At 39.8% G+C, this 116327-nt stretch overlaps 1 protein-coding gene across 4 annotated transcripts; it reads left to right on the forward strand.

Moving 5' to 3' along the window:
- Positions 1-264: 264 nt before the first annotated feature.
- SHROOM2 (shroom family member 2) lies at positions 265-116085 on the forward strand (the record flags this gene model as incomplete). Of its 4 annotated transcripts, XM_082278101.1 has the most annotated exons (12): positions 352-483; positions 48297-48448; positions 70342-70446; positions 72278-72409; positions 77626-80263; positions 82184-82287; positions 99242-99319; positions 100193-100906; positions 104612-105163; positions 106041-106221; positions 110773-111045; positions 115819-116085. In XM_082278101.1, 12 exons carry the CDS (start codon positions 352-354, stop codon positions 116083-116085), a joined length of 5328 nt encoding a protein of 1775 aa, XP_082134227.1. The 4 variants fall into 4 exon arrangements, with proteins under 4 accessions (XP_082134226.1, XP_082134228.1, XP_082134227.1 ...); XM_082278100.1 differs by lacking the exon at positions 70342-70446 and having other exon boundaries at positions 265-483; XM_082278102.1 differs by lacking the exons at positions 70342-70446; positions 99242-99319 and having other exon boundaries at positions 265-483.
- Between the last annotated feature and the right edge of the window lie 242 nt (positions 116086-116327).

Here is a 116327-nt window from a genome sequence, read left to right on the forward strand (position 1 = left end):
TTGCCCTGCCGCCAAGTTGCCACAAGTTGGAGCCGCCCCCCAGCCGCCGGGCTTCGGCCTCGGCGTGAGACAATACCGCGGGCTGCGGGGAGGAGGAGGAGAAGGAGGGGGCGGGCGGAGCAGCCCTCACTCGCCGCCGATGGGGCCGGGCCGGCCGGCGCTGCGGGGCGGGTAGGGTAGGTGGCTCCGCGGGCGGCCGCCGGCTGGCGCTCACCGGGGAGCGGCTGGCAGAGGCGAGCCAGCCCCGGCGGCGGCGGGCGCTCCATGGAAGACGTGGGGCTGCGGGGCGGGCGGGAGCGGCTGGCCGTCGGTGACTCGCGGCTCGGCGCCGGGCTGGTGGAACCGGGGCCCATGATGATGATGGTGGAGCAGCGGGCAGCTGAAGGCTACAAGCTGGTGGAGGTGCAGCTGACCGGCGGAGCTCCCTGGGGCTTCACCCTGAAGGGCGGACGGGAGCACGGGGAGCCCCTCATCATCACCAAGGTGAGCGGCGCCGGAGCGGAGGGGAGGTGGGTTCGGCCGGCTCCATTTTGCCGTGCCCGCGGCGGTGACAGCCTGGCCGCTCTGCCTGCCCGGAGCCCGGGGCGCAGGTACCGCGGGGCAGCGCGCCCAGCGCAGGTGCCGCCGGGCCGGCTCCCTCCGGGGCTGCTCCGGGGCCCCACGACCGCCGCCAGCGCCCGGGGAGCGGCACCGGAGGGTGAGGGGTTCATTCCAGCAGCTCTGAGGGCAACAGGTTGCTGGGCGCAGGCAGCCTGGCGGCTCCGAGCTGCCGCTTTTGGCCGCTTGTATACCCCAGGAAAAAGCCGGCGCCGTCGTTGTGGGCGCTGGTAGCTGGCTGGGGGACCCGAAACCCTCTGCTGGGCTGTGCCCTCCCTCTTTTCCCTGCGGGCTCCTGGCGCAGGAGGGTATGGGGAATGAAACTCCCAGCTCCGAGGCTGAGTTTTCTCCGCTGCCGTTGCACTTGCAAATTCTAAGTAATTAGGGTAGCCTTTTGTTTGTCCCTTCTTCCTTAAACAAAAAAGTCTTGTGGATAGTGACCAAATCCATGCACCGAAGGCGGGGGGAGGGGGACGTGCTTGGGTATATATGCACTTTCTGGTTGCCATATTTTTTTCTTTTTTGTTTTTTTTGGTGGTTTTTTTTTGTTTGTTTGTTCCTTGTATACTTGCAGGTTTAACTCAGTGTATTGGACATGAGTTAAAGAAATGCAACGCGTTTTCTAGAAAATGTTTTTCATCTGGATGTGTTTTGACTTAAGAGCCCCCATTCTTAGTAATTGTTGAGTTTTGCAGTTAAGACAGCTTTCATGTTACACAGTGAAAGCACATTAAAATAGATCCATATGTTGTAGTGGAAAAAAGTCACATTAGCAAAGCACATTTTGCTCAAGATCTGTCAGAAAGTTATATATATGCTTTTGTCTACAAGTCCTCTGGACTCTGCCTGTTCCCGTTTTGAAAGTGCCAGAGAGTGTCAGAGGTCAACAAGTCCTGTTTTATCCACAGCAGAAATTATACTAATCTTATTTTTCAGTTGGTTTTGTTGTGAGTTTTGTAGTTGGTTCCCTTCTCCCACCCTTGAAACAACTGTGTTACGAACTTTCCAAGTGAGGACTTCTCAAACTATCTGTTTCTAGATCACTTCCGTAGTGCTGTTTTTCGAGGAACAACAGTCAGTCTCAGATGTATATGCTGAAAAATGACCGCAAGGCTATTGGCTGCTTACTACTGTCCTGAATTACAGACTGGGAAACCTGGGAGCATTTGAGGAAAGGAGAAATGAGCTATTTTGCTTTGTATGTATTAGCTATTAAGTGCCAATTCAAATAATTCCACCTTTCTGGTAATGGCCAATAAGTGCTACATCTAAAGGCTGATCAGTGATACTTATTCATAATGTTACTTAGGTATTAAGTAACAGGCTTAAGTATTTGTGGCATGAGGATGTGGCTGTGGTATGTGGAGAGTGTCTGTGCTTGGGAACCTTTTAAACTGGGTCTGTTGCAAGGGACTAATTAAGTGGAACCACACAGCTGTGCTGCTGTGTTGAAGAGAAGTCTGGGTCCATCTGTACAGACCTGGGAAAAAGAAAGAACCTGGGTCCTTGTGTTTAAATTTTTGTGTGTATTTTCATTTGCCATTGTTGGATACACTGATATAAAACTAGTTTTGAAACCAGGGATTGGAACTTGTGTTCAGGACTACAGCCCAGGACTACAGCTCTTAAGCTGCAAAATTTTCCATTTTGATTTGGTCTACCCATGTTTTGTTTTTTTTACTGTACTGTTTCTAGTGGTGGAAAGCTACTTGGAAGAATAATTTAATACCGAGTGGTTAAAACAGTCCCTCCTTGCAGGTGATGTAAAGTTTATCTTCTCAGCTGAAGACAGCCCTGGACTTGAGTTACCCTGTTCCTGAGTGAGGATTATTGGGCTGCCATGGATGAGGAGATGCCATTTCACCTGTGCTTCTCTCTCTGTGGTGTGTGTCCTTCCTTCTCAGGTAGACTGATGGCTGGTCAGTGGGAGACCCAAGAAAACCCAGTGGACTAAATCCTTTGGGACACCTGTGGAAAAACTCCTGGTTTTGTGGATTCAAACTGTGGTTAAGCACTAGCTGGCTATGAAGCTGTCTCTCTCTAATCCAGAGCATCTCTAGGGAAGTGAGGGTGGATGAGGACAACTGCCAACTCTGAGAGGAATGTGACAAGGTGTGAATGGAGTCTCAGATAGCAGCTGCTTAAGAGGGATTTCTAAAATTCTGCCTGTCTCTGTTTTTACAGTCTCAAAAGCAAGATCAGCCTTTGAAGAAAGTTGCATCTTTATGTAAATGCTGGGAAGTCTGTGTTTGTAAATATTTCCTGCTTTCCTTAGCATATGTGGCACAACTGCCAGAGAAGTAGCACCAGAAAATACTGTAATTGAAAAATTCATGAGCAAGCGTGTATGTTGTTCACTTTTCAGCACTTTCTGTGTAATACACTTCTCCATTTCTCTGGTTGTGTGGATATTTCACTTGCTGATAGGATGGGAAATTTATTTTTTCAGGTATCATAGGGAGAGTCTAGGACAAGTACTAGCTGCATATACTATTTGGGAATTTTCTTAGCTGGAAATCAAGTCAATTAAAACAGGAGTGTCTTTTGATCCACTAAACTGCCAATAATCAGAGAAGGGAAGGCATGCTAAAGAGGAGAAAATGTGTCCAGCCTTCCCAAAGGTGTAAGCCTGTGCTCAGCTGCTGCAGTTTTGTCTCTGCTCATTGCAGCAGGGTTGCACTGGCTGACCTTTAAAGGTCCCTTCCAACCCAAACCGTTCCATGACTGATGCTGTGAGGGAAGTGCTTTGCCCCGGGAGAGGTCAGTGCACAGTCACAGTGCTGGTGCCCAGCAGTGGGGCCAGCCCTTGCGGGGTGGGCAGGCTTCCCCTTTCGCAGTAGCATTTCTTTCTGTAACTGAAAATTGGAGAAATAGTCCAGAAATAGTACCAGGTAGGCAGGGTATGAAGTTCACCTGCCAGACGCAAGCCTTCTTATTTCATTATTTTTTCCCTTGTCCTTTTTGTTATTGCTGCAATAGGTACAGAGAAAAATGGTGCATGATACAGCTTGCTCAGTCTTTAAACATAGCTGGTCTTCTAAAACTTGCCCCACCCAAGTGCAAATGATTTTGCTAATATTTAAAAAAAAAGTCTTTTAGCATTGTCACTGTGTTGCATACCATTATTTTTTAATGTCCCTTTAAAAAAATGCTTTACATTTTTTCTGATCTCTGCGTGTGTGTGATAACATTCCAAAACTAAATTGCCCAAAGGCAGCTTGTTCTTGCCTGATTTGACATCTTGAAAGAAAGGACTTGCTTTTTACAACAACATGTGTATTTCAACAGAAGGTGAAATGAGAACTTTTAGGACATTAATTATAAGTCTCACAAGCCTCAGTTTGTATTTTCCTCTTTTTTTTAAGAAACAACATCTGAAGAGGGAGATCTTACTGGAAATAATGAAAATGAAAAGTCAGAGTGCTCAAGTGTGAATCTTGTGAAAATCTCCCATAGCTGCATTATCTTGATTACTTTTACTTTGAAAGTGCTCTTATCTGAGATGCCCAGCACACAGTGTCAATCATACTGTTGATTGTGGGTGGTGGATAGAAAGTCATTTCACTTCCTGTACTAACAATATCCTTAGGAACTCTGAAGTTGTTCTGCAGTCAGCTTTATCCATATTACATTAATAAATATGAGAATATTCTAGTTTATGCATTTCAAGGAAGGTTGCTGTATCATTTAAATAAATTTCTCTTTAGTATCAGCTTTACAAGAGCCTACAGCTATACATCCTCAACCTATGATCTCATTGCAGTCTAATCGAGGCTGGGCTTGGCTGGTATTTCAGCAAGATTTCCAAGTGAAACCTGGACTGTTGCAAGAAGTTTTGTTGTTGATTTAGTAGATAGTTTTGTCTCCTGATTCAGTGCTGAATTCATGCCCCAGCTGGAGGTGCTGTCTTTTAAAAAGAAGGAGTATCAGACAGGCTCAGAACTTTTATTTTCTTTATTCCACTGTGCTTTCCTAATGTGCTGTCTATGGTTAGGTATGAACTGTAATTTCTTTAACCTAACAAACATTTAAATTGTATAAAGAAGTGCTTCTCTATTAATTGATAGTTTCCATGTGACTTGTATTAATTTGTTATTTCAGTAGTAAGTGATTGCTGGTTTAGTTAGGTAATTCTTTATTCTTTGGCCTTAAACCTGTAACTAAAAGCAATTACTTGCATCGCCATACTGCAACAATATTTAGGGTGGAAAAAGAGCTTTAATGGTGCTGTATATAAACAAATCAATAAAAAAATACATAAACACAAATATCAGTTTCTTCCCTCAAGTTTGGTGTTTGAGGTGAGCTGCATTGTTCGTAGATATTAACAGTTCTTAAACTTGGCTGGGAAGCTTGATGTCCAGAAAACCAGCATTTAGCAGTAATCCTGTGAAATTCCTGACTGCTTCAACTTAAATGCAGCCATTCGTGTAAATAGCTGATTTATAAGGTCTTACGAGGCATTGTACTGTGGCCAAGAAGGAATTCTAATCTAGGTCTTCATATCCCAACAAATTTCATTCACTTCCTTCAGTTCTAGAAAGATAATACATGGAGGATTATTTGTTCTACTTTGTTTTCTACTAATTCTCTCTTGGTCATCAAACCCAGGCAAAATTACTGATCTGTATGGGTCAGAATTTTAACAAGCATATTAATGAGCAGTTTTGAAAGAATGTATCAGATAATGTTCTGTGTTTCTTTTGAAACCTTTATTCATCTTATCTTGCAAGAGGGGCTTATGGTCTGAATTGGACCTCTTTGTGTTGTTAAATTTGATAGTTGAGAAACATTAAGAAATGTGTGTACATTAAAATGAATGTTTTAGGCTTGAAATAGTATCATGTAGCTATTTATATTTTTTTTCCCCCTGCCAAATATGTTAAGAATTGGGCTTTTTTCAATGCTATAGAAACTATTCTGAGTGGTGTTTTCCTTGGAGCCTGGTTGTTAGATCCCAGGTTTCTCTTATTGGAAGAGAGGAGTTGGCTTGCTTTGATGCAGGAAGATCTTATTGCTTTTAATTTGGTAAGCTAATTGATGAAGGGAATGCTCTCAATTTTAGTACTTTAATGGCTGTTGAATGACCTCTTTATTATGACTGTTAATTTACTGGCAGAATGGAGCCCACCACCCTCCTGTGTGGTGTAAATGATCTGGCTGTGGAAGTCTGGTGCTTGAGCGGTTGGGTTTGCAGGTGGTTTTTTTTGTTTTTGCAAGAGCTTTAACAGTTGAAATGGCACCACTTTTGGAAATTGCATTTGAAAGTTATCTTGGATATTGCCACATGTGTTCTAAAAACTGTGTAAGGAGTTGAAAGAATGGATTAAAGGCTTGTGACTCCAGAAGTCTCAAGTCAGTTGCGTTGCCTGCTTAGCAGTCGAACAGTGTGAGAGTGGGGTTTAACGGTGTGTGTGCTTGCAGTACTGAAATTGCAGTCTTCCTTTGTGCATGTCACACTACATTTCAGGAGAAAGATCTTCCAGAGGACTCAGTGTGCTCTTGTTTAAAATCAGAACTAAGCACCTTCCTTACAAGCAAACTTCCAACTTTTGGAAATACTGATTGCTTCCGAATTGTTGTTTTTTATCTTCTCTGCATTTCCCTCTTTCAGCTACTTGGGCAAAAACTGTGAAATATATCATGATTTTTTAGTTTAAAAGAAAACACAAACAAAATCATTCATGTCTGTGGAGTCTGCCAAAGGAATTGGTGTGTTTTGTAGGAATACTTACTGCAATAGGAGTGAGACAGCTGGATTGACTGTTTGAATGCTTATTAGTTTGGTCTGTTTAAAGGACAATTTAAACTTCTCTGGTTGTTCATACTTTTCAGTATGGATTTTGGATGCTGTCATAGACATTGGCCTGAAAATAAGAGATCTGCAAGACACCTCTAGTTACTGCTTGCTGTTGTCAGAGGTTTGCCAGTAATGCAGTTCATTATCTAGATATCCATCATGTTTATGGTTTTGTTTGTTTCTTTTTTAAGAGGAAAACCAGTGTGGGTATGTGTGGTGTTTATACATATGCTTTACTCAGTTATTCAATAGTCTGTACTTATTTTTATCTGCAGACCTTGATTCCTTGTATGTTCTCCTGCTTAATGAGTGTTTAAAGTATGGGAATGTGGAAAGAATAAGGTAAATGGGAAGTGAAATGTGGTCATGAATAGATTAGAGGAAACAACTGTTTAGTAGTAACAAAGCCAGTATTTTATTACGTGAGCTTCTTCTCAAGAAAAACCATTTGTATTTAGTCTTCCTATGCATTTGTAATCTATACATAGGATTCCTGATATGTATATGGACGTAGTTTTGTGGATGAGTTTGTTATAGAAGTTTGAGATAGGTCCTAGATATTAAGGAGACTTTTTACTTGCTGTGCATGTAAGAGATACAGTGCATGAAGATTTTCACAGGTAAAGTAAAAATGGATGCAGTTGTACTGAGACTTCATTTAATCTTTGAGAACTTGCTTTTGGCTGTCTGTTTTGAACCTATTTGATACTGATGCCTCTATAAAACTTAACATAATTCTGGACTTTTGGGTTTGGGCTTGTTTTTCATTTGGAGGGTTTTTTTTTTTGGGGGGGGGGGGATGTTTGCTTATAAGAAACAATCTTGGAACTTTTCGAATTCCACAAAGCATAGTATTTTCAGTTTCTTAAAGGTTATGCAGGAGGTATGCTGTGCTCTCCTCATCCCCTCATACCCCCCCCCCAAGAATATTATCACTACTCTGTGGGGAATTATTGGAAGTTGTAATTTTTGTACAACTTCTAACTTCACAGATGTGGTCATACAAAAGCAAGAAGGAATGTACGGTTTATGGCATGGGTAACTGAGTGGTTTAAATGCATTCATTCAGTGACAGGAATAGTCTACAAAGTTTTGATCAGGAATCAGTTTTCTAAAATCAACTTGATGGACTTTTGAATTTGTTTGTAACCTCCATGTATGTTTTGCCAAGCAGCAGACTTCCGCTGGTGTTCATGTGGGTTTAAGATGAATGTTTAATAGAAGGAGATCGTTTTGAAAAGTGTTTTGTAGTATTTAAATTAGACAGAACTTAAGTGCTCTGATTGCTTTCTGAAGGTGCTTACCATTTGCTGTCAACTGTGTGAGAAGCTGAGGAAACCTGTGGTTCCTCAACACATACTGTGATGCTTACATGGGTACTCGTAGTAAGATGAAATATTAGTGAGCAAGATAATTCTCTGTATTTGCAGCATGTGTGTGTGCATATACTGAAAATATTTAAAAAAAATTTCTTTCTCAGATTGTTTCTTAGCATAGCTTTTCAGTTTGGTTTATCAAGCTGATCAGGGGATAGTTGTAACCTACCAAAGACAACAACACTTATGAACTTAGGAGGGAAGTTCCTTCCCTTCTCAATAAATTAATACAATACTAGTGTTCAGTCTCTGATTAATTCAGGGCATTTTTGGTAATCACAGATCTGTTATTGCAGATAAGAGAATGGCATCTGCCACATAACAGATTTTTGTGGGGACTTTTTAGTGGCCTTTGTGTGCAGGTCATTGTGGTGTGCTGGTCTCCAGGCAGAAAGATCCAACTTACTGGTAAATGCTGGAAATGCAGCAAATTGCGACTTTGAGAAACCGAATAGCTTTTATCAGGTACACAATTCTTGGGTTGGCTCTTAGAGTAGAAACAGATGGAGTTGAGTGTTTGATGATAGCAAAGAGGTAGTTATTTCAAAGTTCCTCTGAACCTTGATGAAATGCCAAAATCTGCTGAAACCTTTGAGCTGTGTAGTCGAAAGCTCAGTAGCATTGGCACTGAGGGGAATGCCTCACATCCTGTCCCTGTACTTCTCCTATCTCATCCCATATAGAAAGGAAGACTTCCCCTCTGCCACTAGCCCTACTTTCCCCCCCACTTAAACCTGTTCATTTCTGAATTGTTAGATTAATTGAAATGTTTAAATTCCTCTTACTTACTTAGCAACAGCTATTAACTGATAAATGAGCTAGGGAATACGTTGTCATGTTTCTTAGATGCGGATTTTCTGAAGAACTGTACTTAGTAATGAGGGTTTTTTTAAAGATTTAGAGTGGCCTGTTTTTCATTGTGGTACAAGAATGTGAAACAAATCTGAGTGTCTGAAAGACAGAAATAGGTAACATAATAGGGAAATCTACTGCAGTGCTTGAGAGGCTGTATCCCTTTGGATAGCTAGTAACAGTGGATGTTCATCCATTCTTGCAGTCATTTCTCTAGCTGAATGAACTTTCAGAAAGAAAATGGATCATGATCAAAGTTGTTCTTGTTGTTGTGATTGTAGGTGGCCTTATTGGCTCTTTTATTTACTCCAGGCTCTTTGCTGTTCTGTCCGTCATGTTTCTAAGATCTAGACCATTTCTGTACTCACAGTACAGAAAATACTCTAGACTTTTGCTGTGCATTTGTGTCATCTACAACAACAGGGTGTTTAATGTTCTGGTAATAGCAGAGAGGCATCTGAGAGTTATCTCTGAGCAGTTTGGCAGAGAGTCTAAGAATGCTTTTGCTGGTGTGTGAAGGTGAATTCAGTTTGGTTTTGTGGAAATCAGCATAACCTACTGAGACGAAGACAGCTTTTTATTTTTTAACAATGGAAATTCATGAACTTCATTTTAAGTTGTGATTTGATTGTTTGGGGTTTTTTTAAATGGAAAAAGATCATGTAATCATGAAACTTACTTGAGACAATACCCAGAGCCTTTTAACATGGCCAGACTTTTTAACTGTAGAGTAACAAGTTCTTCGTCCTCAGTCCTTCTATCATATTCTCTCTGTAAGAGACTTGCAGTCAAGTTTGGATAGCTGAAGGAGGGAGGGATCTGTCAATGGGGAGCATGAAAATACAGTAAATTTGTTTAGAAATGATGCACAGGTACCTACTGCTTTACTTGAAATTGCCATTTCAGTACTTTTCCTCTTCAGTAAAATATGTGATTGTTCTCAAAAAACCTTCACGAAGCTATACAGATTATTTTGGATTTTTTTCTCTTGAGATAAAACATGCTTAGTTACACAGTTGCTTTGAAGGCTTCCAACATAAATTATGAAATAAAGCAGTGTTTCCCAGTTTCCCAAATACATATAAACTAGTCAACGTTCTTTAGGAAATAAGTTTCTGATTTGGTTCAGTGAATACTGTAAAAAGTTACTGTTTGGGGATAGCAATACTTTATTTGGAAGCTGTGTATTTTTCAGTAAAATACTCTAATATTTTAGGCTAGTATCATAGAAACATGATTTAATGATAAAGGAAGTGAAATGCTTCCTACACAGTGTCAGTTAGTCATCACTATGTTAATTTTCTTAAACAAATTACATGCAAAAATGGGTTTGTGGGTGTCTCGCTGGCTGATATCTGATGTAGTGAATTATCCAACTCCTGATGAGTATTTGGATTCTGGATAATGCAGTAATTACAGTATTGTAAATGGCTTTATTTTCTCTACAATTACATATTTTGCTGACCCAGAAGCAAGCAGAACATTAGATTTTCAGCAGAAGCATTTGCAGTTGTCTCCTTTTTTTTTTTAAATGGAATAACAAAACATCCATTTCACAGCCATTCTTTCAAGTAAAAGAAAGATGCAAACATACCATGTTGATATAAAGTAGTGTTCTATTGGGTGTTTATATGTGGAAAGAATTTTAGGATAACGGGGAAAACTTGAAGCTTCGTGTGTCTGTTAAACATAATTAATGTTTAGAATAATTAATTCAAGATTTAAGAGAACTATATACTTTAAAAACCAGATTTTATAAACAGTTTGTAATCTGTTTCTTACATGAATACTTCGGTCAAGTGTCTTTATTTCTAAATAGAAAGGCTCCTGTAAAATTTTAAAAAGTGTCTTGTTCTGAGGCTGGAAGATATGATATAAATACTGAATTCTCTTAAATGCAACTCTAATGTCATAATGCTTCTTCTAAATTTAAAAAAATTGGTAGAACACAACTTTTAATTTCCAAGGTAATTTTTTCCCTTTAAACTATGTATTCTTAATATGTATAAGAACTTTCTTACTTCTTACTCTTTTCCCTTTATCCTGTTTTGTAAAAGGTAACACTGAACAATTTTCTCCCCTGCTTATAAAATGGAAACTACAGTGATATATTAGTAAAATAAGTTTTTTCCTACACTCTTTACCTTCTGGGAACTCGATGTTTTTCCTGTCTGCTGGGGAAGATTGCTATCGCGACCAAGGAGCAGGGCTGTGCCTTTTCTGACACCGTGGAGACCTGAGGAGTTTCTGTGATTACTCAGTCTCTTGTTAGGGAGGGGTTTAAGACAAGTCTTTTGTTGCTCAACTGAATTTCTTCTGTCTGATTCAGGAAATCGTCATCTTAACAAATATTGTAGCCATGACCTGTTATGTCAAAGGTGTTGGTGATTAGAATATGCAAGTGAAGATGCATGTGGCTCTTTGGTGGTGGTTTGCTTCCTTGAAGCCAGTAATGGGTCTGGGTTGGCAAAGCTTCAACACAGAATCCTATCAAAGCAAGGAACTGGAAATTTAGTGCATTGAAAATTGGGAGAACTAGTAAATTAATTACCTCTTTAGCCGTGGGTTGCTTCTATACCTCTGTGGAATTGTATGTCAGCTTTGCCTCTGATGATGAATAGAACTAACCATATTTCACATAAGTCTGTTTCTCATGAAACAGACCTGATGCAGAAGGGCTGAAATATTACAATGACAAAGACTTTATACTCTTTCTAGTAAGACCCAGAACACAAATATTTGAAAGCCCTGGTGGTATACAGAGTTGTGTCAAAAGGCTATAGCTGTGTAATTCTGTAAATTTTTCTTCATGGCAGTTGCAAGCACAAAGTATTGTTTTATCTACAGTGTTCATCATAAATAATGTACTGAAGTGTACAATTAGATCTCTGTTTACAAAATTAAACCCACTACCTACCCAAAACGCACAGATGCTTTCAGTGCCTCAGAAAAGTAGAAGAGATGAATGGAGTGAGGTGAGTCAGCACCTGAGTGTGAGGCAAAAAAATCCAGAATATGGACTACTTATATAGTAGGCCAACCAGCCATTTGAAACATTTGTTGGTAATAAAACTTCATAAGGAAATATATTTTTGTAGCCAAAATGCATCCTTGCTGACCACTTGAATTTCCTTCAATTTCTGATGATTATGACCCACTTACAGCTCTATAGTAGAAAGATACTGTCAGTGATGAAGATTGATGATGATTTATAGTTTATAATTGTCTAAGGTGATAATACAGCATACAGGTTTCTGCAGAATGAGGGGACAATGTGCATGTTTTCTTCTAACTGCAGACAAAATAAAAAATTCAGTTTGTCTGCACTTTACCAGCAGTAATTAGAGACTACTGTCTGTATTGTGTCAATTGGTACAATCACCCTGCAGTTCAACCTAAAGGTGTTGGGCTGGTGGAGGCTCCACCTTAAATCCAGTGCTGCAAACATCAAGTCTTTAGCAACCTGGTTTATTTTGCTGAAAGCTGACTGGGGAAATGTTGCATGAGCAATTTAATTATCTGATTAGAGGGAGTGGAGATGAGCAGCAGGGAGTGGCAACATCGTGGTATACACTCACATGCTCTGCATTGACTTAAAGGCTTTAGTCCAGCTGACTTCCAGTGAAAATTAAATTGAAGTATGGAAATAATTTGAAAATGTTTATCTCCTGTTTTCATAAACAAGCATTTTTGAATCTAAAATGTGTTTGGCCCTCTTCTGAGGACAAAATGGACATAACGTTAATATCAGAGTGAAAAGAAAATTACTTTGCTTGTTTTATTTTTTTTGCTACCAAAAAATACTTGACATTTGACTATCTAGGAGAGCATGTTCTCTTAATCAGCACTAAATTAAGTCATGATGTATTGTAGCTGGGTCAGCCTCTCTTATAGGTACCTCTGCCTAAAACCTTGGAATTTTCTGGTACATTTGATTGATACTGGCTGCAATTTTTCATGGCCAAGTTTTCTTAGAGTTCTTGGGAAGTTTCTGTGAGGACTTTTTTTGTACATCTTATTTTGATACTAAATAAAATTGGTTGTATACCTTTCAATGCTGTATTGCTAGTAATTACTGCTTTTTAAAATGCTTCGGAACTTTGCAATGAGTGTGTTTTTTTTTTTTTAATTTTTCTGATTTAACTTTGTTAACTCTGGATGCCCCATCCCTTGGAGTGTTCAAGACTACGTTGGCTGGGTCTTTGAGCAGTGTGGTCTAGTGAATAATGTCCCTGCTGATGGCCAGGGGTTTGGAACTAGGTAATCTTTAAGGTCTCTTCCAAACCAAACCATTCTATGATTCTATTTATCCATGAAATTTAGCACTAGAATGTTATCCTGTATGGTTGTAAGGAATGTGGGCTAGGGTTGTGTATGTGTAACACTTAATTAGAGAAATCTGAAATAATTTTACAGAGTGATTTGGTATTTACATTTTATGTTTTTTTAATAGCTTTTGGGTTTGTTTTTTTTTTTTTTTTTTTTTGCTTTTTACTTACTGTTTGGTTTTTTTTTAAGAGAAGGCAAAAGAAAAGTGGCATCCTAGTGTTGTCTGTGTAATTTTATCAGCTGAACTGCATTTTCTAAGTAATTTTCCTGTGGGAGTCAGCATTAGAAGGGACTGGGGTACCTTGTGCACTGGGTTTAGGTAACATTCCCTTGCCAAAAGAATGTTTGGATTCAAGAACTTTTCTCCAGATTCTGGAGGGAGGTGTGTTGTAATTTCCTCTTTCTGGTGCTTGGGCCCAGACTTTTCTGAATTTCCTGAACCCATTCGAGTGTTACCTCTTCTTACCAAAAGTCTTTTTCCCTTATCGTTTTCCACATGAGCGATTCTGGATTCAATTAAATAGTCAAAATCTTCTTTATTTACCAGTTTCTTTCACTGTGCTATTTCCTACCCTAGCTCCAAAGCTTGTCTTGCCTTTAAAGCCCCAAGCCTTCAAAATGTTTAGCATGAAGAATCTTCTCTCAGGACTTGCAGTTGATTGAGACTTCTAATAGCTGGGCACTTTTAAAGGTCAAGTGACCTAAGGCATGACATCGTGGATGCTGAATACTCCTTTTCCTGAAGCAGGGGTCACTATAGTGTTTCAAATGTAGTTGCCAGTTTTATTTCTTAACACAAGGATTTATTTTCTTAATTTTATTTCTTCATTTGTTTCCTGGAACTCAGTGAACCATTTCAGTTGAAATGTAAGAAAAATCAATGTTTGAGCTTTACGTGCTCAATGGAGAGTTTCTGCCTAACTAATTGAAGTATGGCAAATTCATCAACCACTGAAAGAAAATATGATCTCATAATGAAACAACTGAACAACTTTGATTAGTGAAGTGGTTAATACCACCTGTGATTAATTACTGAAATGGATCTTGGAGTAAGATGAGGATACAAGATCATTTTTGTAAAACCTTGGCTTAGATACTACTTTATTAGAAAGGTGTAATATGTAAATAAGAGCAAAAAAAAGATGTCTGTACTTTCTGTACCATAAATTTAAATACAAACGAACAGGAACTCAAGAGCTTGCAGGAAGAGCAGTGATTTTTGTTTTTGTAGTTGTATTTGAAGTTAATCAGTCTGGGGTTTTTTTAAATTCAAAGCCAGAGTACACATAACAAACTGTGACCTGAAAAAGTATCCTGTGAATTTTGGTATGCAAGAGAGCACATTGTTTTTTCTCTGTGACTCATGCAGCTAAAACATCTTATCCAGCTTTATTTTTGAAGACAAGAGTGTCTAGCAAGATTAGGGGATTTTTTGTAGTATTTGATGATAGTTGTCCAGGTCCTGATTAAATTTTAGTAAAGCACTAGAAAAATGTGTCTCCTTTCTGAGATACTCGGATAGTTATTTCCCTTTCTGATTAGGCTGTGAGTTGAGGCAGAAGGATTGTGATATAGTAGTTAGGCATTTTAAACAGCAGATCTAGCTTTAATGTACAGTGTCAGAAAAGGAATTTTCCATTCTTGAGTACGTATTGTTAAAGGCTTGAAGTTTTGGAAGGAAAGCAGGAACACCTTATGACCTCCAGCATATTCAGCGTTTTGATTTTGAGGTTTTTTTCTTTTAAAAAAACCCTGGCATTTCAAATGCATTTTGTTCTTATCTGATTTATGTTCACAGATCCATTTCCTGAACTGACCAAAAATCTGATGATGGATGCCAGTTTCTTCAAGGGTTTCAAAGTTATGTATTAAAATTAAATCTTGAAGTTCATAACCTTTGCTTACTGAATGCTGGACCTCAATCTCAAAGCAATGGGAAAAAACCCAAACCTGTAAGCTGTACCTTGATTACGGCACTTCTTGTAATGCAGTGCAGGTTGTGCACATGAGATGGGGACTTCCCTTAGAAGGCAAGAAGAGACCAAGGTTTTTAATGTGAAGTTTAAGATGCAGTGGCATCAAAAAAAGGGATAGTGCAGGGTCTTGGGTGTTACAGTCAAGGTTGCAGTCACCATAAATAGGCAGGTTTTTTAATCTGGGCATGACAATGGACACAAGCTTCCAGTTTATTAGAAGTATGTTGAAAATCTAGTATGGTGCTGGAGAACAGCCTGAGTTACTTAAAAACTGACAAAATGTATCTTACTCAAGGAAATTGAAACGCAGACCAAAGTTCAGTGGATCTTTAATCTTAACAAACTTGAAGACTTGGCTGTGTTTGAAATAACAGTAGTAGTTTCTAACCTTTAGCAGTATGTCTTGGAACTTTGTTTTTACGTTTACTCTTGCTTGGTGGCTTGTTGTTGGTTTTTTTGTGGGTTTTTTTTGAAAGATATTTGCTTAATGTGAAACAAGTTACTGACTCAGTGTCGGTGTACCTGGAAGAAAGCAGATCAAAAATAAAGTTGGATTGTGAACTGACAGACCCTTTTAGTATTCTGTCCATTCACAGTTTCTGAAGAAACCAAAGGGTACATTTGGATTCAAAACCGAAACGTTTTGAGTTGTATGGTGGCAGAGTAAATCCTAGTCAATCATAGGACCTGTAATCTATAAAGTTCTTAAATAGTCACAGGGCAACTGAACAATGGAACTTTTGATTGATACCTTTCAGGTTAAGTATAGGAAAGAATGGGTTTTGTTTTGTATTGCATTGTGTTTGCAGGATACTCAAATGAAAATATGTGGCTTTGTTGCTAGTTAAACATGGCTTTGACTCCCTGTTTTTCCATGATCATAAGATTGTTTATATAAGATATGAGATCAGGTCCCACTCTGAAATAGTACAATATTTTCATTTATCAGTTAAACTCCAGATGACTTTTGAGATTATAGTGGATAGTGTTGGAATTTCTTCAGTTGTTCTTTATATTTTATCCCTATTTTCTTTTTTAAAAAGACAATAGCTTCTTCAGTAGCTCTGGAAAAAACTACTGAGATTACTTAGATACAAATTATAATTAAATGATTATACTTAATGTCATACCTCTGTGATTATGAATATTGTATTATTTCCTACTCTTCTCAGTGATTCTTAGCCTTATGCTTAGTGTCATAGTAGTGTTTGGAGGTAAAGCTTTGTCTGTCCTTCTCCATGGTGTAGAAAAATTCTTAACTCTGTCCATTCTCTTCATAAGGACCACCTTAGCAGTAAAATAAACTCCTTAAAATCTTTAGAGATGAAACCAAAATTATATTTACTTTTTAATGTGGTTTCCCTACTTTTCTCAGTACTGTAGGGTGGTTTTAATTCCTTCTCATGGAGTTTGATGCAGTGTCTGATGGTGTGTAAATGTATCTGAGTCATAACCTGTTTTTAATGAAAACAAAAGATTGAACAACCTATTGTAGTGGAAGGTGTCTGGGCCCATGGCAACCCCCATGGCAGGGGGGTTGGAACTAGCCCTTCCAACCCAAATGATTCTGTGATTGCTGTGCACTAGGTAGGAAAATGTTTAAAAGTTCTTTAGTGCTAAGGGTATAACAAGCCTCAGTGACTATTTCTTCCAAAATAGTCCTCTTGCTTGGGGTTGCTTTTGGGTGGAGACGTGAGGGTGTGCAGCAGCACTGGAGGTGGTTATACAGGATGACAATAGCAGCAATTTGTGGTTATCTCTGTGGCTGTATCAGTTTTGTGCTTTTAATTCTCACAAGGAAAACTTCCTGCGGGAGGCTGCGTCACACTGATGCATGGTTCCTCTGTTGTAACCTGGCTGGAACCAGCTTGTGACTCCTTGAGCATGGGACTTGTATCAGGGCATGGTTTCTGGTTGCTTGGTAGTTTCAGAGGGAAAGATCTGTGGGAAATAAATGTGGCTAATACACTAGCAAATGTGATGAGGTCTTAAAATGAACATGAACAATAATGATGTATTGGCCATCCCTGCTGATGGGGAAAGCATCTTGGTCTTGCCAATCAAAGATTTCCATTAAGGGCTAGACATACTTTTTCCTGATTTGGGCAGTCTCTCTGTAATGATTGTTGCAGGAACATCTCTGTGTATTCTCAGGGAGCAGTTTTTAATTTGTTTCATATTTAAAATTTCATACATTTAGAGACAACCAGTATTCTTAGGTCTAGAAGAACATAACTCTGGTGGTTCACAGAGGGGAAAAAGTAGTTATAGGTTACTTCTGGAAAAGTTAGGAGACCAGTAATTTCAGTTGAAGATCTGTTGCCTAGGAAGATTTCTGTTCGTTTTATTTAGATGTGCATTTATGGATTCACTGCAAGTAATGAGAAAACTTGTGAATTATTTTTATTTAGTCATAAATTCATGTAATTTTGCTTTCCCATAACTTGGCCTTGGTATCCTGAGGTTTTGCAAAAACTGAGTATTTGTCAGTTTATTTAGGGATTGGAGTTGCAATTTCCTCATGAAACTTTAAAATTCTCAGCTGAAATTCTTTTATTTCGTAAATGGTAACTGTTGGCACCGGTAGAGTCTGTTGGTGATGAGCCTGTGTCAGTATGTGCTGATAAAATGGTGATTCATCTACTGTCCACTCCAAACCAGAGACCCTGATAAGTTAGCAGTGCTTTCCAGTCAGTAATATTGCCTTTTTAGTTTTAATAAATGTAATAAATAACAATATGGATTTGTACCAATTCATTGCATTTTTCGAAAGCTTCTGTTTGACTTTGGCTTGTAAGTACAGTTAAAATAGTCTTAGTGCTGTGCATGCAATGTTGCTATGAATTTTGGGGGCTAATTGGTACCACACAGTTTAAGGATTTTTATATATTGCCTTTATTTTTTTTCCTTTATCATTCAATGTTTGTTCTTGTCTTCAGAGTTAGACCTCTGTTGTTTTTGTAGCTCCTTCATTTGAGATCATGATCCTATGAATATCTGTTCTATGGATGCAGTCTTCCAGTACTGTTTTTCCAAACCTGTTTACTCTTGAAAACAACATCTGTTGCTCCTGACTATCACAATGTTGCTTAGAGACGTCATGACCTTATACCTCTTTCTGAAAATGCCTTACCTGTAATTTTTGACAGTATCCTCTACTTTCAAATCAAAAAAGAAATTATTTTTTGTTCTTCTCGACTTGCTAACATGCATTTTGTAGTAGCTGCTGTATAGCCAGTTTAATGTACTCTGTTATGGATTGATTTCCTCCATATTCCTCCTTAGCATCGTGAGACAGGGATATTGTCTGGGTGGACATGTCTGCAGTATCTAGGAACATGAGGACAGCTGTACCAAGTAGGGACAAAGTCTACTGGACCCACTTTCCTGTTTGTGGAAGTAGCTGAGGAATAGTTCTGAAAATAATAACTGAGAAATAGTTCTAAGAAGCAGGAGAAGTATAACGTAATTTAAAAAATACTATTTCCCTTCTTTCTTTTACTTTTGATACAGTTTTTTAGTAGAGAGAAAGGTAGGGATATCTGAATTATTTGTGTTTAAATTAATTAGCAAATTCGTGGCAGGACAGATTTTTTTGTGTTTTTAAGCTAACTGTATTTTTGAACCTCTTCCTTCGCTGGTATCTACTAGCAAAGTTTCATACCTGCTTTTAAGAAAATGGTGCTATTTTACAGAGCTGTCTGATTGGCTTTGTTATAATTCTGAGAAATAACTGGCCCTCTCCATTTTATGGATTCATGATAGTGTTTTATAGTCTAGTATATAATAATTCTTCGCGTTACATCTTTTCTAAGCTCAAGTCTGTCCTGATTAAATTCACTTATATTTTGGGTCAGTATCTCTGACCAGCCTATTCTTTGCTCTTATGTTCTAAACTCTGCTGGATTCTAGTTTGAGTGGGATTACATGAAACTTTCAGTTTACTGTAACATAGAGAATTGAATGAAACAGGAGCATCGTGTGAGTGAAAAAGAGCAAGCCATTCCCTTTCTAGTAATTCCAGATGTTTTATTTACTTTTTTGGTGGTGACCACTGAACTGCTGTTTTCAGAGCACAGCAGAGCACATGATGCAAGTGATGATCTCTGGCATGCCCAGAGCTTGCCTGTGGGTCATGTTTGTTGTGTGTGGGGAGTTTTGTGTGTGTGTTCCCTTATCTACAGTGACTTTAAGCAATTCAGTCTCCTTTGTATGGCTCTGTGCAGCTTTGACTAAGCTGGGTAGTCTTACATCACTGACAAAATTTGTTTGTCCTCTTGCAGATCACTTAAAAAAATTACTAAAAGCAACATGAACAAAAACTACAACCAAAACTCCTAAAACCAGACAGACTGAACAGCACGGTCTATAGTGTAGATGCTAGTGAGATGCTTTTGGTATCCTTTCAATATTTTAAAACCTTTTTATTTCTATACCTTGTTTTCTCCTGACTGGGCTTTTAGAGAGGAATTATTTTTAATCCTATGACAGCATAGTTTCTTGTAAAAGTTTTGGTAAGAAACACCATCAAAAAAGTAAGAAATGCTCTGTGGGAAAAAAAAGTATAGTGTGTTGTTCAGATAATTCTCTGTTGAGTTACAAAGAATTTAACTTGGGTACAAGACAGAAGCCTGCAGAAATCACACTTTGCTGTTGCTTACTGTGTTTTACTAATGCCTTATCTTCTGTAGTGTGTAAGTTGGTAGAAACTAGTAGTCGTGTACTTGCCTTCATTTTCTCAGGACTTTTGTGGGGCTGCTGTAGACATTATTGTATTACCCTTCATTTTGTGAGATAGCAAGTTGTTTTAAATGCGGGATCCTACTCTGCAGTAGGAGTTGTTTTAAAACATAGCCTGGTCTTGATTTGTTGAAGGTTGTGGTGGGTTTTTTCCCTCCCTCTTGCTTTTGCATCAGTTTGTGACTACAATTTCTACTGATTCTCCATTTTGTAAGAAATTACTCTGGTATATGGGAATTTCTAGGTTTGTCTCTGAAACTTATTTTCTTTACAATTTTATAGAATGCTCCACTTAACTGTTAGTGTCAATGCAACATCCTGCTGAGTGTGTTTATTGCACATAGATTGTTACTCAGGATCTGTAAAGATTGTGATTGCAGATCTAAATTATTTATTTTGGCTTCCCAGGTCAAATACTGAGGCACCTTTCTTGATGTCCAAAATTTTCTAGTTCAGTTCTTGACATGTGTTAGAATAGCAGCATTGTGCCTTTAAGGGAGCACGAAAGACTGTATACAAAATGAAGTTGCATGGTCCTGTTTTTTAGAGAATGACCTGAGATAAAACCTGTCTTGCAGTGTGAGCAGTGGGTCTGTTCTCACAGATGCCTGGCCAAGAGCAGATTTTACAAGCAGCCGTATTTTCATTATGTAAATGCTCCTATACCTTGTTTATAAGACACAAACATAATCCATTTTATGAGCAGGGATACTTACCAGCAAAATTTGAGTATGTTTTACTCCAGAATTTGGGGCTTTTGTGCGTGTGTAGTCTTATGTAAAACAGACCGTAGAGTGTTTTGTTTTTATAAATTATTAAGTATTTATTGCTTAATTGGATAATTGACCTTGTCTTTCTAGGAGGAAGCTGTTTCTCAGTATGACAGTCCTATTTGTTGGACTCCTGTCCAGCCAGTCCTGGATTTGTTGGACAGTCCTGTCCTAAAAGCTTTTTCAGATCATATTCTGACTCTGAGGCTTGACGTTTGATAACTGCTGGGCCCAAACCCGTTTGCATGTATTGATAATGCTTTCTGTGTTTCTTCAGTGTCTTCATTTTCTGTCTGTGGTGTAGAATTGCCTGGCTGTATTTGTTTTCTTTCATTTCTCTAAGGGCTTGGGCAACATAGTTCACTTATCTGGCATTGACTGGGTAGGAACATCATTTGCTTTTCTCAGGCGCAAGGAAGCAGCATGTCTTTTGTTCTGCGTTAAAGCCAGAGTTACAGTGTTGCTTTCCTTATTTCAAGAAGAGTTCTGAGCTGTGAGTGAGCTTTTTGAAATGACAAGTCTTTGCTAATTGGGGTGTTTTTCAAGGTAACTTGTGCCAAAATTGAGATTATTGGAAAAAAAGGGCACGTAAGGTTATGTTGTGAACTAGATTTTACCCAGGGGCCTGGATCCTGTTTCAGGATTTTTTTTAAAAAAACCCACTTCTCTCTTTATATCTCACTTTGGCAAAGGAGACTTCAGTGTAAGATTCAGGCATTCTTTGTAATCTCCTTTTGCTGTTGTTTTGTCACACCCGTGTTCACTTACAGGAACTCAGCTGTGCTTAGAAGAAAATATTGCTCCCAACATACTGTGTGGGCTGGCTGATTGGAGAACACAGCAGGCTGGCATCTTAGCTCAGCTGTGTGCTTGATTTGCTGTAAATGGGCTAATTTAACCATGAGGCACTATACTGCTGTATTTGTTTGTAGGGAAGCTACATGGGGGTAAGCCTGAGTTGCTTACAGTTTTTGGTTTTGTCCCTTGATTTGTTGTAGTTAGAAATAAGGAGGTAACAGTTGTGAAACACAATTTGAATTAAAATGCAGAGAATAGGTAAGACAGCTATTTTGTGAACTGCTCAGTTTGTGTTCAGCATTTCTGGATGTTTTTAAAGTATAATACAAGCTCAGATTTTTGTGTTTTGTTATTAAATAACCGAAAGAGGTTTGTCATCTGTTCTGGAGAGTCTTAATAAAGATTAATTGATATAAGATCTGTGCTTTTTAACCCTTTCATGCAGAGAGACTTAACAAGCTGAGTATTCTGGTACTTCAGAAGAAAGAATACAGCATCAGTCTATTACTATGATTGAGGCAAATTAGGCTGCCTTAAAGGTGTCATTATAAACCCACTCTCTTTTGGTATTTGGGGTGTTTTTTCCTATTTGAACAACAGAAAAAAAAAATTCATTAATTTTGTAGTTGCTGGACTTTTCTTCTGTAACGGAGACAAGCACTAAAAATCCCATACTAGCAAAATTTGCATATCAGTCTGTTCATTAAAAGACAGAAGTTTGGTCTCCAGCCTTATCATTCTGTTATTTTGTGCCATATGTAGCCAATTAAAAAGGTAAGAAAGTATTGCTTGCTTTTTGTTCTATATAAATAAATGGAAGTGAGCATAATAGCAGCCAAAGGAAACATTCCTCTGTGATTGCAGCAAGGTTTGTCCAAAATAATAGGGTTTGTGTTTTGTAAATGTTTGGTTTGCCTCTGATGTTTAACATTTTAGGCTCTTGAATGTATGTGGGTGTATACCAGGCCAAATGTAAAATTTCAAAATCCATTGGTGGAAGTCTTGTAAGAGGGGACCACCTGCTGTGTTTGCTCGGCTGTTTCAATTGCTCTGTTATGCAATTTCTTCTGTTGCAAGTTGAAGACGGAGGAGGTCACTCGGTTAAAGTATTACTTGGCATTAAGTGTTTGTGCGGGTCACCATCTTCCTCATTTGGGAACCAAAAGTTTTATACATATGACTTCTAAGTCTTTTGGATCCACAGAATGATGGATCCTTCTTTATGTGGATCCAGCAACTGGTGTTTTGTGCATATTTATTCTCAGGATTTAACATTGGAGTAGCTGTTGAGGCTGTGTATGAAACTAGCCCTGTCACTCTAGTCATAGCTGATTAATGAAAATTGTTGAGAATAATAAATTCTTTAGGTTTTTTATGTGTATTTATGTAAATATTCTTGCAGAAGTAATGGGTACTTTGTTATGGGATTTTAGGTAAACCATGCAGAACTATATGGTAAATGGTAATAATTTTGGCCAAAAAGCATCTGAGTCAGCAGGGGAGATGATCAGAAACATTACTTTGTGTTGGGCGAGAAACTTCCTTTCAAAGGACTTTCCTTGTACTGAGAGGACAGTACTGGTCAGCATACCTCTAATTTTACAAACAGTCTTGTGTACTTGTGAAAGAAAATAAGATTTGTGAACATAATCCAAATGATTTCATTGTCTCTGTACTTCAGTGTGTCTGTGACTGTCGACTAAACCAAAAACGTAGTCAGATGAGAACCTCCAGAGTTCATAAGCAAAATTAGATCTCACCCTGGTCCAGTCCTTCTCTGTATAAGGCCTCTCAAACCTTTGTAAGTGCTGATACAGGATGACTGTATCACTGATGTTTGAGACATATAAAAAGCTTAGCTCTAGCAGCATTTCAAACAAAAGCTGCCTCGAGGAGCTGTTCTCCACGGTAAGGTGGTGCCAGTGTGGGAGACCCAGAAATCATCCTGTGGGAACTGCTGTGTGCCCTCTTAGTCACAGTTAATGCTGGGCAAATACTATCAGTTGATGGAATGTGCCCCTTACAAGATGTAGTGAGCAAATCATGCTTTAATACAACTTAAAGTATTAAGATAAATCACAGGCAATTTAATGCCATTTTAGAGGCAACTCAAATGCGTTCTGCCACCTGGGTCTGTCACTTAGCATTGTAACATCCTGGTAGCAAAAGCACTGTGCTGAGAATTCAGTAATGGAAAACCAGTGGGTAAACAGAGCATAAAAACTGTATGGAAGAAGTCCTGGGAATATTGACTGTTAAGAATATTTTTAAAGATCTTATTTTGTCCATCTCTGAGCTGGGTTCATATAGGAATGACAGCTTGAGTAAATCCATCTTGAATCAAAAAATTTAACAGATCTAAATAAGAGGCATCTTCAGTTTCCACAAAGAAAGCATCTGTAGCTCATATTTTTTCACACTGAAAATAATGCTGCCTAGTTAGACTGGATTTCTTTTGCAACATTAGTCAGAAAATACTCTAGTGGCTAATGATGTGGGTTAGTGCTAGGATGGGTGATTTAGAAGCCATTAGCTTGTGCATTCCTGGTTGTCTTTTCATAATTTTTGTAATTCCTTATATTTAAAAATCTATCTGAAAATGGATAAAAAAAATTGAGATGATGTCCAGGTGTCCATTGCAGGAATGGAGATGTTAATCTTTCAAAGAGATAATTTTAGTTTAGTTTTGTGGGGTTTTTTCTTTTTTTTCCCCTGTTTTTCTCTGTGTGTTTTTATTCTTCAGCTCTTAGTTGTAGTCAATCCACGTCCTTTCTACCCCAGCCCCCAACTCCAACACTGAAACGGCTCAAGGTCAAGAATTTGGCTGTTAAAGGAAACTGTTTTGTTTTGCATTAAGATTAATGGAGCTTTAAACTAACTAGGAGGGAAGAATTGTTCTGCTGAAATTATTAAACACATCCACCCTTTTCAGCAGACAGGTTTTTGTCCTCAGTAGCGCTGGAAATAAGTTTTTAACGGATTGTACCAGCAGTAAGATACTCAGTGCAAGTGCATAATGCCATTTTAAAATGAAAGGTGAGATTGGATGTGTGTAAATGTGACAACCACAATTAAAACCTAATCCCTAGTAGTGCTCAGTAGGAGATAATTCAGTTAGAAGTAATCTAAAGTTTATACTCCTATGCCTTTTTTCTGTGTGTATGCTTTATATTTGATTGCTCTAACAATGAGATATTTGAAAATGTGAACCATAGTCACTATGATTTGGTGGAAACATGGAGAGAGAAGGGCCAACATGCAAGGAAGGGCCTCTGAGCCTTCCTTGTTGTCTATTAAAAAGACATAACGGTTCCCACCTTTTGCTCTAAACAACTTCAGGAATCCTTTTGGGAGCAATATGGGAGCTGCTTAAGTAATTCTGGAACAGAAAAATCTCAAAGTAAAAGTCAAGGAGGGGTGTTTTGTCAGCAGCATATTTTTCATATGTGATAACTTCTGATGCTTTTTATTCCCCATTGCCTTAGAGACACAGGTTGGTGGGCATTCTGTCTGGCTTATACAAGCCTTGAGAAGCATAACCAGCAACATGGTTCATGCCTTCTCTGTTTAATTCCGTGTACAGTACTGGAAGTAAAATATGGTATTGCCAGTCCGTTCTGGCTCAACCCTCTGTAACTTTGGCTGACTGCAACAGGCAATAACTTGCTAGTTTTCCTGATGAGTAGGAGTTCACTGCATGTGTGCTGACCACAGAAGCCTCCACTGTCATTTTTCACTGAGAGATTATGCAGTCCAGAGATGAAATGTTAATGTGTCAGCCAGATACTTCCAAATTCTTGAGGACTTTTTTAGTCAGCTCACTTGCATTTATTACTGGCTAAAGTATTAACAATATCCTCTGCTGTGCAGTACTTTGGAAGTATAATTACCTATTTTTGTTTTCTCCCTTTAGGACAGGTGATAACCTTAGTGAGTATAAGGCAAAGACCGACAGTTGGGGGTTTCTCCTGCACTGAAGTTTTCTAAGGAAAATAAATCAAATCTGAATTTGTACAGGAATGTTTGCCTTGCATTCCACACACTGAGTCAATTTATCTCAGGGGCTCTCTTTTTCCTCCTTCCCACCCTCTTTAAAGGCTTGGTGACTGGAAAAAAAAGGAGGGGTGTATGGTAGATTGTAAAAAGAGATTTTTGTAGCCAGTGGTGCCAGGAATCATCAAGGAATGCTTAAGTAGTGCCTCTTGTGACAGCATCCAGTCTATTGGAAAAGCATCATATGCCATCTGGCTTAGATTTTGACTTAATTAAATGCATGCAGCCGTCTTTAACAACCCGGCTAAGATTCAGCTGTCTTGATGTTTTGTAAAGAGCTAGAGTTCGGATTTTGTTGGGGAAGCTGCGATAGTCACCTGATTTATGTTGTTTAGTTCCCTTTCAGTGTGGTCCATGCAGTTTGCTGATATTTGAGTGACAATTCCGTTTAAATAAGCTCTTAAGACTTGCTGACTCTTAGAAGTCTAATTCAGTAGGGGTTTTCCACACTAGATTCTGAGATTTTTCTTAGAACTGCAGTTATTGTGGAATTTTTTAATAGTGAAAGGAGTTTCTTAAGTTCATCCAAGTCATTTGTCTGGGAAAAAGGCAAGCTGCTTTGTAAAAGTTTGGTTACTCCACCCAAAGACTCTATACCAATGGGATTTTAACTTTGTATGGGGAGGGGGGATAGGAGGAGAATGCTTTCTTTGCTGTTAGCCGGTTATTCTTAATGCAGAGAATAGCTAGGAACTACTTTTCATGGGCAAGCAAACTATCTTGCACTCATGAGAGCCTATCTTTTTAATTACCTGTTGTTTCATGTTGCATCTTCAACAACACCTTACCTACGTGGATAAAGGATGTTGAAAAAATTGCCGCAAATTTCTACCTGTGCAGTTGTAATTAAAAACCACACTTTTGTTGTTCTGAGTGCTAGGTATCTTCATTTTTGAGGTTTTATCACTTTGATCTTTAAAATGTAGGAAAAAAAATCAAGGGAAAACAAATGCACAGAAGTAGTATTTTTATTTAGCATCTAGGTGAGATGAGCAAAGACTCATTCAAATTGGCTTTTCATTTTTGCATAGAGTTTTATGAAGTTGACTAGTGATAATGGTCCAGTGTTAATTTAAAACAAGTCTTCTACTGTATTCCCAATACTCCTCAATGGTCAATTTTTATCTTTTTCATCTAGCTATCAAGGCTTACCCCATTTATTCCCTTTTTTTAATCACTGGAAGTGTTAGGTTCTTGAAAGGCCCTTCAGGAAGAGGGAGTCCTTTTAATAGTTCTATGTGCAGGCTTATCTAGCCGTTTTCTAGTTCTATATTGCAAGAAATGTTTTTGCTTTTTAATCTTTCTAGGTCTCTTATTTTTAGCAAGTTATCCTTGGCCCATTGCCACCCATTGTATGAATGGAATTCTACAGTTCTCATTATGAACATCAGTTTGCTTAGACCTCTTTAGCTGATTCACTAAGTACAATATCCAGATCCCTCCTGCTGTGTCATAACAGCTGTGCTGCAGGCTTGGGTTGGACATTCCCCCCTGCCCCCCCAGGCCCCCTAACCTATAACAGGCACTCTGGCCTGCTTGTTGAAGAAAGAAGCTTTAGGAGCTGCTTAGCTTACCTTCACATCTCCATTTCCCTGTACCCCATTCATGTTTGAAATCAGGATTAATGAAAAATTTGCTATTTTGATGGCCTTGGTGATTGGTTCACTATCTGTAGAAGAAAAATACCACGATGAGATAGCTGTCAAATTTCCTCATGCAATGCAGCTAAACAAGTCTTAAACCTGGCCTTGAGAGCCCTGTTCACAACAGTAAGGGACTACTGGACTTCTGCTTTCATACATGTTGAATTCTTTGCCTCTGTCTTCAGGTGGCTGAACGAGGTTGCAAATAACATTTCTTGCAAAGGAAGCACTTACCAGTGATAAGGAAGAACATCTTCCTTCTAATGTTAATCTGATTACTGCAGGACTAATTGCCTCAAAGTAGTTGAGAATCAAGGAGCTTTAATTTCCTATTGTCTGCCTGTACATGTAAGCATCAAGATAAGAAGAGACTATGCATTTTTAAAAGCTTGGATTGTTTGGAATTAATTTCTTAAAATCACATGCTAGTATGCATTGCTTGTGCATCGCTATTTATATTTACTGCTAAGTTAAATACTTGAGAAGCCCTCCCAAAGTTTGTTGTTGTTGGATATTAATTGATTGTCAGAGCACTAGTCTCTTTCCTTGCTGGGAATGCATTTAGATTGTTTTGCTTGTGTTTTAGTGGGAATGGTGCATAGTCTCTCTGGGCTTGAGGGTGACATTGAAGTGGTAGACATGCTCTTTTATCATTTTATGAAAGCATTTGTCTACATTTCTCTGGTTTTGGAGACATTTTAGAGGCGATGTAATATATGCAAACAATGTTGATAGTTTTACCTACCATGAAACAGGTAAGCAAGACAGTGTAAGATGGAGTGCTGGAAATAAATCCCCTTCAGGAAAGCTGTCTGATTGTTCTGCCTGTTTCCTCTGTGTCCACATTTGTTTGAAGGAGACTGTAAGATAGAAACTCGAGCCGGAATTAGGTTGGGATAAGACTAGAGGAAATGATTCAAGCTAGCAACTATTACTCAGTTGAATTGAAGTTGGCCACAAATTCCTTTGGCATCTCCTGTGAAGTGGGATTGTGGGGCATCCCTTGAAGACCCCAAAAAAACTAGAGAGATGCCTGAAAATGTAGCCAGGTCATGAGTCCCTGATCTGTATGTGCATCCATGCTTGGGAGCCCTTTCACAGCTGGTGGGGGTAGCAGAGGAAGCTTTGCAGTTGACTATACAGAAGATCTGACAGTTGAATCTTTTGACTGATTCGTGGCTCAGCTTTGGCGTTAAGTCAAGGTGGGTGTAAAGCAGCTGAAACCACCATTACTTGGAGTAAGACTCCCTCTCTGCTCTTCTATTTGTACATTGCTTTTGTATGACAGGTAGGGAGCTTACCTTCTCTAACCTGTTACAGAGTTATTTGTACTTCACCCACAGTTTTAATTTCAGTTTCATGCTTATTCTAAGGTGTAGCAAAAACGTTTGCTTGTATTGTACTTAGCTTGTAGTAGATGCTCCCTATGAAGGACTGAACCAGTGATTAGTGTTCGGATGAATCACAGTGCGTTTTCTTGTGCCCTTCAATTCTAATTTCTCTGGATGGAGAAACAGTCGCCTTAAACTATGTTGTTGTAGTGCATGGTAGACAGGTCTTGGTGCTTGACTGAGTGTCTAAAAAGACCCTGGTGCAAGCTTTTCACTGTTTGTATAGTTAACTGTGGGTCTGCATATCTTATCTTTGGCGGAACTGACTTTTGAACCTGAAGATACTTCTGCTGTTTCAGTTTGCTCCACTTGAGGTGTCTACAAGCACATGCATATAGTTTGAAATGGGGGAGAAGGGCCCCCCAGGTGAAGATATTCACATAAAGGTAATCTCCATGACCCCTTTGTATTTCTAATTGTGGAACAAACGCACACTTAGAGGAGGGAATTCTGTCCAAATAAACAATAGAAAAACATAAGGTCTCAAAGTTCAGGAGCCTGACCACTACAAAAAATAAGGAAGAGAAGAGCTATATAGCTTGACTTTTCTAGGATTATTGATCTACTTTCATCCAATGTAATTTGTCATGTGAAAATTTGAAGGACTTTGCATTGACTACAGTTTAAATTTTATTCAGAGCATCAGCACTGCATCTTGTTTTACAGCTGTACTTTGCACTAAGGAAAAATTTAACATCTTTTGTGTGGCACAATTTACTTGGTTGTGATTTTTAAATGTGCTAATTGGAAGACACAGGACACCTACCGAAAACTGGAAGTTAAACTTAGGTGGAGGTTGAAAACAGGAAAGAAAAAACCTTTTTTCTCTCTTCACCACCTTTTCACTTGGCTGCTGGAAAAGAAAGAGGGGGTCAGTGCTTTAATGAACAGCAAGGAAAGGTTTTTGAATAAGTTCTCAAATACTTATAATTTTCAAAGAAATATGCTTTTAGGTATGTTTTTGAAGTAGAATATTTTGAACAGCTTCAGTCCTATGTTTTCACAGTAGAGAATTTTAAGGACAGTAAAAGCAGATTTCAGATCTTTAGGGTTTTAATAAGCTTTTGATAAGGAGAGTATCTCTGTGAGAAGAATGAGTTTAAAGCAAGGAGGTCTTATTTCTTATTAAACGTTTGGAGATTTAGACTTTAGAGAAGAATGAGGCTTCTGTCCAGTGTGGCTAGCCCTTGAATTTTCTGGATTTTGTTGGTTGAAACCTGCCTTGTGACACATAGCATCTGTGAAGGTAGATTTGATCCTTGGGTGAAACAGAAGGTAGAGTGAACCATGCCACCTCCAGGATGCAGGTGCATTTGTTGTGGGCAGACAAGTCCTGTGGGGTTTAAGGTGTTCCTTACAGCACGGAGTACTACTCCAGCCCTTGCATCTTTCACAGGCTGTAATGCAGGCAGCTACAACATACAAACTATTTTTGTATTTACCAGGCAATGAGCACTGCGGAAACTGCAATCTCCTCTGAAACCATAGAGCATGTGTGCATATTTTGTGGGTAGGAATCTGGGCTGCAATCAGCTCCTTAAGTTATGTTACTCAGACGAGAAAGCAAAATATAGTACAGTGACAATAGTTGAGTGTGCATATAGTATATAGATCCCTTTTAAAATATGGGAGGGCTATGACCTCGCATTCCAGAGGAGATTAAGTAGAAAGCATCAGTAAAAGCCATCTGTAATCAGATTCTCTGCACAGTTTTTCCTTTAGTGCTTTTGATCTGAGATGAAGCCAGTGAGTGATGTGAAAGTTGCCTTAGCAGAGCATGAAACTTCTGAGATTCATGCATTTGGCACATGTTCAAATGGCTCTGTGTGGGGTCAGTTGTACTTCAACCTTGAGCTTTAGGCATGCTGCTGGAGAGTCCAAGCACATTTATTTGTCCTCCACTTTCCTCAGTTAATATATTCTGTCTTAAAAGTGAAAATATTTAACAGAATGACTTTTTTTCAGTTTTTACACAAGTCAGATGTTAAATGTCGTAATCCAGATAGCTTTTCTTCTTTTTTTAAACCACTTCCAAATTCAATCTAATATTTCAGTTTGGGAGCTGGCCAGAATTAGCTGAGGAGTTTCTTATCTAGCCTCGTCATTCTGCAAGCATTCCCTTAAAACTCTCCTTGAATCCAGAGAAATGAACTGGTAAAGTCTTGCTGTGTCTCAACTCTGCCTGCCCTGCATCTTGGCAAACTATGAATTTAATAGAAATGTGCTTTAGCATTACATATCTTGGCAATGATCCTACTTTGGTGTTGCTCAATGCAACAAAGAAATAGTAAATATATCACAGTATTGCTTTCATGCCAATTAAAGCAATAACTATTTAATATTTGTGGTCATGCCATGCTATGGGACATAGCTGGATATGATCATCTGCAGCAGTGTTGTTTGTTTATCCATATTGTGCAATCTATCCAACTTCTAAAAATAAAAGAAGAGATTTTGATTGGTGTTGTGTGGCATTTTCCCCGAGTCTAAAAGAAAGCCTGTTAAATATCAACATGTTTAGGCATTGGCCTAAAATAATTCCTTAATGCTCTCAAATGTTGCCAGTGTGTTCATTTAACAGAGAGGTGTTGTCTCTTCAGCCGCAGGACAGCTGCTGACAAGTACACCTTGCTTGACTTGGTTATTTTGCTTTCTTTCATTTTCCCCAGTTGATTAATTGATTTGGATTTTTTTTTTTTCTTGCTTGGCACAGTACTCAAGTACAATTGCTGTACAGTCACATTCATACTTTTGTTTTTTCATGCCACAAAAAGTGCTTTTTTTTCCTCTAAAGCGCCTTAAAATGCTCTTTTGCACTTCCCTGCCACTGACCAAGCAGACAGGCAGATTTTGAATGCTAGACTCTGTTATTTCGTCTCTTCCGTCTATCACTTTGTTTAGCCTCTGGGATGTGATCATTGGCAAACAATGCGTAGCCAGTACAAACTATTGTAAATTTGTCAATTGCAAACCAACAGAGAGAATACCTAACTCAAATTTTATACATGGTAATCTCCCCTCTTCCCTCCAGGACAAGCTGCATATTTGATAAGTTTAGGCAAAAAATATTTCAACACTATTAGCATTGCAATGCTGTAAATATTTCAGTGCAATTTATACTTGAGATACTTAGATAAAGGTAGTATTTAGTATGGTGCAGAGTAACAGTCCAGTGTAAAAACTTTGTTTGAAAGCACAGGGAAGGGTCTGTATTTTAGGGTGAAAGAGAAAAACTGTTACCTTTTATGTTCTTTAATTTTTCTACACTGTAGTTTCCTGATGTTAGAGCTGAGTGTTTCACCACAGGAATGGCTGGGGTGGGATGGTTGTGAGCGCCTTCAAGGAGGCACAAGGCTGTGTTTGGGACCACCTGCTCAGCACCGTGTCTGCACAAGCAGGAGCACCCATGTTCCTGTGGGACCTCAGGGCCGCTCAGAGCAGCCTCCCCTGCTGGCTCCCATGGGCTGGTGGCCAGGAGCTCTGGGACGGAGGTGACTGTGGTGAGGCCAGCAAACCTCACCATGGCCTCTCACTGGGGCGAGTTCAGCTTTGCTTTCTGGTCCAGTGCCAGGAGACTGCTTTGAGTTATGCATCGTCTGATGGAATTGCACTTTGTTTTTCTACCTTTGGTAGCAGGGCAACATAAAAGCAAAAGAAAATTAACAGGTAAGGGAATTTTTTTATTTAGCGTTATTTTTTCAGTTTTCTTTTTTTTTCCCTTGTTAAATTGAAAAACTAGCTTTTGGAACAGCTCATACAGTGTTGTAGGTTACGGGTGGAGCTACTCTGTGAAATTTCGGAAGCTGATTTAGGATGTTGGAGTTAAAGTAACTTCTTCTACTGTGTTCTTCAGAAAATTATGATGTTGCAAAATGAAGTTGCCTTAAAGGTGTTTTTTAAATGTATCATTCACTGTACTGAAAAGATCTGTAATGTTGAAATTGAATAAAAAGTGACTTTTCCTATTAGTTTTGTTTTGCATAGAATTTGAGTACATGCTGATAAATCTTATGTAAGGTTTTTTCATCAGCAAATGAGAGGCACTTTTTTTTACTTGTCTCTTATGGTAGAAGACTAATTTTCTAAATGCATGGGGTTTTTTTCTGGCCCTATGCTGCTTACATTTTAAATCCTTTTGACAAGCAGAGCAACTGTTGTGCTCCGTCTGCATATGTATAATTAAGAGGCTGATTATATTGCCTCCTAATTTAGATTATCATCCTGAAGAAAAAAATGTGTTCCGTCTGCAAAAGAAATGGTGAAAGGCAGAGGATGCAACGTAATACCAGCATGGAGGAAAGCATTACCAATTAATAACACTACCAGGAGAAGCAGTATTGTGTTCCTTATCACAAGACCATTTTTAAGTTGCACAATTTGTAAAAATCAGCCAATTTTTCCTTGCTTTCACTTGACAGACACTGTAAGAATCCTGAAAATTGGTTTAGGGTGAAATAGGCAACGTTTTTATTGAGGTTTGCGTCGTAATTTCCTGTTTGTGGAAAACTTGTTAAATTACATTTTTACAGCTTTAAGCCATTTTAGTGAGTACACTGTAGCATTATTAAGTACACTAACTCAGTAGTTTGTTCACTGTTTTGTGCTAAGCTCTTGGAAAATTGGTACTGAGGTAGCAAGATATAGTTGTGACACCAAATGATATAGCTGGCTCTGTGGCAGCACACTGTCTGGTCCTTTATCTTTTAGAAGATCACTGTAGAGAGCATAGCATGTCCAATAGAGTTTATGCTCTGTGTATACCTCTGGAGATTTGCTTACAGTGAAGTAATGAATGAGGAAAATTAGTAGCGTTTAATGCCACTGTGGTGGCTGTGCCAGGTAGCACTGAGAGGGCGAACTTCTAAAGCAGAGCGAATACTCTTTGTAGACTTCCTGTTTTGGTCCCGATAAGTTGCTAAACAACATAGTTGTGTATTGCACCCCAAAAGTGCTTCATTCACTTTTGTCGATAACAAAACTCTCCCAACCAATGTTCGGCCTCAGTGATAAATCAGCACTGCAGAATTAGTGTGTGGATATTTCTCTGGATATTTCTCACAGCCTTTAAACTTCGTGGAATAACCACCGTACCAAAAAAAGTTCTAAAATAGGAATGGTAAAACTGAAGTATTCAAAGGTTATTTACTAAAAAGACAGTACTTTCAGAAAATTCACTCAAATTTTGAAATAATCTTGAAATACACTTAATAATTATGGTAGATAACTGATAAAGGAAGGGAGGGGAAAGGAATTTGCATTTGTAATGAGAGCTATGATTATAAGACAGAAACTTGTGGTTTGGATAACCATATGGAAAATGAAGTGAAATTTTATCTGTAAACTTAAATTGGATTATGCCCAGCAAGAAAAAACCTATGACATATAATGGTTATGGATCTGCTGTAGCTCTGAAATCTTGTATGTAGCCAACCAGTCTCTCCAAGTAACTGGCTAATATTTCAAAGTAAGAAAATTCCTGCATATTCTGTACAGGAACATAAGCCAGTGGCTTAGAGAAGGAAGGAAGAGGTACTGTCTAGCAGATACCCCATGCTTGCTTTAACTGGTGGTGTCCATGCACTTGAGAGATCTTCATGAAATGTTTTTACTTAGAGTTACTTCACACAGCTCAGAAAATATGTGAACGCAGCAGGAGTCTCTGCAGCTTTCCTCAAATAATGAAATGGGAATTTTAGGTCTTTCACTGCCGAGTTATCTAACTTCCTGCACTTCAGTCTTACTCATGCTCTGGAAACTCCCTAATGTAAAAAACTGCGGTTCTTCCCTCTCTTGACTGGCTCAAGAGGTATCAACCTCAGCCCACATCAGCACAATATCACAGCTGCTAATATCTTGCTGCGTGGTGTGGACCCAGACCAACTTAAATAGACTATTGCTTAGCCCATCTCTGCCTTACTGTATCTTGGCAAGAAAAAATGTGCTGTTCTCCACAGTTCACTAGAAATTGAGAGTGTTGTTCAGCTTAGTGGGAGGAAGCTGAGAGTTTTGGGATGTGCTCCCAAAAGGCACATCTGCACTTCCATCGGATAAGAAAAATCCAAGAACACCAGTGCAACTTTTCTCCAAATTTGTATCAGCTGCTTGTCTTTCTGGTGTATCTGTGTAGTGCTTTTCAAGTGCTTGTGAAGGTACAGACCCTTGTTTCTGAAACATGAGATGAACACAAGCCATGGGAATTCGGGCTTCTCGTAGTGCTTAACTGCCCTTGAGGTAAAGAAACGAACAGCAACACAGGAAGTATAGGAGTAGCTGTCTAATAAAAACACAGTGGATTTGTACTGACTGACCTGCTTAATAAAAGGCTTACAGTACATTCTTAATTTCAGCAGTCCTTAATGATGATATTTACTAATAATACACTCTTCTAATAGTAAAAGCAAGCAATCAAAAGCAGAAGCTCCAAGTCTACACTTAGGAATACCATTTTTATTATATGTTAAAAGGAGAGTTGTAGTTATTAATAAAGATAACAAGATTCATCTTTTGCAGCTGAGATTGGACACATGCTTAAAAATAATTCATTAACTGGTCTTCAAGTCAATAGCTAGCTAAACAAAAAACTCCAGAGGTTTACAGATTGGTCATTACAGTGTCTGATGTTTAGGTCCTAGAGTAGCTATGCAGTTTATAGTAATTAAGTGCTTGAAATAGGTAATCCAGAAACCTCCCTGTTAAGCTGTTCAAAGAAGTATCCCAACATGAACATCTGTACAGAGAAACAGTTCAAATTCTCTGAGATTAATTCAAAGGGGAGAGTCAGGACTGCAGTAGCAAAGCAAATTTACAAACCTCAAGTTTAGGTTAAATGTCTGCTTCTTCCCCCCTCATCCCTTTATTTTTTCCTTCCTTTTTTTTTTTTGGAGATTGTGAATTACTCTCCTTTTAAAACAAAGCCAAACAAGGCAGCTGCAGAAGTGGTGTTTGCTCATCTTTTATGTTCTGCATGTCCAGAAAACAGGAGATGTTTTTTGGAGGTGATTTGACCTCCTGTCTGTGACTGGGAGACTGCCCTAACCACCACGTTGTGTGTTGGGACATGCAGTGCTCCTCAACCACTGTGTGGAAGCAATCCCAGACCAGTAGGGCTGGGGTGAGAGTACAAAGGGAATGTGATGTTTATTTTTTTTAAACACACAGGCATGCGCGCTTTTTTTTTTCTTTGTTGCAGACTGTGATTAGGATGCTTTTTGGAGAAGAGATAAATGGACAGTCTTAGGTAGAGGTTTCCATTTCCAGCATTTGTAATGAGGAACAAAATGTGTGCTAACACTTGTAGAAGCAATTGGTGATCCAGAATGGAGGCATGAGGCAAAGGTGCAGGCATCTTCAGGAACCGAAGTACTGCTAGAGCTACATGTCTCCAAATGTTGTTTTTAATAAAAAGTTTTCATCCTAATGATTGAGTTTATGATGCAACTAATGTAATGCTGATCATAGTCTGAGATGCATAACAAAATCTTCACCAGACACTAGAGTTTCCCAAATCACAAAATGTCGAATTATACTACAGAAGGCTGGCCAGCCTCTGACCCCAGAACAAATTATGCAGAAACAGAGTAGCCTGTTTAATTTAGAAAGCAGAAGGCTCTCCAGTTGCTACTTTAGCCAGACCTTCAACTTTATTTTACTATGATAAATAAAATTTTAGTAAAAGCTTTTCCTACAGTTTAGAGTGTGAAAATTAATGAATTTGGAGATAATTTAAATACAGTGCAAACAAATTTTTTCAGTATGCCACTGTTGTTGCATATTATGTAATATAGTATGTGATTTAAGTGTTTATCATTCAGAAGAGTAGATTGTTTCTCTGCTGTTTTTAGTGATTGATGCTTTTCTTGAGCTTAAGATGTAGCTAAATCTTGCAGTAATATTCCTACTTTGTAATTCAGTCTCAGCCTACAGCTCTTAAGCATAAAGCAAAATTCAGGGGTTTTGTCTAGGGGATTCTTTGCACTTCTACCCTTTAAAGAATCAGGTTTCTGCTCAGAATATGCTTTTGGGGAAAGGCAGGTTGTGGTGATGAGCTTGAGGAAAGAAAGGCAAGTTTTGAATGGAAGTACTGCTGACAGTGGGCAGGCTTTACAGAAGACTATGTTGCTTTTCTCTGGAGATGGTCATGAGAATATCCCTGTGGAAAATACTTAGGACTATCAAACAGTAGGTTAAAATACTGCTTTGTTCCCAGCTCTTGCATGCTTTGGTGTTAGGCTTTTAAGATGTGTCTTCTCTGAAAGGAAAGCAGCTGTTGCATGACATTCATAAATACACAGACGGGATCTTGTGGGTCCCACAAAATACTCAAATTCCTTAGCCCTGTTAGTGGCTTCTTTCAGAATGTCAATACAGGCAGTCTTTAAATGGTCTGTCAGTTATCAAGATGAGCAAGTTCAAAAATCTCCTGTGCAATGTGGTATTTGAACATTCAGCCTCCTTCCAACACTGACATCCTAAACGGTTGTGCTCAGGCATGAATTTTTCATTAGTGCGGTTGCATGCTGTCGGAATACATGCTCCCGAGAAGCGGTTCATGTTCGCTGGTATAGGCAGCAGTGGGAGACAATAAGCTCTGTATATGATGCTTGTGTGCACATGCAGTGGTCCCACTACCAATGTCAGAAAATAGAAGTGTAATTATAAATTTTTCGTTCGTGTTGTAAGAATTATTGTACAAACATTTTTTTCTCAAAATTCTACTCACTTGAATGAGTGCTGCACAGTGAAGTTGTGAATTGTGCTGCATGAGCAGGATGTGTCTTTTAATAAGTGCATCTGCACAGATGACAGATACTCTTGCCAAACAGAAATACAGATGTTTGTCAAACTGAGTAGTTTTGTCGTAATTAAATACACGTTTTTAATCGGGAAAAGCAGCTAATTGTGTGTGTAATGTTTTGATAGTCTTTATTTTTTTTGAGTCTTTGCAGTAATGTGCCTGCTCCTAGAGCTAATTAGGTCAGTAACATGTGTAATACAATAAAGCTTTTGAAAAAGAGCTGCAAATGAAAGCCAATTTGGAAAATGTCCATTTAGAGTAGTAAGCATACGCTAACTTCTGAATATAAGAATTCTCCAGTACGACAACACAATTTACAGTTAAATCCATGCAGCTTTTTGAAGCTTCTATTTGTGTAAATTTATAATCCATGGTGATTTTAGTGCATTAATTGATAATTCACAGCACAATCCTGTAATTTCCTAAGAAAAAATAACCTTTGTCATTGACCCAGTATAATTATCTTATTGGTTAATTGTGTCTCATTAATCCTAGGAAGAATTAGGCCTCTGAAATAGAGAAAAGGTAGCAGGATACTAACAGAGATGCCAAAAATGGTTGCATATCTAATTCAGATGGTAAATTTTTCATGAGGAAGGATTTTCTTCTAATGTTTTGCGATGATATAAAGTAATGAGGTTTTAAGGAATGGTATAGTGAATAATCTACACAAAATGAAGTATTTGAAATTACTGACATCTAGGCTTGTTTAGAAAAAAGGAAAATTTCTTTTAAAGAAAATGTTGGGTTTGCTGGGGGGGTGGGTTGTTAGCTTTTTTGTTGCTGGTGGTTTTGTTTGGTTGGTTTTGTTTTTTTGTTAGATCTAAAATACATGGTAGCAGAGTACCAATGGCTAGGGAGAAAAAGGCATGGCTGCCATACTGTGATTGATGCCTGGGGTGTAAATTGCTACAGATTAGCTCCTCTCCACAGAACTGAATTTTGCTTTTTTCAGGTTCCCAACTCAGAAGAGATTTAAGATGCTGGTGCTTAGCTCTACCTGCATGAATGTTTCACGCCCTGCTCTGCCAAGTATGTGCCCTGGGAAGGCAGATGAGTACTATTCCATCTTGTCAATAAACTGCATAAAACACTGGTGGTTTTTTATTGACATGCTCTTTTTATTACTGGAGCATCATGAGAGATTTACCTTGATTGTATTAGCAATCTGTCTTCAGAAAAGCAGCCCCCTGACTGCACCAGGCAGCTCAGATACTGCAAGCTGACAAAAGTGGACCTCATCAGGTTGAAACTGCCATACAGTCCTTTCCAACTTGCTTTGTGAACTGCATTTGGTAATTTTAGGAGCAATTGAATTGCAGTTTCTGTCCTAGAAAAATATATTCAATGCTGTATTTAGTGTTTGCTTCGTCTTTTCATGTTTAAGTTCTGGGTCAAAGTGGAGTGAGGGAAGCTCTTTTCCTTTACTGAGACAGTAATAAACAGGAATAGAAGAGAAACTAAGGGCAAGGTTACCCAGACCTGTTCTGTTTCTGTAATAGTGTGCCTTTTTGTTTTCTTGAGGGTCATCCCACTTACTTTCGAGATTTTATTGCTCTAAGAACAAAGAATTGAAATGGCATGCAGAGTGCACAGCAGAAATACAGCTTTCATACAGTGGGAGCAGACATCTGCATGTATTCAGTTTGAAGTACTACGTACTTAGAGTAAACGGGGTTGTGTAAATTATATAAAGGTGAATTAAGACAACTTTAGGTTTTGTTGACTATTTTAGCACTGTGGGGGGAGGAAGGAATAAATGCCTCTTCTTGTTTGACCTTGGCTTTAAGTATTTGAATTGTTGAGGAGCATGGTGGCAAAGGATGGCTTCAGTCTGTAATTTGGATGCTCTGTGAATGTACATATCAATTCTGAACAGAGATGAAAAGCTAATGTAAAGAACAAATTCTGTTGTTAAAGTTTAAAGCACTCAAATTTTAAGAGGAGCTTGACCCTTCTTTTGAAGTCTTTTGTTTGTTTTCTTTGCAGAGGAATGGGTGAGGGAATCAACAAATAAGACATGTTTTAAAATTCAGCACCTTACTGAGCCTCTTTTTTCTTTAAAGTTGAATAATATTGCAAAGCAGAGAAATCTTGCTGAAGAAATTGCTCTCAGTTATTATGAAAGCAGGTCATTCTTATTGTTTGCTAGATTTTTGTTTAGATGTGTAATGTTATGTTCTGTTCACTCCACTACATAGTAGTTGGTTCTTAAATACTTCTGCAGTAACTATTAAAAATAACTTTTACTTTTGGGATAAAATCACATTTTCGGGAGTTGTTAAGAATATTCTTACAAGAATTACTGAGAAATGTTATACTTTCTCACTGTCTGAAAAGTGAGCATTTGTGCTATGACAAAAATGGAAGATCCCAAACAGCAGCTGTGGTTAAAACCAAATACTGGTATGAGTTAGTCAAGATAAGCATTCTATTAAAAATGGGCTGTTCAAGAGAAAGTATTTAAAATGGCAACCTAACACTGTAGAATTCCTGTGGCTTTTGGCAGACTCATCACAGAGCTTCTTGAAACTAACAGGCAGTGAAGCACTCTTTCTGGCACTGGGTCTTAATCAGCGCTACCTGTGTCTAAAAGTGTAACTTTTCGGTTTGGGTTGTTTTGGTTTTTTTGAAATCACAGCGATCTGTAGACATAGGCATAGATGTAACTTTGTAAAAGGTCACATTTAGACTGATAGATGGAATGAAATAGGTTAAATTTATTTTTGGTAAGTATACTGTTGCCATCCACTAGGTCTGTTAATGTCTGTCTTTCAGGCATGGTGAAGTTCTTTACAAACAAAGTGCAAATTGATGAAACTGGTCTTTTCCTTTTTTAATTAATGCACAGTCCTATCTACACGATCATACAGACACATTCAGGGTAATTTTTAATTTGATTTGTCAGTAACTCCTACCTTTTCCCTAATTATGCAGTGGTTTTGCAGGCATTTGCATTGGATTGCATTCAGTCTGTTTTTGTCAAGGGTGCATTGGCAAACATGACATTATTTTCCTGGGATGGACAGGAAGGCAGAAAGATAAACCAGCATTGTTGAAAGCATATGATAGTTGCAAAGTAAAAAACCTTGAACCTTATGATCATAAAGATTACTTTGTCAGGTCATATTTTTCCTCTTGGAAGTCTGTTCCTGTTATCAGTTTGAATAGATAAAATACAAGTTGTTTCTAGGCATAACCTCTTTATAAGCCATTCTTATCATTGTTCATAGTAGCTGAAAGTACAAAAAAGTAAACCTATAAAAATGCTTAATGGTAACTGCACAGATTGCATATGTAAACAGACTATATATATAATCATCCATAAATAAACTTGGACATGTAAATATGGATAATCCAACCCTTTCAAACTTGTCTGGTAGGGGGTTTGTTAGAATAAGTAAACTGCGTATAGAGAAAGTAGTTCTCTTTTAGCCATCTGGCTATTTCTTTTCATAGCACAATTATTTACGCTATTCTTGTACAGATTATTTTGTCATTTGGAAGGAAAAGCAAAAAGATAGCAAAATATGTTTAAAAACAGTGTAAGGTATCTGACACTGCAGATGGGTTCCTCTGGGCTGGATGTGCCATTAGCTTCTGTAAAATCCAAAACCAAACTCATGGCTAAAAGTAAATGGGAGTTATTTCTCAGTAATTTTTGAATAAGTTGTGTACAGATGGTCTGAATAAATGCTGTACCAAACAGCAGTAGGAAGGTGTTTAGATGTTGGTGGTGCACTAGGGAAAAAAATCAAAACTTAAGCTTACGCTTTGCAAGTGTTATCTTGGTGTGAGGGAGGGATGGGATTGGAGTTGTTTCGTTTCAGGATCAACACTGCCAGCAGGCTTCTGCCATCACCCCTGCTTCCAGAATCTTTACTCACTTCAATCTTTTCTACTCTTGTCTTGTCCTTATTCTTACTCCAGGTAAGCTGGGTCTGTTTGGGCTTTGCTCTGGCCTGAGTGCCTGTTTAGGATTGTGGGAACTGTAAGAGCTAGGAAGCTTCCCTGATGGTTTTGTGCTGCCGTAGAGGGGCTCTTGCATAAAAAGATTACCAAAGACTACACTTTGTCTGTGTTTAGTTGCTCTGTAGAAATAAAACATATGCAGGTGTGCTGCTCTGGGTTATGTGCAAATATTATTTAGAAGTTGTAAAATGTGACTAGTTAAGTTTAGGTACTAATAGCAGAATAACAGCTAAGTTCTTGACACTCAGCAGCCCCACTTTTTTTTTTTTTTTTTTTTTTTTTTTTGCTACATTGGCTCTATGATTTCCAAACATCAAGGGCTTTTGGGTGTTTGTGGGATATGAGTTTTTGTTGGGGGTTTTCTTCTTATTATTTATTTCTAGTAGAAGCATTCAGCAGTGATGAAAAGTTTCCAACTTCTGTTGCTGAAACAATGGAATCACTTTGAAAAAAATGTTTAAAAATAAACATCTGTTGTTCAGTTTTTTAAAACCTACAAATCTACGTGAAGTTTCTCTTCCTGATACTTTTCATCTGGAAATTGTTATCATTAATTTCCTGGGGAAAAGCTTCATTAAATTTTTAACTTCAAGTACTTTAATTGGTCTGCAGTCCATAACAACCCTGTGATTTAAAGAAACAGATAATAACTGTAACCTCTTTAGAAATAGCAACTGATGATTTGTAATTGGAAAGATTTTCTCACAGGGTTGTGGTAGGTATTATTTTGAATGTAGGTTCAACTAAAATATTAATCAGTTTATGTATGAATTGTTGAAGAGGGAAGTGCTGGATGTTTTATTATACTTCTTAAACATTTCTGGCTTGAGGAACTTTGAAGGTAGGTTTCAGCCTGGAGTCAGTTTTTACAGCTGTAATAAATCCCCCCCAAAAATGGCCTGTTCTAGTGGAAGTGACGGCAGCCCTTAGTCAAAACAGTGGCATGGACACAATTATAAAAACAGAATAAATACTTAAAGAACTCTACCAACAGTTGGCTTTTCAAAATACTATGCTTTTTTTTTAAAGCAAAAAACAACGAAGAAAGGAAAAGATTGCTGGGCGAATATGCAAATATTTCAATACACTAAATAACAAGCAATTAGAAAGGGCTGTGATAGACTGTGTGCTATTACTGAACTCTACCCTTTAAAAAAATGTTTCCATTTTGATTTTTAAGAATCACTTGTTGACAGAAGGCAGGGCTCCTGCCAGCTCAAGATCTCTGCAGCACAATAGGGAACACTTTGAAAGAGCAGCTGGATGAGGGGGATTTCTCTGCCTGTTCAGTGGTTTTGTGACAGTGACCATGAACTGTTTCCCTCAGGTCTAGGGAAGAAAGAAACTGTTAGGGAAATACGTTGCCCTGGACTAAACATTCCTAAAACTTAATGCGGTTTGCTGTAATGTTTAAAGATAATGTCAGGAAGAGCAAGTATGGACAATGGCTGTGGGGTGTGAATTTATGATACCAGGCAAAAGGGAAGTTCTGGTTTCTGTGCTGAGTTAGTGTCACCAAATGCAGCAGACACCCATCTGCCTGATCAAAGTGCAGTAATTGTCAAGTTAATAATATTGGATAGTATTGCATAGGCCCAGAGTTTGCAAGTTGGTAGCCCATCATTAAGTTTTGTTTTCTTTATATGGTGGTGTTTAAAGTTTGTGTTGGGTAGTTAATGCTGATTGTTTAAGCTGCAGTCTGTGGGAGGAGGTGGTTCAGGGTTACAGGTACCCTCCATTAGCGTGAAGCTTTGTGTGGAATTCCTTGCACTGTTGCAGCCATGCTGCATTGTTTTGGGCCTTGTTTCCATATATGCTTCTGAGCCAATTTGTAAAACGGAGCTGGAGCTTCTTGCCTGGCAGGTGTCCTTCCAGCAGTCTCTTTCAAAGTCCAGGTAGAGTGGGAGAGAAAAGATGTGTAGGAATGTAAAGTCAAATGCATTAGTATTGCCCAGCTTCTAGTGTATGCATGCCTTTGTGTGATGCCTTGCATATACACACCCATTGTCTTTGGACCAGTTAGGTCCTGTTGCAGTTTGCACCCCTCTTTTATCCTGCCTTAGTCTGAGCTATGAGTGTTGCTGGTGAATGCAGCCCTTGCCGCTCAAGAATGCATTTGCAGAATGTATAGCTGGAATTAGGTCGGTTGTGTTACTTTAGGTTGTTTCTGTTACTTTTCTGTTCATTCCTCAAAGTTACACAAATGCCAGGCTTGAACTGTAGAGGTTTTTCTCCTTTGTTTAACTCTTTGCACATCAAAATAATTGATACTTTCCACATTTTATTTGTTCTGAAGATCATCTACAAAGATGGTTAGGTTTGTGGAAAAACTGTATTAGATGATACTCATAATACAAACCACGGAAACATTTCTTGGCTGTACAAGAAATGAATTATGATAAAATAGTTTATCACAGCTGATAGCAGAATGCTGATAAGTGGTGGTGTTTTTTCCTGTGTTTGTCTGTGGGTTTGGGTTTCCATGCTGTCTCCCACCCTGTCCAAAGAGAGCATGGACAAGAATCTGTTGGCTTTGTAAACAAAACTAGATCTCTCATATGACACAGCGTTTCCCCAACCTGTCTCCTGCTTGTTTATACAGGTGCCTATAGAGGAATGTGGGTATTTTAAGTAAAGCATCAGACCTGATAAACACAGAAGTGAAGGGGTCACATGCTAGAATTGCTCCCCATCTATACTGCAGCAATTCAAAGCTGGAAAGATAGGCCATTATTTCCCCCTTTCTGTTTATTACCAACAGGGGGAATAGAGACTTGTAAGTATTCTTTGAATGTGTTCGTGTATCTAGCCGTTAGACATTTTCTCCATGGCGTAGGTCTTCCCATGTTTCAAGGCTGTATCTTCTTTTTACAGGAAGAATTTCACATCCTAGATTTACATGTGTGTTGTTTTTTCAATAATTTTAAAAAAAATCCTCATATCAACATTTTTAATCAGTGTCTTCCTGTTTTGTGGATGTGATACAAGCGAAATAAATTTGGGAAGATGTGACAATTAATTTAGATACTGTTATGATGGCAAAGTCTGCGCTCACAATCCTCGCAGATGCACAAAAGTTTGCTTTTGCTCTTGGCTGTAGGGAGGTCATCAGGGACAGCAGGGTGAGAGATGAAAACTGTCTAAGCAGATGCTTTCGGTCAACAAACATCTTTTTCATGTCCTTTTGAAAACACTTTTTTTGGTAGCATACCAACATCACTGCTAAGGATAGGAAGTCAACATGTTTGCACTTGTTAATTTAGCACAGTATGAGGGTATGATTGTTTAGTACATAACAAAAGCATGGTTTGAGGGCATTTCTAGAACCCTTGCTCATTCAAGATAAGCTGTGTAACTATATGTTTGTTGAAGGCTTATGTCTGTTATTTATAAGAAAATAAGGTGTCGATTGTTTTTCTTCTATGTCTTTTGTTTCCTGCTATTGCTATAAAAATGTTAAGATGTGTGTGCTTACGGGAGTTCAGTTCCTGCTGGGTTACGTCCAGTCGTATCTGCCGGCTGACAGGGGTTGAGGCAGACCTCTTCTTACTGACTGTTCTTGAAAGGCTTCATCTTAAAACCTCCCTCTGCATTTTCAAGGCTTTATTTTCAGCTATTGATCTAGTTTTTCTATACACCTGAAATCCTAAAAGAAATCAGTTCTAGGTAGGTAAGTAATACAGGCTTCAGTCTTAAAAATTGGGCTTAAATCCTGAACACAGCATAGTACAGCTGACTCTGAAGATAGTGAGTGAAATACATTCATGGTTGAGGTGTGACAAATACTGACATTTTTGAGTGTATTTGCTAGTTCTAAAATGTTTATGTATTTTGGTTGGTATTTACACTTCTAGTTAAGTCCTGATGAGGTGTAAAGTTACTCAGTGGGTGAATAAATAAAGACAATAAAACTAGTAAACAGAAGAAGAGAAAACCTGAAGTAGCAGCTGGAATGGCATTGTCCAGTTTGCACAAAGAAGGCAGGGTGATATAGCAACATATTAGAAGAGGCCTTTTCCTCATGGATATTTCTGGCTGTGTTTCTTTATATGTGTGCAAAGCCTAATGTTTTTAGTTGTTATGACTAAAGGAAGGACTTCTGGTGTAACAGAAGAAATTGTATTTTTCCTGTCTAACTTTCCCATTTCCACTTAAAAGTGTATTGTCAAGTGGAATCATATCTGTACAGCCATTTGGGGATCTGAGCATGAAAGGTTTATGTTTAAATTTATTCAGCTTGAAAAGACTTCTGCTGTGAATGGATGTGTAGTTTTTATTCTCCCTACCTGCAGGTGGTCTGAAGACAAGATCTTAAAGTCACTTGGAAGTTTCATGCGGATGGCTTCAGCTTTGTGTTTAGGTTTTGATTTTTTGAATACTTTTTGAGGTTTTTTGATTAATGTTGTTTTGGACAGCCAGAGTCTCTTTGGAAAGCTTGCTTTGTGTGGAACGTGTAGTTTCCCTGCTGAAATTAAAACTCAGAGGGGGTAACTGAATACTCCCTGCTGTCAGTGCATTGCCAGCCTGAAGAAAAAACAAACACGCTTACTGAGAACAATGAACATTCCTTCAAACCCTAGGAGACAGATTTCCCGCCTGCCTCCCCCCCCCCCCTTTTTTTTTTTAATACAGACAAAAAAAAGATCCTGTTAAGGTGTTTTGGGGCCCAGGGGTGTCTTAGCCTTGTCATTATGTTTGGGTGCCTTGCTTGGGGCATAAGGGCTGCAAATGGTTGGCATCTACATTTGGAATTTAAAGTGTGTCCTCCAAGATACTTTCCCTCTCTGCCTCCTGCCATGCTTGTCCTGTCCCATCCCCGCCTCCCCCCCCTTGACCTTCCCCCTACAATTCTAGTGATTTAACCCTCTTTTTCCTTAATGTTTTTTGTGCCACTTTTCTAACCTGTTTGGCTTCAGATACAGGTCCCAGGCTGCCTGTTCTCTTGTTCTGCTCAGCCTGATTTCAGTGTCCCTTATATGGCAGATGCTCTATACTTGACACCTCTGAACTGAAATCTTTACTTACATATAAGCAATTTCCACTGCTACTTCCTTGTTTCCAACATAAATTAAGATTTGCAGTGATATTTTAGTGTTCTGGTAAATTCTTGATGTTCAGAGGATATGTGAGCAGGTCAGAAGACAGGTCATAACTTGAAAACTAGATATATGGGGATGTAGAAACTTGCTCTGTCTTTAATTATCTGGGGTTTTTTTTAAGATAAGAAGTTATGGAAATAAAGTTTCTTGATTACTATTAATAAGTGTTTTAGAATGGTATATAAGATTAAGCATTTTTCATAGTATTTTTTGGCTTAGGTTTACAGGCCTGAAAATTTTTAAGAACATCTATCATGAACTTGCATAAAGAGAGCTTTTATATGCCTGCAATGAGATTGAGTGCTCTATGAGATCATCCTAAAGTACTTTCATCAAGAGATATTGCTTTTTTTATTAGGTTATTTAATTTATATTTTTGTTGCTGGACTCTTTCTAAAACCTGTACTGTGAGCTTCAAAATTCGTGAGGTTACTTTCCTCTGGATTTATCTCATTGCTGATTGACTTTGGTGCCTCAGAAGATGGCAGTTCTTTATGAAGCTTTCTGCAGTTAGGGTGATTACAAGGAATTACTCTTTGTAAATTTGCTGGCGTTTAATATTGTGGGACTCAGATACTGTAGTCAATGTAAAATATAATGAAGACATAAATGAAAGTCTTTGCTTTGAAGACAAAGTGTCAAATATACAGGAAGATGTGGGATATGGATTATGAGCAAGTAGAGGAGGAATAAAGTTAAATACATAGGTCATTAAGCCAAGCAACTGAGAAGCCAGAGGCTGTGTTGACAGCAAAGGGGATAGGAAGAAACTAGAAAGCCAAGAGATTGAATTGCAAAGTGTTCAATACCTACAGCTGTACTTAGAATCATAGACTTGTTTAGTTTGGAAAACAGCTTTAGGATCACAGAATCTGGTTGTTAACCTAGCACTGCCCAGTCCACCACTAAACCGTGTGCCCCATCTTGGTCCCCACACATCCAATGAAGGATAAAGATTTTCCATAGCCCTCCTTTGCTTGCTAATGTATTTATGAAAATATTTTTATTGTCTTTTATAGCAGTAGCCAGATTAAGTTCTATCTGGGCTTTGGGCCTTCTAATTTTCTCCTTGCATAACCTCATAACATCCTTGTAATCATCGTTTGAAATCAGTTCAAACTGTTGATACTTGTTAATCTGTCTGATCAAGCTTTTGAGATCTGTTTTAAATTTTGAAAATGGGTAACTTGTAATGTGGGGTTTTTTGACTTAGGGTGGGAATTGCAAAAGCCTGACTCTTTATCTTGTGTTTTTGTCACATGTTATGAGCAATTGTATAAAAATTTAATGCATTCAAGAGATGCCTGTGGCAGCAAAATAATCTTCCAGTGAATTTCTCTTAGTATCACTGTGTTTTTAAGACAGAGCTGTTAATTAGCTGTATGGATGGTAAATTCTCCTAAATGTTATGTTTCTGATGAAAATACCTTTGTTTTCTAGACCAGCTTGTTAAGCAATATTTTGGGATTTCATTGCCGTGCCAGATTTTTTTGAGCTGGCTGTGTGTTAATGTTATTGACAAAATGGTTAATATTACTGGTTACCTTCTCTAGGGAACCATATTTTAAGATGCCGGCCCGAAACTCTATTTGCAAGTATGACTGCGCATTCAGTATTGAGCTGAGGTCAAGATGACAGATGCTTTTCACAGAATCACTGAATGGGACAAGTTGGAAGGGATCCACAGTGGATCATCTGGTCCAGCCTCCCTGCTCAAGCAGGGTCATCCCAGAGCACAGATTTGCATCCAGACAGTTCTTGAATATCTCCAGTGAAGGGAGACTCCACAACCTCTCTGGGCAGTCTGTTCCAGTGCATGCACAGCAAAGAAGTTTTCCTTATATTCCCAAATTTCCCTCAAGCTTTCTAGCTTTCTCAGGAAGTCTCCTCTCTTTTATTTATTTCCCATTCTAATTGTCTCTGTATAATTACTATTTCTTTATAGTGATTTTTACTGTGCCTTCTTAATTATGTTAAGCTCTTAATTACTGTATTAATTTTTGTTGAAGCCAGTATTAAAAGCTCATTAGCTTATTTTAAAGGTGTCACTGTGCAACCTATATAATTCTATCATTTGTTACATGGTTTTATTTTTTTTTTTCCCAGATAGAAGATGGGAGCAAAGCTGCAGCTGTGGACAAGTTACTGGCTGGGGATGAAATTGTTGGCATCAATGATGTGGGCCTGTCTGGCTTCCGACAAGAAGCAATCTGTCTGGTGAAAGGTTCACACAAGACGCTAAAGCTTGTAGTAAAAAGGTAAGCTTGTCTTTAGCTGGAAAACCAAATGTGTTTTAGTCTATAAGCTAGTGGGCAACTAAATTTGCCAAGATTTGGCAAGTTAATGACTTTCATTCAGTGTTATTAATGTGCATATTATGTGGTGTTAACCTCCTCCTTGAACACAGACCCTTTATGGAAGAAGATGGAGAGAGGCAGCCTATTGATCGGAGCAGGACGCGAGGCAATATATTCTGTGAATGCTGTTGTGATGGATGAGTCAGGACACTGTCTCTGTCCTCCTGAAGTGCAGTGCCCAAAGCAGGCTGTCAGCCCTGCTTCCCTGCCTTTGGTGTGTTGACATGGCCAGTGCTCTTTAGCGCATATGCTGTGCGGGCCAGTTGTGGTGTCAGGAGCAGGTTACATGAGAGGCTTTTGGAAAAGCATTTTCCCACTCTGAAAGTATTTATGTCTCAAGCATTTCATAAGTGGTTTGCGTGAAGAGTCCTTTCAGTTATTAGTGGAGGGGAAAAGTGAAGCAGTTTATCAGAACACGTTCATGGTATGAAAACTTCTTGTTTTGTCATTTCGACTTGCGACTTTTAAGTTCACGCTATTTTTGCTAACTTGAGTTAAAAATAATTTTCATGAGGTATTTTTGACAGAAGTGAACTGTTGTTAAAGTAGGTTAAATCTTGTAATTTCTGAAAAAATTCCAATCAAGAAATCTGAACAACATGATCTTTTGTGGTAATTTCCTACTCTGGTGTATCAGAACTTTCAAAATAATTACTCTTACCAAATTATACCAGCCAGTCTTTCACATGAGAATTTGTTAGAATCAAAAAAGAATTTTGATGCCATATAAGAAATGCCAAGAATTTGAGCTTGACAGGTATGATGATCTGTAAATATTGTGACTGTTTGAGGCTGTCTTAAATGAGGACAATCTTTTGTGAAATAGCACTGACAGGTAGGACATCACAGTGCTAGACAAAGATAGGTAAGAGAGGTGTACAAAAACGTGCTTTTCACCTTCTGTTTTAGAAGGTATTTTTGATAGAAGGAACTATGGGAACCTGGAGCTCTTTCACAGCTGATAGTTTATATCCTCAACAATAGCTACTTCTGGAAGCTCTTACCAAATTTTTGCAGCATTGAAGCTAATAAATGCAAAATAAAATACATTCACAACTACCATAAATCATGTTGATGTTCAGCAGTTCGAACTTGCACTGGCTATTTCAGTAAAAGCACTTCTGTTAGCAGAAGTTACATCAGCTGTTCCAGTCAGAGAAAGGGGGAACTTCAGGGTTGAGAAGTTTTATAGACACTGAAGAATCTGCCAAGACAGCAAGTCTTAATTACCAGGAAATGCTTCAGAGCAAGTAGAAAGATTCCCTCTTTCTTGGTGCTTTTCAATTTTATGACAGTAATTTGCTCAGAATCTGTGAATTCTGATCTATCTTTGGAAATGGCAGAAGGCTTGGTGCAGAAATACTCTCATGAGAGACACAGCTATGTCATTCTTGTTACTCATACCTCATCGCTCTCTACAAGTATCTGAAAGGAGGTTGCAGTGAGGTAGGGGCCATTCTCTTCTACTCTGACCGCACTTAGAAGACAAGAGGAAATGGCCTTAAACTGGGAGATTCAGATTAGATACTAGAAAATAATTTTTTACTGTTAGGGTGGCCAGGCATTGGAATAGGTTGCCCAGGGGGGTGGTGGAGTCGCCACCCCTGTAGGTGTTCAAGATGCCTGGAGCTGATGTTGGGTTTTGTGGTTTAAGGGTTCCCATGGTAGTGCTGGGTGGACAGTTGAACTGGATCTTTTAAAGGTCTCTTCCAACCTTGACGATTCTATGATTCACTTCATGTGTGTGATTTTGGAGAACTTTCCTACAGATAGTCAAGTGCTGATTTGCTGCTGGGGATTTGTGGCCATTCTCTGCAGGCAGCAAAGCCCCATTGCTATGTGTGCCCTTGAGCACTCTGGTGCAAAACTGATGGATTTTCATCAGTCCTTTATCATCCCTCCCCTTTTTCCTTCCCTAGCTTATGTGCTACAGGCGAAAACAAGCTAGCTGTTCTGGCCAAGACGCTGAAACAGTGGCTGTTGTTAGAGAAAACATTTTTGTCTGAAATTGATTAAGAGCTTCCATAGCGCCCAAAAGAGGCACTAGCCCTTTGGGTCATTGACAAGCCTGCATAATATTAGATAAAATTTCATAAAACTTACTGAATGAAACTAGCTGGGGCTTTTGTCTGTGGTTTTTCAACTTCGCTCTTTCCTTGGAAAGTTGCCTTAGGACATCAGTCCTTTGACAGTCAGAAACCTTTTAACTTCCAGTCTCATTTTATTCTCGGCCAGCTTGTTCTCATGCACTGCTGTTGCTGTGCTGAAATAGCTTTTCTTTTCCTGTTGAAAGTTCAAATGATGCAGGTTCTTGTAAAAGCCTTGTTGCATGCTTTCTTTCAGAAGTTACGGTTTGAACAACAGTATTTTGTTTTGTTTGCCCTAAATCTTAAGCTGAATTTTTATGAGTGCTTTAAACAGCTGTGTTTTTAACCAAACCAGTTGTTTAGTCTTTGTGTGAGTGATCCTGCAGGTCTGGATTGAATTGGATCAGGGAACTGATCTGACTACAAAATTACTTGAGTAAGTAGGGGTTCAGCTGGGTAAGACCACCACTTCTCAGAGGTCATCTGCACTTCAATCAATTACAGCAATCTTGAAATGGCAGTTTTAGCATTTTTAGACTATTTCAATCTTCAGACCCACACTTACTGTTCCCAGAGGAGACTGTGGGGATAGTCCCACAAAATTCCCTTTCATTGAATTACGTATAAGATGATGTATTGATCTGCATGTCATCATAGCATCTTCTTGTCTGCTTGCCCTGTGTCCTTTGTCTACCACTGTGATGTCTGTCTGTAGCATTGATTTAACATTTTATTCCCTGTGGGCATCAGTGCAATAATCTGAAGCACAAAATAGACAGTTTGAAGTTCAACTCAATCCTTAAGCTTAAGAAAATCTTTGTTTTAATCATGTTGTTCTTGTTATCTGTGAGAGTTAATGTGGATAGCCAAGATCTACATTTTGTGTGGAAAACATTTTTCCCTGGGGTCATTTGTACTATCTATTTGTAGACTGATCCAGAAGTGAAAATCTAACTTTTAAAAATCTATTATGTTATGTAAAAATTACTTCTTAACAAAATTCTGGAAAGTAGAGAACTTCCTTGCAATTAATGTCAGTATAATTAATCAAGGAAAATCGGAGTTTGTCACCGCTGAGAAGTGCGTCCATGTGAAATTTCTTCTCAAAGCAGTAGAGCCACAGCCTGATCCTATATTGATCTAAATGTACGTAGGAAACAGTAGGACATGCTATTGTCTGTTTAGAAGTCTAATGTACCTACAGCGAAGACCAAGGGAAAATGTTTTAGTGAGAGTAATGTGTTTCATTCACAACAATTATTTTGTGTCTGGGACAAAGGTTTCTTAAGGTGCTCATGTTGTTCTCCAGTGGTAGCTGGCTTCCACAAAATTATATTTACCTGCTATTTTTAAAGAATATGATGCTTGACTCAGGGAAGATAACATTGGTTTCTAAATAAAAGTGTCTACAGTACCAATACTTGGCATAAATGTGTTGACTATCAGCATACATACTTTGCTGTGTTTTCTGGAAACACTGCATAGTTGTGGTCTAAACCAAATCAGGGCTATGCAACTGGCTCAACAACAAACATGATGTTTAAGTAGTTCACATATATTGACGGTTGAAGAAGCACAGTGTACTTTTGGTCCTGGATTAAAATAGGACTCAGGAGGCTTAATGTTATTTTCTCAAGTGGATTTGTAGAAACAATACACCTTAATTGCGTGCTAGTTCTTCAGTGTAGTACTGGGTAATTTCTTGTGTAGATTCCTTTCTTAGGAAAATGGAAAGTAAACTGTGCTTAGGACATTTCTTACAGGAATTACATGTGAATTTCTTTTGTTTGGAAACTGCATATCTGTATACAAATGAAATTGGTCTGAGTGTTGATGTTTAGGTGATTGCCATATTCTGTGTAATTTAATTATTTTGCATATACTTCTAACTTAAATTGCTTTATACTTACTACATACCATCTTCATTCCTTTGTATATACTAGACATAAGCATATATCACAAATTCATAGTAAGAGTAATTTTTCACTATGCATTCATGAGACGCATTAAACTGTTAAAAACTGGCACATTGGTGAGGCTTTCATGTGTGATTTATTAAAGGCAGGGTGAGATTTTAACCTCTGGGAGTCACCCTAAGAAGTTATATGTGTTGTCCTCTTGACTGCTTGAGTTGTCTGTCAAGGGCAGTCAAAATGGGCAGGCGAGGGAAGGAGCAGCCTCTTTTCCACAGGGTCTGCCAGTGATGAGAAGCTGGACTTTGTTTATTGGCCAACTCTTCAGGTACTGCCAGTGACTCAGAACAAGCTTTAAAGTTCTGGAGTTTAGCCACATTGTGTACACATGAGGGCTTGTTGGATTTTTTTCTGTTCTACAGCATTTTGGTGTTGTGCCTTCATGTTGCCAAAGTGCAAGCTCTTTTTGCAATGCTGAAGAAGTCCATTGTTAAAGGAGAGGGAAAGAGAGTGGGAGCAAACACACTTGTTATTAGAAGCGTATTGTGAATACTGGCACTACTGTGCAAAATCCTAACCAGGGAAGTGATTTCCATGATACTTGTGCTATGAACACCTGGACATGGAAATTTAGGGTTATCTTGGTTTGCATGGCACTTCATGAAGACAGCCAACTCCTAATTAAAGCACAGAAGAAGGAATTTTTAATGAATGTCTTGAGGGCTCCAAGATTGTACAATATGGTTTCAGACACCTGAGACCTGAGCAGGTATCTATGAATAAAAATCTTGACAGTCATTTACAACGTTCAGATGGGAGATCACTGAAATTTGTCACATTCTGAGCAGAAACTTGCTGAACATTACCAATGACCTTTCTGTAGTGGGTTTTGTGTAACTTAGCAAGGAGATTTAGTCTTACCTATTTATGATCTGTGTAGCAGCTCACTGTGTACTTCATGGCTCCTTGTGGCTGCAGAAATACTCTGTGAAACTTGACAATATCAGTTTGTGAGATGACTTGGAAAATTGAGGGGTTTTTTTTTTCTGTACAATTATAAGATACAGATGGGGGCTCTGAATTCTGTCTCTCACCTGTGTTTAGCCTTGATAGCTCTACTTTCATAAATACCAAAATGGTATGGGAAACAATCTGAAAAATTACATGTATTTTTCTACTTTTAATCATATTGTATTTTGCCCATGGTTATTGTTAAGCATTGCTCAATAAGCCAAATGCACTTGTGAAGAACCACTGTTGAGTACAAGTGAAATCTATTTTGTCTTTCAATTAGATTTCATTCCTTCTGGAACCAGGGTTTGTTATGGCAAAACAAGTAACAGCGGTTTCTCTCTTGCTACCCTGTAGCCATAATTCCTCCTTTTTGATGATTGACCTTGGCCTTAACTGACCAAGAATGGACTTTTTTTTTAAATTATTTTTTAAAAATTCCTCTATTTTCAACCAGAATTTGGAAATATGTAGGAAACTGTAGTAGGGCTTTCTGTGGCTGTATCTGCATACATGTACCATTGCTGTAAGAAGTAGGCAGGTGTGATAGCCCCTTGCTACCTGTGTTTCTTGAAACTGACAGCTATGGAACAGGATATGCTGGTGCAGATCTTTGGGAGTGGGTATTTCTAACAGATGCACACAGCTTTCAGGTTCAAGGCATGAAAATTTCTGTGTGACTGCAGTTGGTGGAAGGGCTGGGCTCTTTTCAACTCCTACTTTGCAAATTCATTTGAGAAGTAGGTTAATATATTGCTGTGGGTCCCCTTTCTTGCTCTAAGCAGGATGGCCAGGTGTAAATGTGTGCCAGGGATGCACATATACACTGCTCCCAGCCAGGTCTGGTGATGGAGAGGGGAACAAGTCACGTGTTTCAGGATATGCGACAGGGCATGACCAGGCTAGGGCGCCTCTTTTTCTCCTTTGCTGCTGCCAGTGAGCTACTATGGCTCACAGTGGGGTGGCAGGAACCAAATAAGCACAAATATGGCACATCATGTGAACTCTACAGCACCTACAGGCCCAGCTCAGGAGAACCTTGGGTTGGATGTCCTGTGCTTTAAGGAATGCCTAGCAGGATCTTTCTATGAAGAGTGTTTAATGGAGCATCTGCCAGATAAACCACTCTGTACACACATGCTCAGTGGGGACACAAAGAGTAGGCCAGCCCATGTGGAGGTCACCTCCTGTTCCAGTTTCCTGTCCACCTTCTCCATGGGCAAACCCAAGGCTGGCTGGGCCTCCACTGTGCTCCTCATCCTTCAGCTGTGTGATCCTGCACTACTGATGGAAGGGGAATGGACATGACAAAAGGAGGAGCACATGTAGAGGGATTCCTTATGGAACAGGGGCATATGATACCCCTGGAAAGACTGGACAACCCGGGGTTGCGGAGGAAAAGCCCCTGAACAGGCCCCTGGCTGCAGGCAGGCCTGGAAAGCACCTGGCTGCAGGCAGCCCTGAAAGTCCTTGGCAAAGTTTTACACTGGTCGGCTCCCCTGCTGATTAGAGGCCGTCTAGGGGGACTGGGCATGAATCTTTGCAAAAGTAGATATAAGCTTTCATAGTTGAACAATAAAGGGAGAATGATGCTCAAATCGTATCAGTGTACGTGTCATTACTCTGGCCAGCTCTCCAGACTCGGTCCCTATCAAGCACACACTTCCATCTTTTCAGCAAATTATACCTTAGAAGAGCCCTGATGAGGACCATTTTCCCTGGTTGCATCACAGTCACTTAACCCAACACATTAATGGTGTGAATCCACATTCCCTTTGCTGTAACCCTAGCAATACCACCCAGGTGTTTGGATGTTTCCCATGCCAACTGCTTTTTCACTGGGGTGTACATCTAAAAAGCACTTTCATGTCTTAATTTTCTGCCCACCTCACCTGTTTCTTGGTTGCATTAACATGATCTGTATGTAACATGCTGTTAGTGACACACTGATGGGTGCTTGAGGTGATCATAACCTTTAGTTCCTCCAGTTGGCGGTGTATTGTCCCTGGTTTCAAAGAGCAAATTGTTGTCTTGTGATTTTGGATGTTCGTCTTACACAGCTGTCAGGCTTCTCTCAAATACAGATGTCATGAATGATATGTTTTCATTTTGTGACAACTTTCATAATTTATTTCTTTGCAAATCTAAAAAATCTGCCCTGTAAAGCTTAAATAACAGCCAAAATTGCAACAGATGTCACAATATTTTACCGAGTCAACTCTGTTAGGGCAATATTTGGGCTACTAGGAAGGCCATAGACATTTCTGTGTAGGTAAAAGGAATATTCTATAATTTGAATATGCTTATTCAAAAGGTTACTTGTGGCAGTGCTATTCAGTTTTTAAAGTAATTACCAAAATTGGGCAACATGGCTTTTTTTGTGGAATGGGATATCCATGAAACAGTAACAACCTGTGAATCATGACTGGCTTTTAGTTGTGGTTTTTTTCCTTCAATCATGCATGCACTTGTCCAAATGGTTAATTTTGAGCGTGAGTAGTCTCATCCAATTTAGTAAGAGCACTCACATGACTGAAAATAAAAAAGTATACAAGTGCTTACAGGATCTAACCATAGCTTTTTACGAGGTCATTCTGGAGTTATTCTGAAAACTGCTTTCCACTTATGAATTTCAGTGTAGGTGTTGGAAACTAGTATGTAGCCCCTTGGGTGAGAGAGGAAAACAAGTGAGCCTTCTAAAATTTGGGGGGCTGAAGACTTACTCATTTCACATAATAGTTTTGCATGCACACACAGACCATTTTTTGTGTGTTTGATAACACCGTAGATACCTGCAGACTCCTGACTGAAACAGAATTATAAACCCATCCATTAAAGACGAAATAAATAATCTTTTTATATCAGAGATGATCTTTGCATATTGAAGTCGTGGTTCTGTGTATGTTGTATGTGTTTTGACATAATTGTTTGGGATTGCTTTTAAGCACTTAAGAGTGTTGGGTTTTTAAACACTAGTCAAGAACACTGAAATGCCCATGTCCAATTTTAGGAGAGAAGGACTAATACTCCTGTTTCAGTGTGTTGCAATTTTCTCCTTGTGGAAATTTTATTGTAGGTTACATATTTCACATCCTGAAAATTAAATGATTGACAGGTTTGAGAACTTGGCACTTCTTAAACATTTCAGGATCAAGTAACTACCATATTGAGTGTAGAGATTTTATGCTCTACTTGCTCAAGTAACTACATGTAACACCTTCCAATTTGAAAAGATTATAAAGAAGTTTTAAAATAGTTTCTGAATCCAACCCTTAACTCCAGAAATGTGACCACTTCAAGGAAGGGCAGGAATGCAAGTGTGTTGCAGATTTAGTTACTGAATAACTGAAGAAATTTGCATCTTATCTCTTGCACAAAAAACCCGGGATATTTTATGGTCGTTGCTACTGAATCTGCATAATACTGGATCACCTGGCAAAACAAAGTTGGACATAGAGTCACAGCTACCACACTGCTGAGTTATACAGCCCTTGTGCTTTTTAGTCCAGCTTCATGCTGAGTGCAGAGGAAGGACAGAATGACAAAAGCTGAAGTTTGGGGAAATATCTGCTGGGTTGCAATCAAAATCAGAGTCAGTTCTTTGATCTGGCTCAGGGAGCAGCCTTTGCCAGCAGGTGGGCTGCTGAACTGGGAGTGGCATCTGATGGGGAAGAGAGCACTATGGGGCATGGTAACTAGCCTGGCCTGGGTCGTGTTAGAGCAAAATAGCTTTCTCAGATAAAACCTGAACCGTACCAGCTTGTGGCATAGTTCTTCGTGGACGCTCAGTAATTTGCATCATGTGGCTATAGTGTTTTAACCAAGAACAAGATGAAGTAGGGCTGGGATCTCTCCTGAAATGCCCTGGGACAAGAGGAATTCCCTTTCCCCACTCCTGTTTTTGGGTCACCTTGAATGGGGTTAGGTAAATTACAGCTGAAATCGGTGGGGGAAAACACCACACCTGTGCAGAAAGACCAGTATTTGGACTGTGGTTTCTGAGGAAGCTCAACTCATTTGGGATGGCTGTCGAAGGGTAAGCTTATTGTGAGTGGCTGGGAGGCAAAACACACCCATTCTTTCTGGCCATATGCAGCACCAGGGTTTCTGTGGCTGTGTGCCCCAAGGATGTGGCAAGTTCCTTCTTGCTGAAGGCAGTGTGTTGGGCTGGCGCAGGCAGCCGTGTGCTGCTCTGGCGTTCACTGTGCCCATTCTGGGCAAAGATGGCAGGGGGGAATGTGTCTGAAGGCTGCTCTGCTTCCTGCTCCTTCACTTTAGCCATGGTAAGATGGCCTAAAATCCCCCTTGTATTTTGTCTGCTGTGCTGTTAGCATTAGCCCTATCAGAGGCTGTGTTTTTCTTCAGTGTTACTGGTGAATAACACTTCTTTTGTAGTTACCTTAAAGGTTAATTTCTTTAGCACTTTACATGGCATGATAGTCTCCAAGATATTTGAAAATAAACCCTGCCAGAACCAATTTATTCAATGTGTGAAGCATTTTAGGTATTTCATAATGATAAATACTCATTAAAAAATTTTATTATCCTTCTGAGGAATTCTGATAAATTATGGTAAAAACTGAGGTAAGAGGATGACATCAGGAGTTTAATGCTATCTAGCCATCAAAAGGTAGCGGAAAGTGTGAAAAATAAGGATGGGGGGAAAGTATTTAAGTAGCTTATATAATATACCATAAATCCCAAGAGCAACACTTTTATCTCAGGCATCCAGATGTGTCTGTCTAGTTCCCCAAGGCAGACCAAGAAAAAACAGTTCCAGAATATGAGAGCTTTATCATGGTAGTCTATTGTGAATTCAGAAGGCAGGAAGATTTATGATGTTATACCTCATACAAATTAATACCTCTTTGTTGACAGTGCATATCTTACTTATAAATGAAATTGCTGTTCCATCCTGCTCAAGCCTGTACAGTTGGGCTGAGGAACAAGGAAAACCAGAGCGAACTGGATGGTGAAATCCTGATTTCTTCAATGACTGAAGTCTTTAAGGGTGCTAGGGTTGGTAATTTATTTGTATTCATTTATTTTCACAGACAGAAGCAGAGTATTTTGCAGGTCTCTTTAATTTCTTTTTATGTAAAATGCAATGTATTAGAGCATGGGGTAGGAAAGGAGCTGCTGTGCTGTGACAAGACAATACTCCTTCCAGCATGGTTTCTTTTTAAAAAGGCACTGTTGGCTGTAGTGTGGTGGTGCTGTTTGCTCCATTTTTCAGGTGCAGGATGACTGGAAAACGGGAGGTCAGACCGACTGGTTACATGATACATGGGAGGAGAAAACAAAGAGCAGTGCTACAGGCCTTACAGGTCTTGCCATGGTTGACAGCAAGGCAAAAGGTGACTGTGTAGTACTTTGTGTGAATTTTGGGATGTGAAAATGGGCATTTAAAGTAGAATATGCTGCTTTGCTGAAATTTTAGGGATTTGTACAGATACCCATATAATAGAATTCTGTCAATAACTTGTCTGTCAAAGTACTGGTTCAATTTGCTATTCTAAGAATATTAATAGATTGCTTTTATTACTTTTCTCTTTTAGAGCCTTTCTCTCCCCTAGAGGTCTGTAAGTTAAGCATGTGTTTATGTTTTTATTTTATTGTTTTTAAGTTGTAGGTCACTTCTTTTTTAGGGGTACTTTTTGGAAGTCGTTTCCTTTTATGATAAGATACCAGAAACTGAAATTACAAAAACAGGAACTCCTGTTTTGCATGGAAAAATGTGCTGCAGTTCCATTTGCTGCTTCCAGAAAAATAGGCTGACTTTGTTGTTAAAATTTGTTGGCACTTTCCTTGAAAAGATAAGCAAGAGGGGAGTACAAGGTATTCAGATACTCAGTGCACAGAGATCATAAACAACAGCAAAGCCACAGTTTTGTTGTTTTAACTCATTGCATTGAGTTTCAGTCAGCTACAGGCATTCAGGAAAAAAAAGGTGATATCAGAAAAGCAGTTAATTTCAAGTGTCTCAGTTGGAGTGGGTCATTTTAAAGGTACGTAAAATCCTAAAACTGCTGATTGTTTCTCTTTGTTTCAAAGGGAGATTATTCAGTGCTCTATCTGGAATTCCACCTTCAAAAATGGAGACAACCAGAATATCTCCTGGCTTCTGAAGATCACAGCTATAGCAATTAAATGTCTGAGGACTCCATTTAGATGTGCAAATAAGACTGCCTAACCACAACCTTTATTTTTTATTACTCTGTGTCTGAATCCTTTGCTGGTAGCGCTCTCTTGTGGCTGTTACTTTCATTTAAACAACTTAAGGGATTTCAAAAATATGTATATTATTTAGAAATTTCTGCCTTAGGACACAACAGTCTGTGTTGGATATGCGTTCCTAAATTAAATGTGGTAATGTATATTTTAATAATGCAGGAAGGTCAGTCTAGGCAAAAGCATCCCAAATGTGCTTCCCAGAAGATTTCAAAGGGACAGGTGTATTGAGCATTCAGGTTTTCAACCACTTTTTTTGGTGTATTTTTGGTGAAAAGCCCTATGCCTGTGGAGAGACGGAGGGGGAGGCTTGGAGGGGAATGAAGTCTGCCTTGGCAGCCAGAGTCAGGTGGAGAGACAGGGATGGGCACCTTTATTAACAGACTTGATTGCAGATGCTGCTTTTCCTGTGGCACTGCTCTTGGTGATGAGCAAGTTACTTCCCATAACTTTGGTTATTAAAATAAATGAAAAAAAGTTCTTGGGAAACTTTTCAAGTGAAACTGATGTGTGTTCCTGGTGAAAGCTTGAAAGCTTTTCACCCTGAATCTGTGTTTTCTCATTCTGGGGATGGGAAAGGAGAAGGTGAGGGGGTAACTCGTCACCTATTCTGTTTTTTAATACAAAGTTTTTAGCCGATGTTTTAATTTTCATTAAGGAGGTGAAGCTCTCTGGAAGCTCAGATTGTGATGTGCAGGGGTTCCTTTGAGCTAGGGTCATACAGTTTCCTCTTTCAAGAGCAGTTACTAAGGAACAGTTGTTTGGTACTACATAGACCCGATACTATTGGGATTGCGCATCCAGTGTCATAGCTTTATAAGCATGTCTGCATTAATACCAAGTGTGTGATGTTGGATGTAGGCTCCTTTTCCTTCTCTACCGTAACCCAACAGCAACTGGAGTAATGATTCCAGGTTGTTTACTTAGCTGGACTCTCTTAGAGCGGCAGGTTTACACTTGAGATAAGGCCTTGAATGAGAGGGGTCTTGGCCCTTGACTGAAAAGTCTCTGTTCTTCTGTAGGCTGAACTCTTGTGCGTGGCATTTGTCTGGTCACCCACCTTCATTCATCTTTGGATCCTATATGTCACATAAGCACTTTAGTAATGCTAATTCTTTCAGGAATATTTTTTAAATTTCCACTAGTCTTCTGGGAAGGCTTTCATAGCAATTATTTGACTGTTTATAGCTGTTTTCCAGCAAATGTACTGCCATGCCCAGAAGTCTTTGTAGTGAAGGTAAGATGAGCTTGTTTGCTGTTTTGGCTGCAGTCTAGCAGGACAGCTCAGCAGTATCTGATTGCAGATTAAGACTGAAAAGAGGCTTTTTAAAGCAAATTAAAAATCGTATTAGTCAACTGATTATTTTAGGCTCAGGTTTTCCTTTTCTTTAAAATTAAGGAAATACTTAGTTTTCCTTGTCTCTTACCACTGTATCAGTGTAATTCTCCTCGTTTTTTAGACAGCAGATTCTATAGTATCTACTTGATGCAATTTATTTTCTGTTAGAATGAGGATGGACTTGCTGCTGCAAATTCAGGAAAAAAGTTCTTTTTTTCCCACTTGAATTTCACTTCTGTGTTTTGCCAGATAAGTCACCAAGAATAATATTTGTCAGGTTGACTTTGCATCCTCATTCACACAGCAATAACTCCATGGTTTTTAGACTCTTGCTGAAACATTTTTAGAAAAGCGAGCCATTACATCAAAGTCTGCCTTTCTCTGGACTGCGTATGCACATGCACACACGTGCATGGGTGTTAATATTAATAAGCAAGGCATCATGCTAGGTTTAGCTTACCTTTATTGAAGGCTACTTAGAAAAAACCCTCATTACATTAGCTTTAACATCTGTGAGTAATCTATACTCTCACCTTTGTATAAAGTGCAGTTGTTTTTTAATAGAATATATCAGTCTAGCTGAGAAAGTTTTAGCCAGACACCATCTAACTTTCCAGCAGGTTCACACAGTTGAGCTATTGGACATCTTTGTAATTTGTAATTCTGTCATATGCTGTTTTAACTGGATTTCTTATTAAAATCCAAATATGTATACTTGCATAAAATAAGACCTCTTCTTACTCTTTAGCCAACTGCCTTCCTGAAGTTTGAGGATTTCTGTAAATCCATGGAACTTCCAGCTTTTCCTTTACAACTATAAGTGCATCCTGGTTTGACCTGTGAAAAGCTGTTCATTTTACACATGCAGGATGGTGGTCAGTTGGTTGGTAAGGATGCTGTGGTGCAGTCTGCTCTGTTAAAAGAACAGAACCAACGAAAATGTATAGTTGTTGTTTAGTGTGATGGGTCAGTGAACCTAAGGAAAACATGATCGTGGCACATAGGCCAGTGCATAAGAAGAAAGTTTGTCTTCGCTCTGCTGTGCTGATCCTTAAGGGTACAGCATAATTAATCTTCTTCATTTTCCCCAAAGAAACTCTGCGTAGCATGTTACTGTATCCTTTATATCCTCAGGTATGATGATGGTCAGCAACCATGGCAAGCTTACATGTGCAAATCTGACTAGCAGAAGGGGATTAATTTTGTGGCTATGGAATAAAGCTTATTTTTTCAGAAGACTTTTAAACTAAATTGTCCTTTGGAAGAACTCCCCAGAATGTGTAACATCAGTCTCCCTAGGGAATGGAAGGATGTACCTGCCACTTTTTTCTGGAGGCGATGATTTCCAATGCTTGCATACTGAGGTGGTTTATTTCTTGGGATATAACAGGCTGCCTCTCTTTCAGGGGAAGTGCTGCTCCCTGAGAAGACTGTCTGGTGGTTTTTCATGTGTAGGAAAAACATCTGTAACTCTCCACTACCATTGATGGTCCATCAGAGCTCTTAAGAGATTTTCTTCTAGCTTTGTCGTCTCATAGGTGACATGAACTTCTTTACAGTGCAGTCCCCCAGACCCCTCTATTCTCTCAGCCGTGTATTTGCTTAGAAGACTGGAAAAGGCTAGAACAGATAAAACAAACAAACAAAAACAGTTTCAGCAGCATAACGTCAGTGCATTTTCCATGTGCCATGTCAAGCACCACTTCAAACGAACATTAAAGCTCCCCCTCCTTCCTCCTCTGTCAGGGACAGTCCTCTGGTTTCATTTTTTGGGCTTTGCTCAGCTTTTCCCTGCCGAGCTCCGCAGCAGCATTCAGCAGCAGAGTCGCAGGTCTGACTAATCTAAGGCGCTCCGGCCTCTTAGTGGGGAGCACTAACAAGGCTCCTTTCTGAGTCTAATTATATCCCTAAGCTGGCGGCCTCAGATTAGCACAGGACAGCCGGTGGCAGAGGGCTGAGGAGTCGGATGCTCTGCTCCGCCGGCATTGCCCGCGTCTGCCGGGGACAGAACCCAGGAGGATGCCACCAACACCGCCCGGTGCCACCTCGGCCCCATCGCTTCGCCCTTGGACCGGTCCTGCTCCATGACGGGAGGCTGGTCTCCCAGCTGGGAGCTCTGCCTGGTCCCAGAGGGAGGAGCATAGGTAGGTACCTAAGGCTGTGCCAGGGTGGGGAGGCTCCTGCCGGGCTGGCCAGGAGGTAGGACGCTCATGAGCTCTGGCAGCTCCTCACCCCATCATTTCATTGTTGGGATAAGCCAGTGCTCAGGGTGCCTTTCTCTTGGCTTTTTTGTGTGTTTCGTAACTTGTTGGATGAGGGGGATAAAAAAAGCTGTGCATTGTTGTGTCAAATGCATCTGATTAAAATTTCATTATAGGATTCTTGAAGTGGAGTCGGCAGGCGTGGAAGAGGGGAGGTGACTTTGAAAAGAGTATTTCGTTGTTTGCTTTCAAGTTTGCCTCCCATTTCTCAGGCAGGCCTGAGAAATTTGCCTTGCTGAGCCAAAACCATTCATCTCCCAGCCGGGCCATGCACTGGGGTGGTTTGCAGTCGCTACTTTCTAAGAGGTCTGCAACCATTTATCTTGGGCTGGTCTCTTCATCTCAGTATGGGATGGAGACAAATGGAGTGGCAGAGTCAAACTCAAAGTGTCAAGGCCTGAGAGTTTTTAAGTCTTGAGCTTTTAGTGGTGTGAAAAGAAAATTCAGTGGAAAAAGTTTCCTAGGCTGTGAGATGTTTGTCAACATGCTTACACAAGGGTGGAAGAGGATTTCTACAGAACAGTGCAAGAGGAAATGAGTATGTTGAGTATGAGACCAAAATTGTTTGTTCCTCACAATAAATCTAAAGAAAGGGTTGTAGGATTTCTCCTTGGGAAGGAGAGGAATATGAAGTACTGAGCAAAGGTGGGGGGGAAAAAGAACCCTAATCTTTTAAATACACTTGTCTTACACAGTTTGGGGAAGGGGGAGGGAGTGTTAAGTGATTAATTTAGGTTTGGGGTTTTTTTTTTGTCATTGCCAGGCAGTTACTGCTTCCTGCTTTTCAAGAACATATGCTGTGAAGGTGGGGTGCTGGAGCAGCGTGGGCTCAGAATGTGTTTCTGTCTCTATCTTCTTAGTGGTGACCAGACAGGCCAGCCAGCTCCATTAGAGAAATCCTTAATCTAGTGAGGCTAATGGACCTTCTCACTCTACGGGGCTCTCAGGTAGGATCTGCCCACTGTATTTGTGGGAAGGATCCCAGAAGAGTTAGGATCAACATCTGCAGGTTACTGTTGGTTTATAATAATGCATAATAATACGTAACAGAGCACTGGCACATAAAACCCATCACACATTTCTGCTGACTTCACTGAACTTTGAGTAAAGCTATAAAATATTAAACTTCAATTAGTCACTTGGAGCTCATATGTGGTATTTAGTGTGTCTCAGTGATATTTTTCTATATGAAGGTACCTTTTTTATTCCTTGAGGTTGTTTAGACTTCCCTCTGTGGAGCTCGGTACCACCCTAGAAGGAGTGTTGAAACCCAATTTTGTTTCCCACTGAAGAAGACTAAATGTAGCACATAAAAAGCAAACAGCTGAGTACTCACTGTTACAGCCGTATTCACTGCTCCAAGTTTAATAATAGTGATGTAGTCATAGTATCTGTGTGATCTGTTGTGAGATTGTCTGTAGATAGCTACCTTGGTTTATGCAGGAAGAATGCATGGATGAATTCAGTTATTAAACTACTTGATCATTTCAGAGGGATGCTGATAGATTCTGCAGCTTTTTTAACAAACTTTGGCAGCAGGAGTAACTATATATGAGTATTAACTAGAGCACTTTTTCCTATGTTTTGTCATTCATTGTAACTGATCTGGGCTTGAAAAATTTGGATAGCTTCTGATTTGATTTCTATGTATTCAAGCACATTTTTCAACCTGTGTGCATTTATTACTTTATTCTTGCCAGATTTACTCTCTTGTAAAACTTACTCTTGCTGATAATTAGGGTGACTAAAGATTGAGATATGGAAGGGGTGGTGTGAGCTGGGCTGGAAGAAAAATGATCTATTGAAAATTTTTGTTATTTCTGTGAAGTTATCCTGTTTTCAATTTTGCTTGGAGAATAGCTTTTATTTTGCTGTGAAGTGACTGAACCCAGCTTTCAAGTCTACTGATGTTAAATTGGATGCATATCTTGGCACATTCAGTTTCTGTAAAATAAGCCTAAAAACCTAATCCCCCAAGCAAAATCAATGCTGCTCCAGGAATCCCAGAAATTAGAGTTTTCTGGTCATTTTTAAACTTCTAGCTCTAAGTGATTGTAAGTGTTTTAGGGCTGCCATGTATCTACTCAGAATAAGGGTTTGTACTTTTTCCCAGTGTGTCCAAATCACGGGAAACAGCTCTGTTTCTTGCAGAATGAAATGTCAGAAGATAAAGCAAGACATAGAACCAGCCTCAGCAGAGGATCCAGCTTGCACTTGCCTCACTACAGCCCCCATCTTTCCCCTAGGGATGGAGGGTGGCGGCTGGCATTTCTCAGGGTCAGGCTCCCACCCACAGGTGGGAGGTGGAGCTCTCAGAGACAGCATTATACCTGCCCATGCAGATTCTTTCTGCTTCCATTAAGAGTCTCTACGAAATATGTTGGAAATATTTGGCCTGAATTAGTACAGGCATAGGAGGAGAGTAGCTCATGCTTCAAGAAGTTGGAGGAAAATATCTGTCCTTTGCCAATGGAGAAATGGTAGATGGATGTGTTAAGTGTTTCAGACTGTCCTGCTGCTTGTTATAATGCTGTTTTGGCTGCAGTCATCAGGTGGAGATAAAGAACGGGAACTAACAATTAACTTCACCTGAAACTTGAGCTGCCCCGGGAGGTAAGGAGGGAGAGGTTACCTTGGATGATTGTGCAGCTGTAACCACCTTATGCCTTGGGCTTCCAACACGTTAAGGCAGTTGATATTTCCTGCCCAAATTAGGAGCTCTGTAATGTGCTGAAACTCTAATCTGTCTTAATCTGAAAATAGTTTTTATGACAGTAAAAATGCTTTTTACAAACCATGCCATGTATCACAAAGTGATTTACAGTTGCATGGCTTCCAATTCAGTGGAAGAAGTATAAATTTTTACATGCACTTGTATGTGTAATCCAGAAGGGGCTCCTCAGAACAGGCAGGTTTTTTTATCTCTTTTCTTCTTTTTTTCCTTCTTTTTCTTCCTTCTTTTTTTGTCCCTTTCTTTTTTTTTTTCTTTTTCCTTCTTTTTTTTTTTTTTTTTTTTGCAGAGCAGTTTTTTCTTTCAAATCTCTGTAGTCCTTCTGAGACTAAGATGCCTCAAGGAAAAATTTCTACATGAAAAGCTTATTCAGTTCTTTATCAATGTGGAAAGTACTGTAATTTTTTACAGTATTACACTCATCTTTTGTCTCAGTTATGTCTAAGCTGGAGTAAATGAGTCCTGGATGCTGTGTGATGTGACCAGTATTTATTTGGAAGATTACTTGAGAATTCCAAGTGTTGTGAGAAGCAATACTTGAGTACTTAACAAGTGTAAGCTCTTAAATAGATGAGCAAGAAACCTTTATGTGGGCCCATCAAGTTCTAATCATGAGCTCCCACAGCTGGGTGAGTTCTTCAAATCTGCAGTGACAAGTACATATAACAGCTTCTGGAATGAAAAACAGTTACATTGTCAATTCCTTTTTATTTGAGGCCACTGTGGGTAACGACAGCCTCATGGTGGTTTTTTTTCCTGCCAAGGATTCAGAAGACTAACAAAATCCAAAAAAAAATGTTTTTAATACATTGAATAAATGATTTAGCAGTTTCTTTACAGTAGCTTTTTGTGCACCCTGTTAATTACATTATATGTTGTTCTTCTAGTGTATTTTAATTTATTGGACACAAGGTCGATGAACTGCAAAAAAACCCATGGATTGGGAAGACTTTTGTTCCCCCAGACTATACAGATTTACTAAAAAAATTTGTAAATGAAGTATTGGTATGTCTAGCCTACTGTTATTATAAAGGAGGGGAGGTGAGAAAGCTGAGAACTATGAAGCTGTTTGGGTTTTATAAGCAGACAAACAAGGGCACCTGCGCTGTCACTACAAATTCTTGACATTTTCTCTACATGGAGTAAACCAAACAGTGTGTGAGTGGTTTTCTGAGGACATTCCAAAAACGGAACCCCTCCTAGCAGATTTGCATGGCTGGCATGGGGCAACGGTGTTTGTAACTGGTCGTCTGTTTCTGTAGGACAAACAAGCGGAGCATGGTTTGGTTTATTTGGCTTTGAAACAATCTAAGGGCACCTTGTGAGTCGTACCTTGCAGTATGTGCAGTGCCCGAGAGTGCTGCTTGTTTCAGAATGCCAATGAACTGTGCATTTGACCTTTAAGCTTGTGCAGGTTTCCATTTTATCTCAGGACTGCAGCCTTTCTGCATTTCCTTAGCCTTGCATCCTTGGCATGTCTTGTAGCCAATTACACTGGGATTTGGCCAAATTTCTGGTTATAGACAAGGTTTAAAATGACTGCCAGTAGTTTGGACCTCCTGCTACAACTTTGGAAAAGTGAACTTGGACTATTTTAAAAACAAAGTTTTTAACAATACAAAGGGTTTGCAGACTGCTGAAAAGTTTTCAAGTTGCATTGTGGTGAATGGAGGGAGAAGAGTTTTATTTTGATAGCTGCTGTTTAGTGTCACTACATTGACTGGTTCCCAAATTCTCATGTTTGTACCTTGAAACGTGGTCTGCAGCTTTCTGCAGAAACTAAAGTAACTGAAAAGGGAATACATTTTTTAAAGGAATCTTTAATATAAATGATCACTACAGCAGTTTTCACTCAGAGAATTAGGGCTGACAACGTGCAACAGTAAGTTAAACCAGATGCTTCTGCTTTGGCGTTATTTTTTTCTGTCTTTGTAGATTCAGCTCAGTTCTGACTGGAGCCACTAACTTATCCATCCTTTTACTTTTGAAAGACTGGGATTTCTTGTCTAAACCCAAGTTTCTTTAGGGTGGGACTCCACCTTGGGTACTGCATCCAGCTCTGCCATCCCCAGCACAGGAAGGACGTCAACCTGTTGGAGTCCAAAAGAGGCCACCAAGATGATCATAGGGATGGAGCACCTCTCTTATGTGAAAATGCTAAGATTATTAGGCATGTTCAGCCTGGAGAAGAGAAAGCTTTGGGGTGACCTCACTGCAGTATTCCAGAACCTGAAGGGAGCCTACAAGAAGCTGGAGAGAGACTATTTTCAAGGGCATGTAGTGACAGGACAAGGGGGAATGGCTTCAAATTGAAAGAGGGTGGGTCTAGATTAGACGTTAGCAAAAAATTCTTTGCTCTGAAGGTGGTGAGGCACTGGAACAGATTGCCCAGAGAAGTTGTGGATGGCCCATACCCTGAAAGCATTCAAGCCAGGTTGGATGGCACTCTGAGCAACCTGGTCTAGTGGAAGGTGTCCCTCCCTGCCTTTGTCAGAAGGGTTGGAACAAGATGATCTTTAAGGTCTCTTCCAATGCAAACCATTCTGTGATTGATTCCATGATTTATTTCCTGTCAGCGGATACAGATGAACAGTGGGAGACACTGCATTTGTAAGGACTGACCTCTAATGCCCACTTCTGGTTAGATGGGGAGCCCTGGCTGTCAGTAATTACTGCTGATGTGGAGCGCAATCCTGCGGTCCCAGGGCTGCAGCCTCCAGGAGAAAAAACACTACCGTGTGACGTTCCGTGGTCATAGGAGAGTGTGCCGCTGTGCCGGCCGGAGGAAGGCTCAGTTAGGGTGAGGAATGATCCCAGCAATAGGAGCTGGCAGTCCGGCAGTGACCGTGGCGGCCGGAGCCGCGGCCTCCCTGCGCACAGCGCACGGCAGCCGGCAGGGGGCGAGGCAGGGAAAAGTAAGGACAAGAAAGAAGGGAAGAGAGCCTTTGAAAAGGGATAAACAGCCGGTTTGGCTTCAGAGGAATGGCACATCCAGCCTCTGTTCCGTGCGGCTGCCGCTGCTTGCAGGGAAAGGAGTGCAGCTTCCGGCTTGAGGTGTGAGCCAGCGGTCAGGCCTTCGCTCGTTCAGCAGGGGGCTGGAACGAAACATTAACAGGCAAACTAGATATTAGGAAGAAATTATTTACCGTGAGGCTGGGGAGGCACTGGAACAGATTACCCAGAAGAAGTTGTGGACACCCCAGCCCTGGGAATGTTCAAAGCCAGCCTGGATGAGGATGTGAGCAACCTGATCTAGTGGAAGGTGCCCCTGCCCATGGCAGGGGCGTTTCAACTGAGTGATCTTAACTGAGTGATCTTCCAACCCTAAGTATTTTATGGTTCTATGAAATAAATTCTAGCAATTGCTTTTCACCTGGATGCAGGCCCCTGGAACTGCCTGTCACCTTTTAGCCTTGGTTACTCCAAATGCAAAAGCCTGTATGGCAGAGTTACAAAAGAGATGCTATTTGGTAGATAAGAATGAGACAATTTCTGTTGGAGAAGGTGGTGCTGGGGAAATACATGCTTCTGTTGTTGTATCTGCTGGCCTTTTATCTTTTTTCTTTTGTAACCTATCTTCTATGCTTATCAACATTTTCCTTCCAGCAGCTTCTGTAAAAGCACTGGTAGAAAGACACTTTCAGTGAAATGCTTTTAATAATGCTTCCATTAATGCTGGAGGTTTTCTGGGTTGTAGGTTCAGATGATCTCATTCTGTCACTCAGAAGTAATACAGAGGTATTACATTAGAATATAAATGCTCAGCTTCCAGCTTCTTTAGTTGCCTGCAAAATATTCCTGTTTTGAATCTTTTAATCTTTTCTTTCTAGTCCTTTTATCCATTTGCTGAAGTTTTGGAATCAATATTTATGTTGCAGTCCACTTTTTAGAAAAAATTGTTTCTTGAAGTGCAGGACAGATTCTCCCCATGTAGTTGTAATTACTATCAGAAAGTATTGTTGACTATGCATGGTGATTTCATTTTTAGTTATGTTGTGAACTTCGCAACAAAAGCAGGTGTCTCCGTGATTCCACCTTCTAGGTATCCCACCAGTATTTTTAGGCTGTTCAGACTATTATGTCAAAAAAAGAGACCCTCTCAAAAATACTGTGTGTCCACAAATACAGAAAATTGACCAGAACTTGTAAATTCTTGTCCACTTGACTTGCCTTATGCCACAACTCAGTTCAGTCTGTTCCTCCCCTTGCTTGGCTGCTCAGGAAGATGAAAGTGGTGGTGGATATTGTAGCACAGAAAATGCCATCTGAAAATGATATTCATGTAGCGAGGAACTATCTTATGAAGATCTTGAGAAGTTCTATGAGGTACAGTACTGACTTTACATGTGCATCCCTTCTGTTTCTTCCCAGTGATTGGATTCCTCCTACCATTTGTGAAGCCCAAACTGTCCCAGAAGCCCTCTTCCCAACCTTCTTTTCCTTATGCTCCAAACACTGCTTGTATTGTGCTAATTTCTTAGTCTTGTGTTTCCTTAGTGGTACATCATAGAAGAGTAATTGTCTCATAAAAGATAAACCTTTTTAGCCAAATTGATGCCTAGGAGGTCTGTTGAATTTGCCCTAACAGGTATCTGTGGTTTGCTGAGTTGGTGTCAGTACTGTTTAAAGGTGAGCAGTGGGGGGAAAAAGACATCTGATATTCTGTGCAGCTGAACAGTGGAATGATAATTTTTTCCATACCTGCACACAGACTTGGAACTAGCAAGGACACTCTGGAGCCCATCATTGAATGGCTGAGCAGAATCTTTTGCATTTGTTTGTGTTTGAGTACTGGGGCTCCTCCATTCTCAGAATGTCATGTCTTACCAAGAAGGAACAACTAGAGATGCTCTGCTTAACAGCTTTCTCTTTTGTCATGCTGAGAAGAGTAGGCTTTTGTTTATGGAAACAATTACTTCTTTTTTTAGTGGCAGTAATGATGCTGTAGTGGAATTACAGTTTCCCTTTAGAATTGTTATTCTCCTTTTGTAATCTTGCATGCAGAGTTTGGAAAAGCAATTCATCACTGATTTCTTCACATCTTCCTGAATGTACTGTGAAAAGCTATGTACTGAGAGTCGACCTGTTTTGAAGATACTGGCTTTAGTTTTGGTCTCTAAATGCAGTGGTTGTCCAAGGGCAGGATGAATTACCTTCAGAAAAGGTCCTGCTTCATTCCCAGGTGACTGGTCTGGACAAATGGCCTGTACTTGGCATCTGCTCACTAAAACAGAAGTAGCTGGATTCCACCCAGAACGCTTAGTTAACCTCAGGGGAAAAAGAATGCACTTATTTCATGAGTGCCGAGAGGTGTAACAATCAGCAAGTCCTTGGAAGACAGTACAAGCTGTAGTTACTAATTCCTGAGCAGAAGGAAGGGGGTAGAGGAGTATGGAGCAATTTTGCAAAACAGTTTTTAAGGTGCAAAGCTCTAACAACAATTTACTGTTGTACTTCTTAGAAGAGATCTCTTCAGTTACATGACCAGGAACATGTGGAGGTGATTTCCAAGAAGATATTTGGGTACTTGCATGATTCACTGATGAGATATATTCTTTAAAAACCAAACCTAGAAAACACCAAAACAAACAAAACCTCCCTGCATTTCTGGGGTGCCAAACATTTCAAGAGCTGAAGCAGAACTTGCTTGGAGTCAGTCAATATGATTGCTTGTATCACTATTACTAACTTGTGTGGAGCAATGTACATGGCTTTAATCGTTCCTGTCATTAACTCTTTTCTTCCTAGCTCCTCTCATATGCACCTACCTACAGTAAAATCTTACCAAAGCCCTACTGTTGTCAAGTTGTAAAAGAGTCCTAAGTCTCAGTATTAGCTTTTAGGTATTAAAGTTCTGGATACATGTCAGGTACTTTAAAATTTATCAGTCTCTGTTCCTTGTAAAAACACCCAGCTCACCCCCCATAAAAAAATATTACAAAAATATCGGCATTCCACTGCATCTCAAGCATTTTAAAGAAATGGTGATGTCTTTTCAAAACTGGCATGCATATAGAAAGTGTTGCTGTCATTTAAAGTCATTGTGCCTCTGTCCTATCTGTGAAATGTTTTACTGCTGCCCTGGTAGATTTTTTGCTGTGTCTCACCTTATTGAACTGTTTGCATTAAACTAGCACCCTCTGTCTCTTGTTTTCAGAAGGAATGACCTAGCCTGCAGGCCGCACTCCTGGCACGCAACCAAATTTACCGAAAGTCAATCCGAGGCAGCCACGTCACACCTCCCCTCGTCTAATGCCTGCGCCTCCTGGCACTCGCGCTATCATGCAAGGTGAGTCTCTGCTTAAGTTACACACGTTCAGCTCTAACAGCAAGGCAATAAATAATAACAGAGGTCATGTTGTTGAGGGGGGTTTTTTTAAAAACCCATGCAGAATCGTGGTATTATACCTCTTTAGAGTTGCCTGTCCTTTCAGTGCATGAAGGGGGAGTTTGGGAAGTTTGACATATGGATGAGTGGATTTCTGAAACAGTTTGTGATATGTGCATGTGATTGAAAGGTAAGAAACTAGCTTTAAAGGCAATCACAAGGTTATGCTTCTTGCTCCACATTTCCTTTCAATGTCCACTGGTAAAATCCTAAGGCAAACTAATCATCAAAATTAACATTTGTAAAGTGAAATAGGAAGGGGAGAAAAAAAAATTGAAAAATACTGTTTCAGACAATTAAAAAGGCTTTTTCTAAAGAGAGAGTGCAGAATGCTTTACTCTTGTCTTTTAAGGTATTACTGGTTTAGTTAAACTGTCTTTCTGTAATCCTTCTCTACATCTGTGATCTTGTTTGTCTAGAGAGGTAATAAGACCAATGATTTTTCAGTCACTGTTTAAAGCACCTTAATATTTGTTAGGTCTCATTCAACACTAATGGAGAAAGGCTGACATCCCGGCAGTTTTAGCTGTGAAACTCTAAACCTTTAGGTAATGCCTGTTTGTGTCTGGTTACAGGTTCTTGTTTGTTCCTGCTCCTAGGTGACATTCTTTATCATTTTCATAAAAGGTTTTCTTGGCTCTTGGGGTTTTTTTGGGGGGATGGGGGAGGAAAGGGGTGTTATTTTTTTTGTCTTTTGTTACTTTTTCCTTCTCAGTTCCATTGGGCCATAGTTACACTGAGCATTAAAGAATATGAGTCTGGTGTGCAATTCTGGTTTGGGAAGTAGACTTTGGTTTTCTGTACTTAGTGCTGTACATTCTCCATCATTACTACTTGAGGTTAATGTTTTTTGGTAGTCAAAACAAAAGCACATTAATACTTCAGTATTTTATTTTATTTTTCATCTAATTTTTGCAGTTGTTTGTACATTGTTTTATTTGGGAACTCTTTACTGTTTTTAAACTAAATTGCTATCTGTCCTTGAATAAAGTTGACATTAGGCAGAAAGGGTTTTTTTTAAATGCTTTTTGTAATACTTTATTAGTAGAAGTTTTAGAAACTATTGGTTACAATTTCTGCTGGTCTATTCTGATTTAAAGTTTGTATTTAAATGTCATGTAGATGAGTTGATTTAGATTTATAGATTTTAAGACAATAAAAGTCCTTGTATATAGAAACAAAATTTGGAAATTTCTAAAAACTTCCAAAGAGTTCCTCATTGCAATGCTATATCTAAAGAGTATTTCTACTATTAATGAGTATTCTACACTAAGCTGTAAATCATTATATGCTTCCTGCTCTTCCTGGTGGTTGTCCTTGTACCTTGTGAAAGTAAAATACTACAAGATGTGTCCCAAGGTGTGTTCTGATATGACCTGGGTGTGTCCCAGTACTTAGAAAAGAAAAAAAAAAAGGTTCCGTGCCAGTTTGAAATGAGGTTTGGTCAGGAAATTGTGGGTGTAAAGGAAGAGGGGAATGGGAATAGAGCAATCCCCTCCCCCCACGGATCAGAAATAGCCACAACTGCTGACAGACACTAATACTAATAAAAACTACAGATTCTTTCTCAGATGCCACTGAAAGATTTAGTGGTCTTAGCACAGTGTACTGCTACAGTTCCCGGGTCACTGCAGTCCTGAACCCCTTGGCTGCCTGTGCTGCTCACTTGAAAGGTGATGTATTTGGGAGATTTGTCAGCCCTAGTGTCTGTTGTCCAGGACATTCAGCATTCCCGTAGTGGCAGCCCAAGGATTTCAGTATTTTGGGGATCTCAGCTGCAGAGTGGGGTTCTTTGGGCTTGCTGATCTGCAGAAAGAGGTGAGCAGCCTCAGAGATTCCCCACTTGACAAGTACATTTCACAAAAAGCTCAGCTGACAGGAAAGCACAGCAATCAGTACCTGAAAGCAGCAGTATGCAAGGAGATAATGGAAATAGCCCGAGGACAGGATATTTCTAGCCCAAGCATCCCATCCCTGGGCTATTTCTGGAATTCCGTGTCCTTCCCTGAGCTAAGCATCTGAGATTGGTATTCAAAGCCTAAAATCTCTTCTGAATGTGCCTGCCTGCATTCTCTCTGTGAGTGTGAAAATCCACTAAATCATTTGTAAAAATGGAGAGTTCATGGGGGGAGGGGGAAGATGGCACTTTTTTGTGTTGGTGGAATGGGGCACAGCTGGCCAAAACCTCGTGAAGACTGTCCATACTACCAACTGCTAGGTTAAGGTGTGGGCAGTTTCATTGGCTTTAGGTTGGTTGGTTTTGGTGGGGCTTTCTTTTTGCCAGCCTGATGAATTCGAACCTTTGAGAAGGTGGATGAAGCTAGAGGAAGACAGACCAGAAGAAGCTGTACCTGAGAGAGGGTGGTCCTGGAACCCAGCCCTCCACATCCAGCACTATACGTATGGGTTTTTTATCATGTGACTTTAATGCAAAAACTGTAAGCTATCTTGGGAGCACTAGGTTAGGTCTAGATGCCTCTCATCAAGGCTAGAGAGCTAGAATTTGTAAAGCTTTTGATGCCTTCATTTCTCTCTGTGAGTCTTCTGTGAAAAAGACAGAAGTCTCACCTTAACAATGTGGTGCAGACTTTTTCCCTAGCCCATCCTAAACTAAGGCTGGGTGCACTTTTCTGGGAGGTGTGTAAGTGAACTGTCTTAAGTTGCTGAAAGTTTAAACCCTGCATTTTCTTGCAGTAGGATATACTATAACAGATGAGCCTTTGGGTTTTTTTCTGTGCCCCTGGTTGTGCAGATGAACCCAACAACCTATTCTACTTCATTCTGGTCTTACAGGTGTGGCTGTGGGACAAGTGTACTTTGAGAAGGTTACCTAAACTGAGGTTTTGGGGCAGTTAGGGTCAGGTGCATCTGATTTGTAATCCCATGCAGTTGTTGAGATGACATCATTTCTGTAAGGGCCCAGGAGCAGAAGCTCATGCCCCAGGGTTGGGAGGGGTGCTTACTGGCCAATGTGGCCAAGGGATGGTGTTTGTAGATTGTTCCTAGACTTCACCTGCCAAACTTTGACCAGCAGTGTAGGCGCTTTTATGAATCCGCTCTGAAAAAGCCATTGAGAGAAGGGTATCCTGGAATGCCTGCCAGGCTCAGGCAGAGAACTGGCTTTTGGACTCTCTTCCATGTCAGGGTTCACAAGAGGATTGCCCTGCAGTATAGGACCACAGGAGGCCATGCTTTGCAGTAACATGCCATTAGAAGCTTTCTTGTCCTTCCTTTAAAGTGTTTACTCCTTCTGTTGGGTTTCCCTTTGGCATTTTCTAGCAGGGCTTTGGCCTCTTATGCTGATGATCTCTGTTCCACATTTGATACCAGCAGATTTACATGAGACCTGTAAATTGAGGCTTTCCTGCACAAGTGGCATCTTTTTTTTAATTAATTCCAAGTATCTGGTTGGATTTTATGATCTTAAAGGTCTTTTCCAACCTTAATGGTTCTGTGATCTCCTTAGAGCTGAAGGGGGTGGGAATATCAACAATTCTTAGTAGTATCTAGGTTATATTATTCTTTGACAGAAGAAATCCTAGTAATGATCGAGATACTTTTTACATGAAACACAATACCAGCCTAAGATGACAATTAAGACCTTTTTAAGGATTCAGCAAGATGTTTTAAATGCTGAAAATAAATGAATGAAAGAACATAAAACCCCACAAGATGAGGCCATTGCCTAGTGCATCTTGTTAATAAAGTGCTTTTAAAAAATAAGCATAAAGCATATCTTCTCTTATTTCATATAAATTGCTTTTGACCATGTTGTATAAGAAAAGAAGTTTAAAAGGCTGTAGTAGTAGAGGGGGGAAAAAGCAATTCTGTTAGTACTGAATTCCAAAGAACTGCTGAATTGACCTTTGCAATATTTTTGACAGAAGAAAAGATCTATATCAGTCTTTGTATTTTTTATGTGGACTAATCTAATTTCATTGCTAGCTTTCACGGGTCTCTTTACAGCACAGGATTTGATAGATGCTTCTTATAATTATAGCTACAGGGAAGTGGAATAATTCTGGGATTTCTACCAAGGGGCTTTGCATGCAAGGGCAAGAATTTGAATTTGGCATATGAAAACAGGAGGAGCTGCCAGTGAAGTTCAAACAGGGAGATGTGATGAGAGTAACTGGAAAGGCTGTCATCTCAGCATCAGTGTTTTGGACTGACAGGAGGTGGATGCTGTGAGAAAGAAAAGAAAGAAAATGAAACAAAACTCATGGGGTGGGAAAGCAACAGAAGCAGCAAGATTTTGGGAGAGTGTTCTTGGCAAAAGACCTGAAGAAAATACCAGTGTCAAAGATCTTTTTATAGAGGAAAGAGGGGTAGGGAAAAACTGGTGGCAGTAAGGATTCTGGAAGGCAAGTCAGAAGTTTGTTTGGCCATGCAGAGCTTGTGTTTGTTTGGCATCTCCTCTTGAACTTTTCCTGCCAATGTTGTGGAACTGGGTGGAATTGAATGTTGTTGTAAGAGTGTCAACCTGAGAGTCGTTTGAAACCCGACTGATAAGGTGCATGTGCAGGTGGTATTTGAGACAACTGTATTTAGTGCATCTCTGCGTAAAAGTTAAAACATCAAATGAATAGGCAGATGTGGCTATAACTTTATGGGAGTAACTTAATGAGAAGGGAATAACATCATGGGCTGAAGAAGTTTAGAGTCTCATTTCAGAGATGAAGAGAGGAAGTACATGAGTTTAATAGCTGGAAGAATCGGGGTGCCTGGAAAATAAGCTGAAAAGTAAGTTGGTGTTTGTCCTGGGAAAGAGGGAGCTAATGGAGCTCAAACTAAATTTTTCTAAAAGCAAAGTCAGCAAAATCAACAATTTGCAGAGGGAAGAGGAAGCCTTCAAGGAGATAAATGCATATTACTTACTGGCAAACTTGCATAGGGAAGCTGAGTTAGTTACTAAGGTTTCAAGCTTTGAATCAGTGGCAGAGTATAAAGCTGGAGCCCTGACTTTGTGTTCAAACTTTCAATTTTGTTAGATTGTCTTTAACTGCTGTGCAGGTGGATCTTAACCACTATTATTAAAATGGGTGGTTACAATTATGTTGTGGCATTTTTTGAGTTGTGTATTTATTCTGACACTTTCTCTTTGTTTGCTTCAATAGTTGGTCTTCTCATGACCTGTCAAATTCATGGGATCAGTCAAGTCTATATCGCACTTCTGATCAATTCAGCTCTTTGGGAAGTATGGACAGCTGGGACCACACTCCACCAGTAGCCCAGTATGGAAGACTTTCTTCTGCAAGGTCTAATAGTAGCATTGATCATCTAGGGAGCCAAAGTAAGCGGGATTCAGCCTATGGGTCTTTCTCCACGAGTTCTAGCACCCCTGACCATACTCTGTCCAATGCAGACACTTCTTCGACGGAGAACATGGTTTACAAAGTGGGCCACTGGGAGACTGCTAAGCATGGAAGCAAGTCTGGCCAGTTTTTGAATGACAGCAGTGGAACAGAGGACAAACCTGGGTATTTGCCAGCTCCCATCCAGTATGAGAACAACAAAAGTCCAAGAACAGAGGAACACCCAGATGGAAAGCTCACTAGCTCTGGAAGATCCAGTTTCGGACCTGTCTGGTATGTTCCTGATAAGAAGAAGTCTTCATCTCCTCCCCCCCCACCTCCACCTCTTCGTAGTGACAGCTTTGCTGCTACCAAGGGCCATGAGAAAGCCCATGGCCCTGTGTTCTCAGAGGGTGCCAGCACGCAGCACTTTACAGCCTTGAACCGATCTCAGCCCAGGAATGACTGGAGTTTGGAAACTGCAGAGCAGCAGCGGCGTCTCTCCAGACCATGTGACAGGAGGATCAGCAGCTCATATTATAAATCCAATCTGAGTTCAGAACACACTTTTTCTTCAGCTGGTGAAAGGTACAGTAGTAATGCAGGAGCTGTGAACAAACTGCAGCCATCCTTGTCCAGCACTGATGTTAGGTTTGCACAGCCTGCTTACACTTACCACCACCAGCACCAGTACAGTGATGAAAGCACCTTTTATCACAGTGCAAGAATCTGTGCTGCACCTAAAGATCAGCAACATTATCTGTCCTACACTGGCATTCAGGAGTTATCTACAGATCATTTTCATGACTACAGTCCAAACCAAGCCAGTCTGCTCAACACTTCTTCTTTGAACAGTGCTGCTGAACAAAAGGTGGACAATACTGGACAAAGTCGATATTACTGTGTGACAGCAAAACAGCCTGCTCAGGGAAACTCAAAGCCACTACAATTCAAGGATGACAGCTGGAAACCTGCAGTGGGAACTGATGTGTCCCTTGGACCTCATGAAAATTCTGCAGTTATTACAATGGCCCAAAACCCAAAATACTATCTACCTCAACAATCTATTGAATCTTCACTGACAAAGTGTGAGAACAGTAGTCATTACCCAGTAGACAGAGAAGGAGATGCTAGGTGTGCTGTAGTAGAAGAATCTAAAAAACCTAATCATACTGAAAAGTCTGGACAAAAGAAAAGCTCTCAGACCAGCTCTGAGGAAGGTGAAACTAGGCACAGTCAGCAGGAGTATGTAAAGGGCTGTGTCCTTACCACTGAAAACAGACCTGCTCAGAAAGATTTTAGGTGGGGTAAAGATGAGAGTAGCAAGATTTCTCCTCAGAAGACACCGATGTTGCACTCTTTAGCTCAGGAAGGTAAAAAACAGTCTGACAACAACCCAGAAGCAGTAACAGAACGACAGACCTCATTTGACACTCACCTGTCTAAACAGGCACGAAGGAGTGATCGTTTTGCAACAACCCTCAGAAATGAGATCCAAATGAGAAGAGCAAAGCTGCAGAAAAGTAGAAGTACTGCTACACTAGTAGGGTCATCTGGAACAGAGGAGTGCAGTGAGACCTGGAAACTAGATTCAACAGAGGATGTCACCACCTCCCCAGACACAAACTTTACCAGCACCTACAAAGATCACCTCAAGGAAGCACAAGCCAGGGTTCTGAGCGCGACGTCCTTCAAACGTCGGGACTTGGAGCCCAGCCCCGCTGAATATCTCCCCAGGTCACCTGAGCGGAAAACTGGTAGTTACAACTCCTCGTTACTGGCTTTGGTTTCTGAAGATGTCTCTGTATTCCTTGAGGCTACACAAGCCAAACCAAACCCTACAGGGAGTGGCACTCATCATGTTCCTCGAATTGGAGCCAGGAAGAGGTTCACAACAGAGCAAAAACTGAAGTCCTACTCAGAACCAGAGAAGATGAATGAGGTGGGCATGTCAGAGAATGAATGCCATGCTCATTGCTGTGCAAATATATCAGAAGAAGCCCTGGGCTCATTTGCAGACAGGTGGAAATTTTTTGAAGAAACAAGTAAGCCTGCATCCAGAAAATCATCACAGAAACCAGGTCCCCATGGTCTAGCAGAGGGACAGCCTGAGAGGCCAAATAGGAAAGTGCAAGAGAGAGAGGAGCTGTGGTATGAGAGAAGAGGTCGGGTAGCCTCTGCTGGACTTGAAACTGCTCATGCTTCAAAAGATAGTGTCCACCATAGCAGCAGCAATAGGGCTGCTGAGAGGACTGTGAAATCTGCACAGCCACAGCGCCTGGGAACCTTTGCAGAGTATGAGGCATCGTGGAAGGAGCAGCGGAAGCCAATAGAGCCGAGGAGCTCAGGAAGGTACCATTCAGCTGATAATATCCTTGATACAGGCCATGAACAGCATGGGAAATCCCAATACATTCATGAGAGGTCTAGATCATCCCCTTCCACTGATTTCTACAAACAGGTACAAGTGTCTTTTGCATTATCCTTTAAATTGCCCAAGGTGGTGGGGGACAGTAGAGAAGTGGAGGGGAAAAGAGTATTTTTATGAAGATTTCTAATTTAGGAACACTATGTAATACGATATTTGCCTTTTGCCAGTAAAGCAGTAAATGTTACAGGTAGCTCTCTTAAGTAAAATGAGGAAGATCAAAGTTTGTACTGCACAAGAGCAATTGGATCAAAGTAATTTCTTGTATGTTGCAGTCAGATGGAAAAAACATGATTGATTTGCTGATATCCTCTTTATTACAGTAGAAATCTAGGAAATTCAAAGCAATCTTCACCCAGAGTTATTTTTTCATTGATGTGGCTGTATTCCCTGTTTTAAGGTTTTGAATTCTCTGAGACTGTGAAGAAAAGTGTTCCAAGTGTAAATAATACATACTTTTGTCTAATTTTTTAATGGTCTAATAGTTTCCATGGATTTCCTCTTTTCTTCTAAAGTTGCTTCATGCAAAAGCTACATAGGACAAAACTTCTGCCTGATAAAATTTAGAGATTACAATTATGCCTGTTAATGTTAAAACTACAGCAACAGTGAAACTGCATAATGTTTTGTGTCAGTTTGCTTAATTTAAGATGTATACATTTATTCCTTAGAGAGATGCCAAATGTCCGTTCAACTTGCAAGTAAATACTAAGTTAATTTTTAACTGAGCAGGCCCAGGCAGTGGTTGGCAGGTGGCACTGGAAGTAAACAGAGAAACCAAGTCTCTTTAGTTCTCTGTTAAAAGATGTTGTTCAAGCTGCTACAAGATTGCCTGATATGTATAAGGAGTCATAGTGTGTTCAACCTGTGTTGAACTTCACCTTCTGCAAGAACAGAATTGAAGTAATGCAGTTGTATATTACTTTTTCTTTATTTTTTCCCCTCGTGATGAAAATATTGCATACATACATACACAGGTCACCTCTGTGTGTGTAGACATGGAGTAGAATGAGAATAGCTAAAAAAGAAACAAAAATGTTGATCTCTAAAAGTTGTGGACCGTCTGTCCATAAGTTGTGTCGTCTCATTTGGCAAAAGTTATTTTTGAACTGTATGCTTGGACTTAACTATGTGGATAATTTAGGTAGAGATTCCAAGCACTGAAAATACTCACCTGGAAGTTATTTTGAAAATTAAATTCACTAAATTATTAAAAAATTGCCTATCCAGCAGAAAAAAAAATCATATAATCTATTCCCTGTATGCATTTCTGGTTTATTAGTCAGTGCCTTTAAGTTCAGTATAAGCCTCCTGGGGCAAAAAGCAGACACCTGTTTAGGCACCTGGAAAATATGGTGGTAAGTGCATTGAAGATGCTTACAACAGACTAGAGTAAATAAAGATGTTGTTTTGCATATATGATTCAGATTATTCCAGTGCTAATGTGCAATTAAATTTCCTGTAGGTTTGGTGTTTGTAATGCAAAGCTATGCTTTGGGTGGGGTTGTTTGAAGATAGTGAGATAATAACGTTCTGGAACAGCACTGTTGGTGTTTTACTGAGAAACTAAAGTACACGCATGGGGATTCACAACCTGGTGCATACTTGCATCTCCTAAAATGTGAGCAACTCTTCTGCAACTTCTGTGCCTCTTTTTTTTGTTTGTTTTTGCGAAATGGAAGTTGCAAACGTTTATATAAATGTTAAGCTCTTCTGTAGATCAGCAAAGCAGAGCAGCAATGTGAGCACAGCCAGGTCGGGAGTGCTACGCAAGAGGTCACAGAGCATACTGTACTGCTTAAAACCAAACAAGCTTAAAACATGCTATGCTGTTGACTTCATGTATATTCAAACAGAACAAACCCACAAATAAGAGGTTCCATAATCATAGATTTTTTGGGAGTCTGAAACATGATGACTTGGTCTCTTACTTGTACTATAAACCTCTTTTAGGAAGTATCAGTTGAAGTAAGGAGGCAAGCAGAGGATTTAAAGGAAGATGGGGAGTGTATTTTCTCTAATGTTAACAAACTGGATGAAAGGAACTGCACTGTAAGGTAAGTATGTCGTAATTTCTCTCTCTAAAAGATTTTTTTTTGACGAATTTCTCTGATCTGATCTTTTCCTGACTCAAACTGCAAGTTTTGCTGTGATGATTTCAGAGTTTCTGCTGTGCCTTTTTCCTTTGTTTCCCTCCTTCTCCCCACGTACTTCAATAAGCATGATAGAATTAATATTGGGACTGAAATTCTTGGGGAGCTTAAAGAAATTGTTGTGATGATTTCCATCTACCAGGTCCGAAGTCGAGTGACAATTTTAGTGTGAGCTTAAAGAAATTGTCGAGTGTTGAGCATATTATAGTTTGTTTGGAGGCAGTTGATTCTTACTTGTGTGCATGAAATGATAGTTACAGGTTTTTTGGGGGGTAGGCTGCGGGCTCGAGGTTTCCCAAAACAGATTTCTAGTATTATCCTTGGCAAAGACAGCATGCTGCTGAAACATTGTAGCGTTGTAAATTGGACTTTCCTTTTCTTGTGCCTTTAGAGAATACAGTACATGAATAGAAGACACTAAAATTTGTTTTAGTGTTTCATCGGCTCCGATTTTCTGTTAATTAATGTTTTAATTAATGTACAATGTTTTCAAACCATTTTCAAAGGTGTGACTGTATGCACAGTGTAGTTAAAATCCTTTAAATGTCTGGCATGCTGAGGGTGCCCTCGTCCTGGCCCGTTGTGGTGTAAGCAGTGATTTCAGTAATTGCTGATCCTGCGGCTACTGAAGGCGAGCTGAGGTTGTGCACACGCTGCTATCGCCAGGTCTTGACAGCTCTGGGTTTCGTAACAGTGAACCCATGCACAGGAAAAAAGAACCTCTACAGGCTTTCCTCGGTTCTGCAAGTGGTATTAATCTCTCAAGGGGAGAAGAAATGATGAACTGTAGCAAACATACACTCTAGCCGTGACCATAAAATCTTGTAGAAAGATAGTATTTATTTGTGGGTTTATATGATTGTATTTTGCATTGCTTATGGCTCAGCTGAAGAGACCACCCCCTATTTTCTAATTTTTTGTAGCCCTTTGTACTTACCGTAGTGATTTCCAACTGAGCAGCCCGGGAGGGTGCGAGTGTGCGCGCACGCGTGGGGAGGGGCCGGAGGGGGGCAGAGGGGGAGGCGGGCACAGTCAGCCGGGAGCGGCCGGGCCGCTGTGGGCGGGCAGCATCTCTGGACAAGTACAACCATTTCCATCTACCAGCGCCGAAGCCGAGTCACAAAAGCGTGTGAATAATACTCCTACGCCAGCATTTTAGCAGTGTTTGTGCAGCACAATTCTTGCTTTATAATCATGGAGTCCATGAAAATCACATGACACTGGGCACCAGCTGCAGTAACTTTTTTTCAGCTGGAGCCTATTTTGACATACTATTTCAGATGTAGTATTTGGCCATTTTACCATATTACAGAAGGTTTTGTGAAATGGTCTCTTTCACAGTCTTTCTCTCAACACTGATCTGCTGAAGGTTGATATGTCTTTTGTGTTCAAAAAGCTAACTAATTAAAATCTCTCATTTGGACATTTAATTCCTGTGTTGTGAACTCCCACTGCATGATAATGAATGGCTGCCTTATTGGAAAGAATATATATTTCTGTGTGCTCCTTTTTTAATAAGGCATTCATATGCTCAAAAGGAACTGGACCCATGACATGGATTGATATTATGATTTTTGAGCTGCCCTAAAGGCATTAGTTTTCTATTTTTAAAATCTAGCAATCTGCAAATGGCTAGGAAATCTACCTAATTCAGGGTATATGCTAGAACATGAATAGTAACTAAACCTGAGATCTCCCTTGTGGTCATATTTAATACTTTCTTTTAAAATCTGTGTTTGGATTAAATTGCTGGCAGCTGTTATTTTGTGCTACTGAGACCTGTGTGCTATGGTTGCCTTTGTGCTACCAAAGTCAGTGTGATGCAGCTGAACATAGGAGTGGCCCTTCTGTGTTTATGGGGGTGAATTTGCAGGAACCCAAGCTGAGAAACAGCTGTGGAGTCCATGAGTGCTTTCTCCAGGTTAGGGACTGTCCTACACTACAGGGTGCCTCTGGCCTTCCTCCCCTTAAGTTGCTTTGAGAAAAGAAAAGAAGTTAATAACGTGAAATAAACTTTGAATATTTGCCATATACAGCTTCCCTGATTATTTTCCATAGAAATACGAGTCTTTTTAATGCACTGAATGTAGAATGAAAAAGGGCTAGAATATTGTAACAGTAAATGGCTTTTTAGAAACAAACAAACAAAAATAAATGTACTTGATAATTTTTTTCTCCTGAGCTTTTTGCTGCAGTATTTTCTTCATAATCTGGAATGGAAAAGGGTTAGAATATTGTAACAGCAAATGGCTTTTTAAAAACAAACAAACAAAAATAAAGATGCTTGATAATTTTTTTTTCTTGAGCTTTTTGCTGCAGTATTTTCTTGGCTGTTCTTTTTTAGCACACAGTTGTAAAACCTAAGTTAACACTGCTTTGAAAATGGGGGGGGAGAGAGGGTGAATGTTTAGTTGATGAAGATAATTTGTAAACCTCTTTGATCTTTGAGCTGTTTTCTCCCTCTGAGATTACTGAGTGCTTCCAATGAATTCAGGTTGTTTCATCTCCCTTTTTAGAAGAGCTGCAACATGTTCTTCTGAACTGCAGTATTTAATAGCTTAGGGTATTACTTTTATAGGAAGAGAAAGTAGTGGTCCATAGAAGCCATTGTCATCTCTTATGGAAGAACCAAACCACTCTTGTTATGAACTTACAGGGATGCAAATAGTCATCTAACATGAGATGAGTATTTTTATACTGAGGGGTTGATGTGATTCTATGGATGTTCTTAACTTTAGGACAGCTTAAAAGGATTATACAATTCTGCTGATCTGTAAAACAAAAAATGGTGCTTTTTTCAGATTAGTTACAAAAGCTTACCTTTTTACAGATGCAAAGTCTGTGCTTCCTTAAACATGTCTCTCTTTCTGCTTTTATAAAATGACTTATACTGGTTATATAATTAACTTCGATATAGAAGTCTCCAAAATTCTAAGCGGAAATAGACTTTCAAAAGGTTAAAGAGGGAAATAGCTGCTCTGACCAGTAGTCTGTGGCTTCCTGAAGTATGACGTGCGCTCATAAAAGTCATTCTGCATCAAAAGAATCATGCTTTATGATCTAATTCTTAAGATAGCCATCTACTAGAGATGTTTACAGCCATTGCTTTTATTTACTTTCTAAGAACATTTGACTCCTAGCTCTATTAATTTGTTCCTGTGATGTCTATTAAAGTTAAATAACTTCAAAAAGTGAAAAAGGATATATGAGATCACAGGTTGCAGAAAATATTTCAACATATAATAGGTGTCAAGTCCAAGAGCATGTGCATGTCAAGGGTAGGACCACAGCATGACTCAACTCTGATTGAACACTTTAAAATATTTATTTCAGTGTTTTCATACCTTAGCAGTTACTCCTATTTGAGTTGAGCTCTTGAAGACAGAGGAAGAGCATTTACAATACACAACCAAAATAAAACTAATTTCTTAATGCCTAAGTTATCCTAAATGCCCAAGTATAATTTTCTAGAAAAATCTTTGATAAACCTGAAACAGGAGCCTATGGACATGTTCTCAAGTGTTTTATTAGGCTCTTCGTAAGGAAACTGATTTTTCAGCACCTGGTGAATGTCTAGGCTCCACGCTCGCCAAGAGCAGCAGCAAATTATTGTGCAAGGAAGGAGGAGGACCTTTAGCCATACAGGAATGTGAGTGACTTTATGTCTTCTGAATTGAGTCAGATGGAAAACAATTTAAAAATGACCAGTAGTCTATTTGTGTATGTATTTATTTGTATCATGCATATATGGATGTGTGTATATATATATAGATACACACACAGACATATGAAACATACATGTGGTACTGATAGTTGCTTCTCTTAGCTTTTTCTGGTTTGTGACCATTATAGGATTGGGGCTCACATGGCTATGATGACTAATTAACAGTGGGGGAAAAAAACCCCAAAAATCCACATTACACATTTGGACAAATCAGTTCTTCATATTTATGATGGTAGGTGGTGTAAATTAGTCACTGGAAATATTCTTAGAAACTACAGTTTTTCATTACTCCAGAAATTTTAAATTCTATATTTTGTTTGGGTTTCTCTTACTGTGGTGTCAAAAAAATTAATATAGTACCAATATACAGTGTTAGGATCAGCTTAACTAGGAACTGAGCTACTGAAATACAAGACTTGTAGGCTTGGAGGTTTTTATGTGTAGCAAAAGGGCCATTTCCTTAAATAGTGAGAACTTTTGTTGCTGGCATTGTGTCCCATAGCTGTTTTAAACTTCTGTTCTTCATTGAGAATTGTAGAATCCTAGAATGGTTCAGTTCGGAAGGGACCTTAAAAATCATCTAGTTCCAACCCTCCTGCCATGGCCAGGGAACTTTGCACTAGACCAGGTTACTCAGAGCCCCATCCAGCCTGGTCACCTCCAGGTTTGGGAAGTCCACAGCTTCTCTGGATAACCGATTCCAGTGCCTCACCACCCTCACAGTAAAGAATTTCTTCCTAATATCTTATCTAAGCCTGCCTTCCTCCAGTTTAAGTTCATTCCCCCTTGTCCTATCACGACATGCCTTTGTGAAAAGTCCCTTTCCGGTTTTCTTGTAGCCCCCTTCAGGTACTGGAAAGTGCTGTGAGGTCTCCTTGGAGCCTTCTCTCCTCTAGGCTGAACAGCCCCAACTCTCTCAGCCTGTTCTAAATGAGATGTTCCAGTCCTCTGATCATAGTAGTGGCCCTCCTCTGGACACATTCCAACAGGGCCACGTTTTTCTTCTTTTGGGAACCCTAGAGCTGCATGCGGTAATCAAGGTGAGGTTTCACAAAAGTAGTGTAGAGGGGGAAAATCCCCTCCCTCCATCTGTTGGCCACACTGCTTTTAATGGTAGCCTTTTTGCTCTCTGAGCTGGGAGTGCACACTGCCAAGTCATTATTGAGCTTTTTGTCCACATACACCCCCAAGTCTTTCTTCTCAAGGCTGGTCTTGGTCCATTCTCAGCCTGAACTTCTGCTTGGGATTTCCCTGACCCAGATGCAGAACCTGGCACTTGGCCTTGTTGACCTTCCTGAGGTTATTCATTTATTGTTGCAGTTAAACAGTCAAACTGTGAGTTGCTTTTCCTGGCTGAACATTGCAGGACAAGTATGTCTCAGTCATTGCAGGACTCACCAAGACATTATCAGAGCTATGTAAGCAAAATGTTTTCACCCTATTCCTTGTGAAGAAGAAATAGTATGATCTCGTGCAACTGCTTCCTTAGAAATCAGTGGAAAAACTACTTTGGCAAACATTTTGTGCATGTGTTAACAAGCTCTGCAGAGCTTTCTCTTCTCCAGGCTGAACAATCCCAACTCTCTCATCCTGTCTTCACAACAGAGGTGTTCCATCCCTCTGATAATCTCCCTGGCACTCCTCTGGACTTGCTCCAGCAGGTCCATGTCCTTAGCATTTCTTTATCATGAGATACAGATTATTAGGGCATTTCTCAGACCAGTTTTTTGCCAGTGATGTCATTGTGTGTGTCATACAGCAATGGCACAGTACAGTCTGGACTGTTACAATGTTTGTATTTTGTCTGAAAATGGGAAAAACATACTGTGGGTCTTCCTGTGCATATAGAAGAGAGTCTAACAGCATCCATTCACGTATGAGAAATCCCCTGTAACCTTTCATCTTCCTTAGGTTTCTGTGAATACTTGTAATTAGTACAAGTTTCATCGCCAGGTACCATTATGTCCTTCCAGTGTACTAGTGTATGTGACTGACTAATAACAGATATATAAATATCACACACTGAGACAGTGGAACCTTGAATCACTGGTTATGTGATGGCAGCTGATGGATGTTGATGCTCAAAAACAGGTTAAAGGTCTACTTAGGCAGGCTTTTTTTTCTCTGGGTGAGCCAGTAGCAGGTGCTTGGGGAACAGAAAACCAGAGCAAACCTGGAGCCATGCAGCTGGGTGTCTTGTCAAGCCTCCGGTGGTCTGTCTTTGAGCTTTGCTTTATTTTGGGGGTTTGGTTTAGTTTTTTACTGCTTTGAAGTACAAAGATTGTATGTTCATAGAATAGTCTGTGAAATTCAGCTTTTCCCTCTTGCATAGCAGTAATTCCTGTTGTACATCATTGTATATGTTGGTGAAGTACAGGAAGATCTCTCCTGTGGGTTACTTTGCATTTATTAAATCTAAATTTCATCTGTTATTTTATGACCCATTCATTCAATGATAGGAAATCTTGGTTTGGGGTCTTTATTATTCAGAATCATTTCCTCATAGCAGCAACTATTGTCACCTGCTTTTTCACCCATTTTGTAAATCATCTATATCTAATGAGTTCTGATGTGAATGTGATGAGACAAGTGAGGACTCTGTCTTATGGGAGTCAAATTTTTAAGAGACTCAGCTGAGATAAAATTTCATTTTCTAAATCATCTAAAAATCCAAAGTCTGTCATCCAGATCACTCTTGTCCCTATGTGTAGTGACTCTAAGATTAGTAATGCATCTTTTCTACACATGCCCAAATTATTCTTTGTCATTTTTACTCATTAGTGCAGCTGCTAAATCTCTTCATAAAATTTCTTCTTCTGTGCTTAATTCAGATATTAAGTTTATCATTCTGAAGTTCTCCAGATTCGTAATGAGTATTTGTTTTTATTCTTGCTCTATTTCTCTCATTTTCTCTCTTCAGCACCCTCACTTTCCCTCCCCAACACTGGGTGTGTCACTGTGCTCAAGCAGCTGTCCAAGTATCAGAGGAATGGGGAGCTGTGCATCACAGATCCCAGTTCAGCAATTTCCTGTGGAAGTTTCAGGTGATTGTCATATGGCCCAGGTAGCTTATGACTACCCACTTTTAATGGTGTGCAGCATCTGAGAATAGTTCCTGCAAAGGCTGTTATTTTCTGGAGTTGTGAAGGGGAGATAGTGCCAATATTTTGCTGCAGCCTTATTTTCTTTGTATTCTTACTATTGTACTTCCATCCCTATAATCTGTTTGGCAGATATCTGTGTTAGAATAAGTGCCTTTTTTTCGTTTGTTTTGGGTTTTTTTTTGGTTTTTTTTTTTTTTTTTTTTTTTTTTTTTTGTTCTAACACCCTTAAGAATTTGTACCTCAGCTTTACTTTTAAAACTCCTTCTTTTTTACCATATTTTGCTTATACATCTGCTTTGCTAGATTAGTTCTGTTTTTTCCTCATTTGGGTAGGACTTAAGTTCTCTGGTGGATGTTCCTTTTAATTGTTATTTAATTCAACCTTTGGAGGGGACAGAGAGAGGGAAGGAAGAATGGTGGCTGGATGTTTCGGTAGGTGTTACACATTTTCTCTGAATTTCATATATCTTCAGTTGCATGTTATCTCTTAGCATTATACCATCTGGCTTGTTTTTTTAAAAAGTACTCATCTTGTGTATGTAAGTGCCCTTTTCAGAATTAAATACCACTGTGTGGATTCTTAATCTTTCAAAAAAGATTTATCTAAATGCATATGGCCACTGGCACAGGGCAGTTCTTCAAATAGCTTTTGAAGAACTATAGTTTTGAACCAGATTCTTCTCATACCTCAGGATCAAGGCAGAAGTTGCATCATAAATTGTCCCACTTACAGTCTTTTTCTTCCTCTTGCTGTCCATTTTAAAACTTTCAGGCTGGTTGAGCTGAGAGATGTGTGGGCATCTTCATAAGTATCACAATTGCATTATTTTGGGATTTGGGGTTGGTTGTGGCTAAATGAAAGTGGTAAAACTTGCAGGCTCCTGCCACTGCCTCCCCATTCCTCACTCTCCTGGCAGCACTCAGCTGGCAGCTGTCAGGTGTGTGTCCTGCAGATTGCTGTGATGCTCCAGTTGGGCTCACCAGCAGCTGCTGGATCTCATTAAATGGGTGCTGGACCGCCTCCAAAACCAGTGCTTGGTTTACAGTACACTGCAGTAATACAGGCCTGTTTCTCCCCCATCCAATTTCTGCATTCTCCACGCCCTTGAAAATGCAGACTCTCCCTCTACCTTTATTAGGTGAACTTTGAATCCCTGTTTCTAAACTCGAGGGTGGATAGCCCATCTCATGCATCCCCTTTTTTTCTACTTGTAGCTTCTTACTACCAAGTAAAGTTACTTTTGCTTGAATTGCTCCTGGCACATCTGTTCTCCTCACTGTGCATACAGTGACAGCTAGGGGTATGCAAGGCCATCATGGGCTGATAAAAGGAAGTGTTGGAGGGTAATTTCTTCTTGCGGAAAGCTTCCTCCCCTGCCTCTAAAGGTGAGTGTTACCAAGCATGAGTAGCTGGAAGAAGTCCTAAACATGATTCTGCAAGTACTCAAATTGGGAGTGCACGAAAGAACAGCACACAAAAATGTTTGTGGAGAGAGAAACAGAGATAAATTTGTACTCATTAGTTCATTTTTGTATTCTGGTTTGATTTGACTAGTTTCCCTGCAAAGAGGATTGGAATGAAAACCATCTAAAGACGTGCATTTTTGTTGTATTGCTTGAAATCCAGCTATCTTCATATAGCCCTGTTGATGATAACAGCAGTTGAGTAGGGATATTTAGAGCTAATGTAAGATATAGTCTCCAGTGGTTTTAGTTACAAAAGCATCATGTGCTGATGCATTGTAGATTTTATTTTCCCTTAAGTTACTTGATGAAAAGCATAATTGGAAATAGGTGACTGATATGTCTCCGCAGTGCAGCGGTTCATATATTTCTGACGTATGGAGTGGCTTTATGGTGTTCTGATACTAAAAGCTAGCCTGTGAAATGTTCACTTTCTGCTGTAAGCCCTAGGCAACGTGGTTATGGTTTGCTGTCACGCAGGAGATTGTTTATGTCAGTAAATGTGAGTGAAGTTTTGTGCTAAAAAGTAACGAGACAGCCACAGCTTCCATTTCTCTGGAGGGGCCAACCAGACTTGCTGCAGTCTGTTAACCAGTTGTATTGTATTATGTAAACTGGTGTTTTTTCTTGAAGTCATTCTCACTCTCTATTGAAATCAAATAGGCAGCTTTGGGAAGCAGAAAAATTTTAGGGGAGGTTATTAACTGGATGTCTAACTGCTCTGTGTGATTTTGTGTGCAGTTTAAATAACATTTTCCTCTTAAAAGTGGTCATCTTTGAAATTATCTTTCATACATATTAAAGCCTCATCCACACTTTCTCTATTAAGTCTTTAATGTGTTCTTGTAGAAAAATTGAAAGGAGCTTGAGCTTTGCTCTGATGAAAGCCACGATGGCTTCTAAAGATGGAGCGTGGGGGTGGCAATGTGCTCATGCAGCATGAAAGCATTTAGCTCTTTCCCTGCAGAGTCTCCTGCAAGAGAGGGTGCCTGTGCACACAACACATGCAAAAAAATTCAGGCTGGAGGGCTGTTTATGAAGAAGACTCTCCTCTAAAATTAAAGACTTGGTATTATGAACGTTGTTCAGAAAGAAACCTAATAACACACTGATCTTTTAAAATAATTGTAAATAGTGAAAGCTTGCAGAGCTGTAGTTGTGGAAATGCAGATCATGATTTTCACAAATGAGAAGAAAAATCCTTAAAAAATTGAAGGACTTTTAAGTTTTGTTTTGTTTTTTTTTAATAACCAAATCCAAGGGGTGGGGGTGGGGGAAGGGAAAAGCTTTGAAGTCTCTGAGATCTTTTCCCTGAGGTCAGAAGTTTCTGGTGATGTAACATACAATACAGACTAAGCCTTCACTTATCAAGGTTAAAGTTGACAGAGCTTGTATGAACTTGTCAATCATAGGAAGCAGGCAAAAACAAGCCAGCTGTTGTGAGGCATGGCTTTGAAAATCCTCTGTGTTACAGTAAATGAGACGCAGAGGTTGAGACAGATTCAGTTCTGCAAGGCTTTCCAACTGACTGGCACATTTGCAAGGATGCAAAGCTCACATATCCAGTGAATATGGGTAAAAAGCTGTAAATCCTGGTAAGATTGTCTTGTCTTTAGTGTTAAAGCATGAAAGAAATGGCTAGAGGTGTGTGCTTCATTTGCCATTTTTTGTCAGTTCTGAACAGAAATTTGCAGTATTAATTCATACAGTATTTCTTTTGTTCTTCAGGTCTTTGAGCACAGGCTGCATCTTCTGCCCCTATCAGCAGAAGCTACAGTAACAAATTAGCAATGATGCAATGCTTGGTACAGAATTTTATTTTGCTTACTGTAATCGACTGCTCTGTTCACTGATGGGTTGGGAGAATAGGGGGAAAATGTGAGTTAATTCCAGCTAAGATGCTCTGTGTGCATATGCTCGCACACACGCGCTGTTTTTAGCAGCTTTTGTTTTCACAGTTGGCATCATGTACACTGGAATTAGAAGGCAGTGCCTTTCGAAAATACTTGTTTTCTGGACTGAAGGCTGCAGTGCCGTTGTTGTGGCTCAGGGTGCCAGGCTCGGGGTTCCTCTCGGCTAGGGGTGGTGCGAGAGCTTTTCATCTTGTTATTTTCCTGGCAAGCCTGTTACTGTGAGTACAGGCTTGCACGAAGACCTTTTGCACAGCAGCAGGAGCTATTAGCTGGGAGTGTAAGAGAATTGGATGTGACTATTAGAAGCAAGCGGTGAGTGTGGCTCTGAGTGAAAAGATGGCTATTGAAATGTGTGCATGTGCATGCTAATTAATTTAAATAACTGTTTTAGGATTTTTTTTCCTTTAGAGATGAGCTAGCTATGTGTTCATTTTGGTGAGGAATGCCTGAGAATCCCACCTGACCTAGTTGTTATTCACAAAGTGTTTCATTTTATAGCTTGTGTTTCGTTACCTGATTCTTGTTCAGCTGCCAGCAGCTGTTTTCAGTCATAATAGCAACAAGAAAATAGTAACAAATATTTTCAAATAGCATTATCAGGACAAATAGCATTATCAGGACAAAAAAGTCTAAATGAAAAAAATATCAAAGGAGTGGCAACTGGAATGCCGAGGTTTTTTTAGTTAATTGACAAAACAATCATTCTTCTTTGAGCTTTTTTTTAATGTGACTATGATTTCCTCATTAGCAGTGTTGGAAAATACTGCCTTTTGTCTCTGCAATGGTTGCCGTTTGTGTAATATGATGGTTCTTGTTATACTGTTGGTATATTCTGATGATTGAATTCAGTGTGTAAGTACTGAACATATTAACTGGTTGACTTGAGTAGAAGTCATTTTAATTCCATGTAGGTAATCCCCTGTGTGCTAGGAGAGGCATGCAATAGATAAAGCAATAAGAATACAGCCATAAAAATTATCTTTTTAAATTTATTTTTGGTGTGCAGCAGAATGGAGAAGGGGCTTTTGTTTTCTGAACTAAGGAAAGGAAAGCATCCCTCCCTCTGCCCTTTCCCACAAGATTCTTCCCTTCTGCATAAAGGCCCTTGTTCTGCTATAAGAAATATAATTTTAATCAGATTTTTTTGTTGTTGTTGTGGGCCAGTGCCTTTTGCTGTTACCCATGACTGGCCTACATTCATCCATCAATATAACTTTGTTTATTTACTGTAGAATTAGAGTGGATATGTTGTTATTTATTTATTTATTTATTATTTTCATGGGGAGAGAGGTAACATTTTTAGAGACACAGAATGAGAGATGAAAACAAATTGCAGTGTGTATGTTGCCATGCAAGCAGGACAGGAGAGAAATTCTGGTGGGGTCGATGAACTGGCAAGCAGTGTCTGTTATAGTATTTCATTCTGTGATAAAGCCAGGTGATAATGCAAGGGTTGTTAAGCTAGAGTGACATTTTGCTTTATCACATTAGGTGCAACAACTAAGCTGCGTTTAGTGTGACTGACTGAACAGATAGCTGCCACTGAGGCACAGATAATGTTAACAGGCATTCAGAGACAGAATTGAAAAACCAAGACTTACACCATGATAGGCGGGTTGTAGTGTACCACTGATGTGCTGTGGGATATACTTGTGAAATATCTTGCTAGTTTTGTACCTTCAGTTGTCTTCTGACAGGCCTTTTTTTTTTTTTTTTTGAGAGTTTTGAGAGAGAGAGAAAACAGTCTCTCATCATTCAGTATTCATTATTCTTCCATCTTAATACATGCTTTGATTTTAGGACCGTTTGCTTCAGTAGTGCTTCTTGGATGCTAGTTGCTATCATCTGTCTCTTCAGACAAGGCAGTGGACATCTCTACGTCTTTGTAGTGGCTTATATGCTGTGCGTCTTCATGGCATAACGGTTAGGTTATAGCCATCATGGTTCTTTATGCATTTGTCTTTAAAGATTTCCAAGTCGTTTCATAGCCCAAGCTCTCATTTAGCATCTTTGGAATATGCTTCATGTGTCACTATCTGATGGATAGCATGTGCTGTACTGACTCAGTAGTGATAGCAGATAGAGAGCACATGAGAAAAATGAACAATGGTAAAATAATTGCCCTGGTATTGGATGTCCAAACTGTGGCATTGGTCTCCTGAGTAGTGCAGTAGTAAAACCAATCTAAGGGCTTAAGTGGTCCTGGACCCTCTGAAAAAAAAAGCATATGGGACTCAGACGAGGGTTCAGATAACTAATAGGAGGGAGACATCTACATGCAAGTGAAGTTCTAGCTCAAGCTGTAGTCCACAGAGAACTCCGTTTTCAGTCTAAGCTGGCTAAACAGTTGACTAAACACAGGTGTCTAGTGGGACCTGAGATAGCCCAGCATATCCCACTTGGCTTCCAGCTGCCATCTCTTAGGGGAACTGATGCCTTTGAACCTTTAAAGTTTCTGAAATCATAGAATACACCTGTGGTTGGATATCTAAATTGGTCCCCTAGACAGTGCAACCAATGCATGCTTTGCTTGTAGAGACTGCTGTAGGGTGAGCTGTAGTCTCATGCATTAGTTAGTGCATGTCAATATGGATTAAAATGTGGCACTAGACCTCAAATTTTTTCCTGAATTTCCAACAGTCTTACCCTATGCACCCCATTCTAACTTCATAGCATTGTGTTGTTGTCTCAAGCAGAACCATTGTCATAGGTTAGCAAGCATAGTCCCAGAAGGGAAGTCCTTGCCAAGGGGTGCTTACAGCTTCCTCTGGGACCTGATAGAACCTATCAGCTGGCCAGTTTGAATATGGACAATTCTTTAAGCCACTTAAAGTTGTGACCGCCTCTGTGATGCACACTTAAGAATAGAAACCCTGAGGCAGACTGTCTCTCTTGTTTCCGGTGCTGGGACAGGTGGCTGCAGGCCTGGTTGCAAACCCAACCCGCTACAACCATACTGGATAGAATAAACTACCCTTTTTTTGTGGACTATTGCAGTTCTTCTGGGTCCCATTGTGCCACATGCCAGACAAATACACAATGAAAACTTTGTTTCAGCACATAAAGTTCATAGCTTAAAAACTAACGTATTGGCAAGGGCTGTGCCTATAAACAGGATTTTGTCATATGCAAAGACACTATTTCCCAATTGCTTTAAGCCACATAATTATCTGTTTCAAGCCAGGTCAGGTCCTTGATCCAGTTTTCTGTGAGACTGTACAATTCCTACTGCTAGTACACTGAAAAGAGCAGGAAGATGGAACTCAAAGTGTCTAAGAAGGAAACTGTCTCTTCTGGCAGAGTACCTGCATAAAGTCACTTTGAAGGGACTGCAAAACTGTGGATTTGATTTTGAGAGTGTTTTTGTTATTGTAGGGTGAGAACTTTTATGGAGGAGTCATACTCAGGTATGAAGGCCTTTTTCCAGTGTAGCTTGTAGTTCTTGAGAAGGAATTTAAATCAGAAACAGCCACTCCATTTGCTCTTGTTTGCCAGTGAGTTAGTGGAGGACATATTGTTGCTTACATAACCATGCTTGTGTTTTATGGTGAAACTTTTGCGCAGAGGTCAGGTCTTTAACAAATGATACATTTTTCAAATGTTGGCTAATGCATTTTTGTAAAGCTTATCTAGTCTGGGATTTTGAAGTTGGAGCGTCTCGTGGCACTGTTTGGGTTGGCCTGAAGGGTTCTCAAGAAACTGTAAATCAGACAGATAAAAATCAAACACATTGAGTTTATTGAAGTCACTTTCATTTATTGAGGTACAACATTCAATCAGATCATTCTATCTCTATCCAGATTTAGTCAAATCTTGAGTATGGGGCAAACAAAGAAAGTGGTTTGGAGTTGTTTCTTACGGCAACCAGAAATGCTGTTCTTCTTATAGGCATCTATAAGTGCTAGTGCTCACTGACTCTGCTGGCAAGCTCCTGTTAATGTGTGTATGTGTGTATATGGCTTAACTTTAATGTAAGAGGCACATTACTGTTACTACTCCTTGGTTTGTTAGAATAGCCTGTTGTATTATTGCTCAGGGTACTGGGGGTGTCCAGGCTGGGGGTGAGACTTGGGAGTTTTTTGCCCAGCTTAGTCTTTACATGGCCTTTACATTTCAGTCTTGAGTGTGTCTACCTCGAGCTAATGGAGCCAGAAGGAAACTGGGAGATGTACTTGTCCATTTAGGTAGAAAATACTTAGTGCCAGTATGGAGATCCACATTCCCATCCCCATGGCGGTAGGTAGTACTGGCGTGGCTGTGGTCACTGGGAAAGTGCAAGACACAGAGCAGAGCTCCTCCCGCCCTCACTGATGAGTGTTCAGCCTCTTGTCTCTCTACACAGACCCCCTCTGGGAATGCGGAGCCCGCTGCTAAATGACAGCTTCTCAAAAATGTGAAGGACTGGTTTGTATAATGAAGCAGTTCCTTCTTTTCAGTTAGGAGCATACATTGGTTTTCTGCCTCCTGCCATTTAGATATGAAAGCTCCTATAGCAAAATACCGAAAACAAGTGCAGTAGAAAAGGCTCATGTTAGACTCCTGTACTAGACTCACCCTTACTGAATACCACTTTGTAGCAACAGCATAAGATTCTTAATTACACTTCCTTTGCAGGTCGGGTTAAGTGACTGGTGTAAGTTGTCTGACAGTGAAAGCTGTCATGTGCTGTGCCAGGGGTGGGGAATATGGTGTGAGCTTTCCTGGTTCTGTCATCTCAGAAAAGCTCTTGCAACTTGGGTAATTGTGGCATTGTATTATGGGGGTGGGGGAGCTTTGGGTTTGAAATAGCTAAGAGTTTTAATGTTTTTGATGTTGGCTGGTTTGTTATCTAGAATGAAAATAGTAATTAAGTCAATTGTCATGTTTTCAGATGATTTAAAACTCTTCTATGTCTCTCACTTTGTGATGTTTGGTTATAAATGATGAGTTCCTTTCAGTGGTATGTTATCTTTGCATAATCCTGTGGGCCTCATTTCCAAACCAGCTGTGTTCTGGGCATGATGTGCTGTCAGATAAAAAGCAGCTTAGTGGACCTCTCAGTACTGATAATAATGTAACACCTTTGCAGGTTCTTGCCACTGTGTTCTCCTGGGGCTTGAAGCTTATTTTCTTTTCCTCCTTTCTGAACAGTAAGATTGCATCTCTCCAAAATCATGTGATAAGCATGTTTTGCATGAAGATCCACTCACACTGAATGCAGTTTAACCTCAGTGTTGAATGCAGCCACCACCTTTCCTCATTTGTGTGACCCATTTTGTGTGGCACTGCACACAAAAATTTCTGATTAATTTTGTGGAAACTGTATGAAGGCATGTGTGTAATCTCTGAATTTTATCTCTATGTTTGCAAATATAGCATCTCTAAATTTCTCTGTGCTGTAATTCTTCATGTCCTTTTGCTCAGTTTTGGAAGGTGACAGGACTGCTAAAGCATTCATAGCTTCTGAGCCAGTTATATATATATATATGTACCAATATACTGGTTACATGTTTTGGATATGCACCTATGTCAGATTGGTGGTGTTCTCTGTTCCTGTTTGTTTCCACCAGCACTCCCAATCCCGATGTGCATGCAAAGTTCATGGCATACTTTGCAAACTGGCTGACATAATGCATGTCACTGATGTCTTTGCAACATTTTACGTCATACTGTTGATTTTTCTGTGCATCTGAGAGCATCTGTTGAACTGGTTATATTATGGTTTATGGATGTGAAGGTGAATTGAGAGGCCTGAAGTGTTTTTGCATGGGTTTACTAGCAGAAAACGGTGCTCTTCATGGGTTATCTAGACAATGAAAAATGCTGGTTTAAACACAGTATTTCATATGTAAGGCCTTAGTCTTCATTTGGTAAAAATTTCCATTAAAATTAGAAGATCTATTTACCGGCCTGGTTCTGCTTACATTGAATTCACCAGGGAAAATGAGCTGCCTCTTGAGATGCCAAGATGCCATGTAACCAAATCTGAGTAGTGTTGGTCTTTCTGGCCTTTTGTATAATTTTTTACTTCACAAAACTGTCTTTCATCTACTGTTAAAAGAGGAGTCAATAAATAGTTTTGTAAATCAGAATTGACTCTGAATTAGTCAGACAACTTGAAGTTTTTATTGCTCTTAGATAAGAGCAATATGAAGAGACCTGAGTATCAACAGTACTAATCTCCTCATTCATGTTAAATTGAAAATTTACCAGTTAAAGTTGAATTTTAAGGTTTAACACTTCATATGAGAGAAAGATTGTGTATGTGACTTCTCAGGAATCCACATCTAATCAGTTGTCTTTCCACAATACTTCATTTAAAATATTTATTTAAATTTAATTAAAATAATAATGCAGTGTGTAGTTACTCCAATTTTTTTTCTTCTTGAATTTATAATAGACTTTAAGCTGTTAGTTATTTTATGTGCTTTTATCTCAATTTTTTTTTCCTACACACTGGTGTTAACTGCCTGTAGACATTCTCAAAACTGGCACAGTGATGTTATTAACATGTTTACATTGAAAAATTCAAGTAAACCTTATTTTACAAATAGGCTGGGGAAAATGCCTCTTTCACAGTCACCTCAAAAGACAGATTGGGCAGTGCATGACTACAAGATTACTATTTAAAAATACAGAGTAGCTCTCTGAAGCCCTTGACTTCTTTGTTGCAGATTCTTTTCTAAGCTCATAGTGTCTCTTCAGCCTCCTTTCAGCCGAGAGCAAACCTGTCTCCGCTCGGGGCTTCAGAGGTACTTTTCTCCTGCCTTCTGCTTCTTCCCCAATTTGTCTTTATGTGGTGAGCACAAATGTACTATGTGTCTTGTGGCAAAGGACAACCATGGAGCTGTGAAAGACTGCTTCCTGACTAGAGAAACAGCGTAAAAATGGAATAAACCCAAAAATATTTCTGTCTAAGATAAGGTCCTTCTGGCCATTGTTTGTCATTTGTGCTGACAGGGCAAAAGAAGTTTAACCTTAAAATAAGTCTGACTGGAAAATACAATCCTTTCTAAATTTCCTTTTCTGCCTTAATTCAATTTTCTCTTTCCCAGTTTTTTAGCTTCAGCAAACACTTCGATTGCACTCATTTCATATTTCTGCAGATATACAAAAATTCAACCTCCAGATTCATAATTAAAGTTCCTATTATTCAGTTCACATTTAAAAGTGTTACAGAAGTATTAATAATGCACCTAGATAAGAAACTTGTTTCACACTCTTTGTTACTGACTGGAGCTAAAAGAGAATTAAATTTTAGTATTAGAATTCCTCTTCTGGAGGCAGTCTTGTTTTCTACCAACATTTGGACATTTGGTTGTGCATTTAACTAAGCTGTGCACACTGCAGTGTCTCAGGTTACCCAGAGGTTGTGTTGCGTCGCGTCCAGTGCTCCATACCTAATTTAGCCTGACATTATATTTTGACTCATCGCGTTAGATTAGGTGCACCATATGTGCCCATACACGAGAGGATGTTTTTGTGCTGTACAATTACCATAGATTGGAGGAGTTGGTGTTAAATGTTGGATGTGATCTTGTGTTCAGGCTCCCTACATTGGTGCGTTGGCCTTGCACTGAAGGAAATAAATCAGCAGCGTACTAACAGCATGTTCTTTTCTCTAGGCAAGCTGACACAGGGGCCCTGAGGGAAAACCCACGGGACAGGAGCGATCAGCTGGACCAGAATTTAGGCCACAAGTGGAAGTCTTCTGTCAGACCTTTGCATGTGCAAGAGCCTACAGTTCTGCCTCACGAGAGTCGCGGCAGGTCTGGGACATTGCCTAGTGACTACCGATACTCTCAGGAAAACGTGACTGAGAAGAGCAAGGATTGCAGCCTGCCTCACCTGCCCTACTCTGAGCCACAGGCCTTGAACGAGAACCACTCCTGTCCATCCTGGGGCAAAGGAGAGGAAAACCATAGGATAGAGCCAGTGCTGCTGAACAAGAAGCGTGGACCTGCTCCTCAGAGGCCACCACCACCTAAAAGAGATAAATACAGGCGACCAGATATTTCTGCACCATCACTTGGCACCTCTGCTGAATCTCTGCTGGTAGAAGCCAGCCAGCCCTTTCTGTCCTCATCCCCCAGCTCTGCCGAAGCAGCTTTCAATGGAAAACTGAAAAGTGCTAATCCACAGCAACTCCAGCAAGTGTCATCCACGGAGAATGTTTGTCAGCACTTAGAAGTAAAAACACACCTAAAGTCTGAGTCTTCCAAGTATCGGTATCTTCAAAAACCTGGCATGGAGTCATCAAGGTCCCCTTCCCCCCAATTTGCACCACAGAAACTCACTGATAAACCTCCTGTGTCCCTACAGGATGAGAACCCAGCCAGGTACTAGATGTAACTCCCTTACTATTATATTAACACTTCTTGCCCAGTTAGACCTTACTAATGGTTGTCTGTTCATTTACTTTACGCATCATTCAAGTTCATTAAGCATTGAGCCATTGCAGCATATCTTAGAGACCACAGACTTGTGTGAAATTCTTTTTGGTACCATTACTGTCCTTCAGCTGGTCTGTGGTTTCTTTTAGTTGACTTGGAGATCACATCCAACAGTTGATTGGTGCTGCTCAGGTGTTACAGCTGGTAGTTAGTAGAAAATGAAAGGGAAGGGTTCTAAAGGATTTTCCACTGTAAGTTTAGGCAAAGTCAGAAAAGTCCCTGTCATCATTTCCCCTGCCTAAGTCTGTATATAAATATGAATCAGTGAAGGGACAAACCAGGTGTGGGAAGGGAATCTGGATCCTTTGAGAGAACATCTGTTTTGAAAACACACAGAGTAATATACACTGCCAAATCATGACTGGTTTTATATTGCTTTTATAGTGAAATGTGGCACTTCAGGTTGTCTGTGGAGGGGTCCTCAACACTTTATGTTGACAAGGACTGAGCACTCAGTAGGAGATTCAGTCCTTTCCCAGGGTAGATGAAGTCAGAATTAGACAACTGACTGAAATTAATTGATTGCTGTGTCTGTCATATGCTGCTAACATCATAAAAGGTTATTCTCCCACAAGATAACAAACTCTTTCAGGAAGCTCAGGAATCTTGGTTTTCATAAATCTTTCAGCACTATAATTCATGGTTAAAGAATGAAAATAAAACCTCTAAGCTGAATTCATGCAGAGGTTGCTTCTCTGAGCAAAAGCAGTTGGCATGGCTTTTCTCTAATGTAAATGGTTGAACAAACTCGGGCTGTTTTCCATTGTGCCTTATGACATGAAGACATGAATCACTTTTTTTCCTAAATAGGCCTTGATGTTTTTCCTCTTACGACTGGAGGAAAAAATGAGGTTTCATTCTGCAGTGTTTTTAACACAAAGTAATAATATAATTTACAATGAAAAGTGCAATATGTCATATGAACCCTAGAATTCATGTGCTAAGGTAGATGATGATAATGACTTCCTTAATGTTTTGCTTTGAATTCCTTAATGTATTACTTTTTGAAGAGATATGAAGATGCATAGAAAGCCAATTGTATTTGTCCTTCCTTTTTGCTAAGCTTTAATGTTGAAATGAGCACTGAGGTGTGCCTAATTATATGCCTATATCTGAATGATAAAATACTTACCCTGCAAATCTTTTGCTAACATTTGAAATTCTTAGGCCCAGACAGCTCTTGTTTGCACACAATATATTGTCCGCAGTTAATAATTAAATTACTCACTAAAACAGGTTCATCCAAAAAGGGCAAGTGTGGTGGCCATACCTCTGAACTCTTTATATGGTATTTATTTCATATAAACAAAATGTGTTAAGTAGATTTATCTTAGTAGATAATTAATCAGAATTGGCTTATTATTTCTATTATCTCCTTGCATATGAGCTTTTGGACATGCCACTTTGCATGCCGGAGGCAGCTTATGTTTGATGATGTCAGCATGTAGCTTTTGTACCCTTTTAAGAAAGGTGTCCTGTTCACCAACAGGCCAAGGCGAGTGGGTGTGCAGGATTTCCACAGTGATTTAGGTAGAACAGTGTGTGTGGGGCAAATACTGATGATGTGCACAACCCAGCTATTGCCAAAGACAACTGTTTAGTATCAACAAAGCTGAAAAGAGTGCATCAATAGATGTCCACTAAACCTACAGTCAAGTCAAGGAGGGACTGTTTGTGGTAGGGTTGAAGCTTCGGAATGTCCACGAACAGAGTAGCTGCAAATCAAAATTTCCTGCTGCTTTTCCAGAAAGGGAAAACCTTCAGAAATCAGGGGGGTGGTGATTGCAGAAACAGAATTTTTTAAGCACCTGGTGTTGAACTGTCTTTGCTTTTACTGAAATCAGTTGATTTGATGATGCTTTAAGTTTCTGGAAAATCTTTGACTAAGCTGAGAGGAATGTACTCAAAGTCTCAAAACAGATGCTGGATGTTTTAGGTGAAGAATTGCAGTCAGCTCACTTTTCCAGTTGCTCCCAACCTCCCATTTAGACATTCAGCTTACTTCCCCCAAATTCCAAAATATGTTCCTCTTCACATTCTGGTGGCATTTAAAATGTGTGGGCTTTAATTAAAATAAGCAAAATAAAGGGTTGGGGCTGGTGGCTGGGTGCTGCCCAGCTCTGCTGCAGTTCAGGAGAGTCCATGTCTGCTGGTAGGGAGCTGGGTCTAAGCAGTGGACACAGGAGTGAGCTCTTTAAATGACAGTCCCCTTAAATGAAAACAGCTTGGCCAAATGGGAGGGGGAGGTTCAGCATGGGCTGAAAAACCTGCCCCAAGAGTTGGACCAGTATGTCAAAGCATGTCCACAAAGCACTTGTGGAAAGTAAATCCCTACTGGGGGGCTGCACGTTCATTCAGGGGCAAATATACCTTTAAAATACAAAATACAACTTCTGAAAAATGTCAAACAGATTCTGCTGCTACCAACAGCAGAAAAAAGTATAAGTTTATTTTAGGGGAAGTGACACACCCACACTTAGAGGAAAAGAGCTGTAGTATGTCTTGGTCACTTATCTGAAAGAGGCAGCAAGCTACCCAGCCAGATGAAACCAGATATTTTAGCTAGTAGGCAATGTTCCTTTCCTTGCTGTAGAGCTTCCAAACCCACATTATGACAATAATTTTAAACTTTTTGCAAACTCAGACTAAACTAGATTTCGGTTTCTTATATGGTTTACATACAGTACAGATGTTTTTGTAATGTTATTTAACATGTTATTGTCCAATTTAAAAATCTAAGTTAGCCTCCTCTTTAAATAGCTTTCCTTACTGAATGGCTAACGTGGCCATTTGTGCTATGCAGTACAGAACTTCTACTACAAACTTCTCTTAAAAAGAATATCCAGAATTGTATGCTGTCCTCTTCAATGACTGGTTTCTCTTCTTTAAGTGGAAAACTAGGACACTCTGGTAGGATCTATTTATTAAGCTTCTGTGTCATATGTGAAATTTTATAAAAAAAGATTTTTTTTTTTAAACCATGTAATTAATTAAGTTTTGAATGATTTCCAGGTTTTCAATGTGTGATTATTTGTTATTCTTGTAGCTCAGCAATAACATAGCCTGTGGGATGCTCCCATCTGGTCTGTTGTCTCTTCTCTTGGAAGAGCTGAGAATTGATGTGAGGGTATGACAGACTCCCCAGGCAGCTCAGCTGCCTGTCAGGCCAAAAGCCGAGGCCACTGTTGGATCTGTGTGAGGCAGTGAGGTTGAGCTGAGGGCGTGTTTTCCTCTATAGCTGTGGCAGCAAAAGGGGTAACAGGCGGTTCAGCAGCACTGTCTGAAATCTGGGGCCTGGCTGCTGAGATTGGAGCCTCACGTTCATGGAAACAAACAGAAGCCCTGTATCATGAGAACTGTACAAGGCTGATGTTAGGATACCATACAAATGAACTAATATTACTATTTTAAATTTGTAGGCAGAAAAGAAAACGTGTAGATTTAGGGTTTGAGATGCAATGCTAGGAATATTCCATTACCTCACTCTCTTACCTATATTTTTGTGTATTTGGGCTTCCCTTCTGATTTGAGGATATGAATTGAGATTTAAGGTTCTTCCATTTCTAAGGATGAATTTTGTTTATTTTCCAGAATTGAAAGGGTAATAGACAACAATACTACAGTGAAAATGGTTCCCATCAAGATAGTTCATTCTGAGAGCAGCGCGGAGAAGGAGAGTCGGCAAAGCCTTGTCAGTACTATGGAGCCTCCTGCTTTACCCAGTGGTTTGGAAAAGGACCAGATTAAAACACTCAGCACTTCAGAGCAGTCCTATTCACGATTCTGTGCTTACACCAGGCAAGGTGTAGAGCCAGAGCCAGAAGCCAGAACCAAACCAGTTGAGCCTCAACCAGCTGAAGAACCTGGGAGCAACTTGAAGGACAGCAGTGCTGCCACGCAAGCATCCAGCTACGTAAAGGCCAAAGAAAAGACCTTTGAAGACTGGAAGTCAGAAGAACTCGCCAGAGAGATTGTGGGAAGAGATAAATCTCTAGCAGACATACTAGATCCTAATGTGAAAATAAAAACAACAATGGATCTGATGGTTGGTATATTCCCTAAAGATGAACATCTCCTAGAAGAAGCTCAGCAGCGCAGGAAGCTTCTGCCAAAAGTTCCCTCTCCAAAAATTTCAGAAGAGAAGTGAGTATTACTTTCTGTAAGCCAGTATGTCCTTTTATCCAGAGTGTGTCAGTAGTCCATGGGGGCTGGATGTCAGAATCTTCCTTCTGTTGAGGGTCTTTTCTAAGACTTTTACGATAGTAGTTAAGCATATACTACTAATGATACCATTAATGACAGAAACCAGGAAAGTGTTGTACAATATGAAAAAATTCCAAGACATGGTTGAAAGCTAGTTTTTGACAACTTAAGAAATAATTAACTTTTGCCATTTTACAGTGATTACATATCTTACCAAGATCATCCAGTCTAGTAACTGGATGGAGAAGGAACAATATTCTCACCTTTTTTATGTGATGAAAATTTACGAAGCCAACTTGAAACGGGCATGAGGCATTTCCTAGAGTGAATGAGATCAAAGAAAGAAAATAATTGAATTCCATCCATGTTGATGTTCTGTGGTTTTTTGTTTTCTTGATACAAATTATCTGATAAGTTGTATCCTTCTCAAGAAGTTTATGATTCCCAAATGAAAAAGTTAAATACTTACATTGTACTATCCCAGTCCAAAAGCATGCTGTCTATGGCACAGATTTTTTGCACTACTTTGTAAAATGTAACTTTACATTTTGTTTCCAGATGAGATATCTTTGATCCATTTCACTTCTTGTAATGGTGAAAGGTCTCCTGCATGATTTCAGTTTTTGTTTTTGCTGAGCATGTACTGAATTCATACAAATTTTCTTCACAGACAGTGTTTATTTATCCTATTTACATAGGTAATGGTTTTCTCTTGAAACCCCTGCTTGCTTGTGAAATGATGGCTCTAAAAGATTCTCCTTTCTTTTCATTAATTAGTCTGACAAGGCAGTTAATGAAAGTTTTGACTTTTTCCCAGGAAAGAGGAGCAGAGTGCACCATCTGCCATCTCCCTGACAACCAATTCTACTTACTACAGCACATCTGCACCAAAGGCAGAGCTGCTGATTAAAATGAAGGACATGCAGGAGCAGCAGCAACAGCAGCAGAGTGAGGATGATTCTGAAGATGAGCTGGATCATGACTTGTCAGAGAAGAAGGTAAAAGACGTTTCTAAAAGTGTAATGGGAGGCTCTGAGTTGTGTTCATTACATTAACTGTGAATTTGTTTGACTAAACACCCCTCAATAAAAGGCCTTCTAGACGTACAGGATCAGTTGGAAAAATCAGCCTCTTTTGGTTCTGGGGGGCTTTTTTGTTTGTTTTTGGGGATGAGTTAAGTGTACACCTGTGAATTTAGGAACTTGATATTAGGTGCTGCTTGCAACTTGTTGCATGTTTTGGAAAGTTGCAAGGGGAGTAGTTTTGGGGAGGTTATTTTAGAATACCATTTTCTATTTGAAGTTCTATATTTCTCACTCCGTACAAAGAAACAGCAGTTCTCATGTATCCCACTGAAGCTGGTGGTGGTTTTAGTTGTTCCAAATTTTTGAAATTTAGGTCCAGAATTTGGGTTTGTCTTGAGAGAGAAGGAACATACAAATACCTTCTTCTTTCTTTTTTATTTTCCTCCCCTGTTGTTTTCATGAGCAGCAAACTATTTCTCCTGCTTCCCAAATTAATAATGATTGTGGGAGATAACTAATTAGCTTGGTGCATTCAGTAGAAGTTACTCATCACAAGGGAGGGAAGCAGTCTTCTTATTCATCCCCATCCTTTGGTGTTTTATTTCTGATCAAAGGTCACCATAATTCCCTAGATACTACAATGATGATCTGACATTTGTGTGGATGGAGAAAGTGTTGTCGTACAGTAAAATCATTGCATTCATCTCATTAGTGATTTGGCATAAAACATTTTAATCCTTGTTCCCAGTACACATAAGCTGCAGGAAATTTCTGTTTGATCAAGTAAAGTGATGTAGTTTAGCTCTGTTTACCTAAGCCAGTAATGCAGTGGTGTGCAAACCTTTTCTGTCCAAGTCAGCTCTCTGCTTAAAAATCAGCTGCCAGGGTGTACTTGATAATCCAGTCCCAAAGAAATGACTTTTAATTATTAGGAATACATTTAGTTGCTAAGAATGAGAGATTTCCACCTCTGGTTCAGTGCACGCGTGGCTGGCACTGCATTTGAGGGGGCTGTTGTGTTTTCTGTTACCTCTGCGTTGTTTCAGCCTCCCTCTGCTGCCTCTGCATCGCACGGTTCAGTGTGCTGTGCACTGCCAGGGGCATGGTGTGGCTGCAGCAGGAGACCTTCCCTCACCCTCTTGCTAGACAGCTGCTGAATCCAACAGCTGTACTACTTAGACAAATTAAGGATTTCGCTTCATTTTAAATAATTTGGTTTTATCTGGTGCCACACATGACTGTCACGTTCATGATTTTTGCTAGATTTAGTTTCATTCTCATTAATTACAGAGTAGGAGGGAGGTAAAATTAAACCTCTGTTTGCCCAACAAACTAAATACTAAAACTTTTATAAGCAAGAACACCAAAACAGAAAATCATGTTCACCCTTTTCGTACTTCTCCATCCATTCCCCCAGCTTCAGTATATACCACTAATCATATGAGATGGAAAGGTTTTCATAAAGAGCTGTTAGCAGAACCCCTCCCATCTTCTCCTCTAAGTGTACATGTTGTAGCACACACACCATGCTGCTTGCTTCTCTCCCTGCTCTTCCACCTGCGGTAGGATGGAGCACTCAGTTCAATGAGCTTTCATCATGGATCTTGTCAGAAAACATATAAAACTCATTGTAACTGGGTCAAGGCATCTTTATTAAATGGACAGAAGATACAGCTTGGCCCAGCTTCTCATATTTGGTAACAGTTTAATAAGGGATTGTTACGGACCTGAACATTTTAATGGCACACTTTCTGACTTCACTAATTTTAGAGGGGCCATATGCCCAGAACCTGTTTCTTGATTCCTGGAAACTGGTAGGTAGTTCTGAGATTTCTTAATTGCATTCCACTGTGGAATAATTGCTGTATTTGTCATTCTCTGCTCTGCAAACCAGAAATGTGTGGTGCTTTTTTTTTTTTTTTTTTTTTTTTTTTTTTTTGAAATAAGTATAGGAATTTCATTTAGGGTTGTTAATTTTTTTTTTTTTTTTTTGCAAATCCCTGTATTCCCAGCTAGCAGGAATGGAATGTGTGTGTGCTATGTACTGAGTTTAATGTAGGTTTACCACAATTATGAAATACTGATTAGATGTTGAAGATGCTATAAAAGTGTCTTTTGTAGCAAGGAAAATCCATGTGTGGCTGTGTAGGAAGTTCCACCTTTGCCCTTGGGAAAATTTCAGCAACTCCTGAAGAGTGTAAAAATAGTTCATGTATGCCAGTTTTTTTCTAGTGTGAGGCTTGAATTCCTTAGGAGTGGGGTGGTGAGCTGAAAGTAGAGTATAATCTATGTAAAAGCATGCCAAGCAGTGAGCCACCTGAGCAGTGCTCTGCTGAACCACTTTGTGTTGCTAGTCAGATCGGCAAGAATGACTTTATTGTTTTCTTGCGTACTGGTACAGAATTCACAGCTATAAATTATTCATCTGGCAGTTTCAAGATGTAGACTGCAGCTCTTCTGGCTCAGTAGATATTGAACATCATACAGGTTTTCTGCAAAAGCATGTAGTGAGTTCACAGTTGTTGCATGCAGAGGCTGCTTCATCTGGGTAGGAAGCAATCAGTGATCATAATCCAATTCTTAATAGATATGACAGTCTTAGAGAGTATTTATGGCCTTCTCACCTGAAAAATTGTTGCTTTAGGGGTAAGCTTCAGATGCTTGGGATGTTATTAAACAGGATGAGGATGTTACTGGGAAAATGGCTTCTTTCTTTTTTTAAAGAAAGAAACTGAGAGCACTGATCTGGACTGGCAGACGAGATCAGTAAATGCTGAGCAGCCTTGTGGCTTTTTCTTTAATTAAAGAAAGTTGCAGCACAGATGCAGAAGTGAAAAAACTTGATATAATAACATAGAACACCACAGTATCCTGCTGTGTTTTGAATGATGAAACAGCAGCATAGTGCATGTCATCTGAGGGAAATGGGAGTGTAGCACTGTGACCTACATAATCCAAATCAAACTGCATTTGCATTGAGAGAAGGGGGAAAAAGTCAAATCCTGCAGATTAATCAGTCAGTAAAGCAGGCATCTGTAGAACTGCTTACTACCTTAATCTTTTGGGCACCCAGGCTAACAGATAACCCGGATCCAGATTAACGTGGACTGAGTACATTAAATCAAAAAGGAAAAAACCAGTATGGATAATCCATGGGTTGAATTGCTACTTTCAAAAAAGCTGTTACATTTTCAGGGTGTAGCTGCTTTCTGTTAAGATGGCAGACTTTGTTTTGTATTGGTTTTTGTTCCCAAAATAAATTGGCAATGACTGTTCAGTGGCCTCTCTGAGCAGCAGCTGCTATCAGTAATGTTTCTCAGTAATCATGAAGGCTTGTAATCAGATTTGCATTTAGAAAGCAGAGTTCCTAAAGAATGTCATGAGTAATTTAAAAAAAAAAAAAAAAGCTAGGGGTACTGTGAAAGAATGATTATTTTAAAGGATGTAATTTTCATTCAGAATTTGCACTGAGGTGTGTGTTTAGAGAATGCTTTGGAAAATTTTCTTACCTGAAATTAGCTGAATGCTAAATAGGCATCTACATTTAAATGAATGAGGTGTTTTTAGGGTGTGATTCATCTCAGAGTTGACAACTAGCTGAACTAACTTCCACCCCTTGTGCACCAGTGAAAGCTTATGGGCATGTAAGAAACAAGACCTCTTGCCCAAATGCAGGGGAGTAGCAAAGAGGGACCACAGGTGATCAAAGGAGATCTGGATCCTTGGTCTGGTTTCTGTTGGTTCTGCACCTGACGTGCTTTTCTAAGGCAGTGCATGTGCACCTCAGGCAGTGGGGGCTATAGTACAGAAGCCCCCCAAACTTCAAGTGAGGTTGTGTATTCGCCTGGCCTGAGACAGTGACATGTTTCTTTGGTCCTTTGGCAGAGCCACTTCGCACAGCTTTGCACAGAGCTGCTTTGTACAGTACAGTAGATTTTATTCCCTGCTCTGTGCCATAGGGATTATGACTACCCTACAGAAATGTTATAAGGCACTGTTAATGCTAAGATTTTCTGAGCGTGGAAGGAGTGCTATTGGAGGAATGCTAATATCATGCAGAAAGGAAAAGAAAGCTTGACAGTGCCCTAGTTTTAACTGCATCGTGTGGAAAATACAGGATTGTTTTTCTGGTACTGTGTATCTTCCTAAGTGCAGCTCTTCAGCAAGGTGTCATGGACCTGGTATTTAGAGACACAGGCGTGTGCTGTACTTTCTGCTGCTCACAGCAGGCTTTGAAGCTGCTCAAAGAAGAAGCAGGAATGCTTGTTGGTGCAGTGAAAAGCCTTCGTCTTTTCCCCCAAAGGTAATTTGCTTTAACACAGGTCTCAAGCTGAGCATCGTACAGCTATGTCCTGAACCTTTGAATGCAGAGGTATTGACTTTAGACACAGACATGTATTTATTTGTAATGCACTCATTGTCAAAGCCTCATAGAAGTTTGAAATGTATTAAAGTGCTAGCTGACATGACTTTCAGAAGTAGGGAAAAATGCTAATAAATTCTTATCTCCTTTATTTTACGCAGCAAGAACTTATTGACAGCATTAGTAGGAAGCTGCAGGTGCTGAGAGAGGCACGGGAGACACTTCTGGAAGATATCCAAGCAAACAATATCCTGGGGGAGGAGGTAGAGGCCATTGTGAAAGAAGTCTGCAAACCAAATGAGTTTGACAAATTCAAGATGTTTATTGGCGACCTTGACAAAGTGGTCAACCTCCTGCTGTCCCTGTCCGGCCGTCTGGCCCGGGTGGAAAACGCCCTCAACAACCTGGATGACAACACCTCTCCAGAAGAACGGGTGAGAAGGGCCAACAATAATACCCCAACATTTAGGGAAGCTCCTGGGGGGGGGGGGGTTTTGCTTGGTTTTGTTTATCTGAATTGCTGTGCTTAACATGAGGGATAGTGAGTGGATACATCTCATAAGGCTGTTTTTTTAAGATTTCTTAAAACGTTTCTCCTTGCCTTCTTTTCTTGGAATACTGGAACTACAAGTGGCTTGCTGAGAAAAAGTGGGTTTGGGGTGCAACATACTGGAAAACAGGCTTCTTGGCAAAAGTTTAAAGAAAGAGGGAATCTACTGATAAGAGCATAAAAAGGAGGCAAACAAAAATATTGTAACAATTCAAGATGGGAAAAGGAGTGTTCATGCTGTAATGCAGAAAGCTTGCAGACTTCTTTGTACTCAACAAGGATCTTGATGCAAATCTGTAAGGTTGTTAGAAAGAAAATGCTTCTCATCTACTACAGCTTCCTTCCACAATGCCTAGCGAGGAACAAGAGCAAGAAACAACAGAAGGACAAGCCTTTAAAAGAAAGGGGTGGAGGGGACAAGGGGAAGCATTGCAAAAAGAATTTTTCAGTAGAAAACATGTTTTACCCAAGCAGAATAGCCTGGTAGTGATGTGGAGGACTCCCAGCAGAAGTGAAAATTTCAGGAGCAGGAGCATTCAAGGTGCTCTTAACCTGCGTGCAGAAATTTGTTTAACTTCAAATCCCATCAGGCCTTACCTGGAAAGGAGATACATAGCAATGCAGATATGCACCAAAGTAGAGATGTAGGTATGTGTGAAACTTAGGCTAAAATAAATAGAGTGTGAAGGGGGGGGTGTGTATTAAGTGAGTTTAACTTCTACGGTTAAATGAATGTGAAGTAGGATTTTTGGCTTGGAGCTGTGGACTGAAATGCCAGCAGTCCACCTAAGTGTTGTAACAGAATTTTTTCCATGGGCTGTGGCTTCACATTGTTTCTTCAGCATGTTGCACTGTTTCACACACAAGAACCAGTAAGTGCTGGGACTGATCTGAAGCTGTGCTTTTGCTGTTTGGCCCTAACATACTTGATTAATGGCTGTTCAGACCTCTCTCTGAGGGGGAAGGGAAAGTATTTGACAGCTTATTAAAGGGCAGATCAAAGCTTTTGACTCTAAGAGAAATTTAATCCCTCATTAGACTTTTTTCTAAGTGTGGTTGCAGTTGCTTAATGGGGAAGGAACTACCAGATGATGTGTGCACATAGGAAACACAGCTTGAGAGCTGTGATAGAAATAGCTTGCTGGCTGGGTGTGGAAAAGGAAGATGGTGAGGAGGTGGTGTAGTAAGGACAGTCAGAAATTCTGTGTGCTCTGATGTCAAATTTATACTGACAGAAATCCAAATCCCTAACATATTCTAATCCCCATTCATCTTCACATGCACTGACACCAGTCTTGCCATAGTAACATCAGGAGAGATCCATCAGGACTGAGACAAGCCCCGGAGGGAAAGACTTGGGGGTGTTGGTGGATGAAAAGCTCAACATGACTCAGCAATGTGGACTTGGAGCCCAGAGAGCCAAACGTGTCCTGGGCTGCATCAAAAGCAGCGTGGCCAGCAGGTCAAAGGAGGGATTCTGCCCCTCTGCTCCTGGGAGACCCCACCAGCAGTGCTGCATCCAGCTCTGGGGGACAAAACACAAGAAGGACATGGACCTGTTGGAACACTTCCAGAGTAAGGCCACTCAGTTGATCAGAGGCCTGAGCATGGCTCCTGTGAAGACAGTCAGAGAATTGGGGCTACTCAGCCTGGAGAAGAGAGTACCAGGGAGCTCTTAGAGCAACCTTGCCAGTAACTAAAGGGGGCTTACAAGAGGGCTGGAGAGGGAGTTTTTACAAGGGCATGTAGTGATAGGAGAAGAGGGAATGGCCTTCAGGTGAAGGAGGACAGGTTTAGATAAGATACTAGGAAGAAATTCTTCCCTGAGGGTGGTGAGACACTGGAACAGGTTGCCCAGAGAGGTTGTAGACCTGCCTTCTGTGGGAACCCAGAGTGCAGAGAATGTTTCTCTGCCTGTTTTGAGGAATTTTACCCCCCTGAACAACACTGTTTTGACCTCCATCCTTGGAAAAGACTGCTCTCTTAGAGAAGAACTAGAAACTACACTAGTGTAAATTAGGTGATAGACTACTATGTAAGATTGTCACAGGGTGAAAAATTTAGAGATTTTGGGTTTGTTAATGTAGTAAATAGATAAAAGCAAAAAACATCAAAATGGAGGATTGTTGTTGTTCTCCAAACCTTCTACTACTACTCCATATTCTGCAGTAAAAGTAGTTTGGGATGATTGGACAAAGAATTCCACAGTTCCTGGCTGCGTTACTAAATAATTGGTAGAAAAGTAAAAATAATGTACATTTTTAGTAACCATTGGTTAATTTACCTTTAAAAAGGTCATGTAATCTTGATAATTCGGCTTTCTCCTGCATTCTCTGCTCTGTGCCATGTTTGGGTCACGCTAGTGACTCTTTTTCTCTGATAAGACTTAATAAACAATGATCAAGAAGCAGTGAAGGCTGAGAGTCCCATTTGTCTCTGGAACTCCTAGCAAGGACTATAAAAACTCTCTTCCATCAGGAGAGGTTTGATTACAGCATGATCATTGTCACCCTCCTTCCTGGAAATATTCAAGACCAGCTTGGATTGGACTTTGAGCAACCTGGTCTGGTGAGAGGGGGGTTGGAACTATATGATCTTTAAGGTGCCTTCCAACCCAAACGATTCTATGAAACCTATCTAGAAGTGTTGAATTTAGACTGGTACTTGTGGCTTTTTTTTGTTGTCCTTTAGTATTTTATAGGTCAAATGATAACATGTGGTGAACCACTAATGTGCCATAGAAACAAACGGGATTTTACTTCCGTTGTTGGGGAGCATATTCCCAGTGATCACCGATTTTTTTTTTTTTTTTCCATGCTGATGTTGTCTAATAGACATTGCTCTGATAGCTTTCCACTTTCTAGGAACTTGCAACAGTTTACCAGACTTTCTAAATAAAAGCATTCAAATAATGACTGCTGAGTTAATATTTTGACTATCAGATACTCTGCTATAGGTCTTCTTTTGCCACAGGGAACAGTATCAGATATTTCAAGTTCAGCTTTGAAAGGGCCTTCACCTGAAGGGCTACCAGCCGCCTTCCTCTTACACAGCAAGGCCAGTGTCTTCTCATTGCTTGCCCTTTGTGGCCATGTCCTCTTGCATTCATCAAATTCTGGCTAGTTCTGCTGCTGCTCAGCATACACACGCCTGCAAGGCTGCCCTGGGAGCAGTCTAGCCACACTCCTGAGTCTGGGGCTGTCTGCTAGTTGTCGTTGTGAGTTCAGGAGAATTGTTAGTTTCATCTCTTTGCAGTAGATAATTCTGCTTGCAACTTGCAGTGGGATTTTTTTTTCCCCCTGGCATAAGTTGAAAGGAAGATTAAACTGTTTTTCTAATAGTATGTGATTTCTGTGACTTGTCTTTCATAGCTGTCTTGACTCCTGAGTTAATCTAGGCTGTGTATTTCAAGTGCATTGAGAGTACAAATCTGAAAATATTTCACTCTTGAGCTTTGGGCTGTCTGTAGAAAGAGAGTCAGCACAGGATGCATGTACAACTCTGACAGGTAGGTTTACTAAAGCTCACTGGTCTGTAGTCCGCTTTGTCTCATCTTCCATCTTGAAAAGACTGTTTTATACTCTACAAAAACACTTTTCTGTAAATCCTTCAGGCTTATTAAATAGCATTTGTAATTTAAAAGAAGGTGCAAATTAAAAAGATGGGCACATTTATTAGAACAGACTGGGGTTTATTTGAAGACAGCTTCTCAAAGAAAATTCATCTCTGAAGCAAGGCTAGAACTTACGGATTGGTACCTCTTAGGGGTACTTTTTAATTAAGTTCAGACATCTGTACAGAATTCTTGATGTCAGAGTAAGCCAGCCATACTCTGTCACTGGAAAAAGACAATCACTTGTAGGCAGACATGTGCAATAGGTTGGATTGATGATGCTCCTGTTTGTGTACTGCCAAAGGAGTGTAGCCCCATGATTCAGGTGGGGCTGTCGGCTGTGTAGACAGGTGATGCTGGGGGAAAGGAATACAGCTGCTCTCCTCTGCTGTCCTTTTCCTTTGTGTGTTCCTCCATTCAACCTCCCTTTTTCCTATTTTGTCTCTTGTGAAGGCACAAAGCAGAAAGTTTACGGCCCTTTTGGAGAATAATGCTTTTTTGGTTTTGCTTCCCTTTTGCCCTTCTGTTGTCTTGCCTCAGCTTTGACTCTTGGTCATGTCTGAAGACTACAGGACTTCACATCTCATAGGGAAGGCTTGTAGATGCAGCAGAATTGCTAAATACACAGTGTCAGGAGCTGTATAAGAACAAATTGCTCCATTAATTGGTCTGTTTCTGGTTTCTGTAACCACAGCTGTGCCAGTGCTGTGTATGAAAGATGTAAGACACTGCTGAGCAAAGTCTTAATTTGAAGAACTGTTTTTCAAAGGCAACTGTATTGTATACAGCTATTTAGAACTATTAAATAGTAAAGGAGTCTTTGAAGTAATGCTTTTGAGGCCAGTAGAAAGTAATGGTGCATATTTTTTATCAGTTTGCTAATCCATTTTATTCGTCTAAATTTTAAGGAGCATTCTTTTTCCACCTTTCTAAATATTCAGGAAGGTCTCTGCAGATGAAACAGACTTGAGATTCAAACAGTGAAGCTGTTGTCCCATCCTAGTGTACCCAGTGAATTTATAATTGCTTTTCTTCTCTCCTAAGCGGACATTGGTAGATAAGCAAAAGCTGCTGACCCAGCAACACGATGATGCAAAGGAACTGAAGGAGAACCTGGATCGTCGAGAGCGCATTGTCTTCGACATTTTGGCGAACTACTTGAGCGAGGAGAACTTAGCAGACTACGAGCACTTTGTGAAAATGAAGTCGGGCCTCATCATTGAGCAGCGAGAGCTTGAGGACAAGATCAAGCTGGGGGAGGAGCAGCTGAAGTGTCTGACTGACAGCCTCCAACCTGAGCGGCTAAAATAAGGGCACTGAGTCCAACTAAAATGGGAAAAATGGGAAAGAAGAAAGGGATAGAGGAGTTTCCAAGTATACAAATGAGTATATTGGCTTGTCTGAGTGTCTGGTAGAGAAACAAGTGCACAAGAGAAAAATAGCTCTCACAACAGCAATAATGCTCTCTTTCATTTTTTTTTTGAATGATGTATTTAAGTTTTTAGAACACATTTTTATTGCTGGACTCTACATCTGTTCCTCATTGCTTAACT

The sequence above is a fragment of the Coloeus monedula genome (assembly GCF_965178545.1).
Source record: "Coloeus monedula genome assembly, chromosome: 3".
In the NCBI taxonomy this organism is placed as follows: domain Eukaryota; kingdom Metazoa; phylum Chordata; class Aves; order Passeriformes; family Corvidae; genus Coloeus; species Coloeus monedula.